This window comes from Plasmodium malariae (genome assembly GCF_900090045.1).
Source record: "Plasmodium malariae genome assembly, chromosome: 8".
Taxonomy (NCBI): Eukaryota; Apicomplexa; class Aconoidasida; order Haemosporida; family Plasmodiidae; genus Plasmodium; species Plasmodium malariae.
This window is the reverse complement of record NC_041782.1, coordinates 645,416-789,594: the sequence shown is the minus strand read 5'-3', so window position 1 is coordinate 789,594 and position 144,179 is coordinate 645,416. Positions and strand designations below refer to the sequence as shown.

General features: G+C 26.5%; 30 protein-coding genes across 30 annotated transcripts; 13 read left to right on the top strand and 17 right to left on the bottom strand.

Annotated features, from left to right (window-relative positions):
* Positions 1–819: 819 nt before the first annotated feature.
* Positions 820–2,385, top strand: PmUG01_08025600 (tubulin--tyrosine ligase, putative; the record flags this gene model as incomplete). The annotated part of the gene is made up of 1 exon (XM_029004410.1): positions 820–2,385. One exon carries the CDS (start codon positions 820–822, stop codon positions 2,383–2,385), a length of 1,566 nt encoding a protein of 521 aa, XP_028861102.1.
* Positions 2,386–4,233: 1,848 nt separating this feature from the next.
* PmUG01_08025500 (protein phosphatase, putative) lies at positions 4,234–5,829 on the bottom strand (the record flags this gene model as incomplete). Its single annotated transcript, XM_029004409.1, has 1 exon — positions 4,234–5,829. One exon carries the CDS (start codon positions 5,827–5,829, stop codon positions 4,234–4,236), a length of 1,596 nt encoding a protein of 531 aa, XP_028861101.1.
* A 2,253-nt stretch (positions 5,830–8,082) lies between these two features.
* Positions 8,083–10,659, top strand: PmUG01_08025400 (metallopeptidase, putative; the record flags this gene model as incomplete). Its single annotated transcript, XM_029004408.1, has 4 exons — positions 8,083–8,196; positions 8,479–8,583; positions 8,877–9,855; positions 10,520–10,659. 4 exons carry the CDS (start codon positions 8,083–8,085, stop codon positions 10,657–10,659), a joined length of 1,338 nt encoding a protein of 445 aa, XP_028861100.1.
* An 825-nt stretch (positions 10,660–11,484) lies between these two features.
* On the bottom strand, positions 11,485–12,768 carry PmUG01_08025300 (zinc finger protein, putative; the record flags this gene model as incomplete). The annotated part of the gene is made up of 1 exon (XM_029004407.1): positions 11,485–12,768. The coding sequence occupies one exon, from the start codon at positions 12,766–12,768 to the stop codon at positions 11,485–11,487; it is 1,284 nt and encodes a 427-aa protein (XP_028861099.1).
* A 2,489-nt stretch (positions 12,769–15,257) lies between these two features.
* On the top strand, positions 15,258–17,030 carry PmUG01_08025200 (conserved Plasmodium protein, unknown function; the record flags this gene model as incomplete). Its single annotated transcript, XM_029004406.1, has 1 exon — positions 15,258–17,030. One exon carries the CDS (start codon positions 15,258–15,260, stop codon positions 17,028–17,030), a length of 1,773 nt encoding a protein of 590 aa, XP_028861098.1.
* Positions 17,031–17,697: 667 nt separating this feature from the next.
* Positions 17,698–20,097, bottom strand: PmUG01_08025100 (small subunit rRNA synthesis-associated protein, putative; the record flags this gene model as incomplete). The annotated part of the gene is made up of 1 exon (XM_029004405.1): positions 17,698–20,097. The coding sequence occupies one exon, from the start codon at positions 20,095–20,097 to the stop codon at positions 17,698–17,700; it is 2,400 nt and encodes a 799-aa protein (XP_028861097.1).
* A 1,303-nt stretch (positions 20,098–21,400) lies between these two features.
* PmUG01_08025000 (conserved Plasmodium protein, unknown function) lies at positions 21,401–22,714 on the bottom strand (the record flags this gene model as incomplete). Its single annotated transcript, XM_029004404.1, has 1 exon — positions 21,401–22,714. One exon carries the CDS (start codon positions 22,712–22,714, stop codon positions 21,401–21,403), a length of 1,314 nt encoding a protein of 437 aa, XP_028861096.1.
* Positions 22,715–23,734: 1,020 nt separating this feature from the next.
* Positions 23,735–24,550, bottom strand: DPH5 (diphthine methyl ester synthase, putative; the record flags this gene model as incomplete). The annotated part of the gene is made up of 1 exon (XM_029004403.1): positions 23,735–24,550. The coding sequence occupies one exon, from the start codon at positions 24,548–24,550 to the stop codon at positions 23,735–23,737; it is 816 nt and encodes a 271-aa protein (XP_028861095.1).
* A 1,511-nt stretch (positions 24,551–26,061) lies between these two features.
* Positions 26,062–26,989, top strand: AK1 (adenylate kinase, putative; the record flags this gene model as incomplete). Its single annotated transcript, XM_029004402.1, has 2 exons — positions 26,062–26,184; positions 26,384–26,989. 2 exons carry the CDS (start codon positions 26,062–26,064, stop codon positions 26,987–26,989), a joined length of 729 nt encoding a protein of 242 aa, XP_028861094.1.
* A 2,857-nt stretch (positions 26,990–29,846) lies between these two features.
* PmUG01_08024700 (RAD protein) lies at positions 29,847–30,869 on the top strand (the record flags this gene model as incomplete). Its single annotated transcript, XM_029004401.1, has 2 exons — positions 29,847–29,924; positions 30,219–30,869. The coding sequence occupies 2 exons, from the start codon at positions 29,847–29,849 to the stop codon at positions 30,867–30,869; spliced, it is 729 nt and encodes a 242-aa protein (XP_028861093.1).
* A 4,753-nt stretch (positions 30,870–35,622) lies between these two features.
* On the top strand, positions 35,623–37,032 carry NOP5 (nucleolar protein 5, putative; the record flags this gene model as incomplete). Its single annotated transcript, XM_029004399.1, has 1 exon — positions 35,623–37,032. The coding sequence occupies one exon, from the start codon at positions 35,623–35,625 to the stop codon at positions 37,030–37,032; it is 1,410 nt and encodes a 469-aa protein (XP_028861092.1).
* Positions 37,033–41,377: 4,345 nt separating this feature from the next.
* Positions 41,378–43,861, top strand: PmUG01_08024500 (tubulin beta chain, putative; the record flags this gene model as incomplete). Its single annotated transcript, XM_029004398.1, has 3 exons — positions 41,378–41,473; positions 42,450–43,402; positions 43,573–43,861. The coding sequence occupies 3 exons, from the start codon at positions 41,378–41,380 to the stop codon at positions 43,859–43,861; spliced, it is 1,338 nt and encodes a 445-aa protein (XP_028861091.1).
* A 2,648-nt stretch (positions 43,862–46,509) lies between these two features.
* On the bottom strand, positions 46,510–47,580 carry PmUG01_08024400 (zinc finger C-x8-C-x5-C-x3-H type, putative; the record flags this gene model as incomplete). The annotated part of the gene is made up of 1 exon (XM_029004397.1): positions 46,510–47,580. One exon carries the CDS (start codon positions 47,578–47,580, stop codon positions 46,510–46,512), a length of 1,071 nt encoding a protein of 356 aa, XP_028861090.1.
* Positions 47,581–50,652: 3,072 nt separating this feature from the next.
* Positions 50,653–53,850, bottom strand: PmUG01_08024300 (conserved Plasmodium protein, unknown function; the record flags this gene model as incomplete). The annotated part of the gene is made up of 1 exon (XM_029004396.1): positions 50,653–53,850. The coding sequence occupies one exon, from the start codon at positions 53,848–53,850 to the stop codon at positions 50,653–50,655; it is 3,198 nt and encodes a 1,065-aa protein (XP_028861089.1).
* A 3,429-nt stretch (positions 53,851–57,279) lies between these two features.
* On the top strand, positions 57,280–58,892 carry RPT2 (26S protease regulatory subunit 4, putative; the record flags this gene model as incomplete). The annotated part of the gene is made up of 2 exons (XM_029004395.1): positions 57,280–57,328; positions 57,598–58,892. 2 exons carry the CDS (start codon positions 57,280–57,282, stop codon positions 58,890–58,892), a joined length of 1,344 nt encoding a protein of 447 aa, XP_028861088.1.
* Positions 58,893–59,717: 825 nt separating this feature from the next.
* On the bottom strand, positions 59,718–61,222 carry PmUG01_08024100 (AP-5 complex subunit sigma-1, putative; the record flags this gene model as incomplete). Its single annotated transcript, XM_029004394.1, has 7 exons — positions 59,718–59,830; positions 59,958–60,009; positions 60,326–60,406; positions 60,534–60,579; positions 60,661–60,765; positions 60,913–61,034; positions 61,115–61,222. The coding sequence occupies 7 exons, from the start codon at positions 61,220–61,222 to the stop codon at positions 59,718–59,720; spliced, it is 627 nt and encodes a 208-aa protein (XP_028861087.1).
* A 1,152-nt stretch (positions 61,223–62,374) lies between these two features.
* Positions 62,375–63,607, top strand: PmUG01_08024000 (endonuclease, putative; the record flags this gene model as incomplete). The annotated part of the gene is made up of 1 exon (XM_029004393.1): positions 62,375–63,607. One exon carries the CDS (start codon positions 62,375–62,377, stop codon positions 63,605–63,607), a length of 1,233 nt encoding a protein of 410 aa, XP_028861086.1.
* A 1,625-nt stretch (positions 63,608–65,232) lies between these two features.
* PmUG01_08023900 (conserved Plasmodium protein, unknown function) lies at positions 65,233–78,911 on the bottom strand (the record flags this gene model as incomplete). The annotated part of the gene is given in 2 exon segments (XM_029004392.1): positions 65,233–75,045; positions 75,060–78,911. 2 exon segments carry the CDS (start codon positions 78,909–78,911, stop codon positions 65,233–65,235), a joined length of 13,665 nt encoding a protein of 4,554 aa, XP_028861085.1.
* A 4,009-nt stretch (positions 78,912–82,920) lies between these two features.
* HDA2 (histone deacetylase 2, putative) lies at positions 82,921–90,066 on the bottom strand (the record flags this gene model as incomplete). Its single annotated transcript, XM_029004391.1, has 1 exon — positions 82,921–90,066. The coding sequence occupies one exon, from the start codon at positions 90,064–90,066 to the stop codon at positions 82,921–82,923; it is 7,146 nt and encodes a 2,381-aa protein (XP_028861084.1).
* A 3,862-nt stretch (positions 90,067–93,928) lies between these two features.
* EIF3D (eukaryotic translation initiation factor 3 subunit D, putative) lies at positions 93,929–95,587 on the bottom strand (the record flags this gene model as incomplete). The annotated part of the gene is made up of 1 exon (XM_029004390.1): positions 93,929–95,587. The coding sequence occupies one exon, from the start codon at positions 95,585–95,587 to the stop codon at positions 93,929–93,931; it is 1,659 nt and encodes a 552-aa protein (XP_028861083.1).
* Positions 95,588–98,228: 2,641 nt separating this feature from the next.
* PmUG01_08023600 (conserved Plasmodium protein, unknown function) lies at positions 98,229–101,024 on the top strand (the record flags this gene model as incomplete). The annotated part of the gene is made up of 1 exon (XM_029004388.1): positions 98,229–101,024. The coding sequence occupies one exon, from the start codon at positions 98,229–98,231 to the stop codon at positions 101,022–101,024; it is 2,796 nt and encodes a 931-aa protein (XP_028861082.1).
* A 7,074-nt stretch (positions 101,025–108,098) lies between these two features.
* PMUG01_08023500 (transcription factor with AP2 domain(s), putative) lies at positions 108,099–113,360 on the top strand (the record flags this gene model as incomplete). Its single annotated transcript, XM_029004387.1, has 1 exon — positions 108,099–113,360. The coding sequence occupies one exon, from the start codon at positions 108,099–108,101 to the stop codon at positions 113,358–113,360; it is 5,262 nt and encodes a 1,753-aa protein (XP_028861081.1).
* Positions 113,361–114,684: 1,324 nt separating this feature from the next.
* On the bottom strand, positions 114,685–115,014 carry PmUG01_08023400 (conserved Plasmodium protein, unknown function; the record flags this gene model as incomplete). Its single annotated transcript, XM_029004386.1, has 1 exon — positions 114,685–115,014. The coding sequence occupies one exon, from the start codon at positions 115,012–115,014 to the stop codon at positions 114,685–114,687; it is 330 nt and encodes a 109-aa protein (XP_028861080.1).
* Positions 115,015–116,400: 1,386 nt separating this feature from the next.
* PmUG01_08023300 (conserved Plasmodium protein, unknown function) lies at positions 116,401–116,739 on the bottom strand (the record flags this gene model as incomplete). Its single annotated transcript, XM_029004385.1, has 1 exon — positions 116,401–116,739. The coding sequence occupies one exon, from the start codon at positions 116,737–116,739 to the stop codon at positions 116,401–116,403; it is 339 nt and encodes a 112-aa protein (XP_028861079.1).
* A 1,501-nt stretch (positions 116,740–118,240) lies between these two features.
* On the bottom strand, positions 118,241–118,900 carry PmUG01_08023200 (conserved Plasmodium protein, unknown function; the record flags this gene model as incomplete). The annotated part of the gene is made up of 1 exon (XM_029004384.1): positions 118,241–118,900. The coding sequence occupies one exon, from the start codon at positions 118,898–118,900 to the stop codon at positions 118,241–118,243; it is 660 nt and encodes a 219-aa protein (XP_028861078.1).
* A 2,149-nt stretch (positions 118,901–121,049) lies between these two features.
* On the bottom strand, positions 121,050–123,719 carry PmUG01_08023100 (RING zinc finger protein, putative; the record flags this gene model as incomplete). Its single annotated transcript, XM_029004383.1, is given in 3 exon segments — positions 121,050–122,018; positions 122,695–122,868; positions 122,883–123,719. The coding sequence occupies 3 exon segments, from the start codon at positions 123,717–123,719 to the stop codon at positions 121,050–121,052; spliced, it is 1,980 nt and encodes a 659-aa protein (XP_028861077.1).
* Positions 123,720–128,704: 4,985 nt separating this feature from the next.
* Positions 128,705–131,618, top strand: PmUG01_08023000 (rhoGAP GTPase, putative; the record flags this gene model as incomplete). Its single annotated transcript, XM_029004382.1, has 5 exons — positions 128,705–128,793; positions 129,104–129,217; positions 129,619–129,731; positions 130,062–130,909; positions 131,145–131,618. The coding sequence occupies 5 exons, from the start codon at positions 128,705–128,707 to the stop codon at positions 131,616–131,618; spliced, it is 1,638 nt and encodes a 545-aa protein (XP_028861076.1).
* Positions 131,619–133,364: 1,746 nt separating this feature from the next.
* Positions 133,365–134,718, top strand: PmUG01_08022900 (conserved Plasmodium protein, unknown function; the record flags this gene model as incomplete). The annotated part of the gene is made up of 4 exons (XM_029004381.1): positions 133,365–133,458; positions 134,071–134,137; positions 134,241–134,292; positions 134,590–134,718. 4 exons carry the CDS (start codon positions 133,365–133,367, stop codon positions 134,716–134,718), a joined length of 342 nt encoding a protein of 113 aa, XP_028861075.1.
* Positions 134,719–135,005: 287 nt separating this feature from the next.
* On the bottom strand, positions 135,006–137,948 carry PmUG01_08022800 (conserved membrane protein, unknown function; the record flags this gene model as incomplete). Its single annotated transcript, XM_029004380.1, has 8 exons — positions 135,006–135,249; positions 135,609–135,733; positions 135,920–135,984; positions 136,249–136,349; positions 136,496–136,560; positions 136,731–136,787; positions 136,930–137,002; positions 137,872–137,948. 8 exons carry the CDS (start codon positions 137,946–137,948, stop codon positions 135,006–135,008), a joined length of 807 nt encoding a protein of 268 aa, XP_028861074.1.
* Positions 137,949–139,275: 1,327 nt separating this feature from the next.
* On the bottom strand, positions 139,276–141,638 carry PmUG01_08022700 (PPPDE peptidase, putative; the record flags this gene model as incomplete). The annotated part of the gene is made up of 8 exons (XM_029004379.1): positions 139,276–139,300; positions 139,464–139,546; positions 139,770–139,861; positions 140,110–140,150; positions 140,327–140,397; positions 140,766–140,839; positions 141,105–141,164; positions 141,434–141,638. The coding sequence occupies 8 exons, from the start codon at positions 141,636–141,638 to the stop codon at positions 139,276–139,278; spliced, it is 651 nt and encodes a 216-aa protein (XP_028861073.1).
* Between the last annotated feature and the right edge of the window lie 2,541 nt (positions 141,639–144,179).

The following is a 144,179-nucleotide window of genomic DNA, read 5'->3' as shown; positions in this document are numbered from 1 at the left end:
TACCCATCTACATGCGTTTATGTGTATCTATCTACATACTTGTATCTTTATATGTAGACCTATATTTGCATATAATTACGACTATATAGATACATATATTTAAGTTTATATGTACACAGATACATAGATAGATATAAATCTTCAAAACACTGCCTTAAATTTTCATCTTCTTTAATATTTGTTTAGACTTCTTATTTGTGGTTGTAACTTTTTTTTCTGTTTTTGTCACATTTTTCTACTTTCACATATTTTCACTTTTTTATTTTATATATATATTTTTTTTAATATTTAACATTATTTAAAATAAACTGATAAATAGACATTTATGTAACAATTTTGACTAAGCTTGTTTTACGAGAGTGTAAGAAAAGAAGGTAGTAGAAAAAAAAAAAAAAAAAACTCGTTGAATAGAATAACGCTATATCCGTTGAAGCCAGTTTAGTGAGAACATTGATTATATTAGAAATATATATATGGAAACAAATATATATATGTGTATTATCAAAGTTCGATTCAATATATATAATTGTATGTATGCATATGAAAAAAAAGGGAAAGAAATGATGGTATAACCTGAAGTAATTCCTTTTTTTTTTTTTTTAATAGAGATGCTGTAATAAATAAACATGGGATATAAAATTTTTATTTTAATAATATAAAGCAGATATATTAAAGGAGATAATATTTCTTATTTTTCTGTAATTTTTCTATAATTTTTCTATAATTTTTCTATAATTTATTTATACGTAAAGATAGCTAATTTTGCGCAAGCTCATCTATGGGAAAAAATTAAAAGTTTATAGAAATATATCCAAGCTAATGATAGTTAAATCGAATAATATGATGGACAAATATTTAATGCATAATGATAAAAATAAATATGATGGGATTTTCAGAAAAAGAAAGCATTTTTATAAAATTCATTTAGCGAATACAAGATATGATATTATTAGAAGAGTAGTTGAAGATTCAGTGAATTGGGTACAAGTTTCTTCAGATTGCACAGATTGGGATGTTATATGGCTAGATACCTCTATATCCGATGATCGGTTTAGAAAATTAAAAAAATTTCAAAAGATTAATCATTTTCTTGGAATGAAAGGAATAACAAGAAAAGATGAATTATGTAAAAATTTAAAAAAGATGAAAAAGAATTTTCCTCAAAGTTATAATTTTTTTCCGCCGACATGGGTTTTGCCTAATGAAATTTCCGATTTTAAAATTTATTTTAAAAAAAAAAAAAACAAAAATGGATCTAAAACAACATATATAGTTAAATTAAAAAATTCATGTCAAGGAAAAGGTATTTATTTAACAAAAAGTTTAGACAATATAAACAAATATGAAAGCTGTGTAATTCAGAAATATATACACAAGCCATTATTAATAAATGATTTAAAGTTTGATATCAGATTGTATGTATTAGTAACAGGTTGTGATCCTCTTCGCATATTTTTACATGAAGATGGATTAGTACGATTTTCAATAGAAAAATATAAATTACCAAAATCGAAAAATCTTAAACAAGTAAATATGCATTTAACCAATTTTTCAATTAATAAAAAATCAGATAAATTTGAAAACTCCTCAAATCCAGATGATGCTACGAGAGGTCATAAAAGAAGTTGGAAAGCATTTTTACAAAAATTGAAAGAAGAAGGGTTACCTATGGATTCATTAATGAAAAAAATTGAGCATATGATTGTTAAAACAATTTGCTCTATACAGCCAGAATTAAAGCATTATTACAATTCATCTCATATTAGTGACTATTCTAATAGTATGTGTTTTGAGGTACTAGGATTTGATATATTATTAGATTACAAATTAAAACCATGGCTACTTGAAGTAAATCATTCCCCTTCCTTTAGTACTTGTTCCTTGGTAGATGAAAAAGTGAAATATGCAGTTATAAGAGATACTTTAAATATTCTATATATGCATTCAAAATATAGATACATGTTTATTCAGGAATATATAAATTTACAAAAATTTAGAACAAAATATAATGATTTATTAGAAAAACATAAGAAAGAATTAAAAGAAAAGTTAAATATAAGCCGTTTTCTATATGAAAATAAAAACTTAGGGGGATATAAAAGAATTTATCCCTTAGAAGAATTATTAGATTATGAAAATCTTATATTATTTGTTTCCAATGCTTGGAATAAATCAATAGGTATACCTTATTCTATGAAAAGAGATTCTTATGAATATTTATTTAAGGAAAATGTGAAGAGGAAAAATAAAACTAAAGAAAAATTGTCTATCCTTGATCTCCCAACAACTGAAGAGCAATTATATATGGTAGAAAATGTGCACTGTAGTAAATTCTATTCAACCATGGAGAACATAAACATTAGCAACTGTTCTACTGCTTGTTAGGGGTACGGACCCCCGCGTTGTGGCCCCATCCCTTTGTATTCCTTTTCGTTTGTTTAATTTTGTTCCATTTAAAAGAGTTCTTTTTATTTGTTTTGTTTTGCTATCCTTTTGTTTTGTTCTTTTTCTGCTTTATTTTTTTCGTTTCCTTTTTTTGTTTCAGTTCTCGTTTTTCATATGCACTTTTGCTTGTTTTTTCCTTCTCTTCTTTTTTTATTTTACTACGAATAAAGAAGAGCTATTTACGCGAACAAAAAAAAGCGGTATAATTAAAAAAAATAAGCCATTTTTATGAACGCGTTAAGAATAGTGTATATTTTTAGGTGCAAACACATTTATATTAAATAGCAAAAAATTACTCACATTGTTGTTTCTCCTTTAGGAAAGCATGCACTTGGGCATTCGCATATTTATATACGAATATATATGTGTATAGAGTGTATATACATATGCGTAAACATCCATAAAACCATACATATGTGCGCGCGAGGGGAAAAGGAAGTTAAGCCTTCGTTTTAGGCACCTTAAGGAACAATCTGTTGTAGTGGAAATTTTATGGCATATGCAGAAAAACACATGAAAAATTTTTATGTGGATATGGAATTGATCTATATAATTTTAGTTTCCTGGTTTACAAAAATACTGTCGCGTACGTATATATGCATGTATGTATATAATACTAGAAACAAATTTAACATATTATAAAATGCAGAGTTTACTGAATATGATGCCAAATGGCTGATCATTATCAATATTCAATAAAATTGAGAATTTAAAGAAAATTTAGATAAATTCTTGAAATATTTTGAAAACTTAAATTAATGTATGATATTTTTAAAATGAATGCATGCATATTTTTTTAATTACAAAAATTAAATATTTGTGAAAGTCATCTTTCAAAAAATGACTGTCCATAGAGGACATTTATTAATAAATGTATTTTATAATAAACAAAAAAAAAAGGAAAAGAAGCTACTGCAGTGATGAGACAACATATGGATAGATATATGCATAGAATCAACATACGTATGCAGTTAATTTTGATAGGGATAATATTTATGGATTTTTGTCTTAGAAACAAAAAAAAATAATGTAAAATGAAGTAAAATGAAGTAAAATGAAGTAAAATGAAGTAGAATAAAGTAAAATGAAGTAAAATGAAGTAAAATGAAGTAGAATAAAGTAAAATGAAGTAAAATGAAGTAGAATAAAGTAAAATGAAGTAGAATAAAGTAAAATGAAGCAGAATAAAGTAAAATAAAGTAAAATAAAGTAAAATGATGTAAAATAAAGTAAAATAAAGTAAAATAAAGTAAAATAAAGTAAAATGATGTAAAACAAAAGCCCATTTATACTCAAATGATATGTAACGTATTTACAATAGTGGATGTAATTCTATTACAATGAACAAAATTACAAAAGCAATAACACAGTATAAACATATATATGTATGTTTTCAAAAAATTCTTACCATAATTTTCGGTTTGTACTGTTGGAAAATTATTTCTCAACTCATCATATAAATGTTTTAATTAGATATTTTATATATTTAATGAGCTGAGAAAGGGGGAAGGGAAAAAAGGTTCTTATACACATGTATATATATACACAATCAAAGTGTACTAAGTTACACACTATAATACATAGACAGCACAATGGGTGCAATATGAGTATTCAGGCGAATTATTGTTATTACATTATATCATTTATTTTGTTCGGAAAAATTTTGATACATTATTCTATTTATCTGCCTTCGTTTCTCTTCCCACTTCTTCTACCTTCTTTTTTCCTCTAACTACTTCCGCCTTTGACTTCACTTTCAAAATGCTTCTAAAAATTTTGAACAGATGTCTAACCAATTAGCGCGCAGGACACAGTAATGTCGTCCAATTTGCCGCCTGACTTATAACAATTAAATTCCTTATTAAAGTTATTTATATAAGGGGACATCCAACTTCTCATTTTGGAATAACTGAAAGCTTCATCTGCTATTTTTTCTGATAAGGTTGAAAACTTATTTTCCTTAACTAGGGTTAATATTTGATCATCATATAAGTTGTCCCATAACCCATCTGAGCCTGCAACTATTATATCATTTTTTTTTACTTCTAAGTGCGCAATATCTGCATCTATAGGTTTATTCATATCATTAGTACCTAATTGGTATGGGAAATTGAATTCATATTGCTGTGTTTTCGATTTATATATGATAGCACCATCTCGAATAATAGCAAACTGTGCATCACCAATAATTGCTGTTGATATGGTTTTATTCTTATTATATATTATTACACAAACAGTTGTTGATCCTGTACTATGATTATTTACATAAGCATAATCTAAAACCTCTTCTATTTTTACATTATCACTTTCACTTTCATTAATTTTTTTTTGTAAAAGTTGTAAGAACTTTTCAGGGTATTCTCTTGGATTTATTCCAAACCTTATCCAAGAACCTACACCATCAGCAATAGCCATAAATGCCTGACCATTTAAGCAACAGTCTTCACTTTCCACTTTACCTGGATGTTTTATTACTTTAAAATTAGTTATAAAAGGAGGTTTCCTAGGTGAGCAGAAGGCTTTCTTAAGGAATGAAAATGAACCATTTTTTTTATTAAATTTATATTTCATATACAAACTATATGCCATATCAAAAAAATTAAAAGGTATTTTATTTTTCGAAATGGAATGCGGTAAATTTGCCATCATTTGGAGTTCCTTTGAACATTCATTCTTAACCTGTGTGTCACATTTTTTATTGTTACAGCATTTCATTTTATTATTTTGATTGCTCTTTTTATTATTATTATGTTGACTGTTACTTTGACTGTTACTTTGACTGTTACTTTGACTGTTACTTTGACTGCTACTTTGACTGCTACTTTGACTGTTACTTTGACTGTTACTTTGACTGCTACTTTGACTGTTACTTTGACTGTTACTTTGACTGTTACTTTGACTGTTACTTTGACTGTTACTTTGACTATTATTTTGACTATTATTTTGATTACTGTTTTTATTACTATTCTGGCTACTCTTTTTATTATTATTTTTAATACTGCAATTTTTGCCGATATTACTACTGCTACTACTACTTTTGTTGTTACTGTTACTGTCACTGTTACCGTTATTATTATTATTATTATTATTATTATTATTACTATTACTATTAATATTATTACTATTATCGTTACTGTTACTATTGTTAATACTACTGTTAACGGACTGAAACCACGACCTTTTAATAATAGCCTGCAAAGTTATCCGTTCATCACCACTATTCTTTTTCTTTTTTAGCTGATTTTCAATCTGTTTCGAAACAATGGTAAAATTTTTTCGGTTAACATACTTATCTTCGTTCTTTAATAAATAATTCATTTTCCCTTTCAATTTTTCCACTTCTGCAAGAGCAAAAAAGCTGGATTGCTTTTTATGCACCAGCATACTATTTGAAAGTAGTATAATTACAAATGCTAGAAACATGAGAATCAATTGCTGTAATGTTATATATTTTATTATATTTAAACTTTAAATTTCGCATTATTTTTACTCCACATTTTATTTTACTATATTTTTTTTTTTTACATTTTATTTATTTTCTTTTTTCAGAGGTGAAAAACACTGAAGAAAAAAAAAAAAAAAAATTATAAAAAATGTGGTAAAAAAATTATACCATACATCTTATGTACGTGGTATATTTTCTTATCTAAGCATATAATATATTCATAGAATATACTCTATTGTTTATATACATATATACATATATTGTACGCGTGTTATATATTATGCTATATTTATGTCCCTTCTGGGTTATTAACAAAATTATTGAAGAAAAAAATTCACTTTTGTAACTTAATTGTAAAAGATATAAAACAACAACTTCTGAAAATAACGCTAATTTAATTTATTTTAATAATAATAAAAAAAAAAAAAAAATATACATTTTCATCTAACGTATTTGCATTGAACGTGCAAAAAATTTTGATAGGTATATATATATAATAACATTAATATTGGGCTTCCTATACATAATCAAATGTAAAGCTTGAAAGGCAAAAAATAAAAAAGAAAAAAAGAAAAAAATGTAGATAAATAAATAAATGAGTAAAATAGAATAATTTAAGAAATTATGTTATACTTATTTATTGCTTCATTATTATCAAATTCACTTAATGTTTGATTTATTTACTTATTTTTTAACATTTTATTAATATATACATTTTTGCGATAATATTAAAATGCGCGAGATCTTTGCTTTTTTTTTTTTTTTTTTTTTCTGAACTGTCCAGGCAGAACGAATTACGAAAAAATTGATAAATAAAATAATAGTTGACCATATACTATTTTTATAATAATATGTAGAGATATAGATTATATTGTTATAATTAGTGTAATATAACTGTTATTATGTTTACTTATTTTGTTTATATTTACTTTTTTAAAAACAGAAAAGTTGTTTCATTGTTATTAAGGCTTAACAAATTTTTTAATTTGCGCATTTTTAATGAAAAATTTAACATTTTAACACGTAGATAATGAAAAAAAGTCGATATTGCGCGTGATTATCTGTTCAAAGTGTTGTTTTAATAACGTTAATATATGTATATATATATATATATATGCAATAGGAGAAAATTGTTTTTTTCGCTATTAATATGTAAAATGATGTAGCTTGCTATCAAATTCTGAAATTCGAAATTATTTTCCTTTACTTTGAATGGTTCGTTTTATGATAAAAATGAAGAGAAAAATACACTACGAATTATATACTTATATCTCCTTTGAATCAATAAAGATTAGTTATGTTGCTTCAAACGGTTAATAATTATTTTTATGACACATGCTTCCTACTTTGTTTTCATATGTGTTGGAATATAAACCTTAATTACATATTTAATCATCTGTTAATACGGTTTATGCTTTTTCCATTCTTTTATAACATATATGGTATTATATACATGCGTAATGTAGTACTTTTTCATGAGTATAAACATAGCACAGAAAATTTTTTCTTAGAAAAAATGATAAAATTATTTTATATATATTATATATGGGATTATCATAAAATTTAAGAAATTCGCACTTTTTAATCCGTTAAATAGACATTATTTTTAAAATATTACGCTTTGAAAATTTTAATTTTTTAGTAATTCTATACTGTAAAATTTAAATTATTTGCACACCAAGTACTTTTATAATTAATTACTATTTTTTTTTTATATATATATATATATATAACAACGTTTATTGAATATTAACAAAAATTCTCCTGATTTCAGTTTCTAGGTTAAATTCGGAAAAGATAAAAACAGTTAAAGTAGGTAAAAAGTATGATAATTTTAAAAGTTCAAAAAAAGTCGACACTGTTGCGTATACGCTTGTTCGTAATAAGACTTCACATAATATATACATGTATGTATATATATATATATATATTTTTTTTTTTCCAATTTTAAAAATGCCCCACTTATTAAAAATAAAATGCCCAGTGACAGGAAAGTATCGCTCCAACTGTTAAAATATTTACACCATTCATTTAAAATAGAAATGTGAAAATCAATACTGCTGTTTATAAGCATGTGCAGTACATTTTTTTTTTTTTTTTTTTTTTTTTTTTTTGTTACATTTTGAAATAGAAGGTTAGATTTTAAAAAGATTAATTATGAATAATTAATTCCATAAAATCTGTTTAAAGTCATGAACTTAAAAAACTTAGATGATGTAAAATATAAAATTCACAAAATAAAAATTTTAAATGAAAATGATAAGAGGGCAAAATCAATCTTAAGCAAAGCTGCCGAGCAAGTGCTGGTAAAGTTTTATTATAATTATACCCAAAATGGCAGAAGGAAAAAAATAAAATATAGAAAATGAGAAAGAGGAGTTACATATGTATATATATATATATATATTATAATCTTAAGAGAGATCTTATTTTTCCCAATGAGAGCGTAATTAATTGAAAGTATCGTCCTGTTGTTTGAGAAGGATTGTATTCATTATATTATGCTTTCGTATTTATTTGATTATTTGTAAAAATATTTATTTATTTTGTTTTTTTAATTAAAAATTTTTTTTTCTTCATAATTGCAGCCCATTATGAGGAAAAGGCGTTTTTCGGTTGAATTGCTTTCAGAATTTTTACCCAAAAGTCCAAATTTGTTAGGTCTAAATATTGTATCCAAATCCGAAATTAAGGTATTCGTTAACTACTTTTTTCTTTGTTTATGTTATTATTACATGGTAGTAATTTAGTTAAATTTAAAACAATGAAATACTAACAATCATCAAAGAAAATTTTGACGTGTAAATGTTCCTTATGTAGATAAACACTATGCGAAAATGTAATAGATAGTAGCAGAATTGTGTCATTGTTCCTCTATATGTATTTTTCCGCACATGTATATATACCATATGTATATATATGTACCTATCCTTATGAACAATATGCTTACGCGCTTGATTTTTATCGTGTCCTCCTTTTTGTATAGATTAGACTTCGAAAAAAAAGAGGAGGAGAAATATTTCATTTTAATGATATAGTTGGAACACTACTACACGAACTAGCACATATAGTGCACAGTCGTCATGATAAGTCTTTCTATGAATTACTGGATAGCCTAATTTTAGAGTATAATGAATTATATGTATATAATAATAGATCAAGTCATGCCTGTGTAGGTAAAAAAATAGGAAGTAGTAAAAAGAATATCTATAATACAAACCCTAAATTAATGGCAGCTGAAGCTGCAGAAAAAAGATTAATAAATAATTTTATAAGTAAGGATGGTCAAATAGTAAATTTATCGCTTGAAAGTTGTTTAACACCAGAACAATATGAATATATATTTAAAAATAGAAAAGAACATGATGATAAAATATGTTCTTTAAATCAAGAAGTAATTATAATTGACCCAATAACCAATTCTTCTAAGAATGTGGGGAGAGAAAATGAAGAAAATTCTTTGAACGTAAAAAAAAAAAATAGTTTAACGATGACAATTTTGGAAAGTAAAGAAATAAATGAAGATATAAATACGGGTATAAAAGAAGATATAAGTAAAGGTATAAATAAAGACATAAATACGGGTATAAAAGAAGATATAAGTAAAGGTATAAATAAAGACATAAGTATGGGTATAAATAAAGACATAAGTACGGGTATAAATAAAGACATAAGTACGGGTATAAATAAAGACATTAGTAAGGATATAAATGAAGACATAAGTAATGGTATAAATGAAGACATAAATACAGGCATAAATAAAAGTACACATAAAAATTTTGTTAATTCAAATATATATTATGTAAGGGACACAAAATACCCACATGTGCAAATAGGTAGTGAGAGTTTTTTAAATGTACAAGATAAAAATCAAAAAATTGAATATGCTTCAAAAAAAGAATGTAATACAGACACAAAGGATGTGATCTTATCAAACGATATGGTAACTATCCCTGAAATGAATGGTAATTATTGTTAAAAAAAAACATATGATCTAAGTATATGTACATTATTGTATGATACATATACATTGATGAAAATGAAAAGTATATATTTTATTCTCAAAATATATGGTACAGTAAAATTATGTGTACATGTCTTTATTGTAAAAATGAGGCAGCATTTTTATATGTGTATATATACTTATACACATTTATATATGTACATATGCATATATAGGTACATAATATGTAATTTGAATGCACCAAAATAAAATGCACAAATAGGTCTACTTTCTGCGTTATATAAAACGATCTGTCGCTTAATTTCTTGGATATAGTGTACTTATAAAAATATATAATGTATTGCAAAAATAATGTTTCCCTCTCATTTAATACGAAAAAAATGGAAATATTATGAAATATTTACACATTTGATAAGTTAAAAAGATCAAATAAATTTATTCTTCTTTAAACAAAATTCCACCTGTTTACATTTTGAAGAATTGTATATTGTATTGTACTGCCATATATGCATATTCATCAAATATTTTTTTTTTTTGGTACATTTACTGCATATATATGTACTTCTTGTGTACGTTTTTGTTAAGCGGTATCCTTACATACATGTTCTTATTATTCTCCTTTTTCATCTTTTTTTATTTTTCTTATTTTTTTTTCCACTTATCAGGAGGTAATAGCGTGCACATTCTGAAAGTAAAAAGAGGTCGAAATAAGGGAAAAAACACACAAAAAGGAAATTATTCTATCATTTCGGATAATTTGTACAATGATAAAAATAAAAGGAGAAAAATAATAGTCTTGGATTGAAAGAAAAAAAAAAAAAAGGGCTACAAATATTATGATAAATATTTATGTACCATTTGATATGTTGCAATGCTGTAAAACTGATAGTAACAGTTGACACCATTTTCGTGTTCCCTACTTAAAAATTGGGAAGATAAAAACCAAGGGGAAGAAGCACCGTACATTTATGTATGTGTATATATATATTTATTTATTTATATTTACTTTTACATTTTTCGTTTTAATTTCTCTATCAAATTTTTAAAAAATTTGTTGTTTTGTTTTTTTGTTAATTTGTTATCTTTTTTCTGCATTTGGCCTTTCCACCAAAACTGCTCCACTGTCGTTGGTTTGTTTAACGAAATTAAAAAAAAAAAAAAAAAAAAAAAAAAAGATTAAGATGAAGATGCAGAGAAAAAATGAAAAAAAAAAGTTATGTATATGGAAGTGGCTTAACAAAAGTATACACAATAAATAAGCATATTTTTATGCAGTATATATACAAAAAAAAAAAAAAATAAAAATAAAATAATAAATATAGCTGCTGTACCATAGTTTCGTTTTATGTTACCCCTTAATAGTGAAATAGAATAAATGTGCTACCATCAGAACTACACGTTCTTATATAAATGCTTGTTTAACTTGGAATGATAATGTAGAAGGTCTTGGAACCTTAATTTTATGTGTATTTTCTCAGTTCAGTTTTTCATTTTTTTTTTATTTTTGTGTGCATTTACATCAATTTTGCGTGTTCATCCATCCATATTTACGGAATAATTTGCTCCAAAATGTTCTTTCATCATTATTGAATATTATTTTTACATCATTTTGTAATGATACAAAATGGTATTATTCACATGTCTTATTACTTCCTGCTATTCCATTATCCGTATGATGTGCATTATTTTTTGTACTTTCATTACTTGAATTTCGTGCACTTTCCTTATCCCCTGATACAGTTTCAACCAATTTTGCATCTATATTATTTGAACTGGTAGAATGAGGAGATGTAGGATTCATATTTTGTGGAGTAGCTGATGGTGGTATTACTGGTGTGGACGATGGATACATATTAGGAGGTGAAGGTGATGGAGGCATAATGGGTGGGGCTGAAGGAGGATCAGGTAGTTGACACATTCCTGGAGGCATATAAATTGAATGAGATGACTGATACATATTTGTTGATAAATTAGTTGGAAAAGTAGATCCTGAAAAGTTCATATTTTGTGTATATTTTTGTGAACTATTTGGAGGAAGAGGTGGGATATTTGAAGGAAATCCTGTAAAACCAAGGGATGCTACATTGTTATGCGGAATTCCTGAAGGCGTATGAGGGAGCACGTTTGGTAATGTTGTATTTTTTTGATTCATAGTAGAATACATATTAGCACCTAATGGTGGTGGTTGTATCATATTTATATTATTATTAGGCAAATAAAAAGGCATAGCTGGTATATTTTTTCTGTTTTTTAAATCTAAGGTACTATTATTACAATTGCTATTATTACTATTATTGTTAGCATTATTGTTATTGTTAGCATTATTGTTATTGTTAGCATTACTAGTACTGTTACCATTACTAGTATTGTAACTATTACTATTATTATTACTATTACTATTATTGTTTCTATTACTATTATTAGTAGTGGTATAACTATTACCACTATTTGGTAATAAATTATTTGTTGGTATAAGGGGTGAATTAAAACCAGGGAAGGAGAAATTTCCCATCTGAGCTTGTTGTAAAAATTGTTCCATTGTAGGTGCCATAGCTACTTGCGCCCAATTTACTCTTTGTTGTCTTTTAATATTCTTATCTCCTAATTTTTGTTTTAACTTATTTAAATTTTCTTCTATTATTTCTGTTGGTACTCCATTCATCCCTCTTATAATAATCTCAGGATCATTTCTTTTTGGTAAGGCATTAGGCACTGCTCTTAAATTGGTTTTATGTACTTGCATCATATGAACTATTAATCCACTTGCTATATCTAATTTTCTATTACATTGTAAACATTTAAAATGTTTTGCCTTTTGATGTTGAATAAGAATTTTCTCGTCATCAAATTCTCTATCACAATAGTAGCAAAATGGTTTCAGTTCTATATTTACCTTGCGCTTTTTTCTCCCCATATTTTTTTTTTTTTTGATTTTTATTTTATTTTATTTCATGGAAAAATAGGGATTGCAGTTGTACATACTAAGAAATGTACGTATGATGAATAGTCGTGCGTTTGGTAATTTTTGCAGCACATGAATAAAAGCGTACATCAATATTGTTATATACTCCCCTGCGTATGTACATATGCATATATAAATACATACATATGTGTATATTGAGGGGAATCCGTTAAATTTTCACGTCAAAAAGGAGGCATAAATGTAATAAGCTTAAATCATTTACGATTTATGAAAGGTATAATTCAATTTTAACATTTAACGCAAATGCATACAGCGATGCGCTTTCTTCACATCAATATTTTTATGTTTCACGAAGGAGAAATATACGCATATATGCGCATGTATATGCAATTATAAGCTAACATATGAAAATGTACGATAATATATTCAATTATAAGCTAACATATGAAAATATAGGATAATATATGCAATTACGCGCTAATATATGCAAATATACGAAAATAAATGCAATTATGCGCTACTATATGAAAATATATAATAATATATGCAAATACATATAAATACATAAAAATATATTCAAACAATTGTACATATATATAAACATACATATGTAATATCACAAAGTTAGCTGTATTATAGATACCCTACCAAATAATGTAGTTCCATTCCTTCCTAATATTCAGCAAATAAATAAAAGAATAATATATCGCTAATAGATACACAACGGTAAAGAATATTCAAAATTTTTTAAAAGTTAAGCTCCGTTTAAGAGAAGAAACAAAAAAAAAAATTATAAAAGTTGAATTAATTTTACGTTGTGCATAAGAACCTTATAAGGGTAAAAACAAATTAGAACGCACTCAAAAAAAAAAAAAAAATTATTACAGCATTTGACCATACTGTGTTGTATTATATATATGAAGAAGTACTGTATATTTCTGATATTATTTTTAATTCTTAAAAAAAAAAATCTTTAACATTTTTAATATAAGTGAAGAGTATACTTCTCTATATTGCACTTAATATGTTTATGTATATGCGTTTGTTTAATTTGTGTATTGTATTTTACTGCATTGTTTTCTTTTTTCATATTGATTCAATACTTAGGCGTTGAGCTATATCTTTTTATGCATCTTTAACGCATTGATTTCATTAGCATTAAATAGTTCTAGAAAGGGATGTATTACAAAATATGAGCGAGCGTTATGAATATATTTTTTTGCTTCCACAAAGGCTGAACTGTGAAACCGTTTAAGTGTCTGCATTAGTACATATGTGTACGTATGCGTATATGTGTGCATGTGTTAATACATATGTATACGTAAGAGTATGTGTGCTTGTGTGTGAATTCATGTGCACACGTATGAGTACATACGCATATGTATGCTTTTTGTTTATATTTTACATGGTACCTCTCACATTAATATAAGTTCGAATATATGTATTTTTCCTACATGCAACAGCGGATATATAAACTGTTCTGTTTTAATTTTTGAAATATTCTTATTTCACTTTACCTTATTCCTTATTTAATTTTATATTGTGATGTAAACATATATACATATATATATATATATATATACATTTAGCAGTGAAAATGTATGAAAGATAGAAGGAGGAAAGGAAAAAATAATATGAAAGATAACATGTTCTATGAAGGAAAACTGAAGAATGGAAATATCTAGTAATACATCACTCTCATTCTCAAAAAATTAGTTTTTGAACAAAAATTTTTAAGTATACATATACACGAAATAACAACAACATATAGACACAAAGGTGAAATTGTAGTACCTAACCGGTAATTCATAAAAACTTTTTTCAGAACATACATAATTTTTAACATTTCCAAAAAGAAAAAAAAAGTCAACTTAAAAAACATTGTAAAAAAGTAATTAAGAATGACTTGAAAAAAAAGAAAAAAGGAAAAAAGGAATGGACAAAACCTTTCCTACACAATTATGCAAAAATGCTTGTATATTTTTATTTTTTGATCGAAATGGTTATATACATTGAATAGAAAAGAATAAAACATATCCAGAAAATAAATGGGTATGCAAAAGGAGTTAACAATTTAATATATTACAGATAGTTAATTTAATAAATGTCCCTTTTTGTATGCAATAAACGAAAAACAACTTAGTGGATAATAAATTAAGAGAAGAAAATGAATGAGAAAAAATTGAAGTATGGTTGGATTTTTATTTTTCAGAGGCTGTAAACATTATTTTAAAAAACATTTATTATTTGTTCATAATTTTAATTTAATTTTTATGGAATATATATATTTTTTTTTTTTTCATTGTTTATAAATAAGAGATTTATATATTGGCTCTAAATGTTGCGGTCAGGTATGCTTTTTTATACATGTACATAGATGAATATATACACGTGCGTGCAACAGTACTCATGTATGAACATGTCAACTGTGTACAAGTAATTTTTTTTTTATTTTTTTCTGTCTATGCATAACTATAAAAATGGGAATAAAATTTTATCAAAAGTGCTTGCCGGCAAGGAGAAGTTTTGGAACGCTGAAAACTTTGCTGAACAGTTCATTCAATATTTACACGAATAACTCTGTGGTGTCATCCAATGAATTTTTTAGTGAGGTATATCTGATGAATAAAAAACTTATGTATTATATGTACGATTATTTTAGGCTAAATGATTGGTCTTATAAGCAGAAGAAAAAAATAGGTTGTCTCTTTCCTGCATGTTATTCTCAGCTTGTGTTTAAATTCTGTGTGTTGTTAAATAATTTTGATTATATTTCAATTCCTACTCCTATAAAAAAGGCAAAACAAATGAAGCAGAAATATTCCTTTTACATAGCGGAAAATAACATTGATTTAATTTTATGTCATCCTTTTTATAAACACTATATTGAAGAAATATCATTTAATTTACAAATTCCATTTTTGATTTGTTATGATAAGCCTGATATATTATCCCATGAAGAATATGTAGAAGACCTAAATGAAGGACGGGAAAATTTTGCGAAAAAATTTATGCACGGTCAGAAAAAATGTGAGGATTATATAAATGGAAAAAAGAATGCCCTTAACCAAATAAACAGTATACATTTTGACAATCATTCGTTGGAAAATAATAATGATTATTTTGTGGAGGATAAAGATGGTTTCTTTGGTAATAGGGAAGGATTAAATATTAGGAAAAATAACGTTTCTTTTCATTTGCAGTTATCAAAAGAAAATGAATGTGACAAAAGTATAAAATTTTCTTTGTCGAATATATTGAAACAGTCCAAAATTTTTACGAATTTTATGCAAATTAATGGAAAAGAAGACAACGTTTTAGTATGTTCACCAGCGAATAATATACAATATTTTGATATATTATTTAATCTGATATACACAGGTGCAACAATTGTGTTCCCTGAAATAAGTGTAAATAAGGTGTTAAATAATAACAGTTATATGGAATGGTTTAAAAATCATATGAAAAATAAAAATAATAACTTCTCAGTTCATAACTTAATTATTAAGAACGATTTTGTGGATGACACTTTTGATTTTATTGATGGATCTAGCTTATTTGAAGAAATATTAAATATGGAAAAGGGCATAAGTACAATTGTGTGTAACAATTATTTAATTCGAGATTTTATTCTCTTTTTTGAAAATTGTCCTATTAATAATGTAACAAAAGAGGAATTTATTCAAAAAAAAGCTAATAAAGTGCGTTCAATATTAATTAATGGTAATGAAATAATGCCAGGAATTCACAAAAAATATGTAGAAAAAATAAAGAAAATTTTTATTAATGCAAAAATTTTTCAGCGATATGTAGTACAAGAAATAGGAACAATATGTGTAATGGAATTAGGTAAACTAGAGGAGGAGCTTATACCATATGAAAGAAAGATAGCTGGTTATGTATTACCAAATATAAATATAGAAATTGACACCAAAACAAATATATTGAAAATAAAGTCAGAAAATATATTTACTGAGTATTATAATAACAGCAAGCTCACTTCAACATCATTTGACAAAAGTGGGTTTTTTAAAACAAAATATATTGCCTCTATTACGGAAAACTCTTTATTGAAAATTGATGGAATTTACAATGGAACAGAAAATTTACCTGATGAGTATTATTTATATTTTAAACAAAGAAGAGACAAAATGGAAAAGCATCCTCCTGGGTATTTGAAAAGAGTTCGATTGCACGGCCAAATATGGGGAAATTTTCATGCAGATAAGAGGAACTGGAAGAGAAAATTTTAAAATACGTCGAATGGGGGAATAATAAAAAAAAAAAAAAAAAAGTAAAATATCTTTTACGTGAAAAAAAAAATGCTAAAAAAATGGCTGCCGTCTCCTCGGCAATGCACATATATATATATATGCGTACATTTTTATATTTATGTACACATGTGTATGTATTTTTTCTTTTTTTTTTTTCTGTCAAACTCAATATTTATAAATTGTACCTCTAGTCAGTACACCTTTTTCCATAACTTCTCACCAAAATATTTACGTATTTTCATAAAATTACGGAATCATTTTCTCCCTTAAAAGGCCTAAACAGTACCTTGGGCTGGTGGTAAATTTATGATGGGATATAAACTTATACATGTATATATATATAAGTATACACATTCAAGCATACATTCATACACATATATGTATATGTATATATATATATATATATAGATATAGATATAGATATAGATAGATAGATATAGATAGAGATAGCGTTAGAGATATAGATATAGATATAGATATGGATAGATATATGTCAATTTACCCAACGTTTCTAAACAAAAAAAGCCCCCCACGTAAAGGTCAAAATTAAATTATCTCTTCATTTAAAATACAGTAAGAAATTCACGGAAAATGGAACGGTTATGTGGGCGCTGTAAAGGCTTCTATTTTTTTTTTTTTTTTTTAATTAAAAACTTTTGCTTAATTTATGCAGTATCTCCGTAATTTGTTGTCTTAGTTTTGTGTTACTGCTAAAAACTTCAATGTCATATTTTGTGTAACCTATTATCTTAGAATTAATTGAGTTAATCCCAATGCACCATAAATACTTAGTCTGATCAACATCTAATTTGATATTTTGTGAATAGTTTATTGTTAAATCATTTTTACTATAACCATATTGTACTAAATTGTTTAATATTTCTTGTTCATTTATAGATCCAAACATTAAGCCTATCTTCCGTTCGTTGGTAAGTATTTCATTTATTATGGTTTTCTTCCCCACGTCCTCTTTTCCTTTTTGATCATCTTTATCTTCATCTATTAATTCTTCAATGTTATCTTCTTTTATAATATCCCCGAAAAAGTTTCTTAAATAGGTACATTTAACATTGGCACAATAAAAGTCGTCAATTTTTCGTAGTACTTTTTCTAATTTTTGTGTACCGTCAACGGTAAACCGGATAGGATGCATTTTTTTATGGAAATGTAAAAAACTGTTGAAAACAATTTCTCTTTTTTTTAATGGATATAAATATATTACATTATTTGTTATGCCATGTGAGGTGTAGGAATATGTACGACTGTTCTGAGTTGCATTAATATTCCTTTTATCATCATAATCATCAGGGTTATTTGGAATAACGGTGTTAACCCCTTCTGGTGTGTCGTTTTTATTGGGACCACAGTACTCATGTACATTTTGAGGGTAAATTTCCCAGTTCGACTGATCTTTTTTAAACATACTTCTTAAAGTGTGCGGTAAAACATATACGCATTTTTTATTTGTGTTTGCATTTATAATGTCAAGTATGTTACGTTCATTTATATCCCATAGAAGGGGGCAATAATAAGCATTTATATTTTTATGATAAATATGAAAAGGGTATAAAACTGATATAGGGTCATAATATGGGTCAACGAGTATAATAGAATTATTTGAATCCTTTGCCCACTTTTCTAATAATACAGATGATTCAAAAAATCGTAAAGTGGAATCTTGAATAAAACAAACACAAGGATATCTAAAATATTTACAAATATCATTTGTATCATTTCCTATAATTAATCGATTATTTTTTATCATAGTATCGATAGAGAAAGGTCCCTGAGGGTTAGACGATTTACTGCATTTTTTTTTCCTTGATTCTTCTACCCATTCAGCACATAAATCTGCTTGATGTATTACATTGCTAATATTTGATATGATACCAAAAATTAATACTTGCTCTTCTTTTGTTAAATATTTACTAATAATTACTCCTATCAATTCTACTAATTCGAGGAAGTATAAAAAATGTAAATCAACCGGAATTATAACACATCCTTTACTTTTTATTGTTCTTAGAACGATGGAGCATATTTTATTTAAGCTATCTTTATATGTTCTTTCTATACATACATTTACTTTTTTTTTAATCTTTTCTTTTATTTCTTTTTGTTCGGGGGTATTACCATTTAGAGAAGACGAAATAGTACCACTACATGTAGCTCTTTTTGAGTCAGCTTTATCCACTAATAATTTATCGTTATAGCTATTAGGTGGTTTATTCCCCCTAGCTATATGTTCTTCTTCTTTTTGATTTAGCGAAAAATTGTAAAAATGGTTAGAGGAATAGTATGATGTAAACAAAACAAAATCAGCTTTTGACAAACAGCTGGAGTCAAATGGTGAGGGATGTCTTTTTATATTATATGTACTCTTATTTATAACAAGAATATTCAAAAAATCTGTTGCTATAAAAAAGTTACAGCTACCTAGGGAATAACCACTACTATATAAAGTAATATGAACAATTTCATCATTTTGCTTGAAGCTTATTTTTTCTTTATATGATAATAAATGAAGAGAATTTTTGAAACTTAACTTTAAGTCAAAATAATCATCACTACTATTAAAAATGTTTTCATTAAAATTTGTTTCATTTATTTCTTCATTCCATTCAGGTAAATAATTTTCCTTTGTCTGCAAATTTTCTACTGCACACATAGAAAAGGTAAAAATAGGTTTCGTACATATTATATGTGTATCCGATATATCAAAATATTTACAAAATATTGGTAAACCCATAAAACATTCAATACAAGAAATTAAAATTATATGAATCTTTATGGGTATATTACTTATACTTAGTAATAATTTGTTTGATGATGAGTGTACTTCCATATTAGTTATACTTATATACTGTTCATCCAATTCTTTTTCCCTATCACTATTGTTACGCGTTATATCTTTTTTTTTTAAATTTAGTATTTCCTCATGATTTAGCGGCATATCACATAAAATGTTGAAGGAACCAATTTTTATTAAGTGGCTGCTTACGTGGTCACTTCCACATAACTTGATCATTTCGAATGAGTCATTCATCCTATCGACTATTCATTTGGAGCGTTCAACGAAGGCGCTTACTTTGGGCCCTTTCAATAAACCCATATATTTTTACATATGCGTACATGAGTATGTACGCATATATATATATAGATAGATATAGATATAGGCAGATACATTTACCCCTTTATCCTATACTACTTTTTTCCGTTTCCGCGAATCTATGTTGCATAAAATTACTATATATTTTTGCTTTTTTGATGCTATATTTTCCACCAAGCATTTTTTTGACTTTCCTTATTTTAGTATTTAAATATATACTCAAGCACCTTACCCCCCCTGCTGCCCTATATATATGTAGAAGAAAAAAATTATTTAATATTAACCTCTATATTTATGCGATTAGCTTGTAAACTTTTTATGTGCCCTTTGCTGTTATGCTTTAATAATTGTTCGTTTAGCTTAGGCAACAAGTTTAAAAAAAAAAAAGAAAAAAACAAAAAAAAGAAAAAGAAAAAGAAAAGTAAAATAATAAAAAAAAATAATATTTAAAATAAAAATAATAAAAAAAATAATATTTAAAATAAAAATAATAAAAAAAATAATATTTAAAATAAAAATAATAAAAAAAATAATATTTAAAATAAAAATAATAAACATAGTGAGCACAATTAATATGACATTTTTTTCCTATTTATTTGGTAAATTAATTTGTAAAATAGTACGGCTAATCATGCTTGAAAATTTTCATGAATATTCGGAATAGGATAATCATAATTTAACATTGTGGAGTCAAGCTATAGCAACTTAACTTCTTTCAAAAGAGAATAAGAATAAAGAGGTGCCCTATTCCTCTTTTGTAAGTTTCAAAAGGTAAAAGTAAATTTTCAGTAGCACTTACTGTACTACATTTTTTGTGAGAAACGTTGTATGAACGTATATAAACGTGTATAAACATGTGCAAACGCTCGTAAAGAAATACTAACACCTATATACTTCTATGTACATGCATGTATATACATATATACGTGCACTTATTTATATACATTTTGTTAAGAATCTTCTAAAAAATCCATAAAAATATATGATGAGGAGAACGTAAACATGGATCTTCTTGAAAACCATGTGATAAAATAAGAGGAAGCTTTTGCATAATGGAAGCATGGATTATGTATTACGAATGGAAAACAACAATTTTCTCGGCTTTATTACGACCAATTAGATTTATTAAATCTGCGTTTGCAATATTTTTAATTTTTGAACAAAAATTTGTTTGTACGTTATTCTGATATTCTACGTGTATTTCAGGTAGACTTTTTTCTGTACATATCAATTTTTTTTGTTATGTGCGTTTTTTTTTTTTTTTTTTTTGTTCTTCTTTTATTTTCAATTTTTTATTTCTTAATAATATATAAGTTAGTAATATCAAGATGATGATAAGAAAAATGATAGCGGCTTTTTCTAATATTGCTTTATAATTTTTAGGGGGTATACATTTATATACATTTTTTTCATGACAGATATATAAACTTGTATCAGTGTCTTTTTTTTTGTCTGAATTCCAAATTATCATATCTTCGAATAAAAATGAAAGGATAGGATTACTAATGAGAATAATTTTAAAGAAATAATTCTTATAATATATTTTATGAAATGTGCTATAGGTTTGTTTCGTACAACCGTTCGAAGTATTGTCTATATAATTTAGTACACTATTAAATGACGCATAATTATTTTTTGGTAAACATATTGGATTAATAGAAATGTTCACTTTTTCTTTTTTTATATCTAAAATTAAATCCGTAAATATTTGTATTAACGTATCTATATGGTAATAACTACTTTTGCTGAAGTTAATTTTAGGCAAATATTTACCTCTGTTAAGAAGCGAATTTATAAATTTTCCTTTTTCCTCATTAGGACTGTTTGATGTGAGAGGAGCATTAAGAATGACCATGTCTTCTTTTTTCTGTTGTTCTGTCGTGTGAATCACTTCCTTTTTCTTTTCCAATTGAGTAAAACCAACTTTATGAGTATCATAAGTATTATTAATTTTTTTGTCTAAACTCTCATTCCTTTTCATAAGTTTGTTGTTACAGTTTTTAATTTCAAAATATGCTAGAGGAATGAAAATGTACTTCTTCCCATTGTCTACTTGTAAGAATTCAAAAAGTGGTTTCCAAAAAGTAAAATTTCTTTTTTCCTTTTCGAATGAATCAACAATTTCAACTATATCATTTTCCATAAAAATAAAATTTGTGAAATAAAAAAAAGCATTGTCACTAGAAAAGTATAATTTTACAATGTTTTTACAGTTATATAAAAGTATGTTTTCTCTAATTATTAGATACGTCTTTTTGGTTATGTCATATTCTAAAAAGGAACAAAAATCAGCGCAGCAAACTTTTAGAAACAGGCAAGCATTCATTTCATTCATTTTGTTTACTTCATTCATTTCGTTTATTTTGTTTACTTCATTCATTTCGTTTATTTTGTTTACTTCATTCATTTCGTTTATTTTGTTTACTTCATACATTTTATTTATTTTATCTAGTTTAATTTTAATGGTATCTTCAAGGTGAAGACAACTAAAGAGAAGCACAAAAAGAAAAGATGCATTTAGTAGGCAGATATAAATACAATTTAGGTTAATCATTTTTTTGCTCTTTATTTTTGGAATATATAAGCGGAATTACTCTCAATAAACCGTGTTCTCGAAGGAAGACATTCACACATGCGGTTGGACACATACCCACGTTCATACATACGTACATACACATGCCCCCGTATATATGTATACACACGTGATGCACTGTACTAGAGGAAAAAACAAAAAGAATGAACATGCGAGTGCGATTTATTCATGCGTATTTAATTAAACTATTATATACTTTTATTTTGTGTAAACACGTAGTGCTCCTTTGAATAAAAAAAACTCAAAGAGAAGGATATCTATCAAGTGCAATGTTAAGAAATTCAAATTATTCTTTTTTTTCAAACATATTTTATTTCGAGTCATATTTTATACCATATCATATTTTATTGCCAGACATTGTCCTGTTTTCCAAAATTTTTGTATGTTAAAAAAAAGTGCAAATGTAAATACACCACTACTGTTATGTGATCTGATTTTAAGTTAACGATACAAGAGATTAAAAAGTACTCAACATTTAAAACGTCAACTGTTAAAAAAAGGAAGAGGCAGAAGAAGTAGAAGAAGTAAAATAAGTAGAAGAAGCAGAGGAAGCAGAAGAAGCAGAAGAAGCAGAAGAAGTAAAAGAAGTAGAAGAAGTAGAAGAAGAAGCAAACTTTCTTTTCTTTTCGTTCGCTTCTCTTCTTTTTATTTTTGAGTACGGGGTAAAAATAAACCACATTATGTAGGCATTTTGGATTTCAAATTTGTGCACTGCGAAACACGTGAGAAGATGTCAATTTTTAATTAAAAATTTGTCTTGAAAAAATGTTATTTGATTATTCGCTTAAAAAAAAAAAAAAAAAAAAAAACAAAAAGAAAAAGAAAAAGAAAAAAAGAAAATAAGAAAATACGAAGATAAAGGAAACGAGTATGCCAGCTAATATCACAACAACGCTCGCTACAATAACAGCTAAGACAAAATTAAAACACACCCCGATGAAGTAAACACGGTGTAAACACGATGTAATCACAAAGTACTCACTACGTGGACAAGTACATGTCGAAATACTCCTTTTCTATATCATGTAAATTCGGTGCACATATTATCAAAGAGTGTAGAGGTTCATTATAATGTAACGATTTTAACGTTAATAAATTTCCTGATATAATTTGTTGATTACTTAAGGACCCAATTTGAACAATAGCAATAGCTAGCGTATTTTCTGTGATGACATTTTTTTTAAGAATATTTTCACAATAAGTAAGTTGGTCAATAGCTTCCTGAATAGTCATAAATCTAGATGGTTCATAAATATTTTTATTTTTCATTATGTTTTCTATAGTTCTTTCTTTTATTTTAATATCTAATAAACATAAAGTATGAAAATTATTATCTATATTAATTTTTATTTTTTCATAAAAACTTGTAGGTTTATAATTTTCTTCAAAATATGGGATGGATACAGTTTGACCGAAATTGTATAATTGCATACCACATTCACCAATAGCTGACATAATACAAGCATTATGAATTACTTGTACATTTATATTTTTTTTTTTTGCTCTTAAGATAATATCATGATGTGTAGTTGCACATAAAGGATCTCCTACTACTAAAAAGGAGATTTTCTTACTCTTTGCTTCATTTAAAATCTGTTCACAATTTTCTTCTGCAAATATTCTATCAACTTCAATAATTTTTTTTTTATAAAATTTTTCCAAATTTTCTTTTGGTACAAATAAAACAGATGTATATGATTCTAAATATACTACATCTGACTCTTCAATTAATTCTTTTCCTTTTATGGTGATATCCTTTTCATCTCCCAAGCCTAGGCCGATGACATACAACACCATTTTCTATGGTACCTCTTAGTTAACGCTATGCAGTGGAACAGATCGATAGGATCACAATAATGAATACGCGCACATATATATACTTACATGCATATACATATATACACCAACATACATATATATATGCGTAAGAGCATATACATCTATATTTACATACGAACATGCACGAAAATAATACTTGCTGCAAACGTTTATATTAGCTGTGGTTTTGTCTGCTGTACTTTTAAATAAATATCTACTGTATCCTGTTTTATATAAGTAGACAAAAACAATTGCATATTTGTTTTATCAAAATAATTACATCTGCATCATATATATATTATAAAGATCGGAATATAAATAACACCTTTCTATTTGTTTTTTTTTTTTTTTTTATATTTTCAGAATTTTGTTATATTTACTACTAATACCTAGATTAGTAGTCTTTTTGCTATAATATAGTAGCCTAAAAAGTAGGGGTAAATATTATTTTTTGTGTTTTGATAATTTGCTATTTTCTAGTTCGTTAATGTACCCCTATTCCAGCGTACACTTTTCTGAAATGAGCTGCACATAATACATATGTGCATACATTGCATACAAGCATACACGCATACAAGCATACAATCATGTTTACATGCAAACATGAATACATACTTCATGGATGTAATCACCAAGTAGATGTACTTGCAATATAGATTTCTTTACTATATAGTTGGATGTTCTTATATAGAAATACCTTTATGTACACCTGAGGAGCACTGTACTAAAAAAATCAGCTATGATATAAATTATATACTCTACTAGTATTATATTATTATTTACTATGTTTTACTTAGTAGTTCTTCTGGTGCTGTATTTGTTAATATGTGCGTGAAACTATATCGAATTTCCTCTTGAATAATCTTTTTTCTTCTTTTTTCCTTTTCATTTTTTTGTTCATTTGTTCATATGTTCATTTATTTATTTATTTTATTATTATTATTATTAATATTATTATATATATTTTTTTTTTAAATTGTAAATGTAGTACCGTACTAAATACAAAAACTGTAAATTACTTTTAAGTATATATATTTTTTTTTTTATAAAAATAAATTTACTCTTCGTAATGTACATATTTTTTCTTCTACATCGAATTTAGTTATATGGAATAAAAGAATAAAATAAAAAAAATAATTACATAATATTATATTGCTATGTTCGTATTTTTTATCTCTCTCTTTTTAACATACTTCAATTTCCTTGATATAAAGAATTTTAAGTCATTTCGTTTTAATTAAAAAAGTTGTTCGCATATGCATATATATATATGTACTTGTATATATTTATGTACTTGTATATATTTATGTACTTGTATATATTTAAGTACTTGTATATATTTATGTATTTGTAGATATATATATATATATATATATATATGTAGTGGTATATGTATGTAGAAATGCATATGCTATTTACTAAAACTTGTAATAATAAAGTTTGCAATTAAATGCCTCTTATCATTTTTAGTAGTGTTGACTTTTTTAATTATGAGTGACAATTTAGAAAATTTTTCAACAGTCGATCTGTTGAATGAGCTCAAAAGAAGGTACTCGTGTTTGAGTAAACCAGATGGAAGGTACATCTTTTTGGGTGCCCCCGGGTCTGGAAAGGTATAATGGAGGAAATACACACGCATGAGTACATATATACATATATATATATATATATACTTATACAATTACATATCTACGTATATGTTGAGCATTTTCCACGTGTGGTATGTATGCGGATGTATCGTAATAGTGTGGAGAATATATAATTTGAGCGTTTTCATACTTTTTTTTTTTTTTTTTTTTTGAATTTTTAAAGGGAACACAATCATTAAACTTGAAGAAGTCACACTGCTACTGTCATTTATCCACAGGGGATTTACTAAGAGAAGCAGCAGATAAAAATAATGAATTAGGAAATAAAATTAGAAATATAATTAATGAAGGTAAATTAGTGGATGATGAAGTTGTGTTAGCTTTAGTTGATAATAAATTAAAATCTCCTCAATGTAAGAAGGGCTTTATTCTTGATGGGTATCCGAGAAATGTAAAACAAGCAGAAGATTTAAATAAGTTATTACAAACAAATCAAACAAAACTAAATGGTGTTTTTTATTTTAATGTCCCAGATGATGTATTAGTTAAAAGAATAAGTGGTAGACTAATTCATAAACCTTCAGGTAGAATTTATCATAAAATTTTTAATCCTCCAAAAATTCCATTTAAAGATGATATTACCAATGAACCCTTAATACAAAGAGAAGATGATAATGAAGATGTTTTGAAAAAAAGATTAACAGTTTTTAAAAATGAAACAACTCCATTGATAAACTATTATAAAAACAAGAATTTATTAATTAATTTAGACGCAACACAACCAGCAAGTGATCTAGAAAAGAACATATCCCAACATATTGGCAGCTAATCATGTTAGCTATCTCCGTTACACAGTTGTCCACATTCGTTTTTCTCAAGTATATGTATGTATGCATGCATTGGTACAGACATGTGTTTATATATAGATAAACATATATTTATATCTATATATATGTATGTATATATATTTCCCTACGTGTGTGAATCATATGTATGTACGGAATGTCTACATAATTTTTAAAAGTGGAAATTGGGTGTTGACCGTACGCTATGGATACGGTTTACTTCACTTTGGGTAAAATGTATGTTTTTCATTGGAAAATTGAAATTTTGATATTCCTGTCTCTTTGGATTATTATATGTGTTGTTGTGCTTCTCGTACTGAGTCAACTATTTTTTTTTCTTTTTTTTACAATCCTTCAATTTATTTTTCGAATAAAAGTAGTGTATTTACGATTTTTTACTTTTTACACTTCCATTTACACATTTTTTTTTTTTTATAAATTAAAAGAAGAATAATTCAGATGTATTTAATAATATATATATATTAAACCTTAAAAAAATGAAAATAACTAAGAAACTTGTATTTTTTGTTATGTAAATGGCCAGAATGGAAAAAAAAATATATATAATTATTTTATAATCTCTATTTTAACACATTTATTATTTTAAGAATTTTTTAATAATATATTTTTCTTTCTTTTTTTTTTTTTTTATTTTTCCTTCATTAATTTCTCTACTTGTGTCGGTATGTGAACTTCAGCACACAACATTTCTCGTTTTATTCGAGCATTTTTTTTTTTTTTTTTAACTAATCAAATTGCTCCTGAATGAATAAAATACCTGTTACCTTAAAAAAAATTGGATATACACATGTGAAATTAAAACTTATAATCTCATAAAGGTAACAAGTATAAAACGTATATTTTCTTATATAAAAATAATATAAAAAGTGCTATTAAGAAAAAAGGAAAGATAAAATATATTGTACATATTTATATGTCTCTTATTTCCTGAACGGATATGTATGATTAACTTTTCCTCGTTCCTCTTAAATTTATTACTCAAAAGCGTTCATAAAAAAAATGTACATTCTTTTATACTAAAAAATAGGTACCTGCACACCTGTATACATGTATATATGTATACGAATATGTTTAGGTATACGTGTTTATATATCAGTATAACAAACATCTTGTTTTATCTCACTTAACAAGAAATTAATAGTTTGTCAAAGATATGAATGCCAAAATATTACAATTGTGAGGTAACATTTTCGACACAGTAGAAAAGAAAAAGCTTAACTGAGTAACTGGGCAATTGAGAAACTGGGCAATTGAGTAACTGGGCAATTAAGTAATTGGGCAATTAAGTAATTGGGCAATTGAATAATTGGGCTATGGAGTAATTGAGCATTTAAGCAATAAAACAGTTGAGCAATGGAGCAACTTGCTGAAAAATTTATAATATTCTTATATACTTTGTTCCTAACAAACGAGTTAAACAACTACGTAAATTATTTGCACCTTTAAATTATTCTTAACTTTTGAAATATAATAAAATGTTGGATCGTATTACTATAATGCTGAACGTTTTATAAATACAGAAATGATGAAGTGTTGTCATATAATTCTTCGTGTACTATGAACATTATATATATGTATTTATAAATATATTTTTCACTATTAAAAAAATTAAATCATAGGTTAAAAAGAATTATATATGTATTGTATATATAACCAATTTGTCCCAATGTGAAATCAAAAAATTTTATTTGAAAATTTCAGTACAATGCTATGAACAAGGGTAGAATATATGCAACATTCACAAAACAGCTCTACTTCAATGTATTTTATATATCAATGACTTGAAAATAAGCAAAAAAAATTTTGGTTTTGTTTTTGGTTCTAATTATTGGGTTTTGTTTTTTTATTTGCTTTTAATTTTGCATTAATTTTACTTTATTTTTATTCTATTTTTTTGTTTTTTGGGTTATTTTTTAAACCCTTTTTAAAGTATAATGCGTTAGAAGCTCATAACTTTAATTGTTTGTTAATATATTTATATTATGTGTGTTGTTAAATTACCTTTTATTTTTATTTATTATTATATATTTTAATTATTCTAATTAAAAATAAACAAAAAATAGATTTAATTTAGCTTAATAATTTAAATGCTTTAAATTTAACATAATTTTCGACCTTTGCAATATATTTGTTTTATGATGAATACATGCTGTTTTGTAAACCGTGTTATTTGTTACCAATTTTTTTTTCAATACTTCGTTATTAACCATTTTATATATATTATGTATATATAATATATATTGTGATATGTTCTTTTATGTTTTTTTAGGTTATGTTTTTTAGTTTTTCTTATGTTTTTTTAGTTTTTCTTATGTTTTTTTAGTTTTTCTTATGTTTTTTTAGTGTTTCTTATGTTTTTATAGATTATTTTATATATTTATAGGTTATTTTATGTTTTTATAGATTTTTTTAGTTTTTTTTATGTTTTTATTTATTTTTTGTTCACTTCAACATTCTTTTTAATTTAATATTCATATTTTTATTCATTTTTATTGTCTTGATTGACATCCCCACATATTAGAATATTATTATGAAAATATATGCTAGCTGACAGAATATATACATAGAAAAAATAAAATAATACTTTTTTTTAGTAAAAAGAAAAATAAATGTGCTTACACTAAATATGTACAACATAAAATTTTTTAATTTTTATTTTCCGAACACATACACCCCTTTTTATATATTTTTAAGAACAAACTGGTTTTACATGAAATGAACCAGTTGAGTGCTCCATTTTTAAGGAAAAGATTAATTCAAATTTTATCAGAATTGTTTAGTGAGTAAAAAATATAAATTTTAAAATATTGCTTCCTTTTAATGCGCACAACATCCAATCAAATAAAAATGTCCAAAAAAAAAAAATTTCTTTTGCAAAAATTTATTTTCTGTAAATTCGTAATAATGTTTCTCTTTGTTCTGTTAAATATACTATCATTAGTAAGAACTGTTTATATAATTTAAAAAAAGAACGTACTTTATATTATTATTACTTTTTTAAAATTTTTTTTTAAGTTTTTTTCTTTTTTTTTTTTATTATTTTATTTATTATTATTATTATTTTATTTTTTATTATTATTATTATTATTTTTTTTTTTTTTTTTGTTATATTTATTTTTTTTTTTTTCTTGCCCCTTTTGTATCCCATTATTATGAATATTCCCAATGTTATTATAAACTCTTTATCTACAGGATTTAATTTTCGCGTCAACTGCTAATTCATTTTCAAAATTGCAAACATGTTGTGTTTGTCCAAGAATATTAGCTCAATTAAGGAATTTATTAAGACTTAAGGATCCGAAAGTTGCTGCATATGAGAAAGAATTTTATACGCCAAAATTTAGATGTAAAGAATCCGATATTAATGAAGATTTGACGGATTCAGAAACATTAGCACTATTAGAATCTTTCCCTCGTGTTCTAACTGAGAAACAGTTGTATGTTACTTTTTATCATTTTCGTCAATATTTAATAAGATGTTATAATGATATGACTGAAGAAGTATGGAAAGATTTTAATAATTTATTAAGTGTATATCAAATATCAGAAGACGATGAAACAGAATACTGGATGGAGTGCAAAAAAGGACTTTCTAGATTTTTATTATCTCTCAATCATTATTCTATAAAATGTTTATATAATCACGTTAGAAAAAGAAAAAAACGTAAATCCAAAAACTTTAAAAAGTTTTTAAATGATTTTGCTGAAGCATGGTTTTTAGGAATGAAGGATATTAAAAATAAATGGTTAACAATTAATCGTAACAAAATAATTAATTATAATAAGGACCAGGATGAAAATATTTATGAAAATGATCCAAACAGAAAAAATAAAAAAATGTAAAAAACATGTGCACAAATATTAAATCCAGATTGAGGAAAGTTAGGACAATGACAAATGACTAGGGAGAGGGATAAATGTGGTGAAATGAAATTGTCAAAAAAACTTATTATTGTATATCCTTTATTAACAGGAAAGGATAAAGTAAACTGGGGAATAATGATGACAAAGGGGGGGGGGAAAAATATGCATACATACATGCGTACATACATATTCATACATACACACATAACTGCATACATGTGTTTCTTTTAGATCTATTATTTACCAGCATATGTTATACATGATGCGAAAGCACGAAAATATATTCAGAGCTACTGGTAAATGTGATATGCTTAACCGTTTTTTAGTGATAAAGTTTTCTTGTAAAAAAAAAAAAAAAAGTCTCTTACATATTAAGGAGTTTGCAAATTTTTAATTTATTACATAATTTTAACTTTAATATTAATTTGTTTTACTTATTTGAAAAATTAATTGTGTTATACCATGATTTATAACTGTAGGTGCAATTGCATATTATGTCATTTATGGAATTTTCTTATTTTTTTTGTTGTTTTTCATATAACAAAATGCAAATTAGCATGAACAATTCTTAATTCGAATTATGCTTAATAAAAAACATATATTTGTGCTTTCTATTTAACTGCAAAAATGAGGTACAGAGAAATATCTTGTTTGTCATGAGAATAAATTATTTATATTCAAATTGCGCGTCCAGCGTACTTATTCGCATTTTTTTACATACGTATATATATATATATATATTTACATTTATTTTTAAATGTTATATTTTGATGATATTTTCATTATGAGAAAATTTTTGTTTTAAACGTGTAACTCCATAAGATAATGACCCATAAAATGGCATCATTTTTCAAATAATATTTTAGCAGTTTATAGTTGTATGAGCAGCATATTACAGACATGGAAAAGCATTTAATAAGTTATAATTTCTAATAGCTTCAAATAGCGATATTAAATAAGTAGTATTTTCATTGCCGGTGAAACTCATGTATTTTATTCGTACTTTGTAAGAGAGTTAAGAAATAGTTAATTTGTACTAGTATATATTCTTCGAATTAATTTTAAAAAATGCACTGTATAAGTGTAGTACACACTAATATAAAAATAAACTTATTTTAAAATATTTTACAATAATGTGAAAATAAAATTTATGACCAATTAATGAAAAAAAAAAAAAACACCTAAACGTTGTATTGCTACGTTTTTATGTTGTGCAATTTGTAGGAGTAAACTTTCTTGCTTTCAAATTTTTTCGCAAAATCAGTATTTCAATTTTTTTTATTTATAAAGAATTAATGTTTTTTGTAAGATAATTTTGATTATGTTCTTTTTAATTTTACACTGCCGCAAAATTTTTATTACATGTGCGCTTGTATGTATATGTATGTGTGTACGTGTGTGTATATATATAATTTTTTTTTTTTTTTTTGCTTATGGCTGTATAAAAAAAAAAATATTTAGATATAATTAAAAAACAGTAAAATTCTCTGCTGACCTCTTGTTTCAGCATTTATAAACTATGCAGAAAGTGTAGATAATAAAAGGTCTCAAGGGTTGGAATCCACAAGCCTGAAGATTTCCATGCATACCTGCTGAGACGAATTATTAGTTTGCTCAACCTGCGAGATAGAACCAGCACTAAGTTATATATTATTGTTATACGTTTTTTTACATAATAAAATTTTATTTTTTATTCAATCAAACCGTATAAAGCCTTTTTTTTTCCTTTACTTCTCATATGATTGTTTTTTTTATTTTATAAGCTTTTGGATGACTTAAGGAAAATATACATGGTACAAAATGGATCAAGTTTGCATAGGACACATTTACGAAATAAAAAAGAAAATTCGTCTTATCTGTTTTGTAAACATAGAAGTGTAAAACAAAATAATTGTTATATTTTTCTACATAGGTAAAGTTTCAGGAGTTTTTAACTTGTTGAGCAAAGTACATATTTCTTTTATTATTTTGTTGTTTTGTCGTTTTGTCGTTTTGTCGTTTTGTCGTTTTGTCGTTTTGTCGTTTTGTCATTTTGTCGTTTTGTCATTTTGTCATTTTGTCGTTTTACCGTTTTACCGTTTTCCGTTTTGCCTTTTTTCACTTTAGCAATTTTACGATTTTTTGCACTTGCAATTTGTCGAGTTCGCCTTTTATATTCCTTTGTATTTCTTCGAAATTAGTTTTAAAATAAATAAAACCATATTTTTTGCAAACATTTTATAAGCATATGTAGTAATAAATTTATACTAACAATGGTATGTTACAATTTTGTTGTGTTTAAACAACTGAAGGACGTACTAATTTTGACCCAAACAACATAAGCAAAGGTTTTCAGCCTTATCGAATCAAAAATATGCTACTGCATGTACACTGAATATTCAAAGGTATATGAGATGCTATTAATACTTGCTAAAACGAGTTAAAGAAAAACGGAAATATCCAATTGCATTGTATATATATATATATATGTTTATAAGTACATATATGCATATATATATATATATATTTATGCATACATTATGTGTATAAACAAATGTACGCAATTTAATAGTTTTTATGATAGTAAAAATGTCTCTTCCCTGAACGCAAATATATAGAGGTAGCATACATAAGTTAAAATGAAAAGAACTTTATGACTTTTATCTCTTCTGAGTAAATATATTTGGGTTATATTCCAGTTCATATTATTCTCTTTTTTTTTTATCCTATTTTTATATATTAATTTTTTGAGCAGATGTTCTTTAATTTTGCTATTCTTACTGATTTTTTTTTTTGCTTACAATTAAAATGTAACATGCTTTATAGTCCATTTATTATGTTTTAATGGAGAAATTCAGATTATATCGAAAATATTTTTTTTTTTTTTTTTTTTTTTTTATTGCTAAAATTATTTTCAAAAAAGAAACGTACACATGCGATCAACTTGTGAACAGATCTAAGTATTATTTTGGTTACGAAAAAGTAGTTGGCAAATTATAAAACGATTTACTATACCTTATTATTTAGGTTAAAGTAAAACCGTGTGAGGGTGTTTTTTTTGACAAATTTAAACAATTGGCCCAATTATGTATATGCAAAAGTACATACATACGTATATATATATATATAATATAAATACCCTTTTTTTAAGTAACACAATAATAATAATAAAAGGGGATTATTAAATATAATTTTAAACTGAAAATATAGATTTTCAGGACGTAATAGGAGAGATCAATTAAATTGTACACTTTAAAACGTTTATAATAGTTGCTCTTAATATACACAAGGGATGTAATTGCTTTCTACTATTCCATTTCTTGTTATTATGCATATGTTCAAAACATATATAATCACGTTTAAAGAGTGTACGTAAATATAATATTATACATACATAATATATATATATAAATGTATTTTTTTTTACTTTAGAAAATAAAGTGAACTGTTATTTTTCAAATTAAATATAAGTAGCAATCCTTATTGGTAGATACTCTTTTTTGTTCTTCATCCTCAAAAGTATTTGCTGGCGGTTGGCTAGTATGTTCGCAATACATATATATAAGTACATATGTATGTTTGTATGTTTGTATGTTTGTATATTTGTATGTTTTTATATATGTATGTATGTTTGTATGTTTGTATGTTTGTATATTTGTATGTATGTATGTATGTATGCATGTACGATGTATGTATGTATGTATGTATGTATGTATGTATGCATGTATGTATGTATGCATGTATGTTTGTATGTATTATGTATGTTTATAATTATGCCCAAATCTCTTAACGTAGTTTTATTATTATATAATCATAAAATTCCTCGCCAGAATTTGTTTATGGTCACATATATCCCCTTTTTATTTAACATTTCTGAAATTATTTTTGTTAAGCATTGAATACAAAAAAAAAAAAAAAAAAATGATATGTTAAACGTTTCTTCATCTACACCGTTAAATAAATAAAATTATAATTCGTAAATACTATATATATGTTCAAAAAAAAAAAAAAAAAAATATTATTTTACGATAGTATACCATGTTTTTATTTTACAACTTTGATCATAAATTACATAGGCAGTTAGTAATGAAGGAACATTTTTCAAAGAGAATAAATATGTAAAATAATTTATTTTAAATTGAAGATATAGAATACAAATTATGAACAACAATAAATATAGTAAGCATTTTGCAAATAATCAAAATGCAAACAGATAAAAAATTTGTAGAATATGAATATATTTTAATTTTTTAATTCAGCAAAAGGGGAAGAGCATATATATACATCTGTATATATATAGCTGTATTTTGTATGTTTTTAAAAAAAAAAAAAAAAAGTAAAATAGCTAGTTTGTTTTAAACATATGAAATTTAAAAAATAAATTAATCTAAAAGTATAAGCACAAACAGAAATAAGAAAAAGGAGAAGTGGAAAAAAAAAATTCAATTAAAACAACTTGTCATATTTAACGGAAGCAGTTACGGAAAGCAGCTAAATAATTTGTGTCACAAATTTTTAGTGTAAATATCATTTTCTCCCTATCACTCAAGAGATTTTTAAAGAAGCATATATATTTAGCCAGTAGTAAGTGACACGAGAAGTGACGTGGCAAGTGGCAAGAGACGTGGTAAGTAACATAGGAAGGAACAAACGACAGGCGAGCGACGAAGCAATAAGTAAATAGAGAACAAGGAACACATAGAAGAAAAAAGGCGTCATTAATAATCTGTGGTAATTCGAGGTGAGGAAGAAAATGCTGGTACTAGTAGAAACGGCAGCAGGGTACGGGTTATTCAAAGTTGAGAATAACAAATTGATTGAATCGGACGTAAAAGATATACAGAAATGCTTTGAAAACTCAGAAGAAGCAAGGAAGCATATATCTCTTTACAGCTTTAGTAAATTTAAAAAGTTTCAGAAGGCTTTTGATGAAACGAATAAATTAATTGAATCTAAGTTAGGAAAAGGGTTAAAAAAATTTTTAAAGAAAAATATTTTGAAGCCTAAATTAAATGAAACCTTAGCATTATGTGATAAAACATTAGGAGGAATAATAAAAAAAAAATTTAATATTAATGTAACATATACAAATTCAACCCAAGAAATAATAAGAGGAATTCGAACTCATTTATATGAGCTTTTAGTAGGTGTAAAAGAAGAAGATTCGAAATTATTAAAATTAAGTTTATCTCATTCATTAAATAGGTTCAAGTTAAAATTTAGTGCAGATAAGGTAGATGTTATGATTGTTCAGGCAGTTGGATTGTTAGAAGATCTAGATAAAGAAATAAATGTATTTTCTATGCGCTTAAAAGAATGGTATGGATGGCATTTTCCTGAATTAGGCAAGGTTATAACTGATAATAAAATATATGCAAAATGTGTTAAATTAATAGGTTTTAGAAATAATGCAAAGAATATAAATTTATTAGAAGAAACTACAGAAGATATACAAAAGGAAATAAAACAATTAGCAGAAATCTCTATGGGTACAGAAATAGAAGATGATGATTTAAATTGTATTAATGAGTTAGCAGATAGACTGTTAGAATTAACAGATTATAGAGAATCGTTAGCTACTTATCTAAAATATAGAATGAATACAATAGCTCCTAATTTAACATATTTAGTAGGTGATTTAATAGGTGCAAAATTAATTGCAAGAGCTGGGTCATTAATGTCATTAGCTAAACATCCAAGTTCAACTTTACAAATTTTAGGTTCAGAAAAAGCGTTATTTAGAGCCTTAAAAACTAAATCCAAAACCCCTAAATATGGATTGATCTATCATGCAACTTTAGTTGGTCAAGCTGCTCCAAAAATTAAAGGAAGAATAAGTAGATCATTAGCAGCTAAGTTGTCTTTATGTACTAGGGTTGATGCCCTTGGTAACTTTGTTGAACCCTCCATAGCTGTAACTTGTAAAGCCCATTTAGAAAAAAGGTTAGAATATATAACAAACAATTTACAAAAAAATATGAGCAATGCTTCAAATAAATCCAAATTACAATCCCAAATACAACAACAAGCCAAATATAACCCTAATCAGACGAATGGAAATCAAAATAATAGTAACAGGTTTAACAAAAATAATGATTTCCGATTTAAGCGAGAGGCAGAATGGAACAACAAAAAGTTTATTAAGAAACAAAAGAGGAAGTGATGACGTAGAAAACAGGTAAACTAAAAAAAGCGGAATTGATAGAGTCAGGATACACTAATCAATGGAGACAATAAAATTTAGTCGTAATGAATCAACATGAGCTGAAATGAGTAAAAATAAGTTGAAAATGGGTATCATTTTGTCCTGTTCATTTGGGGTCAATTAAAGGATCAGACGGTGCTATATGTTGTATATTTAGAATTCTATAACTTGCCTATAAAAAAGTACATATTACACGTTTCTTGTATGAAAAGTTGTAATGCATATATTCTGTACTTGAATTGTGCTCCCTGCCCCTACGTTATTGTATAACACCTTTTTAACATGTTTCTTATGAATGTGTGTTACTTTTTACTTTTAATTTTTAATACCCATCATTTAAATTTTTTATTATTTTTTTTTTTTTTTGGAATTTATTTTAGCCTTTGTGTAATGTGTTTGCACTTTAAGCTACTGCTACGTATTCGAGTTGTCCACAGTTAAGTCTTTGCCTTTAACTTTTCGACATTTAGCCCCTTCCCTTGCCAATGATTTTAAAATTTCTTTTGGCATTTTTCTTACTGTTTTTCTATTTTGCTATTCTGCTTCTTTTCTTTTCTTTTTTTAATTTATTTGTTAACCCAACACATGGTAATATGCACTTAATGCATTTAAAACTGTCATTATGTTAATAAATAATATTTTATATCATCTTTACGAGCACGACAATGAATTTTATAATTGCAAGCTCGATATCTTGCTTTTTTTTATTAAAATGAATATTTTATAACAATGTGCTAGTTCCCTTTTTTTCTCTTATTTTTTTTGTCGTTTAAGCTAATTTTTAAGTTATGCCATGCATTAAAGAGTGATAAGAAAAACGTTATAACGCATATTATAAATAAAAAAAAAATCATTTACAGAATAGACCAAGCTTATTCATTATGTAAACTTCATTTTGTTATCTTTAACCTTTAGATAACTTGTTGGCAATGAGTATTTATCCTCAACTTAGCTAACATATTTTTGTTTTTTCTTCCCGTTTTACAATAATTTCCACTTCGAAAAAACGTGAAATGTGTTGTTACAGTACTGCATGTGAGGCATTAAAGTCCACGGCAGTGTATATAACACGTACCAGTAGACGGCAGACAAATGTATATGTTCAGGAAAATTCAGATAGAACGATTAATATAGTATCATACAACGAACAGGTTTCAATTTTTGCACTAGTTCCGGGGGTGTTATTACGCTATTGTTCAATTTGTTATTTAATAGATAAGTGTGTCTGCTTATGTAAAATAATTACCTTGTTATTTTGTTCAGCTTTTCTTAAGAACTGCACATGCTTACGGTAATTTTCTTCGCATTATATATCGTTAATATAGTTTATTTAATTTTTTTTTTTTTTTTTATTTTATATTACTTTTGTCCCCATGTAGGTTTTTGCCAATATTATATATATATATATATATATATATATATTTTTGTATTGTTCTATTTTGTTTTTCTTTTCATATTTTTTTTGTATTTTTTATTTTTATGAATTTTTATGTCCTCAGTTGTGCGAAAATACGCGCACCTTAAAAAGGGGGGGAAATAAATAAATATATGTTTATTATGTATATATATGTGAACATACATGTATTTCCAAATATTTGCACAAAAATTATATATTTGCGCCCTTTTTTATTTAATATACAAGGTATTCACAAATTTGCGTATTAAGATCCTTTTCGTTCATTCGTTCGCTCTTGTTTATTTTCTATTTTTTTAATAATTTAATATTTTCATGTGTATGAATAAGCTACAGCCATGAATTATCGGCGTAAATGTCCTTTTTACAGGAAAAAAGTAAAAGGCTTTTTTGGGCTTTTATAGCAGTGCGCAGGAATATGCACACAATTTTGCAGCACGGGAAGTGAAAAAAAACGGACGAAATAAAAGAATAAACGAATAAACCAATGAATAAATGAAATATAAAGCAAAACGTAACACATACCCAGCGCAAGAATTAGAATTAATTATGCTAGAGAAAAGATACCAAGGTTCGTATACATTTTAAAGAAAAGGTGTAAAGTGACCGGGAGTTCCTAGAAATAATGTGCTGTTATTGACACATGTATTTTCTTATAACTTAATTTAATGCATAGGAAAATTACATAAAAAATGGAAGCATAATAAAAAAAAAAAAAAAAAAATATATATATATATATATATATATAACATGGAACATTTTTTAAATAACACATATAGTTATTATAGTTCAGAAGGTGTAGCTTGTTTTTTTTGTCCTTAAGATTTTTTTTTTTTTTTGCTTATGGAAAAAAAGTAATTTGCCATTGCTTTTACTATGTGCTTGATATGCGCTAGAAGTTTACGATGGACACTTGAAAAATGCTTGTTTAAAATTTATTTTTTCGTTCTTATATAAAAAAGGGCATCCCATTATTATTATTTATTTATTTGCTGTATATATTTTTTTTTTTTCATTTTATTTTCTTTAGCGCCGGGAAGCACCTTAAATTAACATTATTAAAGCGTTTTAGCTTTATTTAGAAACAATTTTGTGTCTTTGCCCATTTACATAAAATTATGTAGAATAGAAAAAAAAAAAAATTTCTTAAATTATAATATGCATGCGTATATATTTACATAAATTTATATATACAGTTCTTAAATATCCCAAAAATTGTAGAAACATTTTCTTTCCCACATTTACTGAATTATTTCCATGTACTCAGCACCCTCTTAATTTGCGTGTGTGTTTATATATGTATATTTGCGTTAACATATATACACTTATACATATATGTTTATACACGGGTATGTTACACAATATATAGCGTCAATGAAAAACCATACTGAATATTATAAGAATATATGAAAATATATTTTGGGCATATAGCTTTACTTGTTTCCTTCTATATATTTTATTTCTTTATGTACATTATATATATAGAAATAAAAAAAAAAAAAAAAAAAAACATTAAGTGCCTTACATATGCTAATATAGTATTCACATAGTACATTTAATATTGGGTATATGAATATCCTTTAGTACTTTATTAAGTTCACTGACGCTCTGTCTACTTACATAAGGACAGTAAAAAAAATTATTACACAGTAGAATTCAATATAAATTGTCATAAATAAGCTGACAAAATTGCATATACATATAAGTATACATAAAACGTGAGAACACTAGTGTACTCGAATCAAAGAAACAAAACTTCAATGATTTAAGGCCCAAATTACTTTAAAAAAATAACATAAAAGTTTAGTAATATAACACATATACGTACACATACATGTGATATATTTCTGTATATATATACATGCATACATACATATAATCGTTCCAAACAAATTCTTATTAAATTTAAAAATGTGTCCTCTTTTTTTTTTTTTTTTTTTATATAACTTTTACATATCACTGAGGAAGAATAATTGTGCATTATTAATACACGTGGAAAAATAACTTGAACGGGAAAAAAAAAAAAAAAAATATATATATATATATATATACATATGTATAGCGCTTGAGGAAATAAACTGTATATTAAGCATTTCTTATATTTACGAGGGTCCTTTTTTATAAGTCTCCCTATATTTAGGCTAACTTATTTCTTATGAGAACTAGTATATCTTTGCGTAACACAAAGATACATATGTACATATATTTTTACATATTATATATATATTTATATATTTTTTTTTTTTTTTTTTTTTTTTTTTTTTAACGCTGATATTACTCAATGCGTTACGTATAGTCACCACTATTAAGCTTTCTTTAAAAAGCTTACTTTTATTTTTTTTTTTGAAATATTTTTTTTTTTTTTTTACACACTTGAAAAAAGTAGAAGGAAATAAATTTAAATACATAAATAAATCAATCATGCTTCATCTAATTTCAGTTATATTCAGTTAAATTCAATTAATTTCGTTTAATTTGAATTAGTTTCATTTAATTTTAGTTAATTTCATCTATTTTCAGTATATTTTACTTATTTATATATTTAATTCATTTTTCTTTATCTTTTTTTTTTTTTCCCCCCTAATTTTCTTATCCAATTTTTATTTATATATTCATGACCTTATTCCCTTTCCCATTATTTAATTCATATTATCTCTTTTTCCTCTTTTTTTAAGTATAATTATAAGTGACATAAATTTATGTGATATTTTTGAATTGCCATATTAAATTTAGTTTATTGAGTTATACACCTGTATACGTATATATACATATATATACATACATACATACGTATACATACTTATATATATATATACATACATATATATACACATATATATATCACTAGAGATATCATTCTTTGAAGTAAATTTATTAAAAGAAAATAAAATGAGGGAAATAGTTCATATTCAAGCAGGCCAGTGTGGTAATCAGATAGGTGCAAAATTTTGGGAAGTCATATCTGATGAACATGGAATAGATCCGGTACATAATATATAAGAACATTCATATATATGCTTATGCATATATATCTGTATTTCATGTCTGTGTACATATATCAGTAGAATGCGCGTACGGGAATGTGTGGACATATATATATATATATATATATATATATATATATATATATATATATATATATACATAAGCTCTTATACAGCTTTTTGTCTGTCAGGCACTCGTTTTTTTTTTTTTTGCATTCATGTATACGTTTGCTGCTCCGTTCGATGGTGGCTACATAATGCGGTTTATATCCCACTTTTGTGGGCTTTTTCATATGTGCCTGTTTTTGTGTTCCCATTTTCGTGTTCCCTTTTTTATATTAAAAAAGAATGGAAAGAAAGAGGACTGAAAATGGCGTATGTAGCTTCATAAATTCATGTGTCCATTGTTAGTACACACATTACATTTAAGCGCTACATTTGCATTTATTTTTTTTTTTTTAACATGCCCCCCTACGTATATACATAAGTATTATTTATTTGATTGTGTGCTGTGGGAAGTTTTTCATGTGTGTACGTTGAATATTTAATAAGAATCAGCAAAAAAAAGAAAATAATACAAAGCATAACAAAAGAAAAGAAAAAAAAAAAAAAAAAGATAATGAACGGGTAGAATGAAGCACTCTTTTATTTTAAATGTACATGTATACTGTGAACGTATTTTGTAATTTTGTGCATACCTTTTTTAACATGATATTGTGAAAATCTGCCTTTTTAGTGTACATATTATTCCATGTCTTTTTTTAGAATATATTTTTGCGTATACCTAATATGTACGCAAGTGTTAAACGCGAATGTATAACATATATGCTTACACGTACGCACACACAAATATTCACCCGCAAGTACACACACACACAAATATTCACCCGCAAGTACACACACACACAAATATTCACCCGCAAGTATACACACACAAATATACACACGCGTATGCACATGTCTTTACTTCCCCACAGAGCGGCACCTATAGAGGAGACAGTGACCTACAATTAGAAAGAGTAGACGTGTTTTACAATGAAGCAACTGGAGGAAGGTACGTTCCGCGAGCAATATTGATGGATTTAGAACCAGGTACAATGGATAGTGTCCGAGCAGGTCCATTTGGCCAATTATTTAGACCAGACAATTTTGTATTTGGCCAAACAGGAGCAGGAAATAATTGGGCAAAAGGACATTATACAGAAGGTGCTGAATTAATAGATGCAGTTTTAGATGTAGTTAGAAAAGAAGCAGAAGGATGTGATTGTCTTCAAGGATTTCAGATAACTCATTCGTTAGGTGGTGGTACAGGTAGTGGAATGGGTACATTGTTGATAAGTAAAATAAGAGAAGAATATCCTGATCGAATTATGGAAACATTTTCAGTATTCCCATCACCAAAAGTATCAGATACAGTTGTTGAGCCATATAATGCAACTTTATCTGTTCATCAATTAGTAGAAAATGCTGATGAGGTACAAGTTATTGACAATGAAGCATTATATGATATATGTTTTAGAACACTTAAATTAACAACTCCAACATATGGTGACTTAAACCATTTAGTTTCAGCTGCTATGTCAGGTGTTACTTGTTCTTTAAGATTTCCTGGTCAATTAAATTCAGACTTAAGAAAATTAGCTGTCAATTTAATCCCTTTTCCTCGTTTACATTTTTTTATGATTGGTTTTGCACCATTAACAAGTAGAGGTAGTCAACAATATAGAGCTCTAACTGTACCAGAATTAACTCAACAGATGTTTGATGCAAAGAATATGATGTGTGCAAGTGACCCAAGACATGGTAGATACTTAACTGCATGCGCTATGTTTAGAGGTAGAATGTCAACAAAGGAGGTCGATGAGCAAATGTTGAATGTGCAAAACAAGAACTCTTCTTACTTTGTCGAATGGATACCCCATAACACAAAGTAAGTTTTGTACACCCATTGCTTATAAGTTTTAGGGGGTAATGTTCACCTGTACGAGCATTCCTTCACGTGATTAGCTGTGCATGTGCAAAAAGAAATTTTTTTCTCTTTTTTTATATTATTATGCTATATAATTCTATTATTTTATTTTTTATTTTTTTCCAAAATAGATCGAGTGTTTGTGATATTCCGCCAAAGGGACTGAAAATGGCCGTAACCTTCGTAGGAAACTCAACAGCAATCCAGGAAATGTTCAAGAGGGTCTCAGATCAATTCACAGCCATGTTTAGAAGAAAGGCATTTTTGCACTGGTACACAGGAGAAGGTATGGACGAAATGGAATTCACAGAAGCTGAATCGAACATGAACGATCTAGTTTCTGAGTACCAACAGTACCAGGATGCAACAGCCGAAGAGGAGGGTGAATTTGAAGAAGAAGAAGGAGACGTCGAAGCATAAGGAAGGGAAGAAATATATATATAGATAGATATAGATACATATATGTATGTATATTTACTTGAAGGGCCAAATTTTAAAAATTACAAAATGTCATTTTAGCATTTTATACCTCTCTCAGCCATGCAGCAGCGCAGTTAGATGCGACCACCTCCATATCGTCATGCTTATCTTCGTCTTTATTTTTATTTTTATCCATTTTATCCTTTTTTTTTTTTTTTTTTTTTATGGAATTACAAACTAATATCAGGGTTTTTATAATTTGAATTCATTTATTCTATATTTTTATTGATTCCTCATTTACCTTATTCGAAAGTTATATTCATGTAAATAAGCATTTGCAGTTTAGTAATACATTACTTTCGACGTCTTTTTCATACATGAAATTTTTATAATATATATATATATATATATATAGTATCCCCCCCTTCTACCCCAAAAAAAAAGAAAAAAAGGAAAAGGGAAGATGAGTAATGAAATATGAAAAATAAAAAGTAAAAAGTGAAAAGTGAAAAAAAAAAAAAAAATAAGTATACACATAGTGTATATATGTGTAATTAAATTTTCTTCTTTTACTGTAGTATCATAGGAATACACATATAATTTATAATTAACTCGTTTTCATCTATAAAGGTGTATATATATATATATATATAATATTTATAAATTCTACATTTATATATCACAGTTTAACGTTTTAATAAGTAAGCATATATTTATTTAGATTTTTCCTTTTTGGCACGATAATAAATAATATAACTCTAAATATATATAAATATTTTTTTTTTTTTTTTCTTTTTTCATTTTCTATGGCAACATTATTTTTGTACGTGAAAAAAAAAAAAAAAATTAAAATTAAACAAAACGAAACTAAATCAAAACAATAAAACAAAAAACAATAGAACAAAAAAATATAAAAAATATAGGAAAAAACAGAAAAAAGTAAAATAAAGCAAAACAAAATAACAACACAATATTAAATATATGACTAAATTTTCTTAAAAATAAAAAGCTTTTTACCAAAATGATCATAGAATAATTTCGTCGTAAGGAACGAAGGACCATTTTTATTTAATATATTAGTAAATACCCTGAACGAAAAAGGGAAAACCTTTTCAGCATTTTTGCTATTTAATCTCCTTTAATTTTCAGGAATATAAAATAGAGCTTCTTTGTATTTCATTCTAAGAAGTCTCGTTTTTTTTTTTTTTTTTTTTATACATTCATTTGCAAACTACAGTCAGTTATAATCGATTTGCTCTTTTTAATACTATCCTTTTTTTTCTTTTTTTTTACCCCCATCTATGCTATATATTTCGTTCATATTTTCATTTTTATATATAACCCTCTTCCCATTTCGTTATGTTTCCTATCGACGGTTGCATAAAAAATAAAGAAGCAGTAAGAACAGAACAATAAGAAAAGAATTATATGAAAAGAATAATATGAAAAGAATAATATGAAAAGAATAATATGAAAAGAATAATATGAAAAGAATAATAAGAAAAGAATAATATGAAAAGAATAATAAGAAAAGAATAATATGAAAAGAATAATAAGAAAAGAATAACAAGTCAATAGAAATAGAGTTTCGTCTTTTTGTCCTTGTGGGTATAACGTACAAAACCTGTTTCATTTTAGACTCAAGTACTATTGAGTAGTGTATGGCATACTGTAAATGAAATTCATAATAAAATTTTTTCGAGGTTATTAAAAGAAACACAAGAGAAGTAAAGACAAGATAGGTCATAAAAGGATGAAAAAACGATAACATTTTAAAATTTAAAGTAAGAAAAAATAAAATAAAATAAAATAAAAATGAAAATTAAATAATTATATAAATAAATAACATATATGCTGTGGCTTCGATTTTACGTAATAAAAGAAATTATTATGTATGCAATACAAAAGGAAAAAGAAAAAATTAATTACACTTTAAATAATTTAAAAATAAAACAAGTAGAACGAAAAAAAAAAATTCAATGCACTTTAAATAATTATTAAAATAAACGCATAATGACAAAAAAAAAAAAAAAAAAAAAAAAATAGGACAAGACGAAGATAACAGAAAAAAAATTAAATAAAAAAATATATAATTTACTGTTTTGAAAAAAAAAACAAAAATAGAGCACAACTACATGGTAGTTGCTTCATTATAATGTAATTTTATATAATATGTAGAAACTAATTTAATTATACTGGTGTATAATAAAAGCAAGTACCATAATAAATAAACATGCTTTTTGCGTTGTTAAAGATTACGCAAATATTATGATATGATAGTATGCAGATTCGTAGGTTAATATGCATACATATATATGTGTGTGGGTACATATCTGAAAAGACAGATTTTTAGTGCAAAAATTTCTACAGTTATATGAGACTCATTAGCGCATAGTATTGAACTTTTTTACGCTATTAATATGTTCATAGGTTTATTAGTATACGTGAGCATTTGACTTTTAATGACGATTCAACTTTATAATGGTGTTAATTCTTTGCATATGGGATTATATATATATATATATATATATTTATTTATTTATTCGCCCTAAAACGTGCGAACGTTTTTTCTGTTCTTTTATGGCCAATTTTGCTTTACATTGCATGGTGAATAGGTGCAAACGTAAGTATGGAATTAGGGCCTATACTTAGTAGCTGTATATATTTTCAAAATTTTTTGATAATTCCTTTTTTATACTTTTATAAATGTTGTTAAAGTAATCATCGTCGGTAGGTGCTTGCTCTGTAGGGGTATCAATGGCTAAATATAAATCTGCATTTGAATCATTATTTCTTCTGTTATTCGTATCATCCATTATTACTGCTCTATTAGCACCGTAGCTTATGTCATTATTTCTAGTACAATTTTCTTTTACACTATCCTGCATAAGAAAATCAACATTGAACATATCGACATCAGGATGAAAAATATCAGCACAATGAGTTTGATCAAATTCCTTTTTTAAAAATGAATTGGAATACTTTCTCTCTGACGATATAGAAAAGCTGTTCAAATTTAAGCTCATGTTTTGGTAAAAATTTAAAAAATCGTCATTAAAAGTTGCAAAATCGCTCTGTATTATGGGTATATTTTCTAATATAATTAGATTAGATAAAACATCTCTTATGTTTACATCTTTTTGAGGCTTTTCATTTACTTCTCCATATATGTCTTCTACCATTTGTTCATTTTGCCTTATTGTTTGGTGTTCTTGTAGGCTAATATTGATGTCGTTATTTTTTGGTAGTAATAATTTTTTTTTTGCATTTACTGCATCATTCCTTTTTCCATTTAATGGGTCATTTATTTTTTCACTTACTGCATCATTTCTTTTGTCATTTATTACTTCTATTTTTTCTTCCTTTCCTATCTTCAAAGGTCGAATTTCTTGAATACCATGAGCAAATCTGCATTTACTTTGATTCATACATTTTTTCTTTTTCCAAAAATAACATAAAGTAGTTTTATAAGTAGCCAAATCAGTACTAGGATGTAAATTTTCTATTTCGTGTGCATATTTACAATCGGGGTTAGTACAAGCTATATTTTTTTTAACACTTTTACATAATTTTGTATTTTCTAAATTTGGTAAAGGTCTTAGTTCTTCTATTACATGAGCATAATTGCAGTTATCTCTATTCGTGCATTTATTTTCCAAAAAATGTTTGCATATTTTCGTCTTTGTAAATTGATATTTAATTTCTGGGAGGATACTCATTTTGTGTATGCACTGGGTTTATGTATTGGTATGCTGGCAAAGAATTGTGTTTATGTATATTGATAGAGGGGTATATTTATGTATACTGACAGAGGAGTATGTTTATGTATACTGACAGAGGAGTATGTTTATGTATGCTGACAAAGGAATATGCCCTTGTATGTTAGCAAGCAAGAGTGTCTATATATGTTTGTAATCGAGTATATACACATACGTACGTTTATACATGTAAGGGAAAAAAAGGATTAGGGTAAATTTTCACGGACAAGTACACACTGTCAGATATACGTAAAATACTCAAAAAAAAATTGCAAAAAAAAAAAAAAAAAAAAAAAAAACAGAAAAAAAAAAAAGTGATTATCAACATACTACAAAACAAAATGTAAGCTCACAAAATGTTCAAAATAATTCCTTAATATGAAAAAAAGTACTTACGGAAGATAATTTTATAAAAACTGCCAAGATAATGACAACAAACAAAAATCTAATAAAAAATGAGTATAGCTAAGCTATATATTAAAAAGGAAAGAATATGTCCTATTAAATTTTAAGAAATTGTATGTGTACATAAGAGTATATATACATATATATACACATATACGTGTGCATGAGAATATATATGTTTATACATATGTATACCTATTAAAATACTTTTTAATTCTTATAAAAGGACAAAATGAATTAAAATGTTACTAAAAAAAATGATAAAATGCAAAAAGCAAACAAATGTTTTTTTTTAAAAAATATAACTACACAAATTGAAGAAAAAAAAAAAAATATATATATATATTATGTGTACATAAATATTTAAGTGTGTAAATACAAAAACACTTACACATTATTTGTATATATATATATGTATATATGTGTGCACATTTGAACAACCAAAAAAGTTAAGGAAAAAAAAAAATTCGGATCAAATATGAGACTAAAAAAAGCCCTTTTTTTATACGTGCTCATTTAATTTTGATACTTTTGAGCCCGAAACGTTGTAAAAACTCGTAAATTAGTTGTAAGAATAACGGGACGAGATAGTTTTTAAAAAGGTTCATATTATGACACTAAAAGAAAAAAAAATAATAATAAAATAAAATAAGTAAGAAAAAAATGAATAAATAAAAAAAATAAAATGAGAAAAAAAAACAAAATACCTTTAACCCTTTTAATAGTATATAAGCGAAGTAATGTATGCAATATTCCATTTTAAAAGTTGAGCTTTTTTTAGTATTAAATTTTTTGGAGCAAAAATTATGTTTATGCTAAGTTTAATATTCGTTGTAATGAAAAATCAAACGTGTTTCCTATGAAGAAAAAAACTGCATTTTTATAAAAGCAGCACACACATTTTTAAGCATCATTTTTTAATGCATACAAATGTTTACGTAGAATAAATCTGAACATATATGTACGCTTTTGCATTTTTATATATTCGCAAAATAAATATATACACTAATTATATATTAAATGTATAAGGCAAAACTTCAGTAACTCAGAAGTGCGAATTTTTTTTTTTTTTTTTTTTTTTTTTTTTTTTACATTCGAGGAAACAAAAAAATTACTGTCTTACAAAAGGAACATGTAAATATATACAACAAAATTAAGAACTCTTGAAAATAAAAGTCTGAAATCGTCTTTGAGAAAAACTAATAAAAAAGACTACTTTTTTTTTCTTATCTTTTTTTCATTTAAAACAGCAATTTTTAGTTAAAGTAAAAAACTTAACCTCAAAAGATAGCAGATAAATATACGAGATAAAAAAAAAAAACATAAAAAAAACGAAAAATAGCCTAAAATGTTCAAAAGGAGCAGTTCTGTTCATATTCTTGCATGTTTTGCGTGGTCTCTATTACTCTAAATATATATATATATATATATATGTCTATGTATTAATGTTCACATTTGTGAATGGGGGTACATATGAATGCCTACATATGCTTGTGAACTACATCCCGCAGATGAGTACGACAACACATGAAAGTAATAAAATAGTAGTTTCTCGAATATTTCTATTTTACATATTACAACTTCGTTATGTAAAAAAAAAAAAAAGACAAAAAACAGAAAAAACAGAAAAGGCACAACTAAAACAGTGAGAATTAAAGAAGGAAATGGAGTACGATATAACGTTTTTTCCCCATTTTGTTATAACACTATTTTAGATAAAAAATTAAAAAAAAAATTCTTAAACACATTCGTAGCGATGGTCAAGTATACTTATTTTTGCTAGTATCCCACATAAGTTACAGAGGGATTGCTCATATAAATTAGGGGTTTAAAAAATTAGCCCCAAACAAATTTTTTTAAAAAAAGGAAAATAATATACACATGCATGTTACTAATTTTGTAGTAGGCACTGCTAAGAGTAACACAACATCCTTAAATTGAAAAGGGGAGTTTTTCTCATTTCAACTACATTAAAAAAAAAAAATAAAAAATATAGCACCATATGGTATCACGCACGGTGCGTATTTTGCTTTACGCGTTTCCTTTCCTTGTAAAGCATTGCTATAATTCTTTGTAATTTTAACATATAAAAGTTTCGTCAAATGGTTGAATATATATATATATATATATATATATATATATATATATAGGTTTATTTATTTACACGCACGTATATATACCCGTGCATGTAATCTTACACATGTGCACTTGCTTCACATAAAAGGTTAATTAAAAAAAAAGGAGGAATGAAAAAAGAATAAACACAAAATTCAACTAAAAAATAATAAAATGAAAAGAGTGTTTTATATGAGACCAAATATAAATTAATGAATTATAAGGATAGACAAAAATGTGAAGTGGGCTCATATTTATGAATATATAGTATTCTACATATATGCATGAAACTATATATGTATATAAAACATATAATGATGAAGAAAAAGGATAAAGGCAAAGTATTCGCCATTTTCCTTTTACGCATATTAAAAATAATTAATAACAGGGGGAGTGCGGGATATACATATATATATATATATATACCATCAATTCAAAATAATGCAATATGAATTTTACGATAAAAAAAAAAAAAAAAGGTACCATGAAAAGGTAGCTCAAATTCGTAACACGCTAGTAAAAATAAAAATATGTCATGTATAAGGCACAAAACATTAACGTGGTCGCAAAGGATGAAATAAAAACATAATCAGAATGCAACTGGAAAACATTATAGTCATAATTATTTCTTATAACAAAGTTCATAATATGATTGTAATTTACGGGTAGGTAAGACGTTAAGATTAAAGAATTAGTAATAAAATATAGACCCATAAGTTCTGAAATTAAAAGAATCCACATATTTGAAAAAAGTTTAAAATAAAATGAAAAGTAGGTAGAAATTTGAATAACCTGTTGTAGAAACTTTTTCATATTTATTGCTACAATATAAGATATATATATTAAGGATATATATGGTGCATACATAATAGCTGTGTTATATCTGATATTAAAAAATATACATATTTTTTCAATAATTTTAGAAATTGGATCTCTCATATGTATCCTTGTAAATATTATATTTAAAGTGGACATTATAATTTTATAAATTACTGTAAGGAACATAACAGAATTTAAAAAGACATTAATTTTACCGAATAGGCATTTTGTATTCTTTTGAATTTCAAATTTTCTACTTAGTATAGCATTCAATGAATAATACATACTTGTATTTGTATAAACAATATCTTCAATTTCTTTTTTAAGTTTATTATAATTTTCTATATTCTGTATTTTCCTTATTTCGTTATTACTTGTTTCGTACAAAGTTTTAGTTTCATCATTAATAGGATGGCTACTGCAACGTTCACTAAATACCTTCGCCATTTCGTCGTCATAACTATTTGCATCATCGTAATCACTGTTGTCTTCATAACCACTATCACTTTTACAGTCATTACTGTTTTTATAACCACTGTCGTTTTTATAACCACTGTCGTTTTTATAACCACTATTGTTTTTATAACCACTATCGTTTTTATAACCACTATCGTTTTCATCATCACTGTTACCCCCATTGTCATAGTCCACATCATTGTCAAAAGAATTTACATTTTTTAAATGTAAATTTTTCTCGAGTTCATATAAAAACTGGACACTCTCTATTTTTCTTTTTTTTTTGTGTGCATTATTCTGCATTGTTTTGGGGAAATTATTCATGGGGAAACTTACACTCTTGAATAAAATTTTTTTAGATATATTGTTGTTTTCGATATTTCGATTTGTCATTTTTTCATTTGCTTTTTTATCCTTTTTTTCATTTGATTTTTTTTCATTTTTTTCATCTGATTTTTTTTCATTTTTTTCATCTGATTTTTTTTCATTTTTTTCATTTGATTTTTTTTCATTTTTTTCATCTGATTTTTTTTCATTTTTTTCATTTAATTTTTTTTCATTTGATTTTTTTTTCCTTTTTTTTCTTTTCTTCTTATTCAAACTATCGTAACAGCTGTAAATGGAGTAATAATTACGATTCAAAGGGGTGGCAGTCATGTTTTTATTGCTTTTACTTTTGGACTTAATAGGTTTGTCGAAAGCTGTATTATGTAATGATTTGTATTTCCTCGGCGGTTTTAACCTCTGTTCTTCACTTATATCTCCACTCATTTCATCCTCTTCAGAAGAAGAAAAAATATTTTCAGAAAAGGAGAGTGGACAACTATTTGATCTTTTTAAATTGTTCGTATTACTTTTACTTATATTTTTATAAAAATAATTAATTACAGTAGATTCATGGTCACTAAAATTTCCATTTTTTTTTTTATTTTTTACTTGTTCATTATTATGTGAACTTCGTTTAAGGTATTTTTTTTTTGACGAATTTAAATATTTCTGTTTTTCCTCATAAATAGCAGTATCATTACAAGTGATTTGTCTACTTCCTCCATAATTTAATAAATTATTATTTTTAAATGTGCACATACTTTTTAATCTGTTCGTGAAACTTACAAGGAGAGACGCTTTCTTTAAGGAATTACTTCTTTTCCTTCGCTTATTTGCGGATATTTTTTGTGCGTTTACTCCTCCGTTCCGTCGTTCCCCTGTTCCTATTTGTGCTTTCTCTACTAACCCTTCTTGTGCTTCCTTCGCTCCTTTTGCTTCCTTCACATTGTTCACCTCTTTCCCTTCCTTCTCTTCAATACCCTCTTCCAATGACTTTAGCTTGTTCTTCTCGCCCTCCCCAATGTAGTAAGCACTCCTTTTTGGCTCATATAAAAATGGACTCGAATGAATATTAATATTACTCTGTAACTTTTTCAGTTCTTCCTTTTTAAACATATAATTTGTGAAATTTATTAAAATCCTCTCTTCAATATTATATATCTGTATTTGTATTTTTGGTATTTGTAAATAATAAATAAAGGTAATAATGTAGTCATATATAAAATAAAGGGATGATATACCAGCAACTATAGAATTTGTTGTCACTCCTAGTGCACATATATTTATTAGTAACTCTCTAATAACAAATTTGTAAAGTAATAAAAATCGATTGATTAAAATAAAAATAACGATATAAAGAATGTGATACATTTGATAAAAATAATTTTGAAAATTTTGTTTCTTGTCCTTTTTATATTCTTCATCCGAGTTATTTAAATAGTAATTGTAGCATTTATGTTCTTTTTCAAAAAAAAAGAAAACTGTTTTGTAGAAATATTTATTCTGATCATGTTTTTCCCCATGTTTATTGTATAATATATATTTTCTAATGTTTATAGAATTATCACCTGCAATTACATAGTTGTAGTTTTTTTTATAAATCATATTTTTTAATGCTCCTACACTTAACCAAAGAAAAGATAAAAATATAATACTTCGAAAAAGGAATAAATGCTTTTTTATTTTTTTACTAATTCCATTTTGGTGTTTGTATATCCTACTTATTTTCATGTAATACTTCTTTATCAACTTAATATGTGAATGAGAATAAAACTCTGGCGATATTATTTCTTTATAGTTGTTTGAATCAAATATAGTATTTATAAACTCTACTGGAATAACTATATATAACACACATACTAAAATGCATATGTCTATATGCCATACATAGGCTATTATAACATTCGATACTACATTTGATAACTCAAATAAAAAAAGTGAAAATATTGACATACAAACTAAAAAAGTTATAAAAAAAATATTTTTATTAAATTTATTCGAATGATTTAAAATGTCTAAATACCTCAATAAATAATAAATGGACACCTTATAAAATATTACATGTAGCAAAATCATAGATATTATTTCACACAGCAATCTTATTTTCATTTTATTTTCCGTAAAAAAAAAAAAAAGAAAGAAAAATTTGGGGGGAGGGCTCCAAGTGTCAGCATAGCAGACTCACGACGTTTGCACACGCATACATATACTCATACGCGAACATATGCGAACATACATAAATATGCATACGTATACGTGAACATACACACACGTACGCATACTCATACGTACACTTACCCATACGTACAATTACACATACGCATATATATACGTAGGCATTACATGAGCAAATTATTACACATTAAAATTTCCCTCTTTTTGGTTAATAAAAAATTACAGCTATTTTATTTTAAAAAAAATGTACAATGAACGATAAATGGATAAAGGTACGCATAGAAATGCGAACAAACGCAATAAAGAACATGTCAAGGCGTGTGCTCAAATATATATATATATATATATATATATATATATATGTGTATAGATGTGCATATACTCACAAACGTGCGCTTAAGTATACGCGTAAAATGGACATATAAAATGTAACATGAAAAAATGGGAAACGGTAGATTACAAAATAAAGGAATATAAAATAGTAAATTGAAAAATAACATAAGCCGTAAGTTTACAAAAGTATACTTATGTTTTCCATTTAATTCCACAAAAATGCACTTCAAAAATAAAACAAAGTAAAATAAAATAAAAAATGAATATACATAAAATGAATATACATAAAATGAATATACATAAAATGAATATACATAAAATAAATATACATAAAATGAATATACATAAATTAAATATACATAAAATGAATAAATAAAAAATGGATAAACATAAAACAAATAAATAAAAAATGGATAAACATAAAACGAATAAATATAAAATGATTAAAAAATAAATTATACTTAAAATTTGTACACCAATTAAAAAAAAAAAAAAAAAACAATTAAACTCATAATTAATCATCTATAATAACAAAAAAATAAAACAAATATATAAACATATAAATATATAGTAAGCACTAGGTGCCATCTACTTGTTACTTGATTTATATATAAATTCTTCTATAATTTTTTACGTGTCATTATCCTATATACTAATTGTTTTCCATTATGTTCCACTTATTATTTATATTTACAAAAGCTTCTCTTGCATTACTATTTTTATTTCCACGGTAAATTTATAAATATAAGCTTTTCTTACTATATAATTTTGTAGTTAAGTCTCAACAAATATTTTTTTTTTTTTTTTTTAAAAAGGACAACATTAAATAGTTAAAAAAATGTTTTTCTCAATTTTCAACATATTTCATATAACACAAGAACAAAAATTGTCAAATGATGAGGGGGAATACAAATATATAGAAACTTATACATGTACACATACATTCATTAGCTAATGCGAAAACTTTCTGTATGTCATTCTTTTTATTTTTATATCTTTTCCAAGTGTATACACATATATAGGCACACATATAAACACATATACATATATATATATGTGTTTATATGTATAAGGATTGAAAAAAGAATACTCTTTCCATACGACGAAGGGTAACAAATTACACATTAATACAAACATAAAAAAATGTCGTAACACTGGCAGTGTGTCTCATATGTTTTATGTGAATTTACTATAATAATAAGTTGGTCTCTCTTGATGTTCCTCTGAGAGAAAAAAATTACAAATATGCAATTTAAGTAAAACAAAAAAAATTAAATGAAACAAAATAATACTAAATGAGATGAAGTAAAATAGAAATACAATAGACGTAAAATAAAATGAAATAAAATAAATAATGTACTAGTAGCAATTAAATAAGTACGGTTAAATTAGTAAATGTAAAAGTTAATAAAAATATACATAATTAAATGTACGACACACAAATTTTGTTCTGGCAGTTCATGCTTTAAATACTAGCAAATAAATTGCAATGAACATATTATTTTTACAAGTCCATTTAGTTGACTGGGCAAATAAAAGAAAGACGAACGTGTTCGCATTATAAACAAATATACAATGTATATATGCACATGCATATATAAATATATATATATGTACGTGTATTTGAATATCTTAAACTAACATTTACGTACAATATGCGCTTTAAAACATTTTAAAATATAAATGACCAATAAAAAAAAAAGGATAAGAGAACAACTACTTACTGTAAGGCATAAGTTACTTTTGTCACGTATATATGTATGTATATATATAAACATAAATGGTACATAAGTATGTAATAAATATATACATAAATACGCTATATATATATATATATATATATATATATATATATATAAATACGTATACACAAACATACACAGAAACATATAAAATTATAAGAAAACACATACAAGTACACATACGGTTTATATAAATATACGTATAAATGTATATATAAATGTATGTTAAAAGTATGTATATATTTGCACGCGAATGTTTATGGGGAGAGGTTGAAAATTAAACTTACAATTTCCTCTGCCGTAAACAATATTAAAGATTTAATGAAATAACGATAATGTCCCGATAACTATTTTTTTTTTTTTTTTTTTGTTTGGGTACTAATTTAATAGAAGATATAAATACACGTGTCACATAAATTTGTGTGCACATATGCATATGTATATTATATGTACATTCTCTATATATGTATAAATATAAGTATATATATAAAATATATGTATTACATATGTATACATTTTGGTTAATAACAAACTTTTGCCATTTTCTTTTTCCTTATTTTTTCTTTTGGATGTGATCAAGTAAAAATAATTTTTTACTAATCTCAATTGGATTTTTTTCTCTCCTCATTTGAGCATATAAAAAAAAAATTAATCCTTTTTTCCATATTTATGTATGTATATAAATATATATATATATATATATATATTTATGTACAATTTTATACCGCAATATATGAGTAAGTACGAACGTTGCTAACTGTACATAGTATTTTTGCCCTTGTTGGCTCTATAATACTGCAAATAAATAAAAAACAAAATGTGTGAGTAATAAAAAAAAACAAAAAAAATTTTTTGGCTAAATAATGCGAAGAAAATTATTAATCCAGAAAATAATAGGAAATACTCAAAAGAGCAACATATTAAATAATGTATAAGATAAAAACGAATAAAAAGGCTACAAATTAACCAGCATTATTCAACAAAATAGGTTTTTGTATATCAAAATAAGGATTATAAGAATAGTATTTATGAATATTCATATAAAAATACGTTGCTTATATTTTGCAAAAAAATCCATATATACATATATATTAGCTGAAAAGAAGAAAAAGGCAAGCCGAGAATAGTACAGGACGTACATACGTATGTATACATATATACACAGGTGTAAATAAATAAATAAATAAATATATATATATATATATAAATATATATATATGTATGTGTTTTTACATGTTGATATAAATGCACATGTGCCTTTACGTTTGAATAAATACGAAAAATAAGAATGGGAAATGCGCAAGGAGGTATGAACAATAACCCTTACGGATTTTTGGGTAATTTAAGATTTAATTTTAAATTGTGTTAATAAAAAGATGGCATATCATATATATGATGATATTAATTTATTTATATGTACATAAGGGTTGTACATAAGTAAAATTCGGTACAACATTATTGTTGTAAGTAAATTGCTAAGTACTGAATAGTTGAAGCATAATGAAGGTTTTTTTTGTGCATGTAAATACAAAAGTGTTTGTTTTATATTCTAGCTATTTTTATTTATTTTATTATTTTAATATTATTTTTTATTCTCTCCATCTAGGTAAAAAAGACGACAAAGATAAAGGAAAGGACAAGGAGAAGAAAAAACTTGAAAGTGCTCCACCTTCACATATAGGAAAAAGAAAAAAAAAAAAAAAAGGAGCTCCGGGACATTCTAAATTACCTAACGTTACACCTAATACTAAGTGTAGATTAAAATTACTGAAATTAGAGAGGATAAAAGATTATTTGTTATTAGAAGAAGAATTTATAACAAATCAAGAACAGATAAAAACTACTGATGATAAAAATTATGTAAAATTAAAAATAGATGATTTAAGAGGGTCCCCTATGAGTGTTGGTACGTTGGAAGAGCTAATAGATGAAAATCATGGAATTATAGCTACTTCAGTAGGTCCTGAATACTATGTAAATATTTTATCATTTGTAGATAAAGATTTATTAGAACCAGGTTGTTCAGTTTTATTAAATAATAAAACTAATAGTGTAGTTGGTATATTATTAGATGAGGTTGATCCATTAGTATCAGTTATGAAAGTAGAAAAGGCTCCTTTAGAATCATATGCAGATATTGGAGGGTTAGAGTCACAAATACAAGAAATTAAAGAAGCTGTTGAATTACCTTTAACTCATCCAGAATTGTATGAAGATATTGGTATTAAACCCCCCAAGGGAGTAATATTATATGGACCCCCAGGTACAGGAAAAACTCTGTTAGCCAAAGCTGTGGCAAATGAAACCTCAGCTACGTTTTTAAGGGTAGTTGGTTCAGAATTAATACAAAAATATTTAGGAGATGGACCTAAGTTAGTTAGAGAAATGTTCAAAGTTGCTGAAGACCATGCACCATCTATTGTTTTTATAGATGAAATTGATGCAGTTGGTACTAAAAGATATGAAGCAACTAGTGGAGGAGAAAGAGAAATTCAAAGGACAATGTTAGAATTATTAAATCAGTTAGATGGTTTTGATTCAAGAGGGGATGTTAAAGTTATTATGGCAACAAACAGAATCGATTCGTTAGATCCAGCTCTTATTAGACCAGGTAGAATAGATAGAAAAATACAACTTCCAAACCCTGATACCAAAACGAAAAGAAGAATTTTTCAAATTCATACAAGTAAAATGACCATGTCCCCAGATGTAGATTTGGAAGAATTTGTTATGTCAAAAGATGAACTATCAGGTGCAGATATTAAGGCTATATGTACTGAAGCAGGTTTGTTAGCCTTAAGAGAGAGGAGAATGAAAATTACACAAGTAGACTTACGAAAGGCCAGGGATAAGGCACTATTCCAGAAGAAGGGAAACATCCCGGAGGGTTTGTACTTGTGAGGGGCTTCGGTGTTTAGCCGATTATATATGTATGCATTTATATGTCCATGTGCGTGTGTACGCGTGTATGAATGTATTTGCGCATGTATGCATTTGCGCATGTATACATTTGTGCATGTAAATGTGTTTGCACACACGTGCAAACATGCTAATCTGTGTTACTGGACGAAGTGAATTTTCTTTTTTTCAAGAATTTGTTTAATAAAAAAAACGCAATAAGGCAGATACAGGAAGTTTGCCATTTATTTTGAAATGGAACGAAGTGAAGTAAAGTTTGATCCTTCCGTTCAGTTGTGAACTTTTTGGTTATACGTACATATATATATATATATATGTATGCCTGTACATTTGTATTTTTTTTTTCTGCCTTAAATATAATACAAATCACACGTACGAAAAATGTAAAAAAAAAAAAGAATCGTTTTTAAAGATAAATATTGTGTATACTAAAAAAATTCATTCCTTGAAAATATCACAATGCAATAAAACGCCGTCTCTCCTTTGAAATATGGAAGAGTACTTTGGGTCATGGAAAATACACATATGTGCATTACACGTACGTATACATGTCTGTACATATATATGGCTTAATGCGCAACATACCGGGCATGCATAACACTCGAGAAAAAAAAGTACGTGTAAAAATATGTTTGTACTGTATTATAATAAAGTCCTTTTTATGTAAAGCCATTAGAAATATATAAGTAGTTGTAACTGTTTTCTTACAGTGCTAATTCTATAATAGTTATGTGTACATTCATCATATAAATATACATATATATACATAACAAACTGATGATTTACCATATATAATTCTCTTTAGCTTTATTCAATTTTGTAGTCTTTGGTTTTCACTTTCGCCTGCTCTTCTAGAAACTTGTTGACTTCATTGTTCAAAAATTTTGTGTAATTCTGATTAATTAGCATCAGCTGTCCTTCTACACATGGGAATATACATGAAGGGTACATGTTGTGTAGGTGTGCATATGGGCATTAAAAAATATGCACACGTTTATAAGGACAAAAATGTACATGCCCACATAAGGATCTTAAAATTTTAGTAACTTGGAAGGAAGAAGTACAGTATAGCTAGCACTGTGTCCGGATTAAATAAATTCTATAAAAATAAGGATAACGATGTCAAAAAGGGGAAAATTTTATTAATTCATGGATAACAATAATTTGCGAATGTTTTATCACTTCATTTTGCAATAAGGGTCATTATTGAAAGTGTTTGAGAAACGGATATACATATATATATATATATATATATATATATGTACACCACATATTATTATTATTTTATTTCGTATTGTCCTTCTAAGGATAAGTAAATATTTCTGTGTAATTGTATTTTTTTCGCAAGAATGTATGTAACATATTAATATTATACACTGTTTTGTTAATGGACATGTATAGAATAATTTTTTAACCGTATTATTTCTCATATTTTTTTTTATTTTATCGTTGCGTTCCCTTAAGGTAATAATGAACGTATGAAGGAAATAATCCGCCTGCATAATTTTTTTTTGGTAATTTTTTGTAAGTACATAAAAAAGAAATTTATATTGAATTGTACTGTATCGTATTGTAATGTAACGTATTGTGTTGAGCTTTTTTTTCCTTTTTTTATTTTCAAACCAGGTGTATATTTTCATGAGTAAAAAGCACCAAAGTATAGCATATCCTGGTAAGGGAAAAGTACAAAAAAATGTTTTAAGGTGTTGCACGTTAATATATATTAAATAAATAATAAATGTAGTACTACTTGTTTAAAACCTTCCACATAATATTGATTTTATTTTTGAACAAAGAAGGATCAACAATTCTGAAGAAGCCCTCGCTTTCTATTTTTATAGTATTATTTGCGTTCCTACTAATTGTAAAGGGGTTTAAGTCTATGTATGCATGTCCATACAGATATACATAAACACGAGCAAGCATATATATTTACACAAACATGTATTCATATCTACGCTAGCACACATACACCCTACACGTGTCAGTGTTTCGTAGTTACTTTGAAAGGAACTTTCCGATTAAATCAAAATACTTTTCTTTGTTATTTTTAGTGGTATTTTCAAAAATTTCTTTGCTTTCTTCATAATATTTTATTTCCTCAATAACTCTCTTCATAATGGTCTACAAAAATTTGGGTAAACCAAATATCAAGGTATGATATATGAAATTATAATTTTTTTTTTTTTTTTTCCCTTTTTTACTTGTTGTCTAACGTATTGGTTTTTGTCATTGCTCTCTATGCTATAGTAAGAACTAAAGTACAATTTTTCATGACATTCTGCAGAATGAATTATTATTCCGTATACCATATTCTGTTACAATCGAGAAGCGGAATAAAGGAACTCACCTTGTGAAACGCTAACACTAGTGAACATATGGATGAACACACAACTGAACGCTTAATGGGACATATATATATATATACATGTAACTGAGAAAAACTAAAAAGAACAATATTATTCAAAATACTGTATGAAGCTAATATTATGCACAAAATTTTTTTCTTTTTTTTTTTTTTTTTGAGGTGTTTAACAAATTGAAAAAGAATGTAATCGAACAGTAAAAATTTTTATATTTTTTTTGCTCTTTATTTTTATTTTTTTTTGTTTTTTCTAAAATTTTATATTCTTGTATAAAATGATTATTAGTTGAAATGGATAAAATTCTATTCATAGAATAATCGGTTAAGTTATCAGAAAATTTAGTCAGCTTCATTCAGGTCTGAGCAACGGGTATATGTACATATTTATATATATATATGTGCGGCTTTTCCTTAATTTTATTTTTATTTAAATGTAAATGTTAAAAAAATTGCAACTAAAAACGTTCCCTTTTATGATGAGAAAATTTTGCTTCTTCTAAAATGAACGGGAGCGGCTATATTTTTGTGCTATTTGTAATAGTAAAATAAAATGGAAAAACTGAAGAAAATAAGAGAGAATCAACTTTTTTTTTTTTTTTTTTTTTTTTTTTTGCACACATCATATTATAAATATAACTCCAACATGAATATAATGGTTTTTATATTTTTGCTAAATTAACTTATATAGTATGGAAGCATAGTTTCGGCTTGAATGTTTTTTTGCAAAGAAACGTTTCATAATATATTCAAGCGCAATTATATGATTCCCATAGGTTAAGTAAAAAGCGTACTTGTTTTAGAAAATACAAAGATAAAAGAAAAAAAAAAAAAAAAGTATACATATTTTTTCAAATTAGTTTTGTCAAATAGATATTGTTTTGCTAAAAATAAAACAATATTTGTAAAATTTTTACAAAGTTTTTATAGTACCATGTTCATTTGCTTAATCAGCTGTATGCCGTTTCGTCTGTAATATATAACTAGGAGCATACGAGCACATATGCATATATATATATATGCGCGTGTGTGTATGCATATATGTAGAAAATATGGTACGCTAACACGTTGGTCACTTTCTAAATAGAAGTTACGAAATATTATGACCATTAAAGGATTCATACAATTTATAAGTAAGAAAATTCCAAATACCATTAAAAGAATAGATGATATAAAGAGTTTCAAGGGAAAGAAATTCATAATTGATGGGACGTTCTTTATTTATAAATTTATGTATGTTGCTTGGAAACACATATTAAATGATAAAAATCGTGAAAGTAAATATAAATCTAATGAGTTAACTACTCATCTATTAATAAGACAGTACATTATTAAAAAGAGTATACAGTTACTAAAGAATCAACATGAATATTTTAAATCTTTAAAAATTAATACACTCTATATAATTGAAGATATTGGCGCTAGATGTGAATTACAACCAGTTGATTACAAGTGTAAAAAGCATGTATGGAAAGAAAGAGATTCCATTCGAAAAAAAAGAAATTTATTTGACATCTTAAATGTAGACACATCAAAGAAGGATGCTTCCGCCAATTCGCAGTCATTAAGTGAAAGTGGTTTAAATAGTTGTAACAGTAGAAATTGTAGCAGCGGTAAAAGTAGTGGTAGTAGTAGCGATAGTAGCAGCATTGGAAGCAGTAGTAGTAAGGACGAAACAAATGGAAACGTGAATAAACATATTTGCGAGAAAAAGATTAGTATAAACAATATATGTAAAAAAAAAAACTCGAAAAAAAGAAAATTTGAAATAATTGTTGATGAAGATGGCGTTGATGATTTATTTAAAAAGAACATTTTTATAAAAATTAATTCTAAAACAGCAAATGATATTTACAATTATTTGCTATTAGAAAAAATTCCTATTTTTATAACAAAAAATGATGCAGAGAAAGAGTGTGCAATACAGTGCTCGCACGAGAAAGATGTCGTTGTTTCAGATGATACGGATGCTCTAGCATTTGGAGCTCCAAATTTAATAAGATTTGTAACTAATAAAAAAAAAAGACATATAATTAATAAAGATGAGCTTTTGAGTGAATTAAATATAAATTATGAACAGTTCATAGATTTTTGTATTTTGTCTGGATGTGATTATAGTGCAAAAATACCTGGAATTGGTCCCGTAAAAGCTCATGAAATTATCAAAAAATACAAAACAATAGAATCGTTTTTAGAATCAAGTGCTTTTAACAAATATAGTAATTCCAAGCTCTTTAATCAAAAATTAAATGAAATAACTATGTCATTAGATGATTATATTGTTAATGAATTTACTTATGAACAAGCAAGGAAGGTATTTTTTAATTCATATTAACAGCTTTAGCTAGTTGAACACATATCTTTTGCGAAAAGTTTTATTTTATTTATTTTATATTTTATATATTATATGGTCATATATATTATATATATGTATGTTAATTACATATGAGACACCATATTTATTGAATTAGTAAGAGCATTTTAATTGTTCAAATAAGTTGTTAGCGCTATATGCATTTGTGTCGTTTCATTAAAACAATAGAATTTGCCTTAAGCTCGATTTTATGAACGCAAAAAAAATGGGTATGTACATAGATATAACCATAGACATACACAAATAGGTACAAAAATAAGCACCCATAGAATCAAACTTAACTTTTTAAGTTACTCATTTACCTATACTATTTGTAGTTTTTTATACTATTTTTTAATTCTAAAGATTTAAGAAATGGCAAAAAAGCATCCCAGTTGTAGAAGAAAAAGAGCCTCGCGTGAGCCCATTTAAAAATGGTCAGCTCGTGCACCTGTGTTTATCATGTGTTTATATATATATATATATATATATATATATATATACGTATATGTATATATTTTGAAGCAAATTTTAACAAATCGAATTACCCATTTATTCATTCCATGAATATGCTAACTCATTGTTTTTTCACTGTTCATATTTATGTCCACAAAAAATGGAAATTTTTTTTTTTTTTTTATTGTATTGCTTTAATGCATATATTACACCCATTTCTACACATATTTTAAATTTCTTGGCAAATCATGCCCATCAATTGCAATGAACTTTTGTAATATATATATATAGTTTATACATAAAACTTTTTTCCTTTTATAAACTTAAAATATATTTTTGTTTTGTTGCTTTAAAATTAAGAAAATTAATCTAAGTTTAAACAATATTGAGAAAATGTACAAAAGTGAGTTTAAAATTTGAAGGCATGTTTAAAGATGATAACCGTACTTTATGACATTCATTAAAGGGGAAATAGAAAGGAAAAATTTATTTTTTGTAGCTTGAAAGTTTAAAAATGAAAAGGAGTTTATATATGAAGTACATATGGATTTAAATAAATAATTGAATACAAATACGTGAGTATGACGTGTTTATGCACATATATATACAACTACATGTATATATATATATGCGAGTACAACCTACAATACGGCATAATGAAAATTAAAATCAAAAGTTAAAACAAGAAAACGCGAGGACAAAAAACAAGAGACATATTTTATTAAAAAAAAAGAAATGAAACGGAATAACTTCATTACTCATCTATAATTATATATTATAATATCTTTTCTTTTTTTTAATTTAATAAATAGTTAAATAGACTATTCAGGAATGAGCATATAAAATATGTAATACTTTACGATTACACAATTGCGCTAAGAATGTGGATTTAAATATATATATATATATATACATGCATATAAATGCATTTAAAAATACGTGAAATATGAATAAAAAAAAAGATGGGGATAAAAACAATAAAGGTGGAAACGCAAAAGGGAGCACGAAAAATTTAAAAAATAAAATAATTTTAAAACATAAAAAAGTGACAACGAAAAAAGGGTTGCGCTAACATTATTTCGGATATACAATTCTTCAGCATGTATACTTTTTTCTTTTTCGTTTTCTTTTTTTTTCATTATAAAAAGGAATTAACTATTTAAGCAAGTGCTACAATACCAGTCGTTATCCATATCAGGGGGATTGTCAATAGAATATTTACAGCAAATCCAGTGATACCATTTTTCACATTTATCACAACCAATCCAATTTAACCCATCAGCTGGTGAACCATCACTTAATTCTTCGTAAAAACATTTACATACAGGGCAAAATATTTGTTCTTCCTTAATTTCTTCATCTTTTTTTATATTTGATTTTACTTCTTTTATTAAATTTGCATCCATTTTTACATGCTCACCTTCAGTATTTTCCAATTTTTCTATTTCAATTTTATCCTTTTTGATTAAGCCGTTGAAAACGTTGGTATTATTCGCACTATCATCAAAATGATGTCGTTTGTCTGTACTTGCAATATTATTATTTGAATGAGCAAATGCAGCCTGTTCGTTATTATGTACGTTATTAAAAGTGCTTAAATTTGAATCACCTCCCACCTTGTTAGTATTGTTACTAGTGTTACTATTTTTATTTTTTCTATATCTTCTTTTTTTCCTACCATCTATTTTTATCTCTGTGTTGTTATTACTACTATTGTCCCATTTGATATTTGTGTTAACATCGTTTTGACTACTTTTTCTCACTCCGTCAATATTATTATTATTGGTTTGCAGCACATATTTCTTTCTCTTTTTTTCTAAATGGTTATACTTATCATTTATATGAGCAAACGCATTTTTCGTATTTTTACTATCTTCATATTTTGTGTTAGAATAGTTATACAAGTTGTTACTTGCTGGCATGTTGTTACTTGTCATGCTATTGTTCGCCATCATGTTGTTATTACCATTATAGTTAAAGAATGGTATAATACCATTCGGACTGTCAGGAATTTTCCTCATATATTGCATGTAGCTATTATTAACAATATTGTTTATGTGTGCATACCCTTTAGAATTAAAAAATGAAACATTTTGAAAAGATCGAAGTTCTTCTGTTTCATTTTCTGATAATACAGACACAGCACTTTCAGTCACATTGTCATCAATAAAAATAACGTCGTTTTTAAATCTTGCGTTTATTGGTGGGGTCATAAGTAGGTTATTAGAATAGTCTGATTCTAAATGTATGTTGTTATTTTTATTTGATATTAGAATATTACTATTACAATTAATATCATTACTATTACTATTAATATTATTACTATTACTATTACTATTATTAATATTATTATTAATATTATTATTATTATTATTATTATTATTATTATTATTATTATTATTATTATTATTATTATTAATATTAATATTATTATTATTATTATTATTATTATTATTATTATTATTAATATTGTTATTATTATTATTATTATTAGTAGTAGTAGTAGTAGTAGTAGTAGTAGCAGTAGTAGTAGTAGTAGTGTTATTATTATTATTACTATTATTGTTATTACTATTATTGTTATTATTATTGTTGTTGTTGTTATTGTTGTTGTTACTATCATTATTTGCTTTATTTACATAGCTGGAGAAATTGCTCTCATTTTTAACATCGTCCTGTATATTTGTTAGAGTATTAGATGGTGTTCTTGAATGTTCATCTATTAAGAATTTCAAGTCTTTATGAATAGAGGTATCGTTGTTAAATGTTATATCTATATAATGCCCGTCATCATTGTCGTTACTTAAACATATTTTCTTTCTGTGCACTTTTCTAAAATCATTGGATGACATATTTGCATTTCTCTTCATAACATTCAGTTGTGTTTTTTCAAAAATGGTATTAATGGATGGATGCTCTTCTATTTTTATCGGTTTCATTAAATGGTTTATGCATTTTTTATTTAAATAATTGAAGACATATGTACCCAAAAGAAAATTATACAAATGATTGAACGGGAAATATAAAAAATTTTCAAAAAAAAATAATTTATTCGTATTAATAAAATTCACTATTGTGTTTTTTTTACAATATTGGAATGTATGCTTAAAACAATATGCTTTCTTAGGATTATAAATATCGACTCTACCAAAAAAGTTATCCATCTTACATCCTAATAATATTCCACATGAAATATGAAAAGACACATCACAATCTGTATTACTACAAGTTATAACAATACCATGTTTAATTCTACAATAACTACACACTTTTTTATTACAGCCTGTTTTTATTTCATTAATATTGTTTTTTTTAGAATATACTGTATTTACGTATTCTAGACATTTTGGATGAACAAATAATAATTCTTTTTTTGCCTTATCTTCAAAACAATTTAAAAATCCATCTAATCTAGGGCAGTACGAACAGAAACCTATTTTTTTCTTTACCTTAAAATATTTACACCTAGGACATACGAAATCGTTTTCATTTTCGTTCTTGTTAATAAGGTTACTACTACTTAAATTATTGTGCGCTTTCGTACTTCTTGTATATATACCTTCTGCATCATTTACATTAACTACGTTTTCTTTTCTCGTAGGAGAATTTTCATTTATACCTTCTTTATTCTTATTTGGTATATCTGTGGTGGTTTCTATATGCGCATCTTTAATATGCATATCACACGTTTCATTGTGCACATCCACCATCTTTCTCGTATCTGCTCCCCTTTCATACACATAGTCGTTGTTGTCTACGTTTTCGCCCTGCGCTTTATGGTTATTGTTACTATTACTGTTACTATTACTGTTACTAATACTGTTACTGCTATTTCTATTGTGGTTGTCGTTACTGTCACTCTTATTATTATCCTCTGTAGTGTTCTTGTCATTTATCCTGGTATTATGAATTATGCTGACGCTACCATTAACGTCCTCCTTGTTGATATCTTTTTCAGTGAAGTGGGTAGCATCTTTGTTTTCCCCTTGACTTTGTGCATCTTTCGACTTATCTTTATCATTTGGATCATTCATATTTTGCATTTTGTCAACATAGAATTCAGCATTATTATTACTACTGTTATTGTTAGCATCGGACAAATTAACTTTATTATCCTTTTCATTCATGGATGGATCAGGGCTAACAACAAATTGGGCTTCTTCTTCATTTGGCTGCTTTCCCCCGTTTGGTTGTATTACTCCATTTGCTTGACCTACTTGCTGTGCATCCAATTTAGGTTTGTTTTTACTTGGTCTTCCTACCCTGTTTGTGCGCAAAGGGTTTTTTACCTTTTCAACTTTCCTAATACTGATATTATTATTATTATGCTTGAATTTCGTGTCTTCATTTATATAATTTTTAATTATATCTAAGTTCATTCTATGACAACAGAAGTAACATATAAATACATTACAAACGGAACATTTTTTTAAAACGCTTAAGGACCCAAGTCTTCTTTCTTTTTTGTTTTCTACTTTTTCATTTATATGCATCCCGTACGCACTGCTTCTTAATTTGCTGCTTCTCAGGAGGGCCGTGTTGTTATTACAGTTACTGCTGCAATTAGCGTTACTGTTGCTGCTAGTATTACCGTTGCTGTTAGTATTACTGTTAATATTAGCGCTGCTGTTATTGTTACTATCTTTGCGGCTATTTACTAAAATTGCTTCATTCTTGACACCTTCCTTTTTTTCTTCTTTTCCCCCCTCAGAGTAACTCGCTTTCGATAAACACACGCTACAGAGCATAAGATTTTTATTATTCAAAAGAGATAGAAACTTAACAAAAAAATAAAAAAACGAATCATTGTTTTCCATTTTGCAAATATTTACATGGTACTTCTCTAATATAAGCTCAGATAATTTTCTTAATTGGAAATCATTAAAGTGAGGATATAATAATAAAATATTTTCAAAATTTTTTAGCTTTTTATATTTATCACTTAAAATAATACTGTTAAATTCTTGTAAATCCTTCTGCATGTTTAAGAAGTCATATGTTAGTAACTTTAGTAACGAATCCTCATCTAATAAATTTTCATTATATATATTTTTAAAGCTACTTATACTTATTATATTGGTACATTTTGTGTTGCTAATTTTGTTTATTTTGTCAATATCGAATAGATCTGTTGGTGTGTTTTTATTCTTGTTTCTTTCTTCGAGTTCGTGGAACAGCTTTTCCGCTTCCCTGTCAGACTCTTCATCATCATGTACTTCTTCCTTCTCTTTATGTACTTCTTCCTTCTCTTTATGTACTTCTTCCTTCTCTTTATGTACTTCTTCCTTCTCTTTATGTACTTCTTCCTTCTCTTTATGCACTTCTTCCTTTTCTTTATGTACTTCTTCCTTTTCTTTATGTACTTCTTCCTTTTCTTTATGCACTTCTTCCTTTTCTTTATGTACTTCTTCCTTTTCTTTATGTACTTCTTTCTCTTTATGTACTTCCACCTCCACACGTGCTACACTTTCCTCTTTTTCAATTTCACCTACACTAGTAACATTTTTGCTTGTTTCTTGGGAGTCCAATATAATATTATCTCCCCCAATAGAGGTGGTACCACCGATTTCTATTGAATATTTTTTCTTCACTTTGTTAATTTCCACCATATTGGAAAAAATATCATTTGGTTGTTTGAATAACACATGATCAAAATTCTGAGTGAAGTCATTAAATTCTTCAGAAACAGCCAAATTGTTATTAATTCTAGCTTTTTCATTATATTTATCATAATTAAAATAAACGAATTTGTCAAATATGGATTGGGATGAAAGGGATAATAAATTAAATAATTTCAAATCACTTATTTTTAAATAGGACTGTAAAACATATGCATCAAATAGTTTAGACATATTCAATTTGTCTTCTAATTTATTTTTATTAAATTCTTTTTCTCTAAGAATTTGATATTTTCTTAAAATTTCGGTTGGAGCTTTTCTTTGTGAATGGCTAGAACAAAATAATACTAGTTTGTTCGAATCATTTAATTCTATTAAATATTTATTGGATGACGTAGCACAAGATATATGATAATATTTATAACAGTCTGCTATGTTACATTTTATTATTCCTGTATTATTTGTTCGTAAACATAAGGAGCATTTATATTTCGTTTTGTCTTTATTATTTATTTCTATTTTGTCATTGATAACACAGTTACTTATTAATGCACAACGAATATGGCACCACTGATTTTTCTTCTTCGTTCTTTTGATAGGGCCTCCTCCTAAATAGAACGAATCGAATTCACATATGCAGCATACAGGTATTTTAAGAACAAAAGAAAAATTTTTATTATAATTATATTTTAAAAGTAGGCTATTATTATGGTTGTCTTCTAATTCGTTCTGAAAAAAGGAAGATCTGTCCTTAAGAAAAACGTTACACATGCTACTATGATCATTATAATTGCAATTACTATTATTATTGTAACTATTGTAACTATTGTTATTATTGTTATTATTGTTATTATTATTATTATTATTAATGAAATGGTCAGAGCTATTGCGCGTCATGATGTTATCGTATGCGCGTATGTTTAATTTGTTATCTATCTCTTCCTTATTATTGCACATAAAACCACTAACTTCGCTTTTAACCGCACAACTGTTACCGCTGTTGCTGTACATGTTATTGATGGTTCCAGCATTTGCGTTCATGTGTTTATTCACGCTACTGTCGTTATTAAATAATGACGAGTTACATATTTTTTCATTTTTTGTGTTATTCTTTCCTGCCATACTACTAAGTAATTTAATCTTATTAAGTTTTGTGCTTCCAAGTGGTCTACCTCTTTTTCTTACAACAACATTAGCATTATTAGAATCCTTGCTATTCATGTTATTCTTCTGAATGCCTACTCCTCCATGCGCTTTTTTTGCTCTTAATTTATTTCTTCTTTTTAATTCTCTTTTGGCCATTCTTCCTTGATATAACTTTTGCTTATCTCTTCTACCTCTACGACTTTTTTCTTCTTTTTCCTTTTCTAGTTCTTCTTCCATATCACTCTCTTCTAAATTCTCATTAATGCAAAAGGATTCTTGACGAAATATCTTCAAGTTATCAATGATAAATTTGTTGTCATTCTTTTCATCATTAGAATTGGTATTTTTTGTAACAACAATAGAATTGAAAAAAATTTTATATTTAAACTTATCAGCATTTTTAAGAATTATATTTTCAAAAAAATCGTGTGTATCTTTAATATCGACATTATGTTTTTCCTTATAATATGCAATGTCCACATTTACATCAAACAGAAGCAAAATGGACTTATATTTATAGAAGAATTTGGATGCATCGCAAAAAGCATTACTATTATTATGATTAGCAATATTACTACAACCACTACCACTACTGCTAATGGTAGTTCCATTGATGATAATCTCTTCTGGGGGTGTGTAATACATTAATTCATTCTTAACGTCGTTTAAAAAATTTCCATTGAGCTCATTATTATTACAAGATTTTATTAAAAAATCAATATCTTTTTTTTTTCTCGGACCACTTAACTGTCTAATAATTTTAAAAGCCGTGGAATCTTCAATAAATAAAATTTGATTTCTTAAATATGAGCACAAGGGGCAAATCCACTGTTCTTCATCTGTATTTTTTGTATTTTCTGTATTATTATTTTCTTCATTATCTATTTTTATTTTATCTATATTAATTATGCCATTATTGTTTACATTGTTTTGCACATGTGCAGAGGGGTTTTTTTCCTCTTCATCCCCTTTGTTGTTCATCATGTTATCGGTACTATTGCTTCGTATGTCCTTGTAATACGATTCTTCATTCTGTTCATGCTGCTGTTCATGTTGTTGTTGTTGTTGTTGTTGTTGTTGTTGCTGTTCTTGTTCTCCTTGTCCTTCTTGTTCTTCTTGTTCTTCTTCTTCCTCATGTTCATTTTTTACATGTACTAATTTTTCAACTTTTAGTTCACTGCTTTTATTTTCTTCATTCGTATATGGGTTATGGAACTTATCCGCATTTTTGTTCTGTTCGTACTTTTTATTTCTCAGGTAACCTTCCTTCGTCGTTTCTCCTTCGCTTTCCACATTACCGTTGTACAGGGGGGTAACATTACTACTACCATCGTTATTACTACCATCACATCTAATGTTTACATTAGCAATGTCTGGTACTCTATTGTTATCTCCTAATAGCTCACATTTCCACTGATACTTCATTTCATTTGACTTTTCGTTGTCAAACAATTTACTGTCATTACTTACTCCTTTTATTATGGAGTTAAAAATGCTATACGGGGAATTTACGCTAATATAATTATCAGATAATAACGAATTAATAATATTAATGTTGATCTTTTTTGAAACCTTCTTCTTATTGGTATTAGATGAGATGTTTTTATTATTATTATTATTGGTACTACTTCCCAATGCACTAAAGTTACTACTGTTATGATTACCCATATAAGTACTGCCATTATTATTATTGACATTGTTAATATTCTCGTTTATAGCCTCTTCTGAGTTATTTAATTCAGATTTGCTTGAAATTTTTCTTACGAAATTATAGTTTTTAATGTTTTTCGAGCCTGTACAAAAGGAATGCATAGGTGTGTAACAACAGTCACAAAATACTATTGGATTATCTTCCCAGTCTTCTCCTTGACTGCAAATATTACACAAAGCCTTTTCTGTCCAACTATTAGGCAAATGAGAACTATTATTTACTAGAATTCGTATTTTTAATAAGTCTATTATTTGTTTTGATAATGTATATGTATGTTTTGTATTTAATTTGTTCTTTAGATATTCATTTATATAAAAGTTAATCATCTTATCTTCCACAGAATACCAATATTGGTATGGTTTCTTTTTTTCGCTCTTTATATTTTCTAATAATTTTCTTATAATTTTTTTTTGTTCTTTTATATTATGTACATAACGAGAAAATAAAACACATATTTCTTTATTAATATTCTTAATATTATTTGTATTCTTAATATTTACTTTATCCGTATTCGTTATACTTCCAACACTTAGCAGCTTCTTTTTGTCATCAACATTTGTTTTGCTTTCCTTCCCCTGCACATACACGGTAAGGTTCCTACTATTATTATTACCACTGTTATGGGAATTAGCGGCATTAGCAAAATTAGTGGTATTACCATCATCAACACCATTACAATCATTCATATTCTTACTGCTGCTCCTATCCTCTGTAAAATTTTCAGAAGTTTCCTTTTCAACAGCAATTGCAATAGAGTCTATATTCGATATATCCTTAATTACATCTCCATTCATATCATTATTATTGCTGCTGTTCTGTTCTGGTGATTGGTGCGTCTTGTCTTTAAGCACAGTGTTATGCAGAGGATTATGCATAAGGTTAAGCAATGAATTATGTACAGGGCTAATCATTGGATTATGTGCAGCGTTAAGCATTGGATTATGTACAGGGTTAAGCATTGGATTATGTACAGGGTTAAGCATTGGATTATGTACAGGGTTAAGCATTGGATTATGCACAGGGCTAAGCATTGGATTATGTACAGGGCTAAGCATTGGATTATGTACAGGGCTAAGCATTGGATTATGTACAGGGCTAAGCATTGGATTATGCACAGGGCTAAGCATTGGATTATGCACAGGGCTAAGCATTGGATTATGTACAGGGCTAAGCATTGGATTATGTACAGGGCTAAGCATTGGATTATGTACAGGGCTAAGCATTGGATTATGTACAGGAGACGACATATCACCTGATATCAATGCATTATTATCCCTTTTACCATTTTTCCTCTTATGATTTTTTAACTTATTAAAATTTATACAATGCATATGTGTCCTATTCTTCGTAATTGAGTTACAACTATTGTAATTTACGTTCAGAATATTCCTTCTATATCTACCTAGGTTAATATTTGTCAGTATAAACTCAAAATACACATTTGATTTATATTGATTTCTTTGTAAGGAAAAAATGGAATTATTAAAGGGGATAGTTGCTTTGTTCGGAATAGCAAATTTAAAATTCTTTAAGTAATGAAATTTATAAAACTGACTTTGTTTTTTTAAAAATAATTTTTTGTCATATTTCTCATTTCTTTGATTTTCTTTGTAAACACTTAGATGTTTTTTCTTCCCATCAATGTCCTTTGCTTCATCAGTGAATATTTGATTTTTGTTCTTATTATCATCTATATTGTTCATAGATTTTTCTTCTTTTTGTAAATCTTTTTTCCTCCCCCCTTCACTACTCTGCATACCTTTTGTATCATCTTTATGCACTTCTTCCCCCTTCACTATGTACAAAGCAGATACGTTCTTTTCACACATGTCCATTGGACGATGTTGATTACTTTTTTCATCCAATTGATTATTCGTTCTATCATTTAGGGAACTTCCAAGTGTGCTCTTTTGTTGTTGTGTTCCTATTCTTATTTCTTCACTTAACTCTAACTGCAACATTTGGTCTTTTTCTGAGTTGAAAAAATCTGACCTTCTCACCTCTTTCGTTTCTTTCACTTCTGTCGCTTCTTTTGTTTCTTTCACTTCTGTCGCTTCTAACGCTTCTATCCCTTCTTTCGCTTCTTTCGCTTCATTCGCTTCTTTCGCTTCATTCGCTTCTTTCGCTTCATTCGCTTCTTCCACTTCATTCGCTTCTTCCACTTCATTCATTTTCACTTCGTTCAGTTCTTCCCTTACGTGTCCAATGCCCAAATTATTAGCAAGTCCATCTACCTTCCTTTCATTATTCACTTTTTTCGATTCAGCAACTGTCAGTTCTGAGCTATTTCCATTGACATTGAAGACATAACTGTCCCCCGTAAATTTATCATCGGTTTTATTTAGATTATCTACTTCTTTTACAATTTGTTCCTCCTCTTTACGTGCTTCATCTGTTTTATTGTTCTTCTCCTCTACGATTACCTCTATCTTTTGTACTTTTTGTTTTGATGGTACTACATAATCAACATCAGTGAGCAATATTTTTTTTTTTTTTTTTTTTTTTTTTTCCTTAGTTTCCTATTTTGCTCATTAAGAATATTCAAACTTTTCTTTTTGGTCTTAACCTTTTTGCATGCTAATTGTTTATTTATATTTTTTATGTGTATATATCTAGATTTAGAATTGCTCAGCTTCAAGTTTCTTACTTTGTACAGGAGATTTTTATTCTTTTGCTCTTTCCAATAGGGTAAAATATTGCCTAAAATTATTGGCAACGAATTGTAATTTTTGAGTTCATCTAAAATTACCTTATAACACTTTTCTTTATCCTCCGTAGACATTTTAGGGTTCAGAATATTTCTTTTATCACCAAAAGTAATTTCTGTCAACAGTTTTGCTAACATTTCTTTTTCATGCATATCGTCTTCTTCATTGAATGTTTGTTCCCTTTCCTCAGAGCAGCTATCATGGGTTACATTTTCATTATGGCTATAACAAGTGTTATTATCATTGCATCTCATATTGTTTTCATATGTATTTCCGCCACTTGAAATATTATTGTTATTATTACTACTACTGTTACTACAACTACTACTTCTAATACTACTCTTAACATGGTTATTATCTTGGTTGTTTACTATCTTTGGTTTAAAATCATAATTCTTAGGAATATAAATAGAAATATGAAAACCACTTGGTACAGGTTTATTCTGTATATAGGGAAGTTTACCAATACCATCATATTTTTTGTTCAAAAAGGGGTTAAAAAAACCGTTATCTTGCTTAGTATTTCTGTTTGCCCTTGAATTAAACTTATCCAAATGACATTTATAATTATCATCATATTCTAAATTTTTTTTCATCTTTCCCTCTTTCTTTTTTTTCGAAGATGGATTTTGGTTTTTTGGGTTAGATGACGAATTATTATTAACATCACTGTTGTTCATGTCATCATGTAACAACATGTTTTCATAATTATTTATCATATCCTGAGTATTGTATATGTCCTTTCCATACAACTGTGTATTTTGTAACATGAGATGTTTATTAATATACCACAATTCATTTTTGTAATTTGCCATTTCGTTGTTCAAGTGCATCTGATTTGTGTTATTATTTCTATTACTACTTCTGTTAATATTACTATTACTATTATTATTACTATTACTATTATTATTACTATTACTATTATTATTACTATTACTATTACTATTATTATAAATATTATTACCAGGAAAATGGTAATTTTGTGGGTTATAATTTTGAAGGTCATATTTATTATTCACGTTGTTAAAAGAAAAAAATGGATGATAGGGATGGACTGTTCCATTGCTAAAGTTGTTGTTCATGCAAAACTTTTCAAAATTTAAAATATTTTTCCTATTTTGCATATTAGCGACTATATAGGGGAGGTCTTCCCCATCTTCCCCTTCTTCCTTTTTGTACATATAGCCACCAATATCACTACGAATTCTGCTACTTCGAACGTTACTATTACGATCACTGCTACTGCGATTGTTATTCACGCTGTTCCCGTTAGTGGTGTTGTCATTTTTGCTACTTCTACTCCTACTTCTACCACTTCTATTACTACTTCTTTTGTTTGGGCTTCCCTTACAATCTAAGTACACCTCGGAATCCCCATTTTGCGAAAAAAATATGGTTTGATTCAAATCGTTCATCTCACTAGGGTACATATTCATCTGTTTGTTCAACTTACGATCAGAAACATTGCTCAGATGCGGGTGACTGTTACTACTGAAGTTCGGGTTGGATTTGTTAAAGGAGATATTATTGCTCCTAATAGTATTATTACTACTATTAATATTATTAATGTTATTACCATTAGTAATGTTATTGAAACAGCTATTACGACTAGGGATGGAGGTACTACCAAAATTAGTAACATGATCAATATTTCCAAAATGATCTACACTGCAAAAATTGCCAGCATTGGAAAAAAGACCAATATTATTACTACCATTATTCATAACGTCATAACTGATATTGACCGCTTCACAAAAATTATTTGAATTATAAGTAGTAACTTGACTTTTCATGTAATCTCCTAACTCGTTACAATTTATAGACGCATAGGGATCCCTACTTAATGAATTGTTAACTAAGATACCGGGTTTGTTCGTGCTGTTTAATTTGTTTCCTAAAGCACCTGTTTCATTTTTGCATCCGCTAGAATCTTTGCCGCTGACATTGTCGCTAACATTACCGCTGACGTTGCTGCCAACGTTGCAGTTGATGGTATTACCAACTGCACTAATATTTGTATTGCCTACACTGTTATTATTAGTTCCGGACGTAATATTACAAACGTTAATATATTTACCGTTAAATTCTCCTTTTGACTCATTCAACTTAGTTGAATTGTTCGATTCCATTATAGGTTTATCTTCACCGTGTTCTTTAATATCGTTGTTATTCTTTGCTTTGTTTATTTTTCCCTCGTTTATGGTGGCAATAACATTTGTTACTCCACTTCGAGTTGAAGATGCATCATTAGATACATCACTCTTCTTTTTTTTTTTACATTCAACAAGAGCATTATTGCCTTTGAGATTATTCTTGTTCATAGTATTATTTAATACATTGTTATTACTAAAATTTATATGTGGACTGATCGTATTATTTCGATTTATTATGTTGTTAACATATACATTTGGGTATTTTAAATTACCAGTATTGTTCAGATTATTTGTGTCATCACAAGTATTCATAAAAGGATTGTTCAAGCTGTTAATGTGGTTAAAATCGTTGAGGTTGTAATTGTTAAAGCCTCTAGAATTGCTGAAGCCCCTAGCGCTATAAAAACCGCCAACAGTATTGAAACCGCTAGAATTGTTAATATTGCCAACATTGTTAAATCTATTAACAGTGTTAAAGCCACCAACATTATTGAAGCCACCAGTATTATTAAAGCCGCTAACATTATTGAAGCCACTAACATTATTAAAGCCACTAACATGGCTAAGGTCGCTAACATTGTTAAAGCCTCTATTCATGTACTCTATATATTCAATATTACTGATGTTTCTAATTTTCATACTTTCGAGCGCATTACTATCAATGTTGTTATAATTACTGTTACTATTATACATCTGGTGATAGATTCTTTGGCTTAATTTTTCATCTTTATTATTCATATGAAAAAAATTTAAATTTTTATTAACATTAAAAGAATAATTTGCTGGATGTTCATTTCTTAAATTTAAATGATGTAATGTATTAAGTAATAATTCATTTTTTGCCATTGGCATAAATTCTATTATACTTTTTCTATCATCCATTGTTACTGAACTTTTCTCACTGTTAATTATTCTTCTATCAATTTCGTTTGGATTATATTTATTATTACTTGCGTCCAACAACGTCTCATCATTTTTCATATTTTTTTTAATATCTTGCAACAAATTTCCAATATGGCCATTATTATTGCTGCTGTTACGGAGGTTACTGTTATTACTGTTGTTATTGTCGCCGCCATTGTTAACTCCTCTGTTGTTAACGCCACTATTATTACAGCTTTCATATTTTCTATCCTGCTCTATATTTCTAAAAAGGCTATGTTTATTATGCGAACGGTAATCCGAAATACTCGTGAGTCCATTTTTCTCATTTGCGTTTAATTTTATTTTTACTGTACTTTTATAACAGTTAATACTTTGAAATAATTTTTTGTTAATTTTTTTCTTTTTTATTTTGTTACATATATAATCTGTGCATTTTATATGATCTTCAAAAGCTGAAATTAATCTTCGATCAAAATTCGAAAAATACTGATTATCAATATTAGTCCAAAATTGATGATCATCTAGATTATCATTTTTCACATTTCCTTCCCTCAAGGCATTCATCACATCGTTATTTCGTCTTGCATTGGTTCTACCTCTATCCATCATATAAATGCATAACACTTAGGAATGTTCTAATACGTGTTCCTACGTATGTTACCACGCACACTCATTTATATATATGAATGCGGTATACATATATATATATACACATATATATATATTTATACATATTCATATATATGTACATACATACATATTCATGCACGTATATAACTGTTCATATAACATTTCATATATAATTGCACATATTATTATATATACAGTTACATGCAAATAATTCTACATGTATGTATACATAATATATATATAAACCGGTATACATAAGCACATATATATATATATATATATATATGTATATGTACATATATAAGTATGTATATAGTAAAAAACGGGGAAAAAAAAATAAAAACTGCGAACGAGAAATGTTCTACTGCGACAATACATTAAAAATGGTAACACATGTTTTTTTTTTTTATACTAGTTTTTTAATAAATAAATAAATATATATATATACATAAGAAAAAAAAAAAAATATATATATAATTATATAAAACAACGACGAAGTCCTCGTCTAATCAGCAGATTAGCACATTCTCATATTTTACAAATGCGAACAGTACAACGGGGGGATATTTTTCTCTCAGTTCTGTACATATATGCATAAATACATTATATATATATGTACAAATATTAATATAAAAATGTTATAAATAAATATTTCGTAGACCAACAAGGATAAATACGTCTGTTTTTTTAATGCAATTTTAAAATAGCCCAATTATAAAGATGATTAAAACTTTAATATAATTGCATATATTTATGTTTATATACATACATACATACATACATACATACATACATATTTATATATATATAAAAAAAAAATAAACTTAAAAATATTCAATTAATCCATTAAATACACACAAAAGTAAAAGAAAAAATCACATATATTTTTAAATATTTCAAGAAATAATCTTTTCTTTACCTCATCTTTTAATATATATACAAGTATACATATGTATATATACATATATATGTATATATATATATTTTTATACATACATATGTAAGTATACGTAATATAACATATATTATAAGAATAAAAGGTACGAAAAAGAGGCTAAAGGAATGTGATTTCATAAATTATCCCTCTTTAAATTATTTTCAATGTTATAAATATATAATATACGAGATCTTAATGCATATAAAATATTATAAGAGTTTTTAATACAAAAAAATTTTAAATTAAAAAGTTAAAATATAATGTTAACATAAAATTGTATATATAAAAAAAAAAAAAAAAAAGAGGCGAAAATGACAAAAGTTCAATATACAGAAAAAAAAAAAAATAATAAAGAGGAAAAAAAGTAAAGCAGTTTTCAAGGATGATATATATTTTTATATGTTATATATTACATGCATAAAAAAAAACGAGTATAAGCATTAAGAAAATTTAACTGCTCTCTTGTATATTATAACTTTATTTCCCTTATTAATCATTTATCATGTTACTAAATAAGAATAATTTTAATTTTTATTGTGAAGCTATCATCAGGAGTTAATTATGTATATATAAATATATATACATTACATATACATAAGTATATATATAAATATACTCACATACATAATATTATATATATAAAAACAAAAGCAATTTTTTTTACCATTTGAAAAGTATACCAACAAAAACTTGTCAAATTAAAGAGATGATAAAAAAGTAATATAAACGTATATAATATGTACAGTACCGTATATGTTAAAAAATTTTCTACAATTTTGTTTTTATGTTTGTTATTATTATTTAGTTTATCTATATTTTTTTTCATGTTTTTGTTTATTTTTTTTCATGTTTTTGTTTATTTTTTTTCATGTTTTTGTTTATTTTTTTCATGTTTTTGTTTATTTTTTTTTCATGTTTTTGTTTATTTTTTTTCATGTTTTTGTTTATTTTTTTTCATGTTTTTGTTTATTTTTTTTTTTGTTTTTGTTTTTTTTTTTTAAGTTTTTGTTTATTTTTTTTTTATTTTCCGTTTATGAGAAGAATTTTATTCTAACCTAAAAATTGTGCGCTATAAAAAAAAAGGAACAAAAAAAAATAAATTAAAAATTAAAAATGTTGAAGTATATATAATTAAATTATAAGTTAAATATGGTAATATCTCAATTGCTACTATCTTTTTTAAAAATAAGCAATTAATCGAACATATGTTTAAAATGTGAAGTAAAATTTTATATACAAAATTTTCAAGTTTTGCATTTCATGGAAAAAAATATTTTTCCTTATGCTACTATATGAAGGTCCGAGGAGGGTAAAAAAATAACGTAATATGGTATGTATAGTTGTAAACTATAAGGATTAATCATTTTTCTTAATCAAGCAAAAATAACTATCTTTTGTGATATATAGTAAAAAAAAAACAGAGAGTAACTTTAAAAAATTTGCCTAAAGTAGGTATATACAGTATGTATATATATATATATATATATATATATACATACATATGTAAGCGAAAAGGCGTGTACTTTTTATTTGCATGACTTTTAGTGCTTGGAAAAGAGGGGTGCAAGTTTAATTCTGCTATATCCTCGTCTTAAAGTATTTTATATGTTCTTGTTTTCTTTTTTTCATTTTTTAATATATGTGCAAGAAAGAGTGAATATTTAAAAGTTATGCTATAAAAACATATATATATATAAGTTGTATATATATAGTGCTTATTATAATACCACAAGTATGCTACAGAAAAAGGAAAAACTTTGTATAATAAAAGGATTTTAATATGACACATTCAAATGGGTATGGAGGATAGATGAACTGAACTTTCACGATGTGCTTTGTTCTGCCTTTATTTCATTTATCCAATTGATTATTAATTCAACTGTTCCATTTTTTTGTTTATTTTTGTTTATTTTTGTTTTTTTTTGTTTATTTTTGTTAATTTTTGTTTATTTTCCATTAGTACAACAAATTTGCATGCATAAAAAAATAAGTTTAAAATATGTTCAAGTTCAAAAAAAAAAAAAAAGTAAAATAAAATAAAAATATTAAAAAGAAGGCTCTAACTAAAAATATACATAAATAAAAAAAAAAGAAAAGAATAAGAAACGCATTTGTTCCACATCTTAATTTCCCCAAACGATACAGAAATAAAAAATTTGAAGAAACGGACATGATTAAACAACATACTTTATTATAACATAATTAATTGTTGTATAAATAATACCGATTTGTTCTGACGCCATATTTAAGCGAAATAAAGTAACGCACACATAATATAGCGTGAAAAATAATATCATCTCATGAATACTATTACTACATATGTATATATATGCATATATGTATATATTACACGAACGAGAATATTATGTTTACATTTTAACGAAAGGTATCCATTCCTGCTGCATCAAAATGCATACATTCATGTAATAGTTAAAAAATTGCAAATTGAAAACTCCGAAAAGCAGTAAAAATATGATAAAAAAAATGTAGAAAATAGTGAAAAGTAGAAAAAAAAAAATAAATTAAAATAAAGTATGGGTAAAATAAAGTTAAATAAAATAAAGTAGATAAAATAAAAAGGTACTTTTCTATGATGGGGTGTTAAATGAACAATAAAATATTAAATATTAAAGTAGTATTACATGTATTTAGAACTCTCTATGCGTATTAAGCAGCTTTAAAATATGTTATTGGAAATTTTGTTTTAAAATATTGTAAAGCAGCAATAGGAACACTATACGTATGTACATTTGCAAACAAATAAATAAATAAATAAATAAATAAATATATATATATATATATATTACATGTAAATGTATTGTTCGGGAAGAATAAAGAGAAAGGAAATAAAATTAATGAAAAGTAAAGAAAATAATAGAAATAGGGAATAATTTAATGAATATAACTCTTACTACTATGCTCATACGTGTAGATACGCAAATATGTTCAAATGGATCTTCAAATGGATGTACGTACGTGCATACATACACACACACGTATGCACGAATGTATGTACTCATTCACATATATTTTGCCATTCCTCGAACAGCGTCAGAACTTATAACATTGTGGGTAAGTTATGTCCTCCTTACCAACATGCAAATAGACAGTTTGTACTTTTTCTATTGTCTTTTTCATAACACGAATAAGTGATGTAATACCTAACAAGAATCCTTCATCATTTCCATTTTTATTTAAGCTTGCATGAGCAAAATCAATTATATATACACTAGCACTTTTCAGAATTTTCATATTTAACTTAGATTTCATATATGTACTTCTCTCTTGTGTAGTTAATGAGTCTTCAAATAGTTTTTGTATGCTCTCCTTAAAATTAAATATCTCTTCGTAATTCTTTTTTTCATTACTGGAATATTTTTGTTGATGCTTTTTTTCATTAATGCAACATTTATGTTGATTTTTCTTTTCATTTTGGCAAGTTGCCTGATCGACAAGCATAACTTTTGAATTATCACTCATATGATTGCTATTATCACTTATACTGTTATTGTTATCATTCCTATATATGGTATTATCATTCCTGTGTTTGTTCATTTGGCCGGTATACACCCCCTCGTCGCACTTATTCTTCGATGGATCCGAATCAAAAACAAATAATAAGCTAGACCCATAAAAAGCAAAATAATTTTGGTTTTCAAAAAAATATTTCATATGTTCTAATATGATGAGTACTTTTTTTAATAAAAGTACAGACAGATATGAATTGTCACATGCCAAAAAGTAGGACATAAAAGCTTCTACAAATTCTTCATCATTTTTTATTGAATGAGCATCTTCTTTTGAAATAAAAAATGGTTGTTGTTTTTTTTTACACCAACCTATTAAACTAGTTAAGTGAAACCCATGTGATATACAAGATCTGCTCTTCGCTTTTTCAATTTTTTTTTGTATTGATTTTTCATCACAATTATCACCATATAATCTCATTCCCATCTTTACATCCATAACACATGGATGACTCATAGTACTTAATGCATTTGTTAAACAAATAGCTGTTTTTTTTTCTTTTTCTTTGTTTTTCCTACTTTTTTTGTAATCTAGAAATATACTATCCTTCATATTCATTAAATCATATTCTTCGTTATCTATAGCAAAATTTTCATTTTTAATCTTTTTTCCAAAAGGTCCTTTCCTCTGAATACTATTGTTGTCATTAGGCACACCGTTACTACTACTACTTCGACTAACACTTCTGCTTTCCATTTTATTCTGTACATGGTTATTAACGTTGCTTCTGCACTCATGGTTCTTATTTCCATCTTTTTCACATGAATATTGCATTATGATGTTCTGTTCTAAATTTATATTCGCATTAGTATTTCCAGGAAGTTCCTGTACATATGATTGTATATCTGTTTGTGTACATTGTTGTGCATGTGTTGGGAATCCCTTCTGTACACCCAATTGGCGCATCTGATTGTCCATTCCTTCTTCACATAAGTAATCATTTTGATGCGTTTTTCCATTCCCCTCATTCATGTTTACTATGTCTAATATGCACTCGTTTATGTATGCATTGTTTCCGTCGCACATATTTTGTAGCGTCTTATTACCATTTAAACATTCGATAACCTCCTCTTGCTCATCAGTTTCTACGTTACCTTCCCCTTCAATGATACCCAACTGTTTCAAATGGTCTTCGTTCAAAAAGGCATGATAACAAGGAATTGTAAATTTCAAAAATTCTTTACCTAATTTCTCTTCTCGTTCAGAAAATTTCTTATTTATTGTAACACATTTAACATTCACTTTATCATCTATTACATATGAATAATTTGCCATTTCTCTGGCAATGCATATTTTTTTCTGGCAACACAAATAAAGCCATGCATAAAAAAAAGATTCTAATGCAGAACAGAGTTTTATAACTTTTGTAATTTTTTTATGAACAGGAAATATCCATTGATTCCTATGTCCACTTCCATAAAAAAATATAAACCCTTTTTTCCTCTTAGTGTACATTATAAATGAGTTTTGAAACTGGTCCTCATTGTATTTTATATTTGTCAAATCACTCATCTCGGACTTGTTCGAGGTATTACGACTATTTGGAACATGATGATCGCTGCTCATATTATCTCTACTGTTGGACGTATTGGGAATGCTTAGATTACAATGGCTACTCATATTTTCACGACTACTCCTCATATCTTCACGACTACTCCTCATATTTTCACGACTACTCCTCATATCTTCACGACTACTCCTCATATTTTCATGATTGCTACTTATATTTTCATGATTACTGGAAATATTTGGGCTACATATGCCCCTACAATTGCTTCCATTTTTGCTGTTATTGGAAATAATTGGGCTTAAAATACGTTGATTATTTATATTGTGGCGATTGTAGGAAATAATTGAGTTATTTAGGCTTCGACAATTTCTCATATTGTCCACAGTGTTGGAAATATTTGGTTTTAAGTCAAGTTGATTCCTCATATTGTCACTACTGTTAGATATAATTGGGATTAATACACGACGATTGCTCATATTGTCCCGATTGTTGGAATTAATTCGGCTATATATACCTCTATGATTGCTCAAATTCTCACTACTATTGGATATAATTGGGCTACTTAAGCCGTGATTATTACTCATACTGTGCCCCCTACTGTTGGATATAATTGAGCTACTCAAGCCTTTATTATTGATCATGCTGTCTCCTCTACTATTTGAAATATATGAGCTGCTCAAGCCGCGAAGACTGCTAATATTATCGCGATTGTTGGATATATTGAAGCTACTTAGACAGCCATGATTCCTCACCTGTTTGTGATTGTTAGTGATATTTAGACCGTTCAGACTGTTAGCTTTATTAGGGACATTTCCACGAATATCTTTAAGAATAAAAACATTTTGTTCATTGTCTTCTCTTTGTACATTTAGTCCATTTTGCTCATTTCGTTCATTATACTTCCCTTTTTCCTCGTCCTCGGCTATTTTTGTGAGATCCCAAAACTCGATTCTTTCTTTTACATTTTTATTAATACTTGTAGAGGAATCATGACGTTTATTGTCTTGCTTCTTCTTCCTTTTTTTCTCTGTATCTATAAGAGGTCTTGAAGAAGAAGCATCCTGTTCCATATGTTTATTTATTCTTAATTTTAGTTTGTTCAATAGAGAAACTTTTTTCTTAATGTCTCTACTACTACCAGAGCTAGAAGTGTAATGCATATCATCATTGGATAGATATAAATCGCTCTGTGATATATTCGAAATGGTTGTTGATGATAAGGAATATAGTTTATCATATCTTTCATTATTTCTATTTAATTCTCTTATTTTTTCCTTAACATACATATTCATTAATTCAGAACCATCATTTACATTTTCATAAGGAGAATTGTATATATTAATTTTACGTTCAAGACTTAAATCTCTATTTTTTAATTTTCTCTTTTTTATAAAAGTATTATAAGGAGGTAGTTTTATATTTAAATGAAAGGGATCTCCTCTTAATATATATAAAAAATATCTTATCACTTTATAAGTAGAATAATGTAATTTCCCTGTTATTATTAATTCTTTCTTTTTCCCTATTGTACTACTAGGATATATATTATCACAATAATACCTTAAATTTTTATTATATCTTTTATTATTACTTTCTGAATAATCTTTAAATTTGTAAAAATTCTTATGATCCTTTTCCTTGTGATAATTATTATTAACAGTACCATCAAACATGGTAACGCTTCTTTTCATTCTGTTGCTCGATAATGTTATTTTATTGGATGACACGTTAGAAGTTATATTGTTAGTACCATTAGTAATGCTTCTTAGATTGTGCACTTTGTTATTAGCAATCGGATTCGTGTAAATAGCGGTATTGTCATATGTAGTTCCGATAACATTTACAGTATCAACATTCGTATCGCTCACACGCAAACCATTGTTATCCGCTTGCACAGAGACCCCTTTATGATTTGTGTTCACGTTCGGATTTGCGTTAATAGTCAAATTTTCATTCAAGTTCGGATTTGCGTTAATTCTCAAATTTTCATTCACGTTCGGATTTGCGTTAATACTCAAATTTTCATTCACGTTCGGATTTGTGTTCACATTTGAACTTTCATTTTCTGCGCCTCTACGCGGTAAGTTACATATATCACTATATTCGCTCTTTCGATTAACATTCTTTTTTATTAACGCTTTTATGCAAGCTAAGGTGCATTTTGGTAAGTAATTTAAATTGTACCCCCCCTCTAACACTAGTATTATTCTACCCTTACAAAAGATATTGGCAAAATTTTTCAGTTGCAAAGTCATCCACTGGTACAAGTTATGAGTTAGGTTACACTCTCCTAAGGGGTCATTAATAGAAGCATCAAATCCGCAAGATATGAAAATAAATTCTGGTTTAAAATTTTGCAATATTGGTAAGAGTAGATATTTAAATACATAATAAACATCGCAGTTGTTATACCCTTTTTCCAGTGGTACATTAATATTGAACTTGTACCCCTTGTCACTTCCTAGTTCACTCTTTGCTCCCGTGCGCGGGTAAAATAAATTTTCTTCGTACAATTGCTGCGGCTTCTTTTTTCTTTTCTTCTTTCGCAAGTTGCTACTACTATTACCGCCGACATTATCGATAGCGTCATTGCTAATGGTACCGATATCATTGCCACTAACATTGCCGCTAACATTGCCACTAACATTTCCACTAATATTACCGCTAACATTGCCATTGATATTACCGCTAACATTGCCATTGATATTACCGCTAACATTGCCATTGATATTTCCGTTACAGCTTATTTTGATGTTATCGTTCTCAGTTCCCCTTTTGGTATTTACTCCCTCCTCATCCAAGCAATTACCCTTTTTGACACTCTCGATATTATCCCCCTTCCTCTTTTTTTTTTTCTTCCGTTCACTTTTTCTCTTTTCTTGTTTTTTTTTTTTTTTTTTTTTTTTTTTGTCAAATCGATGTATAGAAAAACATAACACGTCTCTGTCGTTGTAAAATATTTCCTGGGTACCATTATCATGATGTACATCCCAATCAAATATAAAAATTTTCCTTATTCCATATTTTTTAAAAATATATTTGCATGCAACACTTATATTATTAAAAATACAAAACCCGGACGGATTATTTCTACTACAGTGATGTCCTGGTGGTCTAATTGCAGCGAAACCACAATTGATATCAGCAAATGAGATAAGTGTATTCTTCTTATTATTACTACTATTATCATCAAGGTAATTATTACTATCGTTATTACTATTACAGTCTTTTATATTGCATATGGTTGTAGAATAACTTCTATAAGTTTTTTTACAAATAGAATAGTTATTCTCTTTATTAAATATGTCATTCCGAATAGAATTCATTGAACCTTTCTTTTCCGATTCCATATCTGTGCACAGTTGCACTACACGATTATCATATGGCTCCGTGGTAATATCAATCTGACCTTCATTTAGAGCCCTATAGTTCGAGCACTCAATATTATCGCAGTCTCCTACTGTGCTGATATTATTTTTGTACGAGTAGTTGGATGTATGAACTACCCTGTTCCCTCTCTTCACTTGCTGATTTGTAGATCTGCTCGTATTATCATTCCATTTATTCTTATCACTACCGTTATTATAATCGTTGGTAGACTTGCCTAAACAAGAGTCATATTTGACCTGCTCCCTTGTGTACAAATTGCTTTCAGACTTGGACCTCTTCAAATACGTGTTATAATTAAGCTTTCCTAATACGTGTCCATTTATACTATAAGGTGAAATATTTTTAAAAAAATTATAATTGTAAAAAAATGATTTTTTAAAATCAATATATTTGAATTTTTCATTTTCATTTGATAAAATAGCATCACATAAATTTAAAAGTCCACCAACAGCTCTCTTAGAAACTGTTCCAGTGTATGATGTATAATATGTGTCATGTTTGTCAAAAGGGTATATGACGTTTTTCTTTTTATATTTTAATTTTTTTTTTAAAGAATAAAAAATATTATTAATATGACTACTAGTATGACACTCTTTAATTTCATCATATAGAGCCTCCCTACATTTTATTTGAATCATTTTATTTATTACATTTTTTTCCTTTAATGCTTTTATTATACATTTTATTCTGTCTGGGCTTTCCACATGATTTTCATCAAAATGGAGATTGCCACACATGTACTCCTCATCACATACAAAACCAATACAATCATATTCAACATTTTTTTTTTTACTTGACTGTTTATTGGATGAAAGTGTAGCTCCATTATGTTTTATAGAATTAGAAATATTTTTTCGATCTCTATTGATGTATTTACAATATAAACCATCTGCGTAATCATGATTTATGTGCCTTTTACCATAACTCATGATATGATTACTTCTGCTAGGATACTTGCTACTATTTAGCGATTCCTTCGAATAATCCTCAGTGTATATATCGTTATTGTCCTCGTATTCAATATAAAAGCTATTATTAATCTGTTCCACTGAGTTTTCATTTTGTTTGAGAGATACATAAATTTTTGCTAAAATGTGTTTGTTCGTGTTAAATTCATCATCATTACTACTGCTCTTCGAATAGTATATTTTATTTTTTTTTTTTAGGTTCATTTTTGTTTTACTACTTTTTACATTCCTTTTTTTTTTTTTTTTTTGCAATTTTTGTATTACTTTTTTGTGATTCTTCTTTTTCATATTGTTAGTTAAATGTAATGTTCTTGTGTTGTTTCGATTTTTCTTTTCTCCATAACTTGCTTTTTTTTTCCTATCCTTGTACAGGTTATTATCCATATCTCCTTTTCTTTTTTTTTTAATATTACTTTTATCCTTAATATAATGTTTTGACTTAGTCTTCTCTGAACGTATGATATCTATGCCGTTTATTCGTTTTTTCTTTTTACATCCATCTCGTACATTGTTACAGCTCACTATGAACACGTCATCATTGTTGTTGTAGTGATGGTCACCCCCGTTGCAATGATCAGTGCAGTGATCATTGCCATTGCTTCTGTCCTTTGATCTTTCTTCTAAATTATTAGACTCCCTAAAATATTTATTAATATCATTTATGTTCTTAAAATTTTCTATTACTAAATTGTTGAATAATGCACCTTTACTTGGAAATTCAAAATGTGGTATATTACTATCATCTTTTAATAATAATTTCTTTTCATTTTGTCCTCTACTACTTATAACGCCCTTTTTCATATTTAATTAAAAAATCTATAACGTTACTGTGTGTATAGCAGTGTGTTTATAGCTGAGCATTTACACAAATGTGTTTATAATAAAGAATTTATAGGACTGTAATTATAGCAGAGCATTTACAGAAAACGTGTATTTATAGAAATGTATATGAGTAGTAGATGTATACGTGTGTATACAGGCAAAATGCATATTTGCACCAGTACGTTCGTAAGTTTATATGTGTAAGTGTATATATGTATAACTACGTATAACTACATATAACTAATAAATATACATATCAACATATAACTGCATATAAATATGTGTAATGTTCCTCTAACAACATTACTTGTGTGTATATGTTCATGTACATGTACATATGTGCGTACACTTTATTTTGCAAAATTATTTACACCTTCCGACTTTTTTTTTTTTCCTCATATCACCTATTTCAATGACATATTTCTGTTCCTCTAACGTGTTTTCTTTCTTAACTTATTTTTGCTTGTACATTTATCCATTCATTTATATGTGCATTTATTTTTGCGTTTATTTTTGCATTTATTTGTGCATTTATTTGTGCATTTATCTGTGCATTTATTTGTGCGTTTATTTGTGCATTTATCTATATATTTATATATACATTTATTTGTGCATTTATTTATCTATTACTTGTTTATTTAGTCGTTATTTTTTTTTTTTTGGGTTAATTTTTGTCTTGTATACCTTCACTTATTTTTATTTCAATGATTTTTACCATTTCTCTTTTTAAAACTATTTTTAACTTTATCAATAAAAAAAAAAAAAAAAAAAAAAAAAAAAAAAAAAATATTCAGAATACGGAATATTTTAGACAAAAATAAAAATTAATTTTTTTTTTTTTTTTTTTGTAAAAAATTGTGTTAAAAAATAAAGAGGTAAAAATAAGTCAAAATTTCCAAATAAATATTAATGGGTATTTAAATAAATTTACCCCCATATTATTAATACTACATGTGTATATGTTTATACGTACAAATATTTATTCATGCATGGATGTGTTCACACATACAAATATTTATGCATTCATATATACATATTTATCTCATGTATGTGCATATCACCATGTACATATGTATATAGTAAAATTATCCTATACACAAATATACTTTTTTGTGTAAGTATTTGAATATGCGTAGTTGTAGGACGCAGGTTAAAAGAAGTTGTGCAATTTCAGTATAAATGTATATTATATACTAAAAAAAAAAAAAAAAACATAAAAAAAAAAGAAAAAAAAAAAAGAAAGTATCTAAACTAGTTGATTCATGAATAAAACGCTTGTATTATAAGAGAGTTTTCATAAAAAGTGAAAAATAATTACTCCCACTCTTTTAATGTTCAAAGAATATTATTATAATCCACTATTATTTTGCAAGTATTGTGAAATTATAGTAATATTCCTAAAACTACTTTTCAAATTTTCAATAATACGAAACTGGAAAACTATGAAAATGAAAATGAAAATACGAAACTGAGAAACATTAAAATAAACTTTAAAAAAAATTAAACAATTTACTTCACATACCTGCATATATTTTGAAGTTCATTTTTATGCAAAAAAAAATAAAAAAAATAAAAAAAAAAAAAGCAAAAACCTGAAGAGGACTTCAGTTATAAGCATAAAAATGAACATATAAAAATATACAAATTTTACGTAACAGGGCTAATTAATGAGAAAAGGTTAACAAATAAATATATATATAAATATATACATGAAAGCATACATGAATGTAAATATTTATATACATATTTATATATGTACATAAATATGTGTATATTAAAAAAAAAAAAAAAAAATTTACGTCCAATGTATATTACTATAAATATACACATATATATATATATATATATATATATATATGTATATGTGTTTATGTATGTACAAGTATGCATATTTACAAAAACAGAAACGATTAAGAATAACAGGACTAATATGCATATCGTTTTGCTTATTGAGATAATAAATGTACATGTATATGTATCATATATATGTTCACATATATGTATTGTACATATATAAAGCCTAAACAAGCATTTTATGTAAACTCATTATTTGAGAAATTTTTTTCAAAAGTTTTAAAGAGGTTTATCTGATCATATGTATGTATATAAATATATACATACGTACGTCCATACATGTATATACGCATAAACCTGTACATGCGTGCATACACATACATACATACATACACATACACATGCATACATACACATACCCATAGGTATATATACCAGTACATATTCGCATACACACATTCATGCCTACATATATATGTACAAAGAACAAAATTAAAGCAAAAAAAAGAAAAGCTCTTAAAAAGAAAAAGTGAATGAATAAATATTAACAGTAATAATTTATTCTAAAATTACAATAAAAACAAAAATGTATGCCAAAATTAAGCTAATAAAATGACGAATAAAAGCAAAAAAAAAAATTTCTTAAATAATAATTTAAAACAAATATTTAAGAATAAAAAATTCTGTCAAAATTGCACTCAAATATTGAAATGAAAATTAAGAACAAAATGTATGTAAGAAAAGTCTTAACAAAGCTTCCACAAATTTGTAGAGGAAGCAGATAAAAGTCTCTATGAAACCGAAATAAAGCCAAAAATATAAGACAATTATAAAAGATTTCCATATGTAAAAAAAAAAAAAAAAAAAAAAAAAAATAGAGTAAAATAAAATAAAATATACACATTAAAAAAATATATTGATAAAGGAACATTGTATATTTCTTAAGAATAAATGATTATAACTCTTGCTCATTTCTTAAAAGAAACTAACAGCATATATATCATTGGGAAAGTAACACCTGTTCAAGATTTACATTTTATATTAATTTTTAACTAGTTAAACATATAATAAAAACAATTTAAGAAGAAGTATTTACCATTTTTTTATCATATTGTACATATTATAAAATATTTAAAATTCTAAAAATGTAAACCGCATATATTACATATGTTTTTGATCCATACAGCAAATAATTCTTTTTCATAAAGTGACTCTCTTTTTTAAGAAGTAAAAGGAAATACTTACACACGGTTAACTGTTAGCGTTTAAACGGTTTACTGGCACGTTTACCCGTATATGTATATGGGAATGTGCACGTGTATAGGCATATATATGAGTATATGTGCATATATGTATGAACTACTTTTTTTTATTTTTTATCGCTACAATATTTCATTTTATTAAAATATATTCCTTTTGCTCGTCCAACCTCTTTTTTACTTTAGTCACGTTTCTCATTGCAATTTGAATAAATGAATTCCTTTTAACAATGCAGATGTTTTACTACTGCAAATATCTGAAGCAAGGACATTTTTACTTAATATTTTATTTGAGTTATTTTTTAACGGCTCCCTTAATTTTTTTAAAATTCGCAATGCTGTAACGCTATGATGCTTAACATTTTTGTGTTTTGATGAAAAAAAAAAAAAAAAAAAAAAAAAAAGGAACTCAGAAAATGCTTCAAAACGTTCGACATACATTATGCACTTTTATGTAATTCACAATTTTCATAAGCTACCTGTCTAACTGCTTGAACATCCGTGTATGTTCTCATAGCTCTGAGTTTCTTCTCTCATCCGTAAAGGAGAATGTATAAATATGTAAAATTAAATGTATGAACATAAATATATACATATATAAATATAAATCTATATATATAAATATACACATATATATATATATATATATATATATATATATATAAACGTGGGCATATTATATATTGACAAACGTGAAGGGGTATAGGAGTACCACAAGCACATTTATAAGAGCACATATTAATTGGGAGAAATGATACAACTGGATTGTATACAAAAAGGGCAACAATCTAATGGTAATCGTCGTCGTGTGTGCAATATAATCGAAGTAGAGCCTTTAGGGGATCCTTCAAGATGACATATTTTCCATCAGGCCTTTCTGAAATATTATCCACAATAAATCTGAGTATACCCCAAATATTTTCATATTTTAAACCTATTTGTGTAGATAGATCCTTAGTTTTATGTGATTGAATTGATAATATATTATGATTTTCTGCGTCATTTGCATTTTTTCTAGATATAAAACCTAGTTTTATGTCTTCACAACCACTTAATAAAGCTTGGCAAATAAATTTTTGTAATTTCGATGTATTATTACGAATTTCATTAGCTAGTAGTGCTCCTTTTTGATTTTCAATTTGGGATCTCCAATTTTTATGACTCTTAATATCATATTCATTTAATGCACATATATAAATATAAGAACTGTTTGTACCTTTAATTTTTGCATGTATTTCTCCTCTAGTAATTAATGTACAGTTTCTTTTCGACGTGCCATGTATTAATGGGGGTAAATTAATTTTTCTATATCTATAAAGAACATCACTCGTTTTACTGTTTTTAGATAAAAAGGAAATATTATCATACTGTTCAGCCATTTCGTTTTTTAACAATACTTGTTTTCTGAATCTTTGATTAATTTTAATTGCCTCAAATCCTAATGCTTGTAAACTGTTCAACTTATTTTCATTGTCTTGTGTTGGTGCATCAATTGAGTTTTCATTAACTGTTAGTAAATCAACAATTGAATCTTCATCTTTATCTATAATTATTTTATTCCCTTGTTTAGTTATTAATAGATGCCATGAATATTTTGACTGGGTACATGACATTAGACAGGCTAATATTTGGTCTGTTGAAACAACTAAAAGGGGGTTATTATTATTATTACTATTAGTAGTAGTTGTAACACTACTATTTGTAGTATACCCTTGACAGTTCTTTTCCTCATCAGATACTATTTCCATTAATGACTGATCATCCTTTGTTTTACAAACTAAACAATTAGCACCTTTATTTAAAATTATAAGACTAGGTGGATTCTTTACATTAATATTCTCAATTCGTTTATCATAATATAATACTCTACCTCTAAAAAATATATCATCTATTTTGAACTGTTCTAACTTTATTACTTTTTTAGGTAATTCATTAAACATCATCTCACATTCTACCGTCCATACAGGTGTTGGCTCAATACTCCATTCGGTAAAAATCCTATGCCTTGCATTAATTCTAGCTGTCTTAGCAAGTAATAATAATTTCTGCTTCTTCTGCTCCGCTGTTTTAATTCTACTACTATATAAATTATCTTCTTCTTGTTGTTTTTGAGTAAAAGCTTGTGTAGTTTGTTTATTCAGTATTTTCTTTTTGTTATATATATTTCCTTTTTGCTTTTGTCCTGTACGTAAATCTACGGTTTGAAATTGTAATTCTTCCTCAAACGAATTTGCACCTTCATTCGTATTTTTATTTACATCTTTTAAATTCTTCTGGTAATTACTACTTGTAAAATCGCATATCTTACCTATCCTCTCAAATTTCATGGAAGGTTCAAACTGGTACTTCTTTAGGTCCCCCATACAGCAGTTCACCAACTCCTCATTCTTCGTGTCCGGTCCCCACGTTCGGTTGTTTGCAACTCCGACAAGTCTGTACGCGGTCATCCTTTCGCTGGCACTACTAGTGGAGGATAGGAGGTGGATAAGTAACGAATAGGAAACAGATTTGCGGAAGTTACTCGACGGATTAGCAACGGCTAAGGGATGAGAATAACTTGGAAAAAATAAAGAAGAACAAGGTAAAGGATAAATACTAACTTGGATAATCTCTTAAAAATAAGCTAAGCAATAATGAGGCAGCTCTTATTATTCTTGCCAATTTAGCCCTTCACAGTTCTGTCAATATGTTTCTTGTTAAGGGCAAATTGCGGGGGAAACTTCCTCTATTTCTGATGGAATAAACGCCCGTTCAGGTGAAATTATTTGGTAGGCGAATATTAATGCGTATATATTTGATTATGAAAACTCATACGTTCGTACAGCCACACGTTTACACATTCATATACTCAAAGGTAAAATTATGTAAGCATCCCCCCCCATATGACTATAAAACACGTAATTCTACTCTTTTTTTAACCCTCTAAAAATGTAAGGAGAAAAAATGCAATGATAAAAAAATGTCCTAGCGTTCTGCTATTAGTATAGAGAGAAGAAATATTTTTCACAAAAATATGAACGAAATTAAGGAAAAAATAAACTCACGAAAGTTTTCTAGCTTTGTACATAGAACTGACGTAACTAACTAAACTACGTCATTAAATTGTTAGTTTGTTAATCTGTTATTTAGTTATTTTGTTAATTTGTTATTTTGTCAGCTTGTTAATTTGTTATTTTGTTAATTTGTTATTGTTATTTTGTTAATCTGTTATTGTTATTTTGTTAATCTGTTATTTTGTTATTTTGTTAATTTGTTGATATATTAATTTGTTAATTTGTTGATATATTAATTTGTTAATATGTTATCTTGTTATTTTGTTAATCTGTTAATCTGTTAATCTGTTAATCTGTTAATCTGTTAATTTGTTAATTTGTTATTTTTTTTTTTGATGTATTATTATTACCTCAAAAATGGAAATGCTAACGGAAAAAAGCAAATGGAATTCCTCATTTGCACAATTGGCTTAGAATAAATATATACATTTATTTTTTATATATACATATAAGTAAAGTAATGCTTAAGAAATTTATCAAAGTGAACTAAATAGCTTTTGCAGTAAAAATTCAAATAAGCAAAAAAAATTAGAAGCGTTTTGTCGTTTATATGATGGATATATTTAAAATAGAGAAGCTGTTCTACTTTGCAACTTTAACCGTCCTATGTATATGCGCATTATTTGCATATATTCACATATATACGTATGACGTGTTAGCCCTACGTGTATACATACATATATATGTATATATTTTTTTTTTTTCTTTCTTTAAGTGGATTACGCCTCTTGTACACCCAATTGGTACTTGCTAATAAGTTCTACGCTTTTAAGTATATTTTTACTTCACGACGTTTTTTTTTTTTTCTTTTTTTTTTAAAAAAATATACAATCTTATGTTTATTAAATCTGTAAAATATTTAGTTAACTCTCTTTTATTTTTCCTTATGTTTTTTCATAAATTCATGCTTGCACGTTTCTGTAGTAGGTTATTTTATTTTTATTTTTTTGTGTAATACTAAAATTTTTCATCCTTAAATGTTTAAGGAGAATACAATGTGCATATACATATATATGCATGTATAAACATACGTACATGCGAACTAGCGTATGTGTATATGTAATATAACAGTTACACGCGTAATCGTGTTGAGTAAGAAATGAGCTATAACTTCTATATCTGTGTTGAAGGGTTATTTAATGTTTTGTGTTGTGTTTTTTGCTTAAGCTGCTGACAATATGAAATGACTCCACCTATGTATTTTTTTGATACAGAAAAGAGCGAGTTATTTTTTTTTATTTTATTTTATTTTTTTCTTATTTAGTGACAATAAATAAAGAAAGCAAAACACAATCCTTTTCTTTTTGAAAAATAATGCGCAAAATTGCTCTTCTCAGTTCGCTCCATTTATTTATTCATATTATTATTGTGTTACTTTTGTTTTATTATTATTTTTTCCATTATTTTGTAATTATTTTAATAATAGTTTTTAATATTTTAGTATTATTTTTTATTTTTTTTTGTGCACATATAACTCAATTTTTTCTTTTCGATCATTTTTTTTGTTATATCCCCCCAGCTTGTCATTTTTTAGTAAAAAATGCTACGCTTGTAGCGTTATGTATGTAGCTTATTTGGTACATACATACATACACATACATACCATATATGTACATATATATATATATATATAAATTCGTGCAAATGCTCTTCTATTTTTGCCTGTCTGTTCCTGTATCGCTTGCAGCTGCATGTGCTTATATTACACGAGAAGAGCAAAACAAGTGATTTCGTAAAATCTGGCATGTGCAAAAAAAGAAAAATGAAATTGAGGAATATAAGTTACATTAACGAATAAACTTAATAAAGTTAGAAAGAAGAGCAAGGTAATTTTTCATCATTACAATTAAGACAAGGCATATGTCATATATATTCTATAGCTGAACATAGAGAGCCCCCAATTGTTCTGGGTACAAAAATGTAGATAAGTGATAGTATATACATATGACAACCCGTATGCCCTTATATCTACGTACGACCACGTGTATTAACGCATATTTACTTGTACATTTCATTAATTGAGCGAGCATAGAGAATGATACGGTTACGATATATTCTGTTCTGCAAGAATATTCTGAAGAAATACAAAGAAAATGAGATAGTAAACAAAAACATTACTCTTCTATCTAAATTGAAAACACCTGGGCATTGCAGTAGTAGAGGAATAGATAGAGAAAAAGGAAGAGAGGAAAAGCTAATGGAAGGAGTTAGTGATATTATTAATGAAGGAAAAAAAGAAAAAAAAAAATTATTTTTAAAAAAATTGTTTTTCGTAGCCTTATTATTTTATAGTACGTATGAAAGCATAGATTTACTACAAAAGAATAAGGAGTATGTTAAGAAAAAATTAGGAAATTATTTAGTATTATATGATATTATAGAAATAAAAATAATACCCCAAAAAATAATTTTTGATAAAATGGTCGAACGGATGAAAGAGTGTATAATGAGGTATATGAAATATATACAAGGATTGAACCAGTATTATAATTACATTAAACTAATGATTACAGAATGTTATAATAATGTCAATATTTTTTTTAATATACGAGTGAAGAATATTTTAGAACTATATCCTGTCTCTACAAGTCGAAAGGGTATAAATAATAACGTACCCAATTTTACAAACACGAAAAAACTACAGAATATGAGGGAGAACAAAACAGAAAAAGAGTTTCTTCCCCACAACAATGAAATTAACAAGTCTGTTGAACAGGAGATAAAGGACAAACCGATCGACATTTACTTAAGTGATTCAAAAACAAATCCAGCTGATGTGCATGATATGAGTAACGATATAAAAAATGTAGAAAGTTTCATCAACAAATTAAATATCTCAAATATGAAGGAGGAAAGGGATGATGAATATATGAACAATGAAAAACACACTAAGCTATGTCCTATCGACTACAATGATAACTCATATAACTCTATTAGTAATAATTATTTTACGAGTTCTAATAATACAAACATAACAGGCGTTAATATAGAAAGGGAAGATGACGAATCAGCGGACATCTTGAAATATCAAGAGAACATCGAATTAGAGAAAAACTTTCGTACTGCGTATGATAGAAGTACAGAACCTACTGAGAAAACACCTAAAGAGGAAAATAATAAAATATACTTTAATATACTTCCGTTTGAGGAAGAAAATATCCCCATAGAAGACCATAATATAAAGGGGAAAGAGTTAGAGAGGGCGAATTGTGAAGCAGGTACTACTTTTGATGAAAATTTACCAGGGGGGAAGAAAGGGACCTATTGGAGTGCCTCTAGTGTGCTAGAGGACGAACGGTTTGAACGTAATCCAGAATATGTGGATATTATGAAGGGTACATGTGAGGCTATAGAGAATAATGGAGAACATGAGGTCGTAATGACTTTTAAGAGTCAAAATGGAAGGGACGCAATAGCAGACTCTTCTGCGGATAAGGAAGCTGAGGGTGAGGGGAAAAAGATTTTTACCTTTCCAGATGGTGATGATACATATAAAGAACTAGACCGTGAAATGCTTCATTCTGCTGAAGGTGTTCATAAGAATGTATTAATGACGCAAACGGAGAGGATCATTCACAATATGGAGAACTGTAAAGAGAGGTGTGGTGATGATAATGAGATAAAAGAACATACGCAATCTGAACATACTGTTGAAGCAGAAGAAGTAGAAAGAGAAAGTGAATACCTAAATAATTTTGATAATATGGCTAGTCCGACAACGTCAAATAGCACTTTCGAAGGAACAATAAAACAGTCCAGTTTTAATAAAATTTTTGAAAAGGATATAAAAAATTTTGTAAAAAATATAAATAATTTAAATAAAGAAGAATTAAAATGTAAGATGATAGAAATGTTTATAAATGAACTAATAACAGAAAAGTATAAAGACATATTAATGGAAGAAGAAAAGTGGGCACTAAAAAAAATACTGACAATTAAATATAATAATAATTATTTGAGAATGAAAAAAAAATTACAAAAAGAATTAAAACGATCTATGATAAAAAAATTAAAAGAAGAAGAAAAAGTATTAAGGGAAAATTATAAAAAGGAAAAAGAAAATTTTGAAAATCATATTATGAATAGGAAACAGGAAGAAATTAACATGGAAAAAGATAAACTAGAAAAGGAGTTAACACTAGTCCAGGAGAATTATTTGAAAAAAATGAATATATATGCATTTGATATTAATAGGATAAAAGAAATTATAACAGAAGAGCAACTAAAACAAACAAAACTAGAAAGCATAAATTACATTCAAAATCAGATAGTAAATTTACAGAATTGTATAATTCAAGATTTATCTGTTGAGTCAGCTTTGCTGGATTTAAAAAAATGTCTAGAGAGAGATACATTTTTAGAAAAAGTTTTTAAAGTATTACCTTATAATTTCTTTTCTCGAACATTCAAACCGACTAGTAATAATAATGAGAAAATCAAGAACGAGTTTCTTATTTTATATAAGCAAAGTGTGAAGGAGGCATTTTTAGAACAACAAAAAAATAGCTATTTTAGAAAAATAGTCAGCACATTTATGTCTTATCTGTACATTAATCATCAGTCCACATTAAATAAAATTTTAATGCACACAATAAAAGAAAATACAATTCTTAAAGCGAACTTGCTGAATCTATCGTATGCCTTAAACAGCATTGAACAAAATAATTTCATAGACGCATTACAGTATATAGATGACTTAACTGGAAATTGTAAAAAAACGTTTAATCCTTTTAACGAACATATAAAAAATGTAATTTTGTTTAAGTTCTACTTAAGACTGGCTGTCTCAAGGTTAATACTAACAAGTAAAACGTTGAGGAGTTGTCCCTAAGGAAATTAGGAATTTTTTTTTTTTTTTTTTTTTTTTTTTTACGACCCCTGTCATTTTTATGCAAAAGATGAAGTGACGCTTTGTTTTTTTTGTTTTATTTTATAAAAAACATTAACATGGCTATATCTTCCTTTGTGTAATAAGTTTTGATAGTTAAATAAAAGTGAACACGGGAAAAGGTTGTAATGAAACCGCTAATTTTCGCCATATGCTCCGTTTGCCAATATTAGTACCAATTTTTCTTGCCTAATGTTATATTCGTTAACTTACTATTTTTTTTTTTTTACAAATATCAATGAGGGGAACAAAAACACGTATCTCATTTCGTATTAGTATTTGTTTATTTTTGTATATATATATTTTTTTTTTCATCTCATATCAAGTTGTACGAATTAAAATATGGCATTTTTCAATTATTTATATCTTGAAATTGTTTCCAAACGCAGGCAGCAAAAAAAAAGGCTGATACGAATTATGTTAATTATGATAAGCTACAAGCAATTATAAGGAGCTATGAGTACCTATTAGCAACTTTCCTCTTTATATGTATACACGAATATATAATGTACATTACATGAGGAACACGAAAATAATTTTTTCATTGCTTTGTCCCTTTTAAATTATTTTCCTAATATGATGTAGTGAAAATGACAAAGGTGTATTTTTGCTCAAAAAAAAAAAAAAAAAAAAAAAGTAGAACAATCAAAATTTTCATGTTTCACATTTTCATAACAAATGAAAATTTGCGAATAGTTATTACACATTATTACTATTTATTATGATCGATTTGATTGAGTAGTATAACTGAAATTAACATAATGATGTACACATATGTGTCATTATATACCTATTAATACATATACATCGTATATACGTGCATATGGAAGTAAAAATTGAAAAAAATTGAGCTAGAGGGACGATGTAATAGTATTGCAACGACATAATAATAACAGCATCATACGAATTTTTGCAACTCTTGAGATATAACGATGACTTTCGTTTTTATTTACTTGTGAAATGGAAATTGTTTCTCAAAAAAAAGTTTATGTAAAATTATTTTCCTTACATTTGTGAATAAAAATGGAGCTAGTGCAATATTTGAAAGGTTTACATATACAAATACATAAATTAATGTAAGCGCGTATTAATATGTATAAATATGTAAATATATAAATATGCGATTGTATAAATATACATGTATATAATTATACATGTGTAAATGTTTTTATGTTATATAATAAAACCATTACATGAATATCTGCGCTATTATAATTTTACAATTTTTATGCCTCATGCGAAAACTCCTGCTAATAGCAAAAAAAAAAATTAAAAAATAACAAGAAAAACTTATAAATATGGTGAATAAAATTGTGTATACTTATGTTCATATATAAACACACACATATATAAATATAAATATACATATATAAATATATATATACATATATATATATATATATATATACCTATATATTCCTGTTTAATAATGCAAAACAGTGAAATAAAAATACGTATTTAAGACGTCTTCTTAAATCGCAACGCGAGTATTGCTACCATATTTTGTGTGCATTAAATTAATCAAAGTATTAAATATATTATACATTCAATGAAATATATTACGATATAAATTATGTGCGATATTCTTAATTTTTTTAATTAATATATGCACGTTATAAAAAAAAGCAAGGTTATTTCTTATTATGGTATACAAAAGAATTTATTAAGTAAAGCATATTCTACACTTCATGTTTCATGCTGTATATTTCGTACTTATTTTTTTTTTTTTTTTTTCTTGCAACTATGGCAATAAATAATAGGTCAAACAAAAGATGACGTAATAGTTTTTATTTTTGCACACCTTTGGGGGGGGGGAGGTAAAATATTCATATATGATGAGTTTTAAAAAAATAAGAAAGGTACATAAGCATATAAACGTAGAAATACGCAATATATAAATATATATATGTATGCATATGTAGGTACATATGTGTACAATACATAGTAATTGCTTTTGGCAAAAACCCGGGAGGAGTGCAGGCAAATAAGTGCGCTTTGTTTCCATTTTGATATATAACAAATTTTATACTCATATGTACACATATAAATGTATAAAACACATAAATTCGCATAAATACCCATATATACTCATAAATGCACGTATTCTCTAAAAATGAGATAAAGCACTTATAATACATGAATAAGTTGTTCATATTTTTACTTATAAGAAACTGTTTTCCCTCTTTCGTAAAATTTTTACACGAGTAGTTTTTCTCTTCCATTTCCTCATTGACGCATGCACTCTTTTTAACCATATATCATTCATGTACATGTATGCATATATTTACATATAAAATGTATGTAATAAATAAGTATGCGAATTACTTGCTTTTCAGAAACATAAAATAACGGCGAAAAAAATTAAAAATAACACTAAAAATAAAATTGGAATTAAAAATAAAATTAAATTTGATATTTAAATTGACGTAAGACCGACTTAATTATAAATGAAACAAAAGGTACATATATCTTACAATGCTACAATATGATCCTCTTCAATTTTTCAATAATTTAGCACATAATACAGAAACAGCACAATGCAAAAATGGTGTGCATATGTATTTAGGTTATAATATGATATTTCTGGTTCTGAGGACTTCATATGGTTCAGTTGTTTTTTCGTATAATACTCATATTAAGCATATTTCACAATTTTTGCTTATTTCGCTTTTTTTTTTTTTTTTTTTTTTTTTTTTAAACGAATTAATATTCCTGCTTATACACTGAAAAAATAACTGCTTTGTGCTGAGACAGATGACAGTAAAATAATGTAACCTCTTGTAAATGAATACTTAGAAACGCATAAAAAAAAAAAAAAAAATTAAAAAGCACTTATTTTTTGATTGCTATACTGGGTTACTTGTGTACGAACATACACAAATATATACATATATATATATATTTATACAAGTAGTACTCCCATATTTGTATACGTACATGTTTATGTATGTACATCTAAAAATGCCTTATTTGTATAATTTTCATGGTGAAACAAGAAACGACAAAAATTCATGCATAAAAAAAAACACTCTCTTGTGTAAGGCAAAACATAAAAACAAATAAGTAACAACTAAATGACACAAATGAAGTTAAAAGGAAAAGAGAAAGAGAAAAAAAAAAAAAATTTAATACGTGTATAAATAAATAACAAGAAAAAAAAGGCCAAATTTCGTGAAAGGTAGAAATATTAAACTGTACTTTTAAAAGGGTAACAAATGATTTGAAATAAATGTATTTAAATGTACATGTACAGATATATATATAAACACATATAATACTCAGTGTTATAATTTCAAAGAGCTATATATTATTTAACTTTTACATTGACGGCGAAAAAATGTCCATTTTTAAGTTATTGTGTGTTAAGGAATGAAAGAGATAAAATGAGGGAAAAAAAAAATTGCTCTTAAAAAAAAAAATAATAAACTAAATTTTGAATCTTTTATTTTTCTTTTTTTTATTATTTTTTCCCTTAAAATATAACAAGAAGAAATATATACTAATATAACAACTTTTCATTTAAATTTTTTTTTTTTTTTTTTTGTTAAGGGGGAAATACAATTAATCTATTTGTACAAATTTATATATATGTATATATATATATATATTATATGCATACCTACGTACACTTTTTAATATATAAATGTATTTATGAGTTAACAATGTCTGTATTAAAATATTTAATTCATTCACAGTGTACCCTATTTTTTCTTTTTCTTTTTTTTTTTAATTATCATAAAATTGTAAGTTTTAAAAGCTAAAAAATTTTGAATGTGCATGGCGACAAAAGATTTTTTTTGCATGCTACAGAATAACACCCACACAAAATATAATATATAACAATATATGTAAAAATATATGTACTCAATTATATATTATAAAATTTATATATATGAATAAATATATATATATATATATATAAAATATAATAAAAAATTTATTACACATAATTTTTACATTATTTATTTGTAATTTATACATCCTTTATTTGTAATATATAGTTATTTGTAAATTATACATTATTTATACGTACAAATGTACATATATATATATGTATACATATACGTAATAATAAATATAAATGAAAAATAAAAATAAGAAAAATTGTACAAAAAATACCACAAAAAGATGAGTTTTATTTTATTGTTAATTTTTGACTTTAAAATGAAAACTTAACGACGAAGTAAAATTAAATTTAACTGATGACAAATGTGATAAATAATATATTATATATATACGTATATATAATACATACACGTATATATACATAATATTTACAAATTTATATACATATAATTATATATGTATAATAATATATACAAAACATGTATATGCATACAAATTTATGTTCACTTGATAATTATAAAAAATAAGCCCGTATAATTTTTTCTGCTTATGTTTAACCTAAGTACAATTTTCTTGTATCTTCGTGAATGCATCTTCCATTCTTAGCACGTACGTAAATTTATATTATATACATTTATCTAATGTATATATATTTATATATATACGTACTCTCATTGTTTATGCTTTTTTTTTTTTTATATATAAATAAATTATGTGCAAAACGCAGGAGTACATACATATTTAAACGTTTTTGTGCCATGATGATTTATTGTTGAGTGCATTTTACTAAATAAATAAAAAAGTGCATGAGTATATAAAAATATTATATATTTATACATAACATATACGTACATATAGATATATACATATATTTTTACGTGTATACATTATTAGCATATATTTATAAATAATATACATTTGTGAAATAAATGTACTTCATACAATATATATAAAATAATAGTATGTGCACAAATGAACCCATTTTTTATGTAACAAGATGAGGCAAAAAAAAATTACATATATAATATTACATACGTGTAAATATACATACATATTATAATATATACGTACATACTACATACATATTTTATATATATACATACTACATTCATATTTTATATATATACGTACTTATTACATACATATTTTATATATATATGTACATACTGCTTTGTTATATACATATGTATATAACAAAGCAGTATATTAAAATGTACTTGAGGATTTCAGGTTAAAACGTAAATGGTAAAAATTAAGTATAGATATAATTTAGTACAAGAGAATACTGCATTAATACAATATATACATAATACATGTATATATATGTAAAAAAAAAAAAAAAATTATGAAAGAATTATATTTCAGTATATTATAATATGAAAATAAATATTGGAATGTTATAAAAGTAAAAGAAATTTTTTTTTTTTTTTGTATATTTCACTATTTTTTTAAATTGAGGAAATTTTTTTTTTTTATTTTAAGTTATTTTATATTTTTTCCTTTATTATATTATTATATATTTTATTCTTCTATTTTCTTTTCCCTTATTTATTTTATTTACGTATTTATGTACTTATTTTATTTATTTATGTATTTATTTATCTATTTATTTATTATTTTTTTTTTTTTTATCTTTTCCGTAATTCTGCTTTTATCCACAAAACAATAGTAGCTAATAAGTAAAAAAAAAAAAAAAAAAAAAAAAAGTGCTCAAAAAAAATATATATGAACTTTTAGAATTGAAACGAGAAGATTAAATAAAAAAAAAAAAAAAAAAAAACAATAAAACGAAATAAAGGTTTGAGTTTAAGATAATGGATAAGAAAAAGATAAAAAAAAGATAAAAAGATAAAAGATTAAAACCCTGAACATAGATAAATGCTTCACAAATATATATACATATATGTATATATGTACATGATTATATATGCATATATGTATGTATAAATATATATATACACGTGTATACCCTCTTTAGTTTTTTCTTTTTAAATTTTTGTATTTTTATATTACCCCTTGCATACTTGCGCATTTATTGAGAATTAATATACAAATGTATTATTACTAAGTGTTTTAAGTGCCATTTATTATGCATACTTGTATATATATGTGCTTGCATGTATGTTTATACTATTACCGTATGTATATGTATATATATATACATATATATATACATACATTTATATATATTTTGTATACATGAATATATGCATGTGTAATATATTTAGTAATTTAGTAAGATATATTAAATCATAAAAATATGTGAGCCTTAGTAAGAGATATAAGTTTAACTACGTGAGATGAAATTATAAAAGGACCATACTTTTTTGTATTTTCATTTTTTATTGGTAATTTATATGGTATGTACATGAATATGCAGACAAGCGGATGTACGTACGGATGTATGCACGTATGTGTATATATTAATCTATGTATGGATGTATACGTATGAAATATATGTATATATATTCATATATGTGTTTGGTATATATCCCTATGTGCACGTCGTACATTTCGGTGCTTATACATCTGCGGAGGTATATACTCATTTGATGTATAATGTTTAACAGGTGCATATATATCTGAATGTACCTGCACTTATATATATATATATACACATGCGCGCGTGAACACTAATTTGCATATTAACTTGTTAAGTGTTCAAAGCTTTTAATATAGACGAAGCAATATTTTTAAATAGCGTAGAGAATATTTTATCAATACAAAATTGAACAAGTTTATTAAACAAGCAGTATATAATACCTTTTATTTTTTTTATTTTTTTATTTTTTATTATTTTTTTTATTTTATTTTATTATTTTATCTTATTATTTTATTTTTTTTAATACCTCCATGATAATGCTTATAGTTCGAATTTTTTGAAATGTGCAAAATAGTTTTTTAAGTAACTTCGTATAGATTATAAGTATACGCATATGTTTGTACGTTGTGTATGTATGTATATGAGGTACGGCTAAGCAATACATCCATACATACGTTCACATCATACATATATATTTATACACATAAAGACGTATGCACTACATATATTTCTATATATATATATATATATATATATATGTATATATATATTAAGACGTACTAACGTACATATATATATTTATACATATAAAGACGTATATGTACCTACATGTACGCGAAAATTGCAATATGGAAGCATTAGCAACTGAAAAAGATATTAATATTAAGAACGACGATGGAAATGAAAACGCGAGTGAGTTATTAATTGGTAGTTCAGCCGGTATAAATGAACCAGAGGTGGAAATAAATTATGAAAAGAAGGAGGATATGGATATATCAATGAATTTTAATGATCAAGATAAATTAGATGTACCGTCGTTAGTTGAAATATGTAAACAACAATTGATAGTAATCTTAAAAGATATGTGTGCGGATTCAAATAATACAGAAGAAAAAGCATCTTTTATGTATCACTTAAATAGGTTAAGAAGTGCAGTAACAGTAGTAGATTTACATAATTATATAGCTGTGTTTGGTCCATGCCTAAGTTATAATAAATTACCATCAACATGGAATATATCTGTATGTGATTATTTGAAGCAGCAGTTGAATATACTAAGGGCTGCGGACTCACAGCAAAATTCAAATAATTACATGAGTTATTATGAATTACATAACGATTATGAAGATATGATGAATGAGAAAAAAATAAAAACAAATACAAATATGAACACAAATGATAATACTAATAATTCTGTACAAGGAAATATACTCAACTCGAATGCCATAAGTGCGCAGTCGGCAATAAAAGGGGGGGTAAGTAGCATGTATATGAATGCAACAAACAGCAATAGTGATAGCGGTGATAACAGTAATAACAGTAATAACAATAATAGTAATAACAATAATAGTAATAATACTACTACTACTAATAATAGTAATAATAATAATAATAATAGTAATAATAATAATAGTAATAATAATAATAGTAATAACAATAATAGTAATAACAATAATAGTAATACGAATAATAGTAATAATAATAATAGCAGTAATAACAATAATAGCAGTAACAGTAATAACAGCAATAACAATAATAGCAGTAACAGTAACAGTAACAGTAACAATAATAGTAACAATAACAATAATGGCAGTGAGAATACAAAAAATAATAATAGCGGTAATAATAGCAGTACTACCAATAATGATAACATAAACGTTTGTAGCGGTAGCTATAATAACACTAGCAGTAACATGGATGGAAGCAACTTGGATGGAAACAACCTGGATGGATGCAATATGGATGGTAATAATATGAATAGCAGTCAAATTAATAACAATCATATGAACAGCTACGGCTACTGCGATCAGGAGGATAATATGGTTGAAGATTATTATGACTGTTTAATGAGAACAAAACTAACGGACGATTCCCCCAATTGTTTGAAATACATGATAAATTCAAAAAATGATTCCTTAAGTAACACAGAAGTAGAAAATGTTATATCGTATCTAAAGAAATACGAAGTGAAATCAAATAAGAACTTAAGCAAACTAGATGAAGATATGACGTATAATAAAGATTCTGACTATGATTACCAAGATGATTATTTGAAAGATAAAGTATTATACGATTCAGATATGGATGACCATTCTATGTTGGACTGTAGCATGATGACAAATAATAGACAATGTAATGATATTAGTGGTAACATTAATATCAACAGTAATAGTAATAATTGCAATAGCATGCAGAACAGTATGAATAATAATGCTAATAATAATGGTACTGGTAGTAGTAGTAGTACCAATATGAATAGTAAAAATTTCAGCTTAAAATTTGAAAGAATAAAAAAGAATGATGTTATTAATAGTTGGACTAGAGCAAATACAGAAGGACATCCTGAGTATCTACCCAGAATACCAGGTGTTCGATTTAATCCAAAAAAACAACAATGGCTAGCAGCTTGGAATGATAACACAAGAGAAATTAGAAGATATTTTTCCGTTAAACAGTATGGATTCGAACAAGCAAGAATTTTAGCTGTAAAGGCTAGACAAGAAGCAGAAAAAGCAGGAGCCAGATGTAAGCCCATGTTTCATGTGCATGGTAGAAAAACCGTAGATGGCTTACCAAACGATGCGATAAAAAACGATGTCGACGAGAACTACAGTGGAATTGGCACCAGCATGAATAGCGTAAACAATGTGAATAGTGTAAGTGGTATGAATAACATGAATAGTTTGATCAACATGAATAACATGAACAATATGAGCAGCATAAACATGAGTGGCATAAGCAATATGAATAACATGAGTAATATGAATAACATGAACAACATAAGTGGAAGTATATTGCTTATGAATAACAATATTGGAGGAGTGGGGGGAGAGTGCGATGTAGTAACGAAAAAAGAAGTTTTAAAAAATGATAGTAATAAAGGGGTAAAAAGAGGAAGAGGTAGACCCCCTAAGAGGAAATTAAGTGAAGATTCACAGTTGTCATTAGATGACATGGAACAAAGTTTATGTCGAAATAGTGAGAATATAGAGTTGTTAGAATGCATGGATTCTTTTGATAAAGATTGTACAAGACCAATGAAGGGAGTATCATATAATGATAGAAAAGGATCATGGTTAGCTTATTGGTCTATTGGTAAAAATTTTCAAATGAGACGATTTCCAATTAAAAAATTAGGATTTGAAAAAGCAAAAGAATTAGCTATACAGTGTCGATTAGAAGCTGAACAAGCAGGTGCTACAACAACAGAAAATAGAACAAAAAGGATAAGGAATTTATTAACACTCAGTTCTGATAATACATTAGATGGACTAATGGAAAATAATTCAATGGAACATGATGATAATAATAATATGCATGACAGTAATACAAAGGGTATTAATGGTAACATGCTCATTTCACAAATGCATAGTTATAATAATTATGGTGTGAACAATAACAATAACAACGGAAACAATAATAATAGTAGTAACAATGGTTTAAGTAACAGCTGTAATGGCAATGGCATTGGTAATGGGAAGACTCCGCATAGCGATGGACAAGAAAGTGAGAATGACTTTTCCCCGACAAAAAGAACAAGAGCACCGAGAGGGAGGAGAATGGAGAGTTTAACTGCACGTGCTAGTGCACTAACTCCAGTAGAAGGGGTCCGATTTGACCCATATTCATATTCATGGTTTGCTAAATATTTAGAAAATGAAAGTTCTAAAGAACCTAAAATATCAAAATATTTATTAAAAAAATGGGGATTCAATAAAGCTCATAGCTTAGCAGTACATACTGTTAAGTGTGCATATAAAGCAGTTCCATTTACGGATGAAGAGCTTATTAATATATTTAATGTAGATGCAAAAAATCTAATGAACAATCAGAATAGTTTAATAAATCTAGGATTAAAAAATTCTTTTGTTAATACTAGCAGTAGTATCATTAATGGAAATAACGGCATTGACAACAATGCATTTAGTACAAATAATTATAATAATATTCATCTTAATAATAATAATAATAATACAAATAATTTTATGAACACCTTGAGTATGATGAATAATAATAATGTCGTTATGAGTGTAACTGCAGGTAATAATATGGATGATGTTATTAATAGTAACATGAACAGTAGTTATAATATAAATCCATTGAATAATTACAAAGATAGTGTCAATGGAATTAATAATATTATTAACAGTATGAACAATCATAGTGGTTCAGATATTAATAAGAACATTGATGTGAATAACCTGAATGATGAAGATACTACAATTGGTAATGCAAGTAATAACAATGGGAGTGGAAGTTTGATGAACATAGGTACTAGTAACATAAATTCTCCAAATCAAATTGATATGCTCAGTGGTTATAATTTCAGTAACAGTAACAACGACCTCATTAGTATGAACGGTAATATAAGCACCTACAATGGCATGAGTGTTATACCTAAGGGTGTCAATATTATTAATGGTTCATTTAGTGGCGGAATTAGTAGTGGTGCAGTAAGTGGCTGTGGCTGTGGCAGTGTTAGCGGAAACGGTAGCAGTAAAAGTGGCGGCAATAGTGGAGGTAATGGTAGTTTAAGTTGTAACAACGTGAATAGTATTAGTGTAAACAATATAAGCGGAAGCGTTAAAGGGAGTATATCTAGCATCAAGAATGTGAGTAGCAACATAAGTGGTATGAGTGGCTTTCAGAACGAAAACAATAGTAACAACAGTAATAACAACAACAGTAATAACAACAACAGTAATAACAACAACAGTAATAACAACAACAGTAATAACAACAACAGTAATAACAACAATAGTAATAACAACAATAGTAATAACAACAATAGTAATAACAACAGTAGTAATGACTACAACTTTAACGTTAATGAAAACATAAACGGAGGGACGACGGATGAGGGCAGCGCGAACATTCTGAAGAAAAATAGTTTAGCGGAGAATAACATAGGTAGCAATAGTAGCAGTACAAATATAATAAGTAATAGCAGTGACAATTTTATAAATATGAATGATCCTATTTTACCACATAAGAATAGTGGAAATATGAGCACACATGTAAGTAGTAATAACAATGCATCATCAATTAGTCCTGTAGATAATAATAATAATAATCATATAGCCCCTCGCATGAACGACATGTCAATTATTAATCAAACAAATGAAATTAACTTTAACTCGTTAGAATCGAACTATTGTATTTCTCAAAATAATACTAATGCAAGTGTTAATAATGCAAAAAATGGAGTCAGTGCTAATATCATTAACAACATGAATGATGTGAACGATATGAGCGATCTGAACTATATGAACGATTTGAATGATATGAACGATCTGAATGATATGAACGATCTGAATGATATGAACGATCTGAATGATATGAATGATATGAACGATATGAACGATATGAACGATATGAACGATATGAATGATATGAACGATCTGAATGATATGAACGATCTGAATGATATGAACGATCTGAATGATATGAACGATCTGAATGATATGAATGATATGAACGATATGAACGATATGAACGATATGAACGATCTGAACGATCTGAACGATCTGAATGATATGAACGATATTAACAATATTAATAATATTAATAATATTAATAATATTGACAATAGCACCTCGGACAATCACGACATAGTAGACAATTCAGGAGAACATTTACTGGATAAAAGAAACTTTTTAAGTATTATTAACGAGCAAGGTAATCTGGATAATAATAATTCTAACGTTGAAAATAGTAGAAACCTTACTTATTCGAATAATTCTTATGGGAAAAATGTAAACAACAATTTCAGTTCATACACTAATGAACATTCAACTACAAGTAATTTAATCAGCACTAATCAGAACGAACTAAACGATTCCTCCTTGTACTACATGAACGTCAAACCCGAAATTAAGACTGAGCATTGAAAAGAAGCAAAACACAAATAAAGACAACATAGGAACAGTGAAGGGGTAGATGATGGCTATATATTTTATAGTGATATATATGTGTAGTTTCATGTAATTTTGATACTCATAAAATGTACCGAAGAAGAGATCCATTTTTCCATCATGTATTAAATAATGCGAAACAGCAAATTTTGGGGAAAGTAGAACGAATCAATATAATAAACGAAGAAAAATGTTTAAGTCATTTTTTTTTTTTTTTTTCTTTTTATTTATGTATATAGTTTATCCCACATATTACAGCCCAATTTCATTATCACGTTTTTTTTTTTTTTTACCTCTTCGTTATATGTTATTGCATTTTTTTAAATAATTTAAAAGAAATATTAATATATATATATATATATATATATATATATTTTTTTTTTTTTTTTCTTATTTACCCCCCCTCATTCTCTCTTTCCCTTCATTATTATATTATTTTTTATATTAATATTAATCCATAAAGGCAAATATTAAAACTTCTGTATATGCTTATGCGCCTCATTTTTTATTAATTTCATTTTCCGTATTTAATGTTTTATTTATTGTATAATCACGTATCATTTTTTTTTTTTTAATATGAACTTAATAATTGTAGATATAATTATATAAAAATTTATAAACAAAAGCGCCCACGTGCGTGCATATATATAAGGATGTCCATATACGTATATAAGCGTGTTTGTATGTTTGTTTAGGTTTATATAATAAGCATATTTTAAGGTGAAAAATACGTGTGATAATTTTTTACTTTTAAAAAATATAAACATAGCATAAGTAGTTGAGCAAAATTTATTGCCCGCTTTTTAAGGCCATATTTACTGTACAATATTACTTCTTCATGCTCATATGGAAACCCATTATATATATTATGTATATATGAGCAAGTACGCATCATATGAAAATGATAAAATGTACCTTACAGAGTTAGACCGAATGGTAATGATAACAAGTTGAAGCAACCATATTTATATTTATTTATATAAATTCAAGATCATCTTTTTTACCATAATTTTAATCATATTTTATTTATTTTTTAATCACATTTTAATCCTTTTTTATTAATTTTTTATTCATTTTTCGCACCTTTTTATCAAAAGTAATGGTACTGAATGTCAGCATAAAAATGAGACTCTATGTGTGCATTAAATATATTGGTAGATATGTTATCTCACAATGGAATTGTTTTTCTTTAATTTGGCGAGGTTGCTCTTTTAGCTGCGATTTATCACATAAAATTCGGCGCTTATAATACATGAAAAAATAAGAATTTAGAAAAAAAAAAAAAAAAAAAAAAAAAAAACTACTTGCCTTTTTTTACAAAATTGGCAATATTTGTAATTTTCTCTCTAAGCTTGGGCGTAATTTCAGGTTTTGCCCTCTGATGAATTTCTAAATGCTTTAATATTTGACCTGCTCTATACCAATTAATATCACTATTTCTTCTTAAGGACATGAATAGACTTTTTCTTTCATCTAGTAACATACCTCGACTTTCTTTTAATTTCCTGCTTGCTTCTACTGATAACCTTTCTTGTTTTTTTGCGTCTTTATAACTCTGACTTTGCTTCACTCCGTAAGGTATTTTTTCTCTTACCTTTTTAACAAACTTAATTCTTCCCAACGAAAACATTCTTTTTGCCGCTTGTACTTTTTATATTTATTATTGTGATGTTCGTTGTTTTGCTATATATCTCCTGTTCTTCTAATTTTATCAATTTTATCTATTTGTTGACTTTCGTTTTTTCCCTCTTTGTCTTCATTGGTGTGTATAACTTTTATGGGTGCTATAACTGAAGCACTAACTCGTAAATTATTCTCATCAATACATGTTTTTCTCCTTTCTTCTTTTTTTTTTTTTTTTTGAAATCCTTTTTTTTAAAAAATATCTAACAAGGGAGTATATAAAACTTTGATAAAATGAACAGAAATTACGAACAAAGTATTATTCTGTGATGAAAAGATTCTTTCTAACTCTATGCAATGAAGCTGAATAATTTTATGTAGGATTAACTTTTAAATATAGAAAAAAGTGAAGAATAGTTTTCTATAAAATTTTGAATAGTAACCTTAACCTTTTAATTAAAAATAAGTGAACCCAGAGCTTCAATATGAAACTTATCAGAAATAAAAAGAGCAAAAATATGAAAAAAAAAAAAAAAAAATATAACAGCAGGATGAAGAATATATTATTCGATATTCAAGCTAAATAATACTGTTTTTGGCTAGTTAAAAAAAAAAAAAAATTGTGTTAAAATTTGCTTATTAATTATTGGTTAAATGTAACATGTGACATGAAGTACAAACGTTCAGGAGATTTCCTTTTTCCGTTGTATATACATACACCCTTACATATGTGCATATACCGCTGCGTATTTATACAGTTATTCAGTTTTTTATTTACCTAATTATACTATTCTATTTTTCTATTTTATTGTATTTTTTTATGCCGACTTTCATTTGTAACAGTTCTGACAAAGGGAACGCGCAGTTCAATTCAGTATATGGAAGGGACACACAAAATAGAAAAACAGTTGGGTGAAAAAACAAAAGCGAAATGTAATGGCCAAAATAGAAAGCGAAAAATATTTATTCAAAATGTAAGTGAAAATTGAGTGAAAAATATGTGCGAAAACAAAATACGTAAAAGTGGCGGGGGAAAAAAAAAAGGAATATGCTAATCAAAAAATTTATACAATGTATATGCTTTTTTTCTCAGGGTGATAAGTAAAATAGGTCGTATATGTACTCATACGAAGGCAAACAATGTTATTACGTTTAAATAGAGAATCATCTCATGCATACATATATAGGGACTTATACTTGTGTGTGCATGTACGCATATATATACATATATATATATATATATATATATGCGCGTTGCAGAATTCTTCGGGAGCCATAATTATCCGAATGTAATTCACCTGTACACAGTTGAGACTTCATGGTTATTCTTATATTGGTGTAGGTGTATTTATTTATGCAAACATACGGTGAAGTTATATAAATGCATAACAAATTAAATCATACCCAACGGAATATTAAAAGCTATCGATGTTAATAAAAAATCAATGTGCTGTTCTTCTCCTTTATTTATATTTGAGTAATTCATTTTTTCCTTTTCACTTTTTTTGTCTAATTCATCACCTGACTGTAGCATATATGAACATAATTCTTCATTCTTAATTAAAACATCATCATTACTATCATAATTTAGTAAACCGCTTTCATCGTAATATTCTTTTTCATTGCTGTACATACTTTTTACTTTATTTTCTCTTTCCGTGAAGTTAGTTGCCTTCTTTTTTTTCGTATATTTTGACGATTTTTTTTTTTTCCTTTTATCCTTTAAAACCATGGTATGTTTTTATTACAGTGTAAGCAAAATTTTGCGTAAAATTGAAAGGAAAAAAAGAAAGGAAAAAAAGAAAGGAAAAAATGAAAGGAAAAAAAGAAAGGAAAAAATGAAAGAAAAAAATGAAAGGAAAAAATGAAAGGAAAAAATGAAAGGAAAAAAAGAAAGGAAAAAATGAAAGGAAAAAATGAAAGGAAAAAAAGAAAGGAAAAAATGAAAGGAAAAAAAGAGTTTTATGTGCTGCACTACAAAAAAAACTGGAGCGTCTGAAATAGCGTTTCACAAGGGTATATCAATCGAGGGAAAACGTTTTTTCACAACTGTGTACATGCATATAGGTATATTATATCAATGTATATATATATATATATATAGCATAACTAAAGGCATGAATAAACAGGTAGAACGTTATATAAAGCTGTGTGGCCCGCTCACGTAAATATTTAGCTAAATATTGCTGAGGCAATTATTTAAATTTTTGTGAGAATTCATAGGTGTACTCTCTTTTGTTTTTTAACATAAAGAAGTTTTGTGAATTATTGGAGAATTATATGAGAATTATTTGAGAATTATTTGAGAATTATTTCAGTATTATTTCAGTATTATTTCAGTATTATTTCAGTATTATTTGAGAATTATTTCAGTATTATTTCAGTATTATTTCAGTATTATTTGAGAATTATTTCAGTATTATTTGATAATCGCTTAAGAGCCTTTTTTTATTTTTCCAGCTAAAAGTACATGTACATATATATATGTATATGCATACTACTTAAATATAGTGTACGAGTTATTGCTCGTTGATTAAACAAAAAGTTTGCACATTATAGGTGTTAACGTCAATGACAAAGCTAATGCAAATGACAGAGCGAATGGCATAATATAAAATAAAAAAGACGTGGATCTCATTTTATTTACTTGAAATGAAAAAGGTTAGTACACAACGTTAGAAATTTGCATGTTAATAGTAATAATTTAAATCTGATCGTAAATAAAAAAAAAAAAAAAAAAAGGGTTACAGTACTAAAAAAAATATGCTACATAAAAATGCAGTTTACAACTAGTTAAGTGTTTTTTAAAATTCTTAAAAAAAAAAATTATTATCACATAAAATAGTGCAAATAGGGAATAAAATAATAAAATGGAATGGATAACAAAAAGGGGTCAAAAAAATGGAAGGTACTACTGCACAAATAAAAATATAAGCGGGTACAGATAAGGAATTGTATTATTAATGATGACTGTTCTGTTTTTCCATATCATAAATTTTCTTAAAGTTGTTCTCTTTTCAATTAAAAAAAAAAAAAAAAAAAAAAAACACATACACATACACATATACGTATGAAAAGCAGTTTGGCAAAATGGGCATAACCTCAACTTTACAGAACCGAATTGAAAGAAGGAAAATTATGGACTAATAAAAAAGCGCATGGGTAAAACTTAAAAAAAAAAAAAAAAAAAAAATAATTGTACATATGCTGGATGTAACACATATTAGACACTTCTAACTGTCCGAATTATCTGAATAACCAACTAATAAAGAATTTTCTTGTACCTGCGTTTTACTTGTTTGATTTTGCACCAGCTCCTTAAGGTGTGAAGGTTTCCCTTCCGAATTTAGGCACTCTTTCTTTTTTTTTGTTTTAATTATTGCTTTTACACTTAATTTGGCAGGAATTGTTTTTTTTTTATTAATGATACTCTTTTTAATTTCTCGTAGATTAATATTATTTTCTTCTCTTAAAATGTTCGATGTTGTTTCATCCTCTTTTAATCCTCTTTTTTGAACGTAACTTTTAATAGCTTCCTTAAATTCGTGCTGTACTTCTTTTTCTCTCTCTTTTATTTTTTCAGCACTGTATCTATCATTTTTTGCATAATTTTCGTAATATTCAAAATATTCTTCTGTTATGTTAGGAATTCCATACACATTCCCATGATCACCACCATAATCCTCATCCACTTTTACAGGTATATTATTATTATTTTTTAAATTTAGCTGTTCAGATAAACTTAAAAATTGGTTATCTCTCTTAAACTCTGGTAATTCTTTTAATATTTTATTTTCATCTATTTCTTTAGAGCTTCTTGCGTCTTTTTCTAATTCTTTTATTCCATCATTTGTGTATTCTTGCTCGTAAATGTACGTTTTGATGAAGTTCATCTTTTTTTTTGAATTTCCTTTATTTTGTCCCAATTTCGCCGCTTTGCTTTATTTGGTTTTTTCGTCTTATTTCCCTTTTTTTACGAAATTTGTCCGATCTTATGAATGCATTAACTATTTTGTTTCAAACGTAATAATAAATTCAAACATTTGCAAAACAAAAACGTCAGGAAAAAACTAAAGAGAAAAAAAGGGATCATATGTCGCAAACATCCACGAACTTTTAAAAAGATTTTATTGGCATGTTCGGTTCTCAAAATAATATAAGCACATGATATAGCTTCTGTTCAGTACTGTTAGTTCACCACTTTAGCAGTTTCCGTCAAGGAACACACTGCTGAAGGGTCCTATTAATCGTTAAGTATAAGAGTACATATAAACGTGTTAACGGGTTATAACGTAAAAAGTTTGGTGGGGATAAACACTATTTGGTGTAGTTAGAAGAAAGGAAAATTTAATGCTTAGTATATATTTAAATAAACACATATAAATATGTTTATATTTATTTGTTTAATTATCTATCTATTTATTTATTTATTGATCTATTTTTTTATTTATTTATATAATTATATATTTATTTATCTATTTATATTTACATGCATACGTGAGTATATACATTTATGCATGTACAAGTATACGTAAATATTTTTTTTTAACCTTTCTTAAAAACTCCAATGGAAAATAGTAATTTAATTTTTTTTTTTTTTTAAACTGCTACGGAAACATCTTAAAATTTGTTCCGCGCTTTTTTGCTTTCAAAATATAAAAAGAAAAAAAAAAAAAATAGGAGAAACAAGTGCTACATATATATATACCATGTATGTTTTGTTGCATGTACGAAATGAATTAGCAAAAAAAGTATAGTCATGAGTAAATATTCTTCTGACACTCTCTTTTATTGAGATTACAATTTATGTTGTTTATAAGTTTTACAAAAATAGCAAAAACAAAATTGACCATGAGCCGTAAAATGCGCACAGCAAATATGTAAATATATATATATATATATATATACGTTCCGTATGTATATACTTTTTTCTCCCAAAATGTAAAACTCTACGTTGTCCACATGTTCGCATCGGTATATTATATATTTGCGTAAAATTTGCAGCTGTTCATGCAATAAAGGCGTGAAATTTTCTATTGCGTTAAATTACCATGTTTCAAGTGTTTGCTATGCCTGTTTGGTCGTCATTTTTCAATTTATCATTTTATCATTTTATCATTTTATCATTTTATCATTTTATCATTCTATCATTCTATCATTTTATCATTCTATCATTTTATCAATTTCATTTTTTCACTATCTCAATTTATCACTTTTATTTTATTAATTTATCACTTTTATTTTTACTTTCCTTATTTATAAGTTTTATTTTCCAAAATTTCCAATTTTATTTTACAAATTTTCCATTATTATTTTTCTAATTTTCCAATTTTTTAATTTTTTGAGAGTGATAAAAAGGTAGCTGACCGCTGCAGTTAAAAACGCCTAATCTGTTAACCATTTGTTTACGAATGTTTCTTTTTATTGAGCGGGTTTTGCTCCTCTGACAGAAAGAGAGGCACTAGAATTACAGTTATACGTGCACGTGGAAGGATTGGTAAAAATATATGTATGCATATATGCACACGGATGTATGTTAGTATGTATGTGTGTGGTCGTATGGGGATAATATATGTTCATATGTATGCGCGCACACAGAAAGAAGCATTTTATGACCCTTTTATATATACGTTTCGTCAAAAGCGAGAAATTAACGAACGAAAGGAACTCCTTTTTTTCTTTTCGTCTTTATTTGAAATCCGAGAACACATAATGGGTGCAGTAATGTTCGTACATTTATTCCGCCCTCTCTATGTAAAGATACAAAAAAAAATAAAATAAAATAAATAATATAATATAATAAATAATATAATAAAAAAAAAAAAAATAGGTATCATAAGTTCTCGTAAACACATTGTGCATATTGTATTTTTTGGATGTATAAGAAGTATTCTTATAAAAACGCTAACTACATTATGAGATAAAAATATATATGGAGAATGATGTGCATATATCATTTTTTATTTTTTTCTGCTTTTTTACATATTTTTCACTTGCACAATTGTGAGCATTTCATGTTGTTATTGTTAATATGGACGGTGTCTATATGTCTATGGTGTGTCGACAGCAAGGGCATGTTAAATTAAATTTAAACCAACTTTTTACGCATTTCCAATGATATGTGTGTAGACAAGTTAATTTAATGCATTTATCGTAATCCTGAAAATATTCAAAACATACGGCGCATTGTTCGTTTATTAAATTGCTTCTTAGTGCACACGCCCCCTTCTTTTTAGAAATCTTAATGTTGCAGTTGGTACTGCCATTACCGCTACTGCCGTCAATGATATTACCATCTTTGGCATCGCCTTTATCCATACTATCCACATTTCCCGCCTCGCTTTTATTGTCATTGTTATTTTTGCCTAATCTATTGAATATATATTTATGTTTCGTCAAATTTTTTAACACATTTTTTTCGCGTTTATTATTATTCCAATTATTATTCCAATTATTATTACAGTTAATATTACAATTAATATTACAGTTACTGTTTCTGTTATTGTTTCTATTACAATCGCCATTACACTCGCCATTACAATCCTCGTTACTACTATTACTATCATTGTTATTGTTGTCGTCCTGTAAACTATTATTCGCTGATGGAAAGAGCCTTAGCAAAGAGTCCGTATCTAGATGTTGTAAAATGTTTAGTATTGCATAAGGTTTATATTCAAATGGCAAGCACTTAATATAAGTTACTGACTCCTTTGATATAACATCAAAAAAGGTTGGTTTAATAGACCCATCTATATAGATGAATGTATTACAACTAATTCTACCTTTTCCATATTTCACATCCACAGGGGCAACTCCCATTATTTTAAATTGCACTCCTTTATAAAAGAACGTTTCATAAATAGAAAACACACTTAAATAATTCCTTTCTATATATGGTTTAATGTAATCCATAAACAAATCGTAATTATATGTAGTTGGCAGTGTGTCGTACAGCGGCACTATGTGCACGTTGTTATAGTGGTCGTAGGAATCTGCATTCAGGACGATTTCCTAAAAAGGAAGAAGTAAATAAAGCAGTAAATGAAGCAGTAATTGGAGCAGTAATCGAAGCAGTAATTGAAGCAGTAATTGAAGCAGTAATTGAAGCAGTAATTGAAGCAGTAATTGAAGCAGTAATCGAAGCAGTAATCGAAGCAGTAATTAATAAATTAATCATAAGAATAGATTTGAAGCAAAAATAAGGCGAGAGACGAAGTTCCGCACTTGCACATTCCTCATAAATAACTACAAATATTTCCGCCTTATTTTGCAGTGCATATTGCATGCACAGTTAAGTACATTCATGCGAAGGCACATGCACACGTAGGTACATTTACGCAAAGGTACGTACACCAGCAGCACCCATACAACACTAGCAAAGAATCAATAATATAAGACAAAGCAAAAAAATAAAATAAAACAATAAAGTAATAAGACAGTAAAGTAATATAACAATAAAGTAATAAAACAATAAAGTAATAAAACAGTAAAGTAATATAACAATAAAGTAATAAAACAATAAAGTAATAAAACAATAAAGTAATAAAACAGTAAAGTAATAAAACAGTAAAGTAATAAAACAATAAAGTAATAAAACAATAAAGTAATAAAATCAAATCAAATAGTGCACTCTCTTTGTGAAGCAGACAATGCTGCAAAGCAAGCAAACGCTCATTTCGTTCCCAACCGTTCTATCGTCGATGAATCCAACTTTCACGTCTGAGTCAACTTTTACAACAAGAAAAGAAAAATTGTTTATGATGAATAACTTTCCGCAATAAAATAATTTGTTCTTGTTCTTCTTGAAGTATGGATATAGATAAGTTAAAAAAATTTGTTCTAAGACGAGGTTTTTTTTTTTTTTTTTTTTTTTTTTTCTTGTAATACGTTTTCATCTTTATTTTGTATTGACATATTATTTTCATGCTGTTTATTCGTTTTATATTTTTTAGAAAAACAATCAAAATAAAATGGTATTAAGGATATGGCTTCATTAAAAATATAGTTGCTCTTTTTAAATAAATATTTTTTTAAAGAAAAAAATCTTTTTTTTACTTTTTTTTCATATTTTTTATAGTTTCTGTCTTTAATTATTAATATTTGAATTTTCGATAAATTATCTGCATATTTTCCATCAGTATAAATTAAAGTATCATGACTTAGTATTCCTTTCGATGGTACACAGTTGACAACGACATATTCAACATCATTATTTGAATTGGAATATTCTTTTTTTTTTTTATGATTATACAGGCAAATTTGACTATCATTTAATATTTTCGTTTTTTCCTTTTCTTCTTGAACTATCATTTGCATATTATTACTCTTCCTCTTTTCTATATTTACAAAGATGCCTTGGTTATTTGTTTCCATTATGGTACCTTTTGCTTCGCTTTCTTTATTTAATTCTTCTTCATGTACTGTATTTATATACCCTAATTCTTTTTCATTTTGATTAGTCTTGTCCAAATTATAGATATGTTCTTCCTTTTTTATGCTAATAATAAATCCTTCATACAAAACATGTCTGTCACTAATTAATAAATTCAACTTGTTGTACAACTCATCGAAATTTGAAACACATTTTCTTATAGGTAGTATGTGCACTTTTTCCAAAATATTTTTTTTTTCTGTTATATTTAATTTTTTTTTTGAATTAACACTGTTCAGAAAGAGCATGTGCTTACTTTCTCCGCGTCTACTCACCACCATTTTGAATGTTCATGTCTTCCTTTCACTAAGTATGAATAGCCGGTAGAATATGCACATTTGTATGTGGGTAAAGAGAAGTATATGTGTACATATACATACATGGGTGTACATACGTGCTTAGGTATACAAAGGTACACATAAATACACACATCTACACGACCGTGTACAAACGTATACGCATAAATATACTTCTTCCCCTATTGCAGATCCAGAGTATATATGTGAGCAAACAAAACAAACGTGCGTTACTTCAAACTACTACACCATCATATCTTTGAAAAAAGAAATTATATGTTATTTAAAAAAAGAGACCCGTATAAATATATGGGAATATGCACACTTACGTACATACGTGTAAACACGCAGATATATTCATACACACACACACACACACACACACATATATATATATATATATATATATATATGTAGTACTTGTCCATTAATCAGATAGTGATACCCCAATAAAAAAAAAAAATTAAAACGAAAATTTAAAACAAAAATTTAAAATGAAAATTTAAAACGAAGAATTAATTTCACAAAAAAGGCGTAAAATATTTTGTTTCTTAAAATTGTTATAAATAAATAAATGAACATACGTATATATATATGTGTTCTTTCTTTTTGGAATGACTATAGACTAATCACTAATCCTACGTTATCATTACATGGGCTTGTTTATGCTTACGCGTTGTAGCACATGTATAAGTGTAACTGCATTCTTCGCGGAAAGTTAAATAAACATATATAAAAATTATTCTAACATGTGTATTCGCACGAATTTAGCAGATGCATTTGGGAAAAAAACAAAAAGGAAAAAAAATTATAAATGTAGAGAGATTACTCTTTTTATTCAAATTAAATATGTGTATGTGCAGTATTTCTATCATTCTATTTTGTTTTATTTTTCTCTATTTTTTTTTTTTTTTCTTTTTGTTATATTTTCTCTTATATAGTTCATCTTATCCCAAAGGAGGCAACAGTAAATCGGTAATTGAAAAGTGCTGTTTTATTTTTAAGCGCATAAAGTTGTATACTATTAAAATAAATAGCACAAAATAAAATAAAATATACAGACGGAGCAAAAATAAACAGATAGAAAAAAAGAAAAACAACAAAACGGTAAGGCAGAAAAACGTAAAATATATGTAGAAATTTACATCTTATTTTAAAAGCAAAAAATGTACAACATTGTATTGTTTAGTAGGGGAATAATGTGTTTTAGTTTTGTTTTACCTTTATTTTTATTTTTATGTTTACCTTTACCTTTATCTTTATCTTTATCTTTATTGTTTATTTTATTTTATTTTTTTTAAATACAAATATTAACATAAAATGTTTCATATATTTATTAAAAAAATAGAAGGATAAAAAAAAAAAAAAAAAAAAAAATTTGTAAAAAAAGGAAAAATAATATTTCGAAAAAAACTTTTTATGGAGTCTACAAATTGTATGAAGCATTGGTGTGTAAAGCTGTTATTTTGTTTTGTTCTATTTTTTTTTTTTTTTTTTTTTTTTTTTCTTCTATCTTTCTACTTTATTCCTTTTATGTTTCATTTTATATTATTTTGTTTTATTTTGTTTTTTTATATTTATTTTATTTTTATTTTTTTTTTTTGTTATCCATTAGAATTTCCTTTTCTATAAATATATTTTTAAAAATTGATAGTTATTCTTTAAATCTGTAAAAATAGTATTCTATGTAAAAATAAAAAGTTTATTTTATAAAAATGAATTATGCACTTTCATTTTAAAATCACGCTGCTTACAATTATACGCACCCACTGCCTATAACATATGTCGCAAACAAAAAAAAAAAAAAAAAAAGAAGAAAAAGAAAAGAAATGGTAGCAAAAATTATACATGATTAAGGTAAACAGAATAAAAGTAAAAAATTAAGATGTATTTTTTTCATCATCGTCTAAATTTTTGTTATTTTAATCTTTTTTAATTTCAAAAATTTTTATTCATTTTGCTTAATTTTTTTGAGCGTTTTTGAATTTTTCTAATAGGTGATTAGTAAAGCAATCAGTATTTTACTTTCCCTTTTACGTTGTATTTTACTGTACCCTTTACGTTGTATTTTACTTGGCCTTTTACGTTGTATTTTACTTGGCCTTTTACGTTGTATTGTACATTGTATTTTATGATGCATTTTTGTATCAGCTGGTTGAAAACATTACGATGTTGTTCTATCTATTTTAATATATTTTTTATATAAACATGTTAAATAGGGACATTATAAAACCAAAAAGAACAATAATAATAATATTAATAACGTAAAATTATATTCGCGATGTTAATATTAAAACTTTTATAATGGGTTAAGCGAATATATTTCTGTAATCATTTGGCCAAAAAAATTAAATGTTGGGGGAATTTGCTGAAGGGAAATATTAATTCCACTATTTGTTTGTCCATGTATCACTGACATTTGGCCATTTTGTTAAATTTTATAATACCGCGTTTCATTACTGTTTTTTATTTTTTTTAGTTTTATTATTTTTGTTTAAATTATTCTTTTTATTTTTTTTATTTTATTATTTTTTCTATTTTATTATTTCTTTCTATTTTATTATTTCTTTTTATTTTATTATTTCTTTCTATATTATTGTTTCTTTCTATTTTATTATTTCTTTTTATTTTATTATTTCTTTCTATTTTATTATTTCTTTTTATTTTATTATTTCTTTCTATTTTATTATTTTTGTTTAAATTATTCTTTTTATTTTTTTACCCCATGTATATGTATATACAACCGTTTAAAAAGTATAAAACGAAGAAATGGGTATGTTAATATGTACACTTGTAAATGTTTATGTACATGTGTAAATTTGCATATACATATACATACACATACTAAAATAATCACTAAAATTTTTTTTTTTTTTTTCCCCCAAACGGAATATAAAAAAATAGGTTGTTTTCTTTCTTTGGAAAAGTTAGCTTCTACATATATATATATATATATATATATATATAGCGAAATAGTGATTATAATATAGGTAAGGACATTTGGGGTGATTTACATGAATAGTACATATTTTTGTCCCCAATTTATTCATTCTTTTATGAACAGTTCACCTACATAGTAATACATAAGTTCATACATATATATATACTTTGTATGTGGAATAAAAGTATCCCATTTTATGACCCGTACATAAACATTCAATTAAAAATAAAAATGAACGTAACATCAATTATATGGGTAAAATGGTCATAAGAAAGAAGCACAAGGAAAATTATATTTTTTTCTTTTTATAATATCAAGCATGTACTGTTAATGTAAAATTAAAAAATAAGGAGAATTTTCTGCATTTTTTCAATATTGTGTGTGTAACCGTGTAATTTTACTCTCAGTAAATATTAAAAGCATATTATGTAAGCATATATTTATATATATTCTTTTACAGATGTTTTAAAATGCTTACCATTGTACGGTATGAGTTCACGAATTTACACTTATATAATACATGTATGTGTATATATATACATATATATATATATATATATATATATATATATATATATTTATTTATACTCACTTGTATTTACATGTAAGCACATATATTTAATTATGTGTACATGTGTTTACACACATATATAAGTGTTTCTCTTTTTTTTTTTTTTGTGTAAATATTTCACGAAATTTTAAAAAAAGCTTAATGTAAAATTAAAAATTTCATCAAGTACATAATTTCGACTTATACACATATATATAAGTGCCAGTATTTTAACTTGAGTTTTATTTAAAGAGGAAAGTTAAAAAGTTTAATAAAAGCCATATAAAAAACAGATAAAATGTGGAATGAATTATTAAATTCCAAAAGCGCGATATAGGTCTGCATTTTAATCTTATAAGTAAAATATTTGCGAAAGAATTGCTATAAAAATAGGGGCCATCATCAAGGAACAGTATACTGAACAATAAGGAATATTGTTTTTGTATTTACGATGCTTGTATATAATTGTAGTTATTTTCACTAAGCTCTTAAAAAAGTGAAAAACATCCACCATACACACATATATATAATACATATATATACGTACGTATATATTTATATTTTGTAAGATCTTAGCTATCTTGTGGAAAGAGAAGAAAAAATTAAAATGCAGAAAAACTGCCTTCAGCAAATACATGTTCATTTGAGTAAAGTATAATGTTAAAAAGAATGCATTTAAAATTTTTACCTTTATATTTGCAATTTTTAACCGCATAGTACTTTAACCGCAGCACATTTTAACTGCTTATCTGATATTTATTTTATATTTTACCCTTTTTGAAAACGCAAATATTTTTTTTTATTTCAAAAAATTGTACATGGAGCGAAGAGACAAAATCGTTAAACAACAGAAAATAACGCAAGACAGTAAAAAAAGCTGTGCAAAAATAGTGCAAACAGCATATGATATGTAGTGTGATTAAATAAAGTACCCCCTTGACTAGGGACAAAAAAAAAAAAAAAAAGACAACACTTCACTTATTAACATATTTTAAAATAAGCTGTTAAAAAAAATATGAACGAATCATAAACATTGCATGAAATAACATTGTTTAGCAAATCATATTATAAGGATGTTTTGGTTTTACATGTACATGCATAAGCACATTTCTGTTTCTGCGCGTACTAATATTCCCATTATTATTTTTGTGTGAACGCCTTTTCCTGTTTTACTTTTCATAACTTCTATTTTTTCCTTTCTTTTTTCATATCTTCTATCTTCTCTGTTTTCTTTTCTTCTCTTTTCTCTGATCTCTTTTCTTCTCTTTTCTCTGTTCTCTTTTCTTCTCTGTTCTCTTATCTTCTCTTATCTTCTCTTTTCTCTGTTTTCTTTTCGTTTCTTTTTTCTCTTCTCTTTTCTCTGTTTTCTTTTCGTTTCTTTTTTCTCTTCTCTTTTCTCTGTTTTCTTTTCGTTTCTTTTTTCTCTTCTCTTCTCTTTTCTTTTTTTAAATTTAACTTTGTTCAAGTGCCGATCAAAAAATGTTAGACTCCGATGCTGAAGTTCCTCAAGAAATTTTGGTGGAATACGAAAAATTGCTGAAAAAATCTTATACGGAAAATTTTGATGAGTAACAAAAAATTTGTGTGTTTTATTGTAGATAAACTATTTTCTCTTTTATCACACATGCATGTAAACATACATATGTATATATGCGTATATGCGTATATATGTATATGTATATATGTGTATATGTGTATATATGTGTATATGTATATACATGCATATATGTACACATAATACACACATCAGGGCATATATACGTATGCTGTTTTGTACGGATTCACGACAATCATTTTTCAGTATTCGTCAAAAAATAAATTTTTTATACTTGTACTTCTTTATCCTTACATAAATGTAAACCGTTCGTTTTATAATAGGTTATATAAGACAGATTTACTTAAAGTGATAGGAAAAGATGGATACGGATCGCACATCGTTTTACTAATCCCTTGTTTTATAATATCATCTGGGGCCGACCCTGAGAAAACACTGTAAATGGATTTTTGCAAATCGAAAGATTACAATATTGTTATTAGCATGACTACATGGCGCTTACTTTTGTGGATGGACATTACATACGTTCATGCATAAAAGCGCACATTCATGCATATAAGTGTACGTACATATACTAGAATATACACACGTGTATACATCTATTCATCCGTATGTCTACGAATGTCTACACGTGCATTGAGGACCTTTTACAAAATTAGGACGCAAAAGAGAGTGAAGAAAAAGGAGCGTTCGAAAAAATTTAAATCCCTTACTTTTGTGCACATTTTGAATATTACATTTAAAAAAAAAAATGCATAAAAAAGAAGCTAAAATTTTAACTGATTGAAATATATTCATTATGAATCATAAATCTATTTTTTTCATTTTCACATTATAGGAGATATGCAATAATGACGTTAGACCCAGTAGTGAAGGAAAACTATGTGCTGATACTATGCGAAACTCATACGAATTGGTTGAATGATGCAGTTTATACCTATGCCAAGCAGTGTAAGAAAAAAAAAAAAAAAAAGAAAAAGAAAAACATTAAAAACAAATTAATAAAGCAATCAACAAAAGTAGTGGTTATAATAATAGTTATATCTGAAATTACTATAATAAGGAATCTGGAGAAATAAAGAAATACATAGCTTTGTTATTCTTTAAATGGTTTAGTCTGCTTCTAATTTTTGTGAAAATCTTTGTCCCATGAACACGTCCCCACATTGTCTCTTCACTGCTTAGCCTGATCGCCCATTCGCTACACCACTATGTGTATAATTCTTCCCCCCTACCTTTTTTTTTTTTTTTTTTTTTTTTTTTTTTGTGCTGCTTATATAGGGTATGACACGTTACCGAGAAAATACAAAAAGAATTTGAAGAGGTTATACCTGGTTCATAGTGGATTCTTGTCCAAAACTGTGCTAACGATCATAACTCCATTCGTATCAGCAAAATTTTGGAAAAAAGTAGAATATATAGAAAAGTTAGAAGACTTATTTTTAAAATTAAATGTGAATCCGACAATTTTCTTAAGACATTTTCCTTATATAGTACAAAGAAATGAAGAAGTATTATTAGGAGAAAAACCAGTTTCAGTTTTTGGTTCTGATCTTGAAATATTATGCCAACGATTTGGTAAAGGATATAAAGAGTTTAAATATATTCCATCCATTGTTGTAGATTTTTTAAGTCATTTAACTAAAACAGAAATTATAAATACAAAAGATTTATTTTATTTACAAACAGATGCAAATTCTTTATATGGTATAGTTGGAGATATAGAATATGGTGAGCCAACAACAGACTTTAACAATATTCCTTCTTTGGTCTGTTCTTTTAGACTTTTTCTAGATACACAGAAACATGGTTTATTAGGTAAAGATGCTTTTTCTAGATTATATCATTTAAAAATTGTATCAGCATCAGATAAAGTAATAAGAGCTAACTTGTTTAAACTATATAATAAATTAGAACAAGGAGTTAAGGAATGCTTACTGTGCCTTTTAAAATTTTTTAAAACTGTATCTATCCATTCAAGTGAAAATAATATGACCATAGAAACTCTGGCGAAAATATTTTCGTCTACATTTTTTAGACCGAGAATTCCAAATGCAGTTTTTTCAGAGTGCATACCCTTGGCAAATAAATGCCTTCAGATGCTAATAGAGACTCCGGAAATTTTGACGGTGTGTTTGTTGTCCCCATTCATCGTGTGCATATGCTAGTTGCGTATGGGAATTTGTTGTATCTTCGTCCTTGTTGCTCCTGCTGTTGTTTAGTCGTACTTTGTATTCATTTAGTTGTATGTTGTACTTATTTAGTGATACTTTGTATTGATTTGGTGGTTCTTCGTTTTGCTCAATCGTGTTTTACTCCATCATGTTATACTGAATATTGGTTTGCTTCATTTTCATTTTTCAGAATCCACAGATATACGACACAGACAGCGACAGCTCTGAGATGAGCGAGGGTGATAGCGAATTGGAGGAGAGTAAAGAAAAGGAAGAGATATCAGATAGTTCAAGTAATGAAGAAGAGGGGGAGGAAAAGGAGGAAGGAGAAGAGAGTGAACATAGTAGTAGTGAGGGGGAAAGGGATTCTGATAAAAGTGCATTATTGAATACTTCTTTGAATTCAGGAGATGAGGAAAAGGTAGAAGATAAAGAAAAAAAAAAAAAAAGCGAATTAAAAAACGAAATTTTGGATGGTAATTCGGACGAAGGGTCTGAGGACGATGAATCGGAGGAAGACTCAATGGAAGATACAGTGGAAGACACAGGGGAGCAGTCGAAGGATGAGTCGAAGGATGAATCGAAGGACGAGTCTAAGAATAAATTAAATTCGGGGAAAAACAGTAAAAGGGTTAATTTCAAAAGAGAGGAATTAAAAGAATAGTAGTGAGTGACATTTTATTAATTGTGCCTTGATAAAGAATGAGGGAAGGAAGAAAAAAAATAAGTAACATAAATAAAACAAAGAGGAGGAACATAATATAATAGAAAAAGAGTAAAGTTGTACATAAAGTTAAATAGAACGACTTAATCCTTGTAATTTTTTTTTTTTCCTATTCAATGATTGTATCTCGTGAACATACGTGTTTACCTAGTTTTGGAAGCACAGTATTAAAACTAAAGCGAGAGAGAAGGAAAAAATAATGTTGGTTCGTCAAAGGAACTTATAAATCTTATGTATTATAACTGCTACTGGATGTATAGTTCATTTCACCTAACCAAGAAGGAGGAACGTGTATTAACCGAAATGCGTAGTAAATTTGTAATACCGAAGCTATGGTACCGTACATTTTAGGCAGAGGTTACCATAAGACTGTACATATATAGATGTACATATACGTATAGATGTACATATATAGATGTACATATACGTATAGAAGTACATATACGTATAGAAGTACATATACGTATAGAAGTACATATACGTATAGAAGTACATATACGTATAGAAGTACATATACACGTATATGGGTAAAAAATTGGTTCTTATATTAAACAAAGTAAAAATGAGAAGGTTAAAATGTGAACTGGATAACTGTGAACATAAATTATTATTTAAAAAAAAAAAAGAAGATTTTAATTAGGACAGATTTGTAGACCTTTTTAAATGTAAGTAAAAGAAAGAATCATACCCCAGCATACACACATACGTATGTATATATATATTCGTATTAATTATTGCATAGCACTACGCAGAATTAATAAAGAACGACATTAAACATTCTATTTTTTTATCTTATCCAAAGCACTCTAAGAAATAAGTTCGGGGAATGTTCCATTATTAATTGTTATGAAAGGGCTCTCAAACTTTATTATTATAAAATTTTTATCTGGTTGATTTTTTTTTACAAAAATAAAGAGTACATATATGTGAGTACAACATTATATATATATATATATATATATATATATATATATATATATATATATATATATAATTCAGAGAGAGAAACCTCATTTATGCTGTTATGCCACCTTTGGAAAAATCTCTATACCTTGTGTTTTACACTTAATCATTTCGTCATATATGTGAATATATATTTACCGCTTCTTTCCTGTGTTATTTGATTGAAATATTACTAGTTTGTTTATGCGCAGCTAACTTTTAGCCTTTCCATAAATGTGCGTTAGCGTATTTGCAGGTCTTATAACATGATTATAAACACACGTTTGTATTTTTTATTTTATTTTATTTTTTGGTGAAAAATATTCATCTTTATAAATGACACATTACTATTTTTTTATTTTTTTTTTTGAGAATAAACTGCATTACACATACATATATATATATATGTGCATGTTTGTATATGTGTGCATGTTTGTATATATGTTCATGTTTGTATATGTGTGCATGTTTGTATATATGTGTATGCATTTGCTTATACCTACATGAACGTGCACCTATATGTGCATTTAACTTTTTCACTTCTTCCCCCTACACTACGCAGAAAGTCAGCATACATATTTGTGTCCCTTGTTCATTTTTAATTTTGTAAGAACCTTCAATATTTTTAAAAGAACAAAAATATAGAAAAAAAATTTACATAAAATAAACAAAGTAATGTAAATAAAATAAAGCAAAATAAATGAAGTGTAATAAAGGAAAACATATGAAATAAAATAAAACAAAATGGCTGGATCCTCAAGTGAAATAAGTGAATCTTTAAATGCCTGGATGAACAATAATTCTTCTATCGTTTCTTATGTCCTAATAAATTTAGATGGTACATAAAAAAAAAAAAAAATAATAAAATTAGTAAATACTTGAAAGGATTCAAGTACATATTAAAAGAAAAAATGCGTTCCAGTATGAGAGGTGTTATATATCTATCTATATCTATATATATATATACATATTGATGTCCTAATTGAAGCATAATAAATGCACATTAAATAAGTGTTTAGACATATGTTTAGTAGTATGTGTTAATAGTCCGTCATAGTTATATAAATAAGTAAAAAAACGAAAAAAAGAATGTAAGCAACTTTATAAGAATCAGAATAATATTTATCTGCAATGACTGAAAATGTATGTATGGCAAAATACCTAGATCCAGTGACTAAGCTAGTGAAGTCGTTATTTACATAATATAATTTATATGCGAGAAATATGAATAGTCAGTTAAAAACAAACACATGAGCGAACAAAGGAGTGAAGAAACAAACGTACAAATGAACAAACAAACGAACAAATGAACAAACACACATACATATATACAAATAAACATATAAACAAACGAACAAATAAACAAACGAACAAATAAACAAACGAACAAATAAACAAACGAACAAATAAACAAACTATTTTTATGCTTCCCTTGTTAAATGAACATAAGGCATTCCTTTAAAATATAACGATGAAGTCAGCTATGAACATGCCGTCAAGCAAGCTTCCTTATTCTCGTAATTTTCTTTTTTTTTTTTAAAAGTACACCAAGTTAAACACGTATGTATATCAATTTATAAATAATATCTCATTGTTTTTATTTTCTGTTTTTCATTATAGAGACTTACTAACAAAAACAAAAAAGTGCGTCAAGGAGTTACTTCCACAAGAAGTAAAGATTTAAAATACGTACATCCCCAAGGGGAGTGGAATTTAAATCAAACGAAAGCTTAAACACAGACAGAAATATATATATATATATATATATATATATATATTTATATATATATATGTATATAAGTATATATGTATAATTGTATATACGAATATATGCACATGTAGATATATGAACGCATTCATACGTTTGTTCTTTTATGTGTGTGTATTTGTTCATAAATAGGCACATACAAACATGGGCACACGCATAATGCTACACATTCCGTCTCTTTCCTTTTTCTACTCTTTTTAGAACGAATTTAACACGAACTTAAGAATTCGAACTAAAAAAGAAACAGAATATATTCTATGCAACTACGGGGACTATTCACTAATTACACAACAAAATTGCAAATACGTGCAATTAAATAAAAATAAATAAAATGGAAAAAAAAAAAAAAAAAAAAAAAAATAAAAATAAAATAAAAATAAAATAAAAATAAAATAAAAAAAAAAAATTATCATTATACGTCTTTTAATGATTATTATGCCTCTGGACTACAGAACTGTGCATACGCAAGTATATGTATATGGGTATTTATATATGTATATATATGCATACATGTACGTATATACGTATGTGTACGTGTACATACCTGTGTAATGCAATTCTAACGATTTGTACAAAATAAAACTTTGCATAAACTTGCTGTATCATTTAATTCCCGTTTACCTGTAAATTAAACTTTTCCTTTTTTTTTTATTCTTTTTCTTTAGTTCTTTATTCATTTCATTATCAACATCATCATTATTATCAATGTCTATACTCTTTTCTCTACTCAGTTCAACGCTACTTAACTTCATATGCAGCATGCTCTTAGTAGCAAAGGACAAAAATAGAGTAACAAAGAGCTGCAGGAATAAATAAAGGAGCATTCTATAGTCAAATAAATCCTCATGAATTAATATGATCCTTGAAGAGAAAACGGGAAAATGCGAAAAAGAAAAGAACAAAATGATGAACATTAAAAAAAAAAATATATGAATAAAAAAAAAAATTTACAAAAAAGAAAAAAATTAACATTTAGCATTTTTTTTTTTTTTTTTTTTTTTACACATTTTAAATGTGCTGAATGATGTGGTACATTAATTGCATAACAAGTTAAGGGAATATGAACAAAAAAGTCATTCCTTTATTTTGTACTATTCTGCATAATTTTGCATAATTTTGCATAATTTTGCATAATTTTGCATAATTTTGCATAATTTTGTATTATTTTACTTATTTTTTTTTTTTTTTTTTTTTTTTCACTCTTCTTTTTATTTGTTTACCTATTCGCGAGGGGCAAAATAAAAGTAAAGTACATCAAAAGCAAATTAACCAAATTAATTTTTTTTTTATTCTGTACATTTTTTATCCATATAAATAATAAACAGGTTTTGGATAAATTGGAAAACTGAAATGGGAATAAAATAAAAAGAGTTATACACAAAAATGGTTTTGACCTGTTCATGCGAAACGTTTATACCATTGCATAGATAGATATGTATACACATACGAATATGCAAGCATACACCAAGATGTATGTACGTACGTAGCATATGCATATGAATATGTATAGGAATAAATATGGAGGACTAACCAAAAAGGTATTAGCTGATATGGACCTATAGATATGTTTCAAAGAGAAATCCATGGATTTTCCGCCTAAAGATAATTTGACAAAAAAATAATGTACACAAAATGGAAAAATATGGAAAACATAATAAGGAAAACAGAATGAGAAAAAACGAGTTGCAAAAACGAGAATAAGCTGAATGAGGAAAAACGAGTTCCAAAAACGAGAGTAAACTGAATGAGGAGAAATGAATTGAAAAAACAAGAGAGAGTAAACTGAATGAGGAAAAATGAATTGAAAAAACAAAAAAAAGAAAAGAGAAATAATAGAATGTACATTCAGATTTATGTAACCCATGAAAAACGGGAAAAAATTCGTGGCCATCGATTCATAAAATCCCCAACTGAGTCCTACTGATAATATCCTCTCTTTTAAGTTAAATGTATTAGTGTGCCTACGAGATTAGGTTGCATGTGCACATGCACATATGTGTGTATATATACGTATAATTAAGCGTAAATACGCGTAAATAAGTATATTTTCATACGCAAAAGCTTTTATTTTGTTAATTATTTTTCTTTCTTTTATATTTAGTTATACTTATGCACTAGGACGTAGTATATTCCAGCTAGGTCAATAATATTTGCCGACTCTTGAAATATTATCTAAAAGGGTATTTGCGGCGAATTTATAGAACACATGTACATGTGTATATGGTTGTACATGTATAAGCGTGTATATATATATATATATATATATATATATATATATATATATACATACTCGCACACATACATGAACTATATTTAGAAGTACAATGTTGTGATAAGAGTACATTGAAAAGGTTCATATTTTGTAGGAGGCCTATTGAAAAGAATGCCAGGGCGAACAGCTGCAAACATGTATATTAAATGTTCATGTACGTGTGAGGTTATATTTATTTTTATATATATATTTATATATATAATGAAATTATCCTTGGGAAGTTTTCCTTAAAATTTTCATTTTTCGTAATGTTCTCAATTAAGTGTAACCTTTAACATTTGAGATATGATATAGTAAAAACAAACAAGAAAAAACAATTTTGTAGATCCTACATTTTTTGACCTAATAAAATGTCCAAAAAAAAAAAAAAAAAATTAACTATACGTGATTTTTAACCTATATATAGTGTATGTATATATAAAGCATATTATTTATATCTTAATTCAACGCAATTTTATTGTTGTCATATGTATGAGCTAGTTTTGAATTCGTTTCTTGTGCTATCAGTTAAATTGCTATATATATATGTATATATAATATTATATGTTATTAAAAATTGCAAATATATGTTTTCTTAATTTTAAAAAAATTTTAATAATTATCGTTTTTTTTGATGTCCTGTTCATGTGAAGTTTTATCATTTAAAATATGTGTGCTTAAAAAAAAAAAAAATAATTTTTCATATTGCTTGTTCATGTAAATGTTTAGCACATAAACGGTATGCTTAAACAAAAACTAATTTTGTCATTTCTTGTTCATGTAAATTCTTAACATTTAAACATTTTGCTTAAATAAACACTATTATAAACATTTCTTTTATCATTTCTTTTATCATTGCTTTATTAACACTGATTTATTAACACTGATTTATTAACACTGATTTATTAACACTGATTTATTAACACTGATTTATTAACACTGATTTATTAACACTGATTTATTAACACTGATTAATTAACACTACTTTATTAACACTACTTTATTAACACTACTTTATTAACACTGATTTATTAACACTGATTTATTAACACTACTTTATTAACACTACTTTATTATTAACGATGCTTCAATAACACTATTAACATTGCTTGTTCACGCAAACTGTTAGTAATCAAGGGTTGTGTGTTTAATTAAGTGATATTATTAACATTGCTTGCTCATATTTGTTTCTTTTTTCATAATTATACGTATGTCTATTAAATAATTCTTACAGCTTAAATCCATCATATATTATATAATAAGGAACAAAGGCCGTTAATGAACAATTAACAAAATGGAATAATGCCATTTTTTTATATCTTAATTTCACGTAATTTAATTTGCAAAGATTTCTACATAATAGTAAATTATATACTTGTATTATTCGTAAAAGTGAAGAGTATTAATAAACTGGGACTAATGTTTATACATATATATATATAAATATATATATACATATATGCATACATATATGATGCATTAAAAGTGGGGTAAATAAATGATACAATTATGCTTTTCAATTTTTGTATATTCACAGAGGCGCTTTAAAATCTTTTGAACACAAATATATACATATATATATATATGTGCATACGAGTAAGGTACACCATTTATTTTTCATTATTGAAGTGAGAAATGTATAAATTGTTAAAAAAGATAAAATATTATGTACTTTTTTGTGTACCCGTTTTTTCATTACATTTTTTTCAATTCTTTTTTAACTTTTTAAAGTATTTAATACGAAGAATTATACTATCTTCTTATGTTTTTTTTTTTTTTTTTTTTTTTTTTTTTTTTTTAGTTGGCCAAATATTCTTGACTATTTGGCAAAGAGCACATTTATTATACTTTTTTTGTTGATTTTTTTTTTTGTACCATATTCATATATGCTTATATAGGATTGTCATTACATTTCTCTTCTTCTGTATTTAAAAATAGCTTAAATATTTTTAATTTTTCGAATCATTTTTAATTTTCAGTTTTATCGTCATATTATTTTTTAAAATACAATAAACGTTCACGTAAAAAATAAACAACAATTTTATGTTTTTTTTTTTTTTTTTTTTTATAAAAACATACATGAGTTAATGTATAAAAAAAAGAAAAAAAAACTAAAAGATGTATAAATGTATAAGGGTGTATGTAAATACATATATATATATATATATATATATATATATATATACATATTTCGTATATATAATGTGTACACAGATTGTGTACATATATATGTACGTATGTATAATCATTTACCGTGTATACGTAATGCATATATTTTTGGACAAGAAAAAAAACAAGGAGCTAAAATATATTAAAGGAAAATATGTATAATGTATACAACACACAAAATAATAATTAAAAAATCAATGATTTAAAAGTGTATGTGTACATGGTTTTTACATAAATATATGTATCATCTACATTTATTCTTTATAAATTGTAAAATTCTCGGATTAAAATAATAGTATTAGCAGAACAAATAAAAATTCGCACCAAAAAAAATTATAAAAAAAAAAAAAAAAAATTATAAAAAAAAAAAGAAAATATTAATAAAAAAAAAAAAATAAATATTGTTTTTTTTTTTTGTTTTTATTATTTTCTTTTTTTTTTTAAGAATTATTAAAAAATTTAAAATACTATGATTTCACAGTAACTTTAAATCTGCAATAAACAATTCAAAATAAGGGGGGAAAAGGTGGTATAATCTGATTTATATATATAATATATATATATATATATATATATGAAAAAAAAAAAAAAAAAAAAAAAAATAATAATAATAATAATAATAAAAGGCAGAAAAAGGAATTACGAATTTCTTTACCCTTCGTAATCATCACTGTTTTCATTGTACTTTTTCTTTATATAATTTATAACAGTCGGTATTCCAGCTGCCTTGTTCAGTTCCTTTTTGAAAAGAAAAAAGTTATACATTATATGTTACATATATATATATATATATATATATATATATATATATATATACATGTACATGTACATATACGTATACATATACGTATACATATACGTATACGTGCACAAATATACATGTCCGCGCACATATGCATATCGACATACATACACATATCTACACTCGAATGCTACTTCTTTGCTCCTTTTCGTTCCAAACCTTCAATTTGGTAGTTGCTACATTTAAGTTTGACTTTACCCACGTGACTTTTTTTTGTAAACTCATTACCCAGTCGGGTATGCTGCCGACGTCTGAAGAGACATTTTGCAATTAAAAAAAAAGGAAAAAATAAAGGAAAAAATAAATGAATAAATAAGGAAAAAATAAATGAATAAATAAGGAATAAATAAAGGAATAAATAAGGAATAAATAAGGAATGTACAAATGGGCAAAAGGTGAACAAATGAGAAAAACACAAAATGAACATGTTTCATCTGTACATTAAATAATTCCATAAAAATGTGTGCAATATATGGATTGATGTTTTTAGTATGCTAACCCAACAAATTACAGAAATAGTCGGCATAATTTAAACAATTTCTAAGAATAGGAAAAGGTGCATATGTATGCGTATGTGTACATATGAGTACATACATTTGTACATTTAACTCTGGTGTGCGGTTTATTTATTTATTTAATTATTTCTTTTTATTTTTAATTAAAATTCCCCATATGCTTAAATTTCTTACAATAGTTTTTTTCTTATGCGCCTTTACCTGGATAATATATCATAGGTATCTCCTATCCATTGCAGTTTCATTACTTCCACCAGTAGATCTACTTCTTCCTTTGTTAATGGAGTTTTACTTAATCAAAAAAAAAAAAAAAAAAAAAAAGTAAATAGAAAAGAAAAGAAAATTCATAAAAAATAAGTAAGAAATAGAAAGGAAGAGTATGTAACACGAGAATATCATCTGTTGAATGTGTTTGGAAGCGCCTATTCAAAATATCTTTACCCCTACAAAAAAAAATTATACATTGGTTATGTATACATACAAACATATAAAAATATATATATATATATATATATATATGTATGTTTGTGTGTGTACATATGCATATGCTTCCATCCGTGCACCTATACACAAATGCACTTTTCAATGTATAATCAATTTTGACAGTGCAAAAAAAAAAAAAAAAAAAAAAAAAAATTACCATAGGAATACTTTCACGGTATACATGATAAGGATGATAGCGAGCGCTTGTTTTTGTTACGCCAGTTTCACCATCTGTCGAAAAAAAAAAAGAAAAAGAAAAGGTTGCTCATACAGTTTCTATAGGAGGGAATAAAAATTATGTGTCTTATGTGGGTGTAGCAATTATAACAACAGTGTAAATGAACAAGAAATAATTTTCTCCTTAAGCACTTTTTATTCAGGAAAAAAAAAAAAAAGAAAAAACATCTTAGCGTTGTTGTATTATAACTCTGTGGTATTACAACATTATTCAAAACTTGTACATTTTGAAAATCTTTTTATCTTCTTTCCTTTTAACCTACTACATACCCAAAAGAGTATTCATATCCGTATACCTCTACACCAGCATGAAAGGCACCTAACAAAAAAAAAAAAAAAAAAAAAAAAAAAAGGTATCAGTTGGAAAAGTGTTAGAAAGCAGTTATAAAATTATTAAGGAAATGTTATAAAATCGTTACAAAGTAGTTAGAAAAGCGCTAAAAAATTGTTAGAAGAGAATTAGAAAAATAGTAGAATATTTCTGAAAAGGACAGAAAAAAGGTCCAAAAGGAGGATGTTAAAAGAACAACACGTAAGCACATATATACGATAAGTCCGTATGTATAGATGCTTTTCATGTTATATCACCTGCTCCTACTGATCTAGCTACAGTATTAACAACTTTTGAAACGGCATCCAAATCATATATATTTAAATAGACCATGCTAGAGTTAAAATCAGGGTCAGGTATTTTATTGTCCTCTGCATTTTCTTCCTGCTCAATAAAGTTTTGTTTATCTGCTTTATTTATACATTCTCTGCTGCTATGATTTACACGATTTTTTTTCTTCATTGATGTGTAACTTCGTTATTTTTTAATAAATTAGGACAAAAAAAAAAAAGAAAAGGGGTAGCTATAAGCACGTACATATATGTATATTGTATGTATGGGTATATATATGGGCGCATATGATATATACATGTATATCGTATTACGTATAGTGTATTACGTATAGCGTATTACGTATAGTGTATTACGTATAGTGTATTACGTATAGTGTATTACGTATAGTGTATTACGTATAGTGTATTACGTATAGTGTATTACGTATAGTGTATAATAGAATGCTTCTAAAAAAAAAATGATTAAACATAAATTTAAAAAAGCCAACAATACATATACATACACATCCTTAGGTACACTTAAGTATGCATACACATACACATATGTATATATATACATTTACGTACATTCACATTCATGTGTACATATGTTTAAGTATATACCCGTTCATGTGTATACATATATATACATTTACGTTTATATATGTGTACAGATATGTAAATTAAAAAAATAAAAAAAAAGAACGCAAAAAAAAATAAAGTTACCCCATAAATATGAATGAGTGGTATTTATATATATTTCATATAACAGATTTTTCTTTTAAATAAAACACACCACGAAAAAAATATAATGTACTTAAAAAATTAGGATGCTTTAAAAAATTATAAATTTCGGGTGTTTTGTTTGTTTTACTGTGCGTTTGAATGTGTGTTTAAATGTGTATTTTAATGTGCGTTTTTAATTTTGTGTATTTATTTTGTGTATTTATTTTGTGTATTTATTTTGTGTATTTATTTTTTGTATTTATTTTGTGTATTTATTTTTTGTATTTATCTTTTGTATTTATCTTTTGTATTTATTTTTTGTATTTATTTTGTGTATTTATTTTTTGTATTTATCTTTTGTATTTATCTTTTGTATTTATTTTTTGTATTTATTTTTTGTATTTATTTTTTGTATTTATTTTTTGTATTTAATTTTTGTATTTATTTTTTGTATTTAATTTTATATTTTTTCTTTCTTATTTTGCATTTTGTATATTTATTATTTTTCGTTTTCGTTCTGGTTTTCTCTTTATGGCACACACTCCAAAGGGAGAAAGGAAAAAAGGAAAAATACAAGAAAAAAAAAAAGAAGAAAAAAAAAGAAAATAGGAAAAAGGAAAAAAAAAGAAAAACGGAAAAAGGAAAAATAAAAAAGAAAAAAAATAAAAAAATAAAAAATAATGAATAATGAATAATAAATGAAGCAAAAAAGAAGCAAAAAAGAAGCAAAAAAGAAGCAAAAAAGAAGTAAAAAAGAAAATTGAGTTAAATGAGAGTAATGTAAAAAAGGAATAAAGTGAATATGAAAAAAAGAAGGGGAAAAAAGGAAAAGAGGAAAATCTCAAAAAAGAGTCGAACGATTCTTGTAATTCGTTCACAAAAAAAACAAAAAACCTGTAAACTTCAAATTTCTCCAAATTAAGTTGTATTTACTTAAAAATTAATACATCCATACTGATGCTTTTGTTGACATTTTATTTATATAATATGTCCATTTGTCCGTTCGTCCAATTGTCCATTCGTCCATTTGCCCGTTCGTCCATTTGTCCGTTCGTCCATTTATCCGTTCGTCCATTTGTCCATTTGTCCATTCGTCCATCCGTTCATTTGTGTAGGTAAACATTTGTATATATTGTTGTACCCCTACAATATATGTATCCAATTTTACGTTTTTTCACACCTGCACATTTGGCATATTGCGTTTGCCATTTACAATGTGCTACCTGCATTTTACAATATACCATTTTCTGCTTTATTTTATATTTATTTTATATTTATTATTATTTATTATTTTTTTTTTGTTGTTGCATTAATGATGTATAACTGTATAAGTAATCTTTTGTGCATTCATATTTTTATAATTTAGACGATTATTGATTAAGAGGTATAAGTTGTACATTGGATATGAACAATGTCATATAAAAAAGAATGTAATAGATAAAATTATATGGAAAAAAAAAAAAAAAAAAAAAAAAAAAAAAGAGGAATCGGTTTGTTTTCCTATAAACGAGTATTTAATATATATATGTGAAAATAAATTATCTCTTTCTTCGTAATTTTGCATATACGCATAATATACATTTATATATATATGTGTGAGTGTTAAACTTTACATATGTGTGCATTTTAAAAAAATATAAAAAAGTACAAAGAAATGGATGTCATATAAATAATGAAGGGGTGTGTAGTTACAGAATTAAGCGTAAATTCCTTAGACCCAAAATGAAAGAGTGTGGACAGTAATAATAATGCAGAGTAATAATATGATATGGTATGTTATTATGTATTGTGTTATGTGTTAGTATATGTACAATATAAGGGGGGAAACTCACCCAAATAACTGTGGCAATATTATAGCAAAATGGAACAACATATAGTTAAGTTACTCAAGTGGCCTAGTTACATACACCTTTTTCTTGCCCAGTAATACACGGCGTTTCGTAGCTACTAAGGAAGAGGTGTTTTATGTATAGAAATAAATATGCATATATGTTTGTTTATGATT